The sequence below is a fragment of the Procambarus clarkii genome, chromosome 26, assembly GCF_040958095.1.
Source record: "Procambarus clarkii isolate CNS0578487 chromosome 26, FALCON_Pclarkii_2.0, whole genome shotgun sequence".
NCBI lineage: Eukaryota > Metazoa > Arthropoda > Malacostraca > Decapoda > Cambaridae > Procambarus > Procambarus clarkii.
Genome location: NC_091175.1, coordinates 32,406,264 through 32,550,442, shown reverse-complemented (window position 1 = coordinate 32,550,442; position 144,179 = coordinate 32,406,264). Strand labels below are relative to the sequence as shown.

At 40.9% G+C, this 144,179-nt stretch overlaps 2 protein-coding genes across 2 annotated transcripts; both read left to right on the top strand.

Annotated features, from left to right (window-relative positions):
* The first annotated feature begins 60,599 nt into the window (after window positions 1-60,599).
* LOC123748601 (uncharacterized) lies at window positions 60,600-61,787 on the top strand. Its single transcript, XM_045730767.2, has one exon. The coding sequence runs from the start codon at window positions 60,600-60,602 to the stop codon at window positions 61,785-61,787; it is 1,188 nt and encodes a 395-aa protein (XP_045586723.2).
* Window positions 61,788-63,260: 1,473 nt separating this feature from the next.
* Window positions 63,261-117,906, top strand: LOC138368909 (cellulose-binding protein A-like). The gene is made up of 13 exons (XM_069331628.1): window positions 63,261-63,315; window positions 71,929-72,067; window positions 72,412-72,621; window positions 72,791-73,023; window positions 74,402-75,010; window positions 75,230-75,706; window positions 75,832-76,149; window positions 76,287-76,406; window positions 76,553-76,795; window positions 77,106-77,230; window positions 77,661-77,781; window positions 101,503-101,787; window positions 117,689-117,906. Exons 1-13 carry the CDS (start codon window positions 63,261-63,263, stop codon window positions 117,904-117,906), a joined length of 3,153 nt encoding a protein of 1,050 aa, XP_069187729.1.
* The last annotated feature ends 26,273 nt before the right edge of the window (window positions 117,907-144,179 follow it).

Genomic DNA, 144,179 nt, shown 5'->3' with positions numbered 1-144,179 from the left:
AAGCCTCGACTAGGGAACACTATGTCCCACAAGTACGAAGGCCCCTACATTGTAACAGAAAAGACTGGGGACCTCATGTACAAAGTGAGGCACTCTGACAAGCATAACCAGGCATAACATGACAAGCTCATACACTTGAATCGGCTGAAGAAGTTCCAGGGCCCCCAGGCCCATTGCACTAACCAATGTTTCCATTTCTAGTGAGGGAGGGGATGATTGTTCTGGGACCCAACTAATCTCATTCTCAATAATTCTAGTTCTGTGAATGCTGTGGAGGAGGGACTGTCCCATTTGCAGATGGCCCAACGTGAAGAGGTGCAGTCGTTGCTTGACGAATTCTCCAGCCTGTTCGGGGAGGTCCCGACCATTTGCCATTTACCATGATGTCAAGTTGACGGACTACACCCCCATTCACCTTCAACCCTATCGGATGAGTCCGGAAAAGAAGGCCATCGTATGGAAAGAGGTCAACTTCCTGCTCCAGCACGGCCTCATCCGGCAGAGCCAGGGCTCTTGGTGCTCGCCCTGCCTTTTGGTCCCCCAAACCAGATGGCTCCTGGCAATTATGCACCGACTATCGGCAGCTCAACAAGGTGATCATTGTGGATGCCGATCTGCTGCCCCTCCTTGAAGACTGCATCGACGAGATTGGAAATGCCAAGTATGTCTCGAAATTCGACCTCTCAAGGGGTTACTATCAGATCCCTTCTCACCGAGCGTGCTAAACAACTAACTGCGTTCGTAACACCCGATGGTGTCTTTGAGTATCAAGTGTTACCGTTCGGCTTGCGTAATGCCCCTGCCACGTTCCAGAGGCTAATGAACTCTCTGCTCGCTAATGTGCCAAATTGTCGGGAGTATTTAGATGACATTGTGTTCTTTGATAGTAATTGGGCTGACCACATAGCTAGGTTATGCCAGTTGTTCACAGTTTTGAAAAATGCAAATCTAACCTTAAATGCAAAAAAGTGTCATTTTTGTCAAGGCACAGTGACGTACCTCGGTTATGAATTGGGCCAAGGAAAAGCGTTACCTCGGCAAGATAAAATCAGTGCCATTCTGGAGTACCCAGTGCTCCAGTCTAAAAAGGAAATTCATAGGTTTATCGGTATGTGTGCGTACTATTGACACTTTTGTCAGAACTTTTCCAGTGTTGCCACTCCTCTCACAGACTTGTTGCGGAAGGTCGTTAAATTTAAGTGGTCATCAGACTGTGCAGAGGCGTTTAAAAATTTGAAATTGATCTTAGCTTCTGCCCCAGTGCTCGCTAGCCCAAGGTTCGACCGACCATTTAAAATTCATGTTGACGCATCAGACTCGGGTGCTGGTGCAGTGGTGTTGCAAACTGGGGATGATCAAGTGGAACACCCGGTATACTATTACTCTGTGAAATTTGACAAGGCGCAATGCAATTATTCAGTGGTAGAAAAAGAGGCGTTGGCGCTAGTGTTAACATGTAAAAAGTTCGAAGTCTACCTCACAGGTAATATAGTGGGAGTGTACACGAACCATAACCCACTAGTATTCTGGAATCAAATGAAGGAAAAAAATAAACACATCCTCAGGTGGGCATTGTACCTACAGGACCTCGATCTTTCCATTATCCACCTACCAGGCCGGCTCAACGTGATAGCCGACTCTCTGTCCCGGTTACCTGAGTAACATTCATCTGAGCCACAGGAAGCCATATACCAACTGTCATGCTTTAGTTATTTTTTTTTTAGGTTCTCCTGTGACATTAAATATTCCGTGTCAAATTTATTTACTTCCCTTTTTTGTGTGTGTGTGTTTTTTCTTTCAGAGAATTCCTTTGTACTTTTCTTGCAGAGAAATTGTTGTTTTTGATTGATTTTCTTTTATGGCATAGATTTTCCTTTTTACTCTCTCTATACTCTTACAAAAAAAATATGACTACTATTCTAGTAGCCACATTTTTTTTTTCTCTGAAAGGGGGAGGAATGTTACGACCCTGGGTTCTTCAGTGGAAATCAGAGGTCATATTAAGCTCTAAATAAGTTACCTTAAGTTCTTTTGGGTGCTTGTCGATGCTCATTCCTATCTTCCTTGCCAGACATAAGACAAATCTTGTTTCTCACAGAGCATTTAAAGCCAGAGCTTGTGGTTGATTATTAATTAATAAAATAGGCATCAACTGTGTTTACAAATGATTAGAAAGTATTAGTAAAGTAGATCTGAGTAAACTTGGATATCGGGCTGCTGTACGATTAGCTGAGTAGTCGGACGGCAGTGAGTTAGCTGGAGTAAGCTGAGACTCGAGGCTGGCTTCCTTCTCTGGCTGGCGTCGTGGTGTAAACATCTCTACCGTGTTGCTCTGCATCTCTCTCCCCTTCCTCCTACTTCTCTCCCATACCGTATCCTGTGTCTAGTTTACCAAGCTAAGTAATGTGTATTATTCTCGCTTTCTGGCATAAGTGGGTATTAATGTGTATAGTATTAAAGTGTATTAATTAATTAGGGTATCACTAGTGTTTATATTGCTAAGTTACTCTAAGGGGGTCCTAGTGGAACTACGTGGGCTCCAGTAGTACCAGTAAGCTACCTAGAGTCCTTGCTAGTGTCCCTTGCCTAGTAGACTTTACCCTAGCTTGTGCTAATTGTAAAACCTTGTATCTTGCCTATGTGGACCAAGGCTTTTAACGTAAGATAGTGTGGTAAAGGAATTATTGTTATTGTTGTGAATGTATATGGGGGGTTGTTAAGGGGTTAATAAATAAGTAAGTTTGTTTTTGAGGTGTATCCATTACTCCTGTTGTAGTGACGTAGTTGACTGTATCCCAGACGACAGATCTGTTCTAAAACCTTAAGTATAAACAGGAACCTATGTTCCTTGGGGGCCGGGCCTAATTGTGTCACTACCCTGTTACATCTTAATTCTAACTGCTGACCCTACTCCGTAATAATACTAAATCCCCCATAGCAGCCAACTTTTATAACAGGAGGAGAGAGCCAGGGTCGCAGAAGCAAGGAGGAAGCGCAGGGAGAGAGGAGTAAATCAGGAAATCGCAGCCCCCAACACAACAGTCCCAGAGACAAGAGGGGAACCCAAAACCAGCATCCCAGCAACACCAGAGGGAGAGTGCAACACCACCACCCCCTCTGCATAGAAACCCTCCCTTCCCCTCACCCTACCTGCCCCCACCCAAAATCCCATTCTGACCATGTCACCCCTTCCCCATTCCCATCATGTCCCCCCTCCCACCTTTCCCCCCCCTGTCTCCCCATCCCCTTCATCCCATACCCTCCCTATCCCTCCTCCCCCCTCACCCCATATTCTCCATGTCCCCCCTATCTCCTTAACCCACACTCTACCTGTCCCCCCTCCCCTTAAACCCCCACCCCCCACCCCAAAATCCTCTGAGACCCTGCAAACCACCTCACAGATCTTCTCGCCCACGGAACAGCTTTCCACACCCGCAGAATGCTCGCCAAGAAGGGGACAAGAAAAGGAACAGAAGAAAGTGAGCTTCAAGGCAATGTACACTAACATAGATGGGATTACAAATAAAATAAGTGAACTCGGAGAATGGGCACTAGAAGAAAACCCAGACATAATAGCACTCACAGAAACAAAGCTAACGAAAACCATAACAAATGCAGTGTTTCCACAGGACTACTATGTAGTGAGGAAAGAGAGAGAATGGAGAGGAGGAGGTGGTGTGGCTTTGCTAATAAGTGAAGGTTGGAGTTTTGAAGAGATGGTAATTCAGAACTGTGGAAGTTTCAGTGACTACATATCAGGCACCATAACAACTGGAGGACAGAAAATTATAGTAGTAGTCATATATAACCCCCCACCGAACGACAGAAGACTCAGACAGGAATATGATAGAAACAACTTGGCCACCATCAATATAATAGAGAGAGCAGCTTCTGTGGCTAGCAGGAACGGATCCAGACTACTAATCATGGGAGACTTCAACCATGGGAAGGTAGATTGGGGGAACAGAGACCCACATGGAGGACCAGACACATGGAGAGCTAAGCTGCTGGATGTGGCAACAAGAAACTTTCTAAGTCAGCACGTCAAGGGACCGAGAAGAATGAGAGGAGGGGATGAACCAGACTTGCATGATCTGATATTTACCCTAAATGAGTCGGATATAAGGGAAGTTAAGTTGGAAGCCCCCCTGGGAATGAGTGATCAGAGTGTATTGAGCTTTGAGTACCTGGTTGAGCTAGGAATTATCACCCCCAAAAAAGAACTGGGAAACAAAGAGCTGGCGTACCAAAAGGGAAACTATGAGGAGATGGATAAATTCCTAAGGGATATACATTGGGACACAGAACTGGTGACCTTAGAAAGGTTCGAAATTACAAGAGATGAGGTCAAGAAGCGCTTATTGGAGCTGGACGTGAGACAAGCTGTTGAGCCGGATGGACTCTCACCATGGGTATTGAAAGAGTGTGCAGGAGCACTTTGCTTGCCACTCTCCATAGTGTATAGTAGGTCACTGTAAACGGGAGACCTACCAGAAATATGGAAGACTGCTAATGTAGTACCAATATGCAAAAAGGGTGACAGACAAGAGGCACTGAACTACACGCCAGTGTCCTTGACTTGTATACCATGCAAAGTGATGGAGAAGATTGTGAGAAAAACCTAGTAACACATCTGGAGAGAAGAGACTTCGTGACAACTCATCAACATGGGTTCAGGGAGGGTAAATCATGCCTTACAGGCTTGAGAGAATTCTACAATCAGGTGACAAAGATTAAGCAAGAAAAAGAAGGATGGGTGGACTGCATTTTTTTGGACTGTTGGAAAGCCTTTGACACAGTACCCCATAAAAAGGTTGGTTCATAAGCTGGAGAAACAGGCAGGAGTAACTGGTATGGCGCTCCAGTGGATAAGGGAATACCTAAGCAATAGGAAGCAGAGAGTTACATTGAGGGGTGAGACCTCAGAATGGCGTGAAGTCACCAGTGGAGTCCCACAGTGCTCTGTACTCGGACCTATCCTGTTTCTGATATACGTAAATGATCTCCCAGAGGGTATAGAGTCATTGCTCTCAATGTCTGCTGACGACACCAAAATTATGAGACGGATTAAGACAGAGGAGGACAGCTTGAGGCTTCAAGAAGACCTGGACAAGCTGCAGGAATGGTCGAACAAATGGTTGTTAAAGTTTAACCCCAGCAAATGTTATGTAATGAAGATAGGAGTAGGAATCAGGAGACCAGATACAAGGTATCATTTCGGAGATGAAATACTTCAAGAGTCAGAGAGAGAAAGACCTGGGGGTTGATATCACGCCAGACCTGTCCCCTGAAGCTCTTATCACGAGGATAACATCAGCAGTATATACCAGGTTGGCTAACATAAGAACGCCTTTAGAAACTTGTGAAAGGAATCTTTCAGAACAGTATATGCCACATATGTCAGACGAATCCTGGAGTATGCGGCTCCAGCATGGAGTCCATATCTAGTTAAACTTAAGCCTTAACTGGAAAAGGTTCAAAGGTTTGCCACCAGACTAGTACCTGAGCTGAGAGGTATGAGCTACGAGAGACTACGGGAATTAAACCTCACTTCGTTGGAAGACTGAATAGTTAGGGGGGACATGATCTCCACATTCAAGATTTTCAAGGGAATCGACAGGGTTCATAGAGACAGGCTATTTAACACAAGGGACACACGCACTAGGGGACACAGGTGGAAACAGAGTTCCCAAATGAGCCACAGAGATATTAGAAAGAACTTTTTTAGTGTCAGAGTGGTTGACAAATGGAATGCATTAGGAAGTGATGTGGTGGAAGCTGACTCCATACACAGTTTCAAGTGTAGATATGATAGAGACCAATAGGCTCAGGAACCTGTACACCTGTTGATTGATGGTTGAGAGGCGGGACCAAAGAGCCATATCTCAACCCCCGCAAGCACAACTAGGTGAGTACACACACACACACACACACACACACACACACACACACACACACACACACACACACACACACACACACACACACACACACACACACACACACACACAGGGGACGCAACAGGGGAACTGCCAGATACTTGGAAAGCAGCTAACGTAGTCCCGATATACAAGAAAGGGGATAGACAGGAGGCACTGAACTACAGGCCAGTGTCCCTAACCTGCATACCATGCAAGCTGATGGAGAAGATTGTGCGAAAAAAACTAGTGGAGCATCTGGAGCGAAGGAACTTTGTAACACAGCATCAACATGGGTTCAGGGATGGCAGGTCCTGCCTCACAGGGTTACTTGAATTCTACGACCAGGCAACAAAAATAAGGCAAGAAAGAGAAGGGTGGGCAGACTGCATATTTTTGGATTGTCAGAAAGCCTTTGATACAGTGCCACACAAGAGGCTAGTGCGAAAGTTGGAGATGCAGGCTGGAGTGAGAGGGAAGGTACTCCGGTGGATAGAGGAATACCTAAGCAACAGGAGACAACGAGTCTGTGTGAGGGGTGAGGTCTCAGATTGGCGAGACGTCACAAGTGGAGTCCCGCAGGGGTCAGTCCTTGGACCTATACTGTTTCTGGTATATGTAAATGATCTCCCAGAGGGTATAGATTCGTTCCTCTCAATGTTTGCCGACGATGCAAAAATGATGAGGAGGATTGAAACAGAGGATGATAGTAGGAGGCTACAAGATGACCTGGATAGACTGAGTGAATGGTCCAACAAATGGCTGTTGAAGTTCAACCCGAGTAAATGCAAAGTAATGAAACTAGGCAGTGGAAACAGGAGGCCAGGCACAGGATACAGAATAGGAGATGAAGTACTTAATGAAACAGACAGAGAGAAAGATCTAGGAGTTGATATCACACCAAACCTGTCTCCTGAAGCCCACATAAAGAGAATAACGTCTGCGGCATATGCGAGGCTGGCTAACATCAGAACGGCGTTCAGGAACCTGTGTAAGGAATCATTCAGAATCTTGTACACCACATATGTAAGACCAATCCTGGAGTATGCGGCCCCAGCATGGAGCCCGTACCTTGTCAAGCACAAGACGAAGCTGGAAAAAGTCCAAAGGTATGCTACTAGACTAGTCCCAGAACTAAGAGGCATGAGTTATGAGGAAAGGCTGCGGGAAATGCACCTCACGACACTGGAAGACAGAAGAGTAAGGGGGGACATGATCACAACCTACAAAATCCTCAGGGGAATCGACCGGGTAAACAAGGACGAACTTTTCAACACTGGTGGGACGCGAACAAGGGGACACAGGTGGAAGCTGAGTACCCAAATGAGCCACAGAGACGTTAGAAAGAACTTTTTCAGTGTCAGAGTAGTTAGCAAATGGAATGCATTAGGAAGTGATGTGGTGGAGGCTGACTCCATTCACAGTTTCAAATGTAGATATGATAGAGCCCAATAGGCTCAGGAATCTGTACACCAGTTGATTGACGGTTGAGAGGCGGGACCAAAGAGCCAGAGCTCAACCCCCGCAAGCACAATTAGGTGAGTACAATTAGGTGAGTACACACACACACACACACACACACACACACACACACACACACACACACACATAACACACACACACACAGACACACACACACACACACACACACACACACACACACACACACACACACACACACACACACACACACACACACACACACACACACACACACACACACACATAACACACACACACACAGACACACACACACACACACACACACACACACACACACACACACACACACACACACACACACACACACACACACACACACACACACACACACACACACACACACACACACACACAGTTTTCAGGAAGTTTTCACAGGAAGTTTTCTTTTAGCGTGAGAGTAGTGGGGAAATGGAATGCACTTCAGGAACAGGTCGTGGAAGCAAATACTATTCATAATTTTAAAACCAGGTATGATAGGGAAATGGGACAGGAGTCATTGCTGTAAACAACCGATGCTCGAAAGGCGGGATCCAAGAGTCAATGCTCGATCCTGCAGACACAACTAGGTGAGTACAACTAGGTGAGTACACACACACACACACACACACACACACACACACACACACACACACACACACACACACACACACACACACACACACACACACACACACACACACACACACACGCACACACACACACACACACACACACACACACACACACACACACACACACACACACACACACACACACACACACACACACACACACACACACACACACACACACACACACACACACACACACACACACTGTACTCGGTCCTATCTTGTTTCTGATATCTGTAAATGATCTCCCGGAGGGTATAGATTCATTTCTCTCAATGTTTGAGGACGATGCCAAAATTATGAGAAGGATTAAGACAGAAGAGGACTGTTTGAGGCTTCAAGAAGACCTAGACAAACTGAAGGAATGGTCGAACAAGTGGTTGTTAGAGTTTAACCCAACCAAATGTAATATAATGAAGATAGGTGTAGGGAGCCGGAGGCCAAATACAAGGTATCATCTGGGAGAGGAAATTCTTCAGGAGTCAGAGAAAGAAAAAGACTTGGGGGTTGATATCACGCCAGACCTGTCTCCTGCAGCACATATCAAGAGGATAACATCAGCGGCATATGCCAGGCTGGCCAACATACGAACGGCATTCAGAAATTTGTGTAAAGAATCATTCAGAACTTTGTATACCACATATGTCAGGCCAATCCTGGAGTATGCAGCCCCAGCATGGAGTCCATATCTAGTCAAGGATAAGACTAAACTGGAAAAGGTTCAAAGGTTTGCCACCAGACTAGTACCCGAGCTGAGAGGTATGAGCTACGAGGAGAGACTACGGGAATTAAACCTGACTTCACTGGAAGACAGAAGAGTTAGGGGGGGACATGATCACCACATTCAAGATTCTGAAGCTAATTGATAGGGTAGATAAAGACAGGCTAATTAACACAAGGGGCACACGCACAAGGGGACACAGGTGGAAACTGAGCGCCCAAATGAGCCACAGAGATACTAGAAAGAACTTTTTTAGTGTCAGAGTGGTTGACAAATGGAATGCATTAGGAAGTGATGTGGTGGAGGCTGACTCCATACACAGTTTCAAGTGTAGATATGATAGAGCCCAATAGGCTCAGGAATCTGTACACCTGTTGATTGACAGTTGAAAGGCGGGACCAAAGAGCCAGAGCTCAACCCTCGCAAACACAACTAGGTGAGTACACATACACACACACACACACACACACACACACACACACACACACACACACACACACACACACACACACACACACACACACAATAATGAAACTGGAAAAGGTTCAGAGGTTTGCAACGAGACTCGTCCCAGAGCTACGAGGGATGGGGTATGAAGAGCGCCTGAGGGAACTGTGCCTTACGACACTAGAAAGAAGAAGGGAGAGGGGGGACATGATAGGAACGTATAAGATACTCAGAGGAATTGACAGAGTGGACATAGACGAAATGTTCACACGGAATAGTAACAGAACGAGAGGACATGGATGGAAGCTTGAAACTCAGATGAGTCACAGAGATGTTAGGAAGTTTTCTTTTAGCGTGAGAGTAGTGGGGAAATGGAATGCACTTCAGGAACAGGTTGTGGAAGCAAATACTATTCATAATTTTAAAACCAGGTATGATAGGGAAATGGGACAGGAGTCATTGCTGTAAACAACCGATGCTCGAAAGGCGGGATCCAAGAGTCAATGCTCGATCCTGCAAGCACATATAGGTGAGTACACACACACACACACACCTAGGCGGGATCCAAGAGTCAATGCTCGATCCTGCAAGCACATATAGGTGAGTACACACACACACACACACACACACACACACACACACACACACATGGATACATGGAGAGCTAAACTATTGGAGGTGGTGACAAGAAAATTCTTAAGCCAGCATGTCAGGGAACCCACAAGAATGAGAGGAAAGGATGAACCAGCGAGACTCGACCTAGTCTTCACTCTGAACGACTCCGATATAAGGGATATCGGTTTCGAGGCCCCGGTAGGAATGAGCGACCACAGTGTATTGACGTTTGAGTATCTGGTTGAAAAAGGGTTTAAGAACTCGAGGGAGGGTATTGAAAATAAAAGGCTGGCATTCCGAAAGGGAAACTATGAGGAAATAAGGAAATTCCTAACAGATATAACATGGGAAACCAAGCTCAGAGGAAAGACGGCCCAAGACATGATGAACTACATCTCGCAGAAGTGTAAGGATACAGAAGACAAGTTTGTCCCAGTCCAAAAGGAAAAAACGAAATGCATATCAGAAACCCATGGTTTAATCAGTGATGTAGGACAGCTAAGCAGCAAAGTAAAAGGGCATGGAGAAACTATAGAAATAACAAAACAGAGAAAGACACCAGAGTGCCAGGAATATATATGTCAGGTTGAGAAGAGAGGCTGAAAGGCAATACGAAAATGACATCACAAACAAGGCAAAGATCCAACCTAAATTGATGCACAGCCACATCAGGAGAAAAACAACTGAAAAAGAACTGGTAATGAAATTGAGGATAACTGCAGACAGATTCACAACAAACGACAAGGAAGTGTGCGAGGAAATTAATAAGAAATTCCAGGAGGTCTTCACATTAGAGCAAAGGGGAAGTTCCAGAGCTAAGAGAGTGAATATTAACCCAGGAACCACTAGAAGAGTTTGAGATTACTAGAGAGGAGGTGAAGCAGATTCTGCTAGATTTGGATGTGACAAAGGCTATACGCCCGGATGGAATCTCACCATGGATTCTAAAGGAAGGAGCAGAAGCTCTGTGTTTGCCACTTTCCATGGTGTGCAACAAATCTCTGGTAACAGGTGACCTGCCAAATACTTGGAAGACGGCCAATGTTGTCCTAATATACAAGAAGGGTGATAGGCAGGAGACACTGAACTACAGGCCAATGTCCCTAACTTGCATTCCATGCAAGGTGATGGGGGGGATTGTGCGAAAAAAGCTAGTAGAGCCTCTGGAACGAAAGAACTTTGTAACACAACATCAGCATGGGTTCAGAGATGGCAAATCATGCCTAACAGGTTTTAACTGAGTTCTATGGCCAGGCAACAAAAATTAGGCGAGAGAGAGAGAGGGCTGGGCAGATTGCATATTACTGGACTGCCAGAAATCCTTTGACACAGTACCACATAAGAGACAAGTGCACAAATAGGAGATGAAGGCAGGAGTGAAAGGGAAGGTACTCCACTGAATAAGGGAGTACCTATACAACAGGACACAGCGAGTCAAAGTGAGGGGTGAGGTCTCGGAGTAGCGGGGAGTCACCAGTGGAATCCCACAGGGTTCAGTCCTTGGACCTATACTGTTTCTGATTCACGTAAATGATCTACCAGAAGGATTTGACTCATTCCTCTCAATGTTTGCTGATATATTTGCAAAAAATATGAGGAGGATCAAGACAGAGGAAGATAGTATGAGGCTACAAAATGACCTAGACAAACTGAAAAAATGGTCCGACAAATGGCTACTAAAGTTTAACCCAAGTAAATGTAAGGTAATGAAACTAGGAGGCCAGACACTGGATACCAAATGACAGATGAAGTCCTTCACAAAACGGACAGACAGAAAGATCTAGGAGTTGATATCACGCCAAACCTGTATCCCGAACCCACATCAAAAGAATAACATCAGCAGCCTATGCGAGGCTGGCTAACATCAGAACTGCTTTCAGAAACCTGCGTAAGGAGTCCTACAGAACCTTGAATACCACATATGTAAGGCCAATCCTGGAGTATGCAGCCCCAGCATGGAGCCTGTACCTTGTCAAGTACAAGACGAAGCTGGAAAAAAATCAGAGGTATGCCACTAGGCTAGTCCCAGAACTAAGAGGAATGAGTTATGAGGACAGGCTGCATGAACTGAACCTCACGTCGCTGGAAGACAGAAGAGCTCGAGGAGATATGATCACCACATTCAAAATCCTCAGGGGAATTGACAGGGAAGAGAAGGATGTATTATTTAACACGGGTGGTACACGCACAAGGGGACACAGGTGGAAGCTGAGTACCCAAATGAGCCACAGAGACATTAGAAAAACTTTTTCAGTGCTTGAGTAGTTAGTAAATGGAATGCACTAGCAAGTGATGTGGTGGAGGCAGACTCCATACACAGTTTCAAATGTAGATATGATAGAGCCCAGTAGGCTCAGGAATCTGTACATCAGTTGATTAACGGTTGAGAGGTGGGACCAAAGAGCCAAAGCTCAACCCCCGAAACACACACACAGGGTTCAGGGAGGGTAAATCTTACCTGACTGGCTTAATAGAATTCTACGACCAGGTGACAAAGATTAAGCAAGAAAGAGAGGGCTGGGCGGACTGCATTTTCTTGGATTGTCGAAAAGCCTTTGACACAGTACCGCATAAGAGGCTGGTACATAAGCTGGAGAGACAGGCAGGTGTAGCTGGTAAGGTGCTCCAGTGGATAAGGGAGTACCTAAGTAATAGGAAGCAGAGAGTTACGGTGAGGGGTGAGACCTCCGATTGGCGTGAAGTCACCAGTGGAGTCCCACAGGGCTCTGTACTCGGTCCTATCTTGTTTCTGATATATGTAAATGATCTCCCAGAGGGTATCGATTCATTTCTCTCAATGTTTGCGGACGATGCCAAAATTATGAGAGGGATTAAAACAGAGGAGGACTGTTTGAGGCTTCAAGAAGACCTAGACAAGCTGAAGGAATGGTCGAACAAATGGTTGTTAGAGTTTAACCCAACCAAATGTAATGTAATGAAAATAGGTGTAGGGAGCAGGAGGCCACATACAAGGTATCATCTGGGAGAGGAAATTCTTCAGGAGTCAGAGAAAGAAAAAGACTTGGGGGTTGATATCACGCCAGACCTGTCTCCTGCAGCACATATCAAGAGGATAACATCAGCGGCATATGCCAGGCTGGCCAATATACGAACGGCATTCAGAAACTTGTGTAAAAAATCATTCAGAACTTTGTATGCCACATATGTCAGGCCAATCCTGGAGTATGCAGCCCCAGCATGAAGTTCATATCTAGTCAAGGATAAGACTAAACTGGAAAAGGTTCAAAGGTTTGCCACCAGACTAGTACCCGAGCTGAGAGGTATGAACTACGAGGAGAGACTATGGGAATTAAACCTCACTTCGCTGGAAGACAGAAGAGTTAGGGGGGACATGATCACCACATTCAAAATTCTGAAGGGAATTGATAGGGTAGATAAAGACAGGCTATTTAACACAAGGGGCACACACACAAGGGGACACAGGTGGAAACTGAGTGCCCAAATGAGCCACAGAGATATTAGAAAGAACTTTTTTAGTGTCAGAGTGGTTGACAAATGGAATGCATTAGGAAGTTATGTGGTGGAGGCTGACTCCATACACAGTTTCAAGTGTAGATATGATAGAGCCCAAGAGGCTCAGGAATCTGTACACCTGTTGATTGACGGGTGAGAGGCGGGACCAAAGAGCCAGAGCTCAACCCCCGCAAACACAACTAGGTGAGTACACACACACACACACACACACACACACACACACACACACACACACACACACACACACACACACACACACACACACACACACACACACACACACACACATACAAACACACATACATGTTTATTGCAATGACTAGATCAGGAAGGGCGTCTATGGCAAGCAGTACCATAAATGAAGAAGAGGATCAGTTTGTGGAGAAGATGATAGAGAAATATGTAGATATTAGGAATGTCTGGATAGAGGATCTAATCCAGGGGATTAAGAGTGAGATCTTTAAATTAATACAGGTCGAGGGTGAGAGAAAAAAACAAGAGCTTATGGACTATATTCAAGGAGAAATTAGGAAGAGTAGGGAAGCATGGGAAAGTGATTGTACTCAGCTTGCAAATGAATTAGACAGGAATAACAGCATGACTAGGGAGAGGGGAGTGTGGGAGGGATGGGGGGTATCCAGGGGTAGGGGCGACCAGCATGAGAGTGCATCACTGAGAAGGCAGTCAGTTATCCTCTATGGATTACGTAAATCCAGTGGATCATCGAGGCATGAAAGGATGGAGATGGAAGAATTTAAGTTACATGAGATTTTGAGATGTAATAGAGCCAAGATGGCAGGAAATGAGGTGGAAATCAGCCGCCGAATTGGACCTTACAGCTGTAACAAGAATCGATCTTTCCTGGGACAGTTTTCTAATGAAGAGGCAGTGGATTACATACTGTAACACAAACGTTTACTCAGGTAGCAGAAGCTATTACAACGTGTTAATTGATAGATATATGACAAAAGATGAACTGATAGCTCATAGGGTGAGCCGACTTGCACGCCATAGGAATTCTACCCATTTGAGTGTAGTTACGCACCCCACCCTTGCTACCCACCCCACAACTGCTTCCCAAATCACACCCTCCCCAAATCAGCCCTCCTATCCCTCGCCCCTGCTTCTCTCTCCAACAATTCCTCCTGTCCCTTCTGACCCCATTGCATTCAATTCCACTGGCTTCATCCCACCTTCCAATGACCCCCCTCATCCCCTCAACCCCCCAAACCCACCCAACCCTAACCCCTCCACTGCCCCCTTTCTCTCATATGACCACCTCCCCTTGCGACCCTCCTCCACCTCTTCCTCCATCTCCTTCTTCCTCCCCCTTCTGCCCCAATGCCCACACCTACCCCTGAGTCCCCCCTGACTAATACAACCTCTCTCCCACTCTCACTACCCCTACCCCATTCTTCCCTCTTACCCATGCCCCCATTATCCTTCTTCCCCATCCTCTCAACCTCTATCTGACTCTCAGCCTCACGCTACCTCTCAACCTCCCTATGGCTCTCAGACCCTCCCTAATATTCAGACCCAATATACACTTCCTACCCCAGACCTACCTACCCAGACCTTCCTCCCCCAGACCTTCCTACCTACCTTCCTAGATACCCAGACCCCATTTGCCCCCCAGGCACCCCCGACCCCATTCTCCCCCCAGACACCCCCAAGAACCCCTAAACCCCCAGAGAAAGGAAGAACTCTGTTACCAGATTTTCCAAGAAGAGTCTCAAGGTTTGGTACACCAATGATGATGGGGTATCTAATAAAGCTGAAGAGATTAAAGAAAGAGTTAGTGAGGCAGATCCTGACATAATTGCAATAGAGGAAACTAAAACAAATGGCATGATCTTTGATGCAATATTTCCAAAGGGGTACCAGGTGATAAGAAAAGAATGGACACAGGGACAGGGAGGGAGAAGTGGCACTCCAAATAAAGTGGAAATGGAAGTTTGAAAACCTGGAAAATCGGGGCACCAATGAGAGCACAAGCTCCATACATGGAACTCAGACAGTAGATGGGAGGAAGATTGTGATCTTGGTAATCTACAATCCCCCACCAAACAGTAGAAGACCCAGGCAGGAGTATGATGACAACAACAAGGCATGTATAGATGAACTGCAGAAGGCAGCAACATTAGCTCACAGAATGAGAGCGAAACTGCTGGTCATGGGGGACCTAATAATGCAGAGGTAAATTGGGAATCAAGGAATCCTCAAGGCGGGGAAGAAACGTGGGGAGCAAAGTTAGTAGATGTGATAGACAGGAATTTCCTAACACAACATGTGAAGGAAGACACAAGAGAAAGAGGAGGAGGATACACCAGCCTATTATACCTGATTTTCACCCAGAACGTAGAAGACATCGAGAATTTGGAACATGAAATACCTCTAGGGGCCAGTGACCATTGTGTCCTAGTCTTTGATGGAACATGATGGCACATGATGGAACTCAAACTTGTGACCAAGGGACAACAGGTCTGGGAAAGGAGAGTTGACTACAGGAAAGGGGACTACAGGAGGATAAGGGACTACCTGGGAGAAGTGCAGTGGGAGGAAGAAATTTGAGAAAAAACAGTCCAAGACATGATGGACCTAGTCATACGGAAATGCCAGGAGGCCGAAGAGAATAAAGGACCATACCAACAGTAAAGGGAAAAAATAAGAGGGAATATAATAACCCATGGTTTAATAGACAGTGTCAGGAAGAAAAAATGGCCAGCAGGCGGGAGTGGAGGAAGTACAGAAGACAAAGGACAGAGGACAACAGGATCAGATGCAAATGAGCTAGGAACGATTATACTAACATAAGAAGAGTATCGAAAAAAAATTATGAGAACGATATTGCGATCAAAGCGAAAAAGCAACCTAAATTGCTACACATCCATATAAGAAGTAAAATATCGGTGAACAACCAAGTGATAAGTCTAAGGAAAACAGAGGGGGGCATATGCAGAATTTCACAAGGAAATCCGTGAGGCACTGAATGCCAGTTTTCATGGAGTGTTCGCAACCGAGCCTGAGCGGCTCCAATTGTTAGAAGAGATTAACCAAGATGAAAGACTATTAGATATAGAGGTGACAGCATAGTAGGTAATGCAACAGTTGACAACACTGGATGCAACCAAATCGGTTGGACCAGACAAAGTATCATAATGGATACTAAAAGAGGAAGCACAGGCCCTCAGCGTGCCTCTGGCAAGGATCTTTATTGAATCACTTATTTCTGGAGAATTGCCCAATTGTTAGAAGAGGGCGAATGTTGTACTGATTTTCAAGAAAGATAATAGGGAGGAGGCACTTAACTATAGACCTGTATCAGTGACAACCATCCCCCCTGTAAAATATTTGAAAGAATAATTAGGCTAAGACTGGTTGCACACCTAGAAAACATTAGGTTTGTAAACAAACATCAATATAGGTTCTGGAAAGGGAAATCTTGCCTAAAAATCTTTTTGGAATTCTATGATAAAATAACGGGAATAAGGCAGGACAGAGAAGGTTGGGCAGACTGCATATTTCTGGACTGCCAAAAAGCCTTTCATACCGCACATGAGACTGCTATCCAAACTTGAGAGGCGAGCGGGAGTAAGTGGGAAGGCCCTAGCATGGGTAAGGAACTACCTAACAGGAAGGAGCCAGAGAATTATGGTAAGGGGCGAGAACCCGGACTGGCAAACAGTAATGAGTGGAGTACCTCAAAGACTGGTGCTGGGACCAATTCTATTTCAAATATACGTTAACGACATGTTTATAGGAGTTGAATCCTACATGTCGATGTTCGTGGATAATGCAATGTTGATGAGAAGAGTTGTGACAGATAAGGATTGTAGGATCCTCCAAGAGGACTTCAACAGGTTTGCAGAGATGGTCAGAGAAAGGGCTACTAGAGTTCAGCATGAGCAAATGTAAAGTTATGGAAATAAGACTAGGTGAGAGGAGACCAAAGTGATAGTACACAATGAAGGGAAACTGCCTACCTGTGACGACTCGAGAAAGAGACCTGGGTGTGGACGTAACAACTAATCAAACTCCTGAGGCACATATAAATAGGTAATAGGCATAAATAAATTGGTTATAGACAGTAGGTACTCTACACTGGCAAAAGTTAGAACAGCATTCAGAAACCTAAGTAAGGAGGCATTTAAGGTGCTTTATGTTACGTACCCTTATAAGATACGTAAGTGAATATATTAATATGTACATTTATAATTGTATGTAAATTACAAGCATGTATATTGTTATACTTATATGTTCTATGCAAATGCACATTCATGTTACAGTGTTGGCGTTAGGCCCAGCGTATCGTGGGAATGATTGTTTATTTCTTTGTGTGATCAGTTTCCCACGGGAACTAATGATTTATATGTGATCATCAGTGGGTAACAGAGTGAAATAATAATTGAGTGAACTGTATCTGGCAAATTGTCGTGGGATCGTCCGTTGCTGGGGTGTGCATGCCATTATGCTATTCTGTATGCATATTTTAATTACTATGTAAAGAAACAATTGCTTTGTTTGTCTATATCAATATGTACTAATTATTCATTAAGTTAGTTTAAGATTACTCTTGTCACAATGTAGTGCTCCATTGTTGAAATAATAAATATTGTAACTTTGGCAATTTATTCGCGGGGCGAGGCAATCTCTTTTGATTCTCGCGTGATTTTGTTTAGTAGCTGAGCAGAAACCAGGGAGATATCATCTTGGAGTTAAGTCATTCTTTTGTTCTAGCCATATAATTATTCTTAGTATTTATTTAATGTCTGGAAGTTACAGTGATATTTTTAATGTGATATATTGTGACCATATAATCATCTGTTTGCCTTTGAGATTTATTTAATATAATAGTATATATCTATACTTAGTATCTTTATTCTTCAGTCCTATGAAGATTCTATTTTATGCTCATTACCCATTAAGGGGTTATACTGGTGATTCGCTATTGAGAACAGCAGTTGTGTCGTATCCCTAGACTTATTAAAGTTTGGCTGCTGTAGGATCACGAGCCGTAACGTACGATAGGTAACAAAGAGTTATGGGGGCCTGTCCGGGATATATTGTCCCATTTTTAACTTAACTATGCTAATCTAACCTTGCCTTCCTAGGTACCAGTGTCAAGTGTCTCTGTGTGTTTCTTAAGAACTATTCCATGTGCCAAGCAAGCCTTCCTGTGTGTCAAGTAACAACGTTTCACGATTTTGAGGTAAGTCATCCTATATATTTTGTTTGTGCAGTGAGGCCAAGCGAATTTTCAGTGTGGTGACAATTTTACAGTGAAGTGTAGTGCAGTGCCATTATTTTAATTATTGTTGTGAATCAAGTGCCAAGTGTTAGTAACGATGGAGGAGAAAGTTGCAGCGTTGGTGGCTCACCCAGACTTTGAAGGGATTCAGAACCTTAAAAAGACTGAGTTAATACAAATGGCAAATCATTTGGATTTGACCGCCAGCAATAGAATGGTTAAAGCCCAAATATTGAAAGTCATTGTGACGCATTTTGTTGAGAATGGGGATTTAGATGAAGAAATTCTAGAGGAGTTAAGAGAGGAGTCGAGTGATCAGATGACGTTAAAGCGTCTTGAGTTAGAAGCTCACCAATTAGAGCTTGAAGCTCAAAAAGAACAGAAAATATTAGAGGCTGAAGCTCAGCAAAGGGAGCTGGAGACTAGGCGTTTAGAAATTGCGGCACAAAACCAGAGAGGTTTAATTGAGTTGCAACTTGAAGCCACAAAGAAGCAACAGTTAGAGATTCAACAACAAATGGCTGACACTAACTTCAGGCTTGAATCACAGCGTATGGCAGCTGGGCATGGAAATACTAGTAATGTTTCAACAAATAGTGATAATAATCCCATCAGGATGAATAAGTATATAGAGTTGCCCAAGTTCAATGAGGAAGATCCTGAGGTTTTCTTTGCACATTTTAATAAAATTGCCATCAGTATGAACTGGCCAAGGGATCAGTGGGTAGCCATTATGCAGTCTCAATTCAAGGGGCGTAGTCAGGAGGTTTTCACATCCCTCCCTGACGCTCATAGTTTTGATTATGACTTTGTAAAGAAAAGCATCCTCAATGCATACCAACTAAATCCAGAGGCACACAGGCAAAAGTTCAGGAACCTAAGGAGAATCAAGGATCAGACAATAGCCGATTTTACTCGTCAGAAGACGAATTTTTGCAACAGATGGTTAAAGTCACTTGCAGTCACTGATTTTGATGCTCTAAAGAATCTTCTCATAATGGAAGAAGTATTGTCCTGTCTTCCAGACCAGTTGTCTACTTTTATGGCAGAACAAAAGAATGTAACCGATATTGATGAGCTGTCAAAGCTCGCGGATGAGCATGAGTTGCTGACTAAGGCCCCGTTTATGGCCACTTCACCTAAGTCTAGTCGTAGAGTAAATTTCAATGCTCACCGTACTCCTTATCAGTATAAGTCTCCTCCTGGTGCGACAGTTACTCCCGTGAACTCTTCTCTTACTAACCCTAAGATGGTTACTCCATTGCCAGGATCATCTAAGCCTAGTAATGCTAATTCTAAACCGGCAGTTGGTTATACCAGTGTGTCCACTGTCAAACATTGTACCCATTGTAAGAGAAGGGGGCATGTGATTTCTTCATGTTTTAGTTTGCATCCTGAACTCCGACCAACTGGTCTTATTATGAGTAAAGGAGTGCAACCTATTAATTCTTCATGTATTACAGTCAGTCCCAATTGGATGGCTGAATTCAAACCCTATATGTCCACAGGTACCTTATTATGTACTAATGGTAGACATAAGACTGTTCAATTACTCCGTGATACTGGAGCTTCACAGTCTCTTATTACCCAGAAGGTACTTGATGATGTTGACACCCGAGATCTGGGTGAAGTTGTGCTTCTCCAGGGTATTGCCGGAAGTGTGCAACCAGTGTTCTTATTGCAAGTTAACCTTGATTCTAAATATACTTCAGGATGGTGTAATGTTGGTGTAAGTAAACAACTGCCCATTCCTGGGGTAGACATTATTCTAGGTAATGATTTTGGCAACCAAATGGTTGTAGGGCCAAAGTGTCCCATCATGTTAACTAAACCCCATAATGTATTAGCTCAACCGGAAGCAGATGATGATATTGTTTACCCTGCTTGTGTTGTTACTAGATCAATGGGAAAAACAGGTGAGAGTAATCCTGTCTTCACTGAGGTTGCTGATCCCAAGACCAGGACCCCTTCAGTAAAGGAGTGGGAGGTGGATCTTGAGGATTCTTTTATGACTCGACTGGATGATGAGAGTGAGGCCGTAGTAGAAGCCCCGCCGAACCTAAATCACAAGGAAAGTGAAGGTGAGGAGGCTGAACTATCTGTACCTTGCCCGCTTGTCTCCAGTGCGCCAGTTGTCGAGAGTGAGGCCGAAGTAGCTATGACTCCATTTTATTCCGATCAATCGGGAAAAGAGATCAAGCTACTAGGTTCTTGCCCGCTCGCTGCTGAGTCTGAGTCATTGCCCTTAAGTGTTGTACAGACTACTGATCCTAGTTTAAGTAAGTGTATTTCTGAGGCTCCTGATAATATTGATGCATTGGAGGAAGGGACGGGTTTCTTCTTCAAGGATCGACTTCTGATGAGAAGGTGGAGACCCAAGGGAACTCCCTCTTCAGAGGATTGTGAGATTAGAACCCAACTCGTTGTCCCCAATGATTATCGTAGGCAGGTCCTGCAGGCTGCACATGATGATCCCATGGGAGGTCATCAAGGTATCACGAATATGTACCATAAGATAAGTAAATATTTTTTCTGGCCAAAGTTAAAGAAAGACGTGGTCAGATATTGTCATAACTGTATACCCTGTCAAATTGTTGGTAAACCAAATCAATCTGTACCTAGAGCACCATTGCAACCTATTGTAGTTCCTGATGAACCATTTACTCATGTTGTAATTGATTGTGTGGGTCCTTTACCTAAGACTAAATCGGGTAACATGTTTTTGTTCACTCTCATGTGTATGACTACTAGATTTCCTGAAGCTTATGCTCTACGGAATACCAAGGCTCATAATCTCATAAAGTGTCTTGAAAGATTCTTTTCGTTGTTTGGAATGCCTAGAGTTATTCAGAGTGATAATGGGGGAAATTTTGTTTCTAAAGTTTTCAGAACTTTTTGCGAATCCCGAGGGATTCGGCACAAATTATCCAGTCCATATTATCCCCAAAGCCAAGGTGGACTTGAACGTTTCCACCAGACTTTGAAACCAATGCTGAAGACAACCGGAGAAACTCATCCACGTAATTGGGATGAGAATCTCCCCTTTGTGTTGTTTGCTGCTAGAGAAGGGCTACAAGAGTCATTGGGCTGTTCACCCTTTGAACTAGTGTTTGGTCACCAAGTAAGAGGTCCTCTTAAAATGCTACAAGAAAAGTTGTTGGGAGATGTCTCTGTTCATCAGAGCGGATTGTACTTGAGCGAGGTCAAGGCTAAGTTGTGTCGGGCTCGTGAGTTGGCGAAAGAACATCTGGGAAGGACTCAACAAGCCATGAAAGTACGATATGACAAGAAGTTCAAGGCTAAGCTAAGGTCGTTTGATGTCGGAGATTTGGTGTTGGTGTTGAAACCTCGTATGGGGACTTCCATGTCCCATAAGTTCGCAGGACCCTACCAAGTGGTAGACAAGGTGGGAGACCTAACTTATAAACTAATTAACCCTAATCTTTCAGAACCCCAAATGACTGTGCACATTAACAGATTAAAAGCTTATGTTGGACCTGGTGTAGTAGCTTGTTTTAGTCGGGAAGAGTTACCACCTGAGGATAATTGTAGTGAGGGACATGTTGTTAATATCCCACTTCTCAGTTCCAGTTCCAATGGCAGGGAGATGCTATGTCATTTACAGGAGGAACAACGTGATGAGTTCCAGGTTCTGCTGGACAACCATACATCTCTGTTTGGGGAGGTTCCTACCCAGACCCACCTCATCACACACGACATTCAGCTCCTGGACAGCACCCCCATTCGACAACATCCGTACCGAGTGAATCCCGAAAAGAGGAAAATTATGCAAGCAGAAGTGGAATATCTGCTCCAGCATGATTTCATTCGGCCAAGTCAAAGTACTTGGAGCTCTCCGTGTTTGTTAGTGCCAAAACCAGATGGAACCTGGAGATTGTGCGTGGATTACAGGAAACTGAACAAGAACACTACAGTGGACGTTTTTCCTTTACCCTTGTTGGAAGAATGTATAGAGTCCATAGGTCATGCCGAATATGTAAGTAAGCTTGATTTGTCAAAAGGGTATTATCAAATTCCATTAACAGAGTATGCTAGAGAGGTTACTGCTTTTGTTACACCTGATGGTGCGTATGAATTTAATGTCATGCCATTCGGTTTGAGAAATGCACCTGCTACTTTTCAAAGACTTATGAATTTCTTACTCAAGGATGTGCCAGATTGTAGGGCCTACCTTGATGACATTGTTTTGTACAGTAAGAATTGGGCAGATCATCTCTTAGGCCTTAAGAACTTGTTTACAGTGTTGGAAAACGCAAAGTTAACCATAAATATGAATAAGTGTAGTTGGGCAAAAGGTACGATAACTTATCTTGGCCACGAGGTGGGACAAGGTAAGATTATCCCCTTACAAGATAAGATTCAAGCCATTGTGGACTACCCAGTGTTGACCAATAAGAAAGGAGTCCAACGGTTTATTGGTATGTGTGCATACTATAGGCGTTATTGTAGAAATTTTTCAACAGTAGCTGCTCCTTTGACAAACTTGTTACGCAAGCAAGTAAAGTTTCAGTGGACACAAGATTGTCAGAATGCTTTTCAGAACCTAAAGGGCATATTGTCCACCTCACCTATTCTTGCTAGTCCCCAATTTGATAAACCATTTATATTACACATTGATGCGTCAGATGTTGGGATAGGTGCTGTGCTTATTCAAGTTGGTTTAGACCAGATTGAGCATCCTGTGTATTACTATTCCAGAAAATTTAATGCAGCTCAGAGAAATTATTCCGTGGTAGAAAAGGAGGCGTTGGGTCTTATATTGTCAATCAAGAAGTTTGAGATTTACTTATCAGGAAATAAAGTGTTAGTATTTACAGACCACAACCCCCTTATCTTTATAAATATGATGAAAGTCAAGAACCAACGAATTCTGCGATGGTCATTGTTTTTGCAGGAATTTAATGTAGAAATCAAACATATTCCAGGCAGACAAAATGTTATTGCTGATGCTTTGTCAAGAAGTTTTGATGTACCATAAATGAAATGTTTCTTTTTTACCTAACATTTTTACTTCTGAAAAAATGCCATTGATCTTCAATCCATTGCATTTTTTTTTCTTGGAGGTGGAAGTGTTACGTACCCTTATAAGATACGTAAGTGAATATATTAATATGTACATTTATAATTGTATGTAAATTACAAGCATGTATATTGTTATACTTATATGTTCTATGCAAATGCACATTCATGTTACAGTGTTGGCGTTAGGCCCAGCGTATCGTGGGAATGATTGTTTATTTCTTTGTGTGATCAGTTTCCCACGGGAACTAATGATTTATATGTGATCATCAGTGGGTAACAGAGTGAAATAATAATTGAGTGAACTGTATCTGGCAAATTGTCGTGGGATCGTCCGTTGCTGGGGTGTGCATGCCATTATGCTATTCTGTATGCATATTTTAATTACTATGTAAAGAAACAATTGCTTTGTTTGTCTATATCAATATGTACTAATTATTCATTAAGTTAGTTTAAGATTACTCTTGTCACAATGTAGTGCTCCATTGTTGAAATAATAAATATTGTAACTTTGGCAATTTATTCGCGGGGCGAGGCAATCTCTTTTGATTCTCGCGTGATTTTGTTTAGTAGCTGAGCAGAAACCAGGGAGATATCATCTTGGAGTTAAGTCATTCTTTTGTTCTAGCCATATAATTATTCTTAGTATTTATTTAATGTCTGGAAGTTACAGTGATATTTTTAATGTGATATATTGTGACCATATAATCATCTGTTTGCCTTTGAGATTTATTTAATATAATAGTATATATCTATACTTAGTATCTTTATTCTTCAGTCCTATGAAGATTCTATTTTATGCTCATTACCCATTAAGGGGTTATACTGGTGATTCGCTATTGAGAACAGCAGTTGTGTCGTATCCCTAGACTTATTAAAGTTTGGCTGCTGTAGGATCACGAGCCGTAACGTACGATAGGTAACACTTTACACCACCTACGTGAGGCCAGTCTTAGAATATACCGCCCCATCATGGAGTTCCCCACCTAAAGAAACACATAGGGAAACTTGAAAAGGTTCAGAAGTTTGCAATAAGATTCGTCCCAGCATTACGAGGGATGGGGTATAAAGAGCGCCTGAAGGAACTGAGCCTTACGACACTAGAAAAAAGAAGGGATTGGGGGGATAGGGGGATATAATTGGAACATATAAAATACTCAGGAGAATTGACATAGTGGAAATAGACGAAATGTTCAAGCGGAATAGTAACAGAACGAGGGGACATGGGTGGAAGCTGGGAATTCAGATGAGTCACAGAGATGGTAGGAAGTTTTCTGTTAACGTGAGAGTAGTGAAAAAAATGGAATACACTTAAGGAGCAGGTTGTGGAAGCAAATTATATTCATAATTTTAAAACTAGGTATGATAGGGGAAATAGGACTGGAGACACTGCTGTAAACAACCTATGGCTCGAAAGACAGGATCCAGGAGTCAATACTCGATCCTGCCGACACAAATAGGTGAGAACAAATAGGTCAGGTGAGTACACACACACACACACACACACTATTTTCCCTATCGATTCCTTTGAGAATCTTGTATGTGGTGATCATATCCCCTCTAACTCTTCTGTCTTTCAACAACGTGAGGTTTAATTCACGTAGTCTCTCCTCGTAGCTCATGCCTCTCAATTCGGATACTAGTCTGTTGGCAAACCATCAAATTTTTCCCAGTTTAGTCTTATGTTTGACTAGATATGGACTCCATGCTGGAATCCTGGTTCCTGGTAGTTAGACAGTTACTCTGGGCTCCTTCCTGTGTGTGTGTGTGTGTGTGTGTGTGTGTGTGTGTGTGTGTGTGTGTGTGTGTGTGTGTGTGTGTGTGTGTGGGTGTGTGTGTGGGTGTGTGGGTGGGGGGGAGGGGGGACTCGGCGGGAGGAGGGGAGAGGTAGAAGGGTGGGGATTGAATGTGGGGGGGAGGGATATTTGGCTGAACATTTGAGTGGAGGAAGTATGGGTTTGGGGTAGGGGGGTTTTCTATGCAGAGGAGGGTGGCAGGGTTGTCCTCCCCTCTGGTGTTACTGGGTACCTGGTTGTGGGTTCCCCCCTCGCCTCTGGGGGGTGTTGTGTTGGGAGCTGTGATTTCCTGGTTTTCCCCTCTCGCCCTGCGCCTCTTTCTTGCTTCTGACGCCACGGCTCTCTCCTCCCTTATCATGTCTCTCTGGAGGAATACATTTTTGAATTCTTCCACATTTTTCAGGGAACTCTTCCTTGATAGAATCTTCTCCTTTGTGCTCTTGTTTGCAAACACTATCTTTATCACTCAGTCTCAGTCTTTGTTGTACCAACCTAGCCTGAAAACCTTCTCAATGCTATGCTCAGCCCCTTCCATGTCTAGTGCCTTCAGTACTTCATTCACTGCCGCTTTGTCCATGTCATTCCACTCTGTCCTATTGGAGCATTCCTGCTCTTTAATACCCACAGCAACCACTGATCTGTTCCTTTTCAGCAGTTGGCTAGTGGAGCGTGCCGCCTCCTGTAAGTTGGCTGCTTTCATGGCCACCTCCATCACTGCAGACATTACTTCAGAGTTATTTTTTATAGCATTTCTGCAAATGTTGCTTTTATTGTGGCATCCAAAAAACTATTACTACCTTCTCCCTGGATGATTTTCTGAGTCTCAGCCTCGATACAATTCTCTTTGAGGGCCCTAATCTCCTCCTTTGCTGGTGTCAGCTCTCTTTTCAGGTTGCTTATTTTGTTCTTCATTTCCTGCATCATTTCTTGCATCTCATTCTTGATGTCCTCCACAAACTGGGCAAACATTCCTTTATTTCGTCACCTTGACTTTTCCCAGTTCCCCTGGTACCTCTGGCTGTCATGCTTGCCCCTGTTCCTATAGTTGTGCCGTGATAGGATTTGTCAGGAGAGCAGAGTGGGATGGGGGAGGGAGAGAGAGTGAGGGAGAGAGAGAGAGGGAGAGAGAGAGAGGGAGAGAGAGAGAGGGAGAGAGAGAGAGAGAGAGAGAGAGAGAGAGAGAGAGAGAGAGAGAGAGAGAGAGAGAGAGAGAGAGAGAGAGAGAGAGAGAGAGAGAGAGAGAGAGAGAGAGAGAGAGAGAGAGAGAGAGAGAGAGAGAGAGAGAGAGAGAGAGAGAGAGGTAAAGTGAGAGATAAAGGGAGAGATAAATGGGTGGGGGAGGGGCAATCCGACCCTTCCACTGAACTGAGAAGAAAGAAGAGGGGGAGGAAGGGGAGATAGAGAGAGGAGGGAGGGAGAGGGAGAGGGAGGAGAGAGGGAGAGAGGAGAGGGAGAGAGATGGAGAAGGAAAGAGGGGGTGAGGGAGAGACGGGGTGAGGGAGACACGGGGTGAGGGAGAGAGGGGGAGAAAGAGAGAGGGGGAGGTGTGTGTGTGTGTGTGTGTGTGTGTGTGTGTGTGTGTGTGTGTGTGTGTGTGTGTGTGTGTGTGTGTGTGTGTGTGTGTGAGCGTGTGGGCAGGGAGGGGGGGGAAGGAAAGAGAGGGAGAGAGAGAGGGAGAGAGAGAGAGAGAGAGAGAGAGAGAGAGAGAGAGAGAGAGAGAGAGAGAGAGAGAGAGAGAGAGAGAGAGAGAGAGAGAGAGAGAGAGAGAGAGAGAGAGAGAGAGAGAGAGAGAGAGAGAGAGAGAGAGAGAGAGAGAGAGAGAGAGAGAGAGAAAGAGAGAGAGAGAGAGAGAGAGAGAGAGAGAGAGAGAGAGAGAGAGAGAGAAAGAGAGAGAGAGAGAGAGAGAGAGAGAGAGAGAGAGAGAGAGAGAGAGAGAGAGAGAGAGAGAGAGAGAGAGAGAGAGAGAGAGAGAGAGAGAGAGAGTGAAAGAGATAAAGAGAGTGGGAGAGAGAGAGAGAAAGTAGGAGAGGGAGAGAGTGGGAAGGGGGAGAGTGGGTGTATGGGGGATGCGGGGGACTGGGGGTGGGGGGAGGGTGGAGATGGCGACCAGGTCAGATCAGGTCAGATGGGGGGGTACGAGGGGGGTAGTAAGGTCCTATCCCCTGTTCCCAGAAGGCGTTAATCCTTTTTTCCCTGACTGAACGTTTGTGTGTGTATGCGTGCGTGTGTGTGTGTGTTTGTGTGTGCGCGCTTGTGTGCGTGCATACGTACGTGGGCGTGCGTGCATGTGTCACGAGTTCCCGTAAGCACAACCTCTACCCAAAATCAGCCACTTTGAGATTTTTAAATATATATGATATCCTGAACAAGAATTTGATAATATTTTACCTCAATCAGTACACCTGATTAATTGACCAGAGAGAGGGGTACATACCAGTCTGCCTCCCGCTCGCACAACCAGATGAGTAATGACGATGTATGGATGACGACGGTTATCCGTCGTTGTCTCCCACTAGGTGATTCACTAAGTGCTAGTAGATTGATGATGGTGGTTCTTCTCTGTCTACACAAAGTTCTGGAGTCAGTCACTGTATCGTTATGTGACAGTTCCCTAATTTACTGTATCACTGATCACAGTGACCACCCAACAAACACAATCAGGCAGTTCCACGGCACTTCGTCCCACCTGGCCGTCAGGTCAGGTCACTTCACGCGGTCCTCCACACTTATATGCACAGGTGATGCCACTAGCTCCACTTTGGTTTCTTCGCACTATCGCCAGCGATATGCCTATGCTATGTAGCACCCTGCGAGAGGCCAAATACTATGATCTAGCCTCTATACTCCTTCAATGTCCCGAGAAATTGACGAATTTACCCGCAGACCTCACTAATCGTGTGTGTCCCCTACCGGCTACGGCCTACTACTGTGTGTGTGTGTGTGTGTGCGTGTGTGTGTGTGTGTGTGTGTGTGTGTGTGTGTGTACGTATCTAGTTGTGCTTGCAGGGGTTGAGCTCTGGCTCTTTGGTCCCGCCTCTCAACTGTCAATCAACTGGTGTACAGATTCCTGAGCATACTGAACTCTGTCATATCTACATTTGAAGCTGTGTATGGATTCAGCCTCCACCACATCACTGCCAGTGTGTGTGTGTGTACTCACCTAGTTGTGCTTGCGGGGGTTGAGCTTTAACTCTTTGGTCCCGCCTCTCAACCGTCAATCAACATGTGTACAGGTTGCTGAGCCAATTGGGCTCTATCATATCTACACTTGAAACTGTGTATGGAGTCAGCCTCCACCACATCACTCTTCAATGCATTCCATTTGTCAACCACTCTGACACTAAAAAAGTTCTTTCTAATATCTCTGTGGCTTTATTGGGCACTCAGTTTCCACCTGTGTCCCCTAGTGCGTGTGCCCCTTGTGTTAAATAGACTGTCTTTATCTACCCTATCAATTCCCTTCAGAATCTTGAATGTGGTGATCATGTCCCCCCTAACTCTTCTGTCTTCCAGCAAAGTGAGGTTTAATTCCCGTAGTCTCTCCTCGTAGCTCATACCTCTCAGCTCGGTTACTAGTCTGGTGGCAAACCTTTGAACCTTTTCCAGTTTAGTCTTATCCTTGACTAGATATGGACTCCATGCTGGGGCTGCATACTCCAGGATTGGCCTGACATATGTGGTATACAAAGTTCTGAATGATTCTTTACACAAGTTTCTGAATACCGTTCGTATGTTGGCCAGCCTGGCATATGACACTGATGTTATCCTCTTGATATGTGCTGCAGGAGACAGGTCTGGCGTGATATCAACCCCCAAGTCTTTTTCTTTCTCTGACTTCTGAAGAATTTCCACTCCCAGATGATACCTTGTATCTGGCCTCCTGCTCCCTACACCTATCTTCATTACATTACATTTGGTTGGGTTAAATTCTAACAACCATTTGTTCGACCATTCCTTCAGCTTATCTAGGTCTTCTTGAAGCCTCAAACAGTCCTCTTCTGTTTTAATCCTTCTCATAATTTTTATATCGTCTGCAAACATTGAGAGAAATAAATCGATACCCTCCGGGAGATCATTTACATATATCAGAAACAAGATAGGACCGCGTACAGAGTCCTGTGGGACTCCACTGGTGACTTCACGCCAGTCGGAGGTCTCACCCCTCACCGTAACTCCACTTCCTATTGCTTAGGTACTGCCTTATCCACTGGAGCACCTTACCAGCTACACCTGCCTGTCTCTCCAGCTTATGTACCAGCCTCTTATGCGGTACTGTGTCAAAGGCTTTCCGACAATCCAAGAAAATGTAGTCCACCCAGCCCTCTCTTTCTTGCTTAATCTTTGTCACCTGATCGTAGAATTCTATCAAGCCTGTAAGGCAAGATTTACCCTCCCTGAACCCATGTTGGCGATTTGTCACGAAGTCCCTTCTCTCCAGATGTGTTACCAGGTTTTTCTCACGATCTTCTCCATCACCTTGCATGGTATACAAGTCAAGGACACTGGCCTGTAGTTCAGTGCCTCTTGCCTGTCGCCCTTTTTGAATATTGGGATCACATTCGCCGTCTTCCATATTTCTGGCAGGTCTCCCATCTCCAGTGACTTACTATACACTATGGAGAGTGGCAAGCAAAGTGCCTCTGCACACTCTTTCAGAATCCATGGTGAGATCCCGTCTGGACCAACAGCCTTTCTAACATCCAGATCCAGCAGGTGTCTCTTGACCTCCTCTCTCGTAATTTCGAACTCTTCCAAGGCCGCCTGGTTTACCTCCCTTTCTCCTAGCACAGTGTCCTCACATTGTTCTATTGCGAAGACCTACTGGAACCTCTTGTTGAGTTCTTCACACACCTCTCTGTCATTCTCTGTAAACCTGTCCTCGCCTGTTCAAAGTTTCAATACCTGTTCTTTCACTGTTGTTTTCCTTCTGATGTGACTGTGGAGTAGCTTTGGTTCGGTCTTGGCTTTGTTTGCTATATCATTTTCAAAACATTTCTCTGTTTCTTTTCTCACCCTGACGTACTCATTCCTGGTTCTCTGGTATCTCTGTGCTATGCGTGCTATGTTTAGTTTAACGTGCTATGCCACATAGCCATAGAGGAAACAACGGTAAAGGAACAGGTTTTGATATTAAGAATAGGGGAAGAAGGATTCACTACAAGCAACAAGGAAGTGTGTGAGGAACTGAATAAGAAATTCCAGGAGGTCTTCACCTTAGAGCAAGGAGAAATCCCAGAGATAAGAGAGGGAATAGCTAACCAGGGTCCTCTGGAAGAGTTTGAGATTACCAGCGAGTAAGTAAGGAAGTGTTTTCTAGAATTGGATGTGACAAAGGCTATAGGCCGAGATGGAATCTCCCCTTGGATACTAAATGAAGGAGCAGAAGAACTGTGCCTGCCACTCTCCATTGTGTACAACAAATCACTGGTAACAGGGGAACTGCCAGATATTTGGAAAGCAGCTAGCATAGTCCCGATGTACAAGAAAAGGGATAGACAGGAGGCACTGAAATACTGGCCAGTGTCCCTAACCTGCATACCATGCAAGCTGATGGAGAAGATTGTCTGAAGAAAGCTAGTGGAACATTTGGAGCGAAAGAACTTTGTAACACAGCATCAACATGGGTTCAGGGATGGCAGGTCCTGCTTCACAGGGTTACTTGAATTCTACGACCAGGCATCAAAAATCAGGCAAGAAAGAGATGGGGGGGACGACTGCATATTTTTAGATTGTCAGAAAGCCTTTGATACAGTATTATACAAGAGGCTAGTGAAAAAGCTGGAGATGCAGGCTGGTGTGAAAGGGAAGGTACTCCATTGGATAAAGGAGTACCTAAGCAACAGAAGACAACGAGTCAGTGTGAGGGGTGAGGTCTCATATTGGCGAGACGTTACAAGTGGAGTCCCGCAGGGGTCAGTCCTTGGACCTATACTGTTTCTGATATATGTAAATGATCTCCCAGAGGGTATAGAATCGTTTCTCTCAATGTTTGCTGATGATGCAAAAATTATGAGGAGGATTGAAACAGAGGATGATAGTAGGAGGCTACAAGATGACCTAGACAGACTGAGTGAATGGTCCAACAAATGGCTGTTGAAGTTCAACCCGAGTAAATGCAAAGTAATGAAACTAGGCAGTGGAAACAGGAGGCCAGACACAGGATACAGAATAGGAGATGAAGTAATTAATGAAACGGACCGAGAGAAAGATCTAGGAGTTGATATCACATCAGACCTGTCTCCTGAATCCCACATAAAAAGAATAACGTCTGCGGCATATGCGAGGCTGGCTAACATCAGAACAACGTTCAGGAACCTGTGTAAGGAATCATTCAGAATATTGTACACCACATATGTAAGACCAATCCTGGAGTATGCGGCCCCAGCATGGAGCCCATACCTTGTCAAGCACAATACGAAGCTGGAAAAAGTCCAAAGGTATGCCACTAGACTAGTCCCAGAACTAAGAGGCATGAGTTACGAGGAAAGGCTGCGAGGAATGCACCTTACGACACTGGAAGACAGAAGAGTAAGGGGAGACATGATCACAACCTAAAAAATCCTCAGAGGAATCGACTGGGTAAACAAGGATAAACTATTCAACACTGGTGGGACGCGAACAATGGGACACAGGTGGAAACTGAGTACCCACATGAGCCACAGAGACGTTTTAAGGAACTTTTTCAGTGTCAGAGTAGTTAACGGATGGAATGCATTAGGCAGTGATGTGGTGGAGGCTGACTCCATACACAGTTTCAAATGTAGATATGATAGAGCCCAGTAGGCCCAGGAATCTGTACACCAGTTGATTGACAGTTGAGAGGCGGAACCAAAAAGCCAAAGCTCAACCCTCGCAAGCACAAATAGGTGAGTACACACACACACACACACACACACACACACACACACACACACACACACACACACACACACACACACACACACACACACACACACACACACACACACACACACACGCGCGCGCGCGCAAGGAAGCTATTGAAAACGATAACAAACGCAGTGTTCCCACAAGACTATTATGTTATGAGGAAAGAGAGGGAAGGAAGAGGTGGGGGTGGTGTAGCTCTGTTGGTAAGAAATGGCTGGGATTTTGAGGAGATGGTTATTCAGGGCTGTGAAGGTTTCAGTGACTACATGGCAGGTACCATAACAAACGGAGGGAAAAATATTATAGTCGTAGTCATATATAATCCACCACCAAATGACAGAAGACCTAGACAGGAATATGATAGAAACAACATGGCCACCATTAACATAATAGAAAGAGCAGCTTCTGTTGCTAACAGGAATGGATCTGGACTTCTAATTATGGGAGACTTCAACCATGGGAAGATAGATTGGGAGAACAGAGACCCGCGTGGAGGACCAGAAACATGGAGAGCTAAGCTGCTGGACGTGGCAACAAGAAACTTTCTAAGCTAGCACATCAAAGAACCAACAAGAATGAGAGGAGAAGATGAACCAGCAATGCTTGATTTGATATTTACCCTAAATGAGTGGGATATAAGGGAAGTTAAGATGGAAGCGCCCTTGGGAATGAGTGACCACAGTGTATTGAACTTTGAGTACCTGGTAGAGCTAGGAATTTTCTCCTCCAAAAAAGAACTAGGTATCAAAAGGCTGGCATACCGAAAGGGGAATTATGAACAGATGAAAAGTTTCCTAAGTAATTCCTTGGGACACAGACCTCAGAGATAAGTCTGTACAGGGTATGATGGACTATGTTACCCAAAAGTGTTAAGAGGCAGTAAACAGGTTTATCCCGGCCCAAAGGGAAAAATCCGAGAAGCAACAGAAGAATCCATGGTATAATAGAGCATGTATGGAAGCGAAGAAACTGAACAAAAGGGCGTGGAGGAACATCCGGAATAACAGAACACCAGAAAGCAGAGAGAGATACCAGAGAACCTGGGATGAGTACATCAGGGTGAGAAGAGAAGCAGAGAAAAGTTTTGAAAATGATATAGCAAACAAAGCCAAGACCGAACCAAAGCTACTCCACAGTCACATCAGAAGGAAAACAACAGTGAAAGAACAGGTATTGAAACTTCGAACAGGCGAGGACATGTTTACAGAGAATGACAGAGAGGTGTGTGAAGAACTCAACAAGAGGTTCCAGGAGGTCTTTGCAATAGAACAATGTGAGGACACTGTGCTAGGAGAAAGGGAGGTAAACCAGGCGGCCTTGGAAGAGTTCGAAATTACGAGAGAGGAGGTCAAGAGACACCTGCTGGATCTGGATGTTAGAAAGGCTGTTGGTCCAGACGGGATCTCAACATGGATACTGAAAGAGTGTGCAGAGGCACTTTGCTTGCCACTCTCCATAGTGTATAGTAAGTCACTGGAGACGGGAGACCTACCAGAAATATGGAAGATGGCGAATGTGATCCCAATATACAAAAAGGGCGACAGGCAAGAGGCACTGAACTACAGGCTAGTGTCCTTGACTTGTATACCATGCAAGGTGATGGAGAAGATCGTGAGAAAAAACCTGGTAACACATTTGGAGAGAAGGGACTTCGTGACAAATCGCCAACATGGGTTCAGGGAGGGTAAATCTTGCCTTACAGGCTTGATAGAATTCTACGATCAGGTGACAAAGATTAAGCAAGAAAGAGAGGGCTGGGTGGATCGCATTTTCTTGGATTGTCGGAAAGCCTTTGACACAGTACCGCATAAGAGGCTGGTACATAAGCTGGAGAGACAGGCAGGTGTAGCTGGTAAGGTGCTCCAGTGGATAAGGGAGTACCTAAGCAATAGGAAGTGGAGTTACGGTGAGGGGTGAGACCTCCGATTGGCGTGAAGTCACCAGTGGAGTCCCACAGGACTCTGTACGCGGTCCTATCTTGTTTCTGATATATGTAAATGATCTCCCTGAGGGTGTCGATTCATTTCTCTCAATGTTTGCAGACGATATAAAAATTATGAGAAGGATTAAAACAGAAGAGGACTGTTTGAGGCTTCAAGAAGACCTAGATAAGCTGAAGGAATGGTCGAACAAATGGTTGTTAGAATTTAACCCAACCAAATGTAATGTAATGAAGATAGGTGTAGGGAGCAGGAGGCCACATACAAGGTATCATCTGGGAGTGGAAATTCTTCAGAAGTCAGAGAAAGAAAAAGACTTGGAGGTTGATATCACGCCAGACCTGTCTCCTGCAGCACATATCAAGAGGATAACATCAGCGTCATATGCCAGGCTGGCCAACATACGAACGGCATTCAGAAACTTGTGTAAAGAATCATTCAGAACTTTGTATACCACATATGTCAGGCCAATCCTGGAGTATGCAGCCCCAGCATGGAGTCCATATCTAGTCAAGGATAAGACTAAACTGGAAAAGGTTCAAAGGTTTGCCACCAGACTAGTAACCGAGCTGAGAGGTATGAGCTACGAGGAGAGACTACGGGAATTAAACCTCACTTTGCTGGAAGACAGAAGAGTTAGGGGGGACATGATCACCACATTCAAGATTCTGAAGGGAATTGATAGGGTAGATAAAGACAGTCTATTTAACACAAGGGGCACACGCACTAGGGGACACAGGTGGAAACTGAGTGCCCAATTGAGCCACAGAGATATTAGAAAGAACTTTTTTAGTGTCAGAGTGGTTGAGAAATGGAATGCATTGAAGAGTGATGTGGTGGAGGCTGACTCCATACACAGTTTCAAGTGTAGATATGATAGAGCCCAATAGGCTCAGGAACCTGTACACATGTTCACTGATGGTTGAGAGGCGGGACCAAAGAGTTAAAGCTCAACCCCCGCAAGCACAACTAGGTGAGTACAACTAGGTGAGTACACACACACACACTGGCAGTGATGTGGTGGAGGCTGAATCCATACACAGCTTCAAATGTAGATATGACAGAGTTCAGTGTGCTCAGGAATCTGTACACCAGTTGATTGACAGTTGAGAGGCGGGACCAAAGAGCCAGAGCTCAACCCCTGCAAGCACAACTAGATGCGTACACACACACACACACACACACACACACACACACACACGCACACACACACACACACACACACACACAGTAGTAGGCCGTAGCCGGTAGGGGACACACACGATTAGTGAGGTCTGCGGGTAAATTCGTCAATTTCTCGGGACATTGAAGGAGTATAGAGGCTAGATCATAGTATTTGGCCTCTCGCAGGGTGCTACATAGCATAGGCATATCGCTGGCGATAGTGCGAAGAAACCAAAGTTGAGCTAGTGGCATCACCTGTGCATATAAGTGTGGAGGACCGCGTGAAGTGACCTGACCTGACGGCCAGGTGGGACGACGTGCCGTGGAACTGCCTGATTGTGTTTGTTGGGTGGTCACTGTGATCAGTGATACAGTAAATTAGGGAACTGTCACATAACGATACAGCGACTGACTCCAGAACTTTGTGTAGACAGAGAAGAACCACCATCATCAATCTACTAGCACTTAGTGAATCACCTAGTGGGAGACAACGACGGATAACCGTCGTCATCGTCATTACTCATCTGGTTGTGCGAGCGGGAGGCAGACTGGTATGTACCCCTCTCTCTGGTCAATTAATCAGGTGTACTGATTGAGGTAAAATATTATCAAATTCTTGTTCAGGATATCATATATATTTAAAATTCTCAAAGTCCTTGCACTTCTGCGTGATGTAATCCATCATATCTTGGGCCGTCTTTCCCCTGAGCTCTGTTTCCCATGCTATATCTGTTAGGAATTTTCTTATACCCTCATAGTTTCCCTTTTGGTATGCTAACCTTTTGGTTTTGGTATCTCTCCTCGAGTTCAATAACCCTTCTTCAATCAAGTACTCAAACACCATTACACTGTGGTCGCTCATTCCTACTGGGTCCTCAAAACCGATTTCTCTTATGTCGGAGTCGTTCAGAGTGAAGACTAGGTCGAGTCTCGCTGGTTCGTCATTGCCTCTCATCCATGTGGGTTCTTTGACATGCTGGGTTAAAAAGCTTCTTGTCACCACCCCCAATAGTTTGGCTCTCCACGTATCCTCGCCTCCAAGCGGTTTCTTGTTCTCCCAGTCAATCCTTCCGTGATTGAAGTCGTCCATGATGAGCAGGTGGGATCTATTTCTACAGGCAGCAGAGGCTGCCCTCTCAATTATAGTGTTAACTGCCATGTTATTATTTTCATACTCTTGACTGGGTCTTCTGTCATTTGGTGGAGGGTTGTATATTACTGCTACTACTATTCTTGGTCCTCCCATTGTCATGGTGCCTGCTATGCAGTCTCTGAACTCCTCACAGCCCGAGATGGCCATCTCCTTAAAACTCCATTCCTTTCTCATGAGTAGGGCCACTCCGCCTCCTCCCCTACCTTCCCTCTCTTTCCTTATTAATTTGTACTCCTGAGGAAACACGGCATTCGTTATGATTCCAGAGAGTTTTGTTTCAGTGAGTCCGATTACATCTGGGTTCACTTCTTGTGCTCTTTTCCCTAGTTCAGTTGTCTTGCTTGTGATCCCATCTATGTTCGCGTACATCACCCTGAAACTGACTCTCTTCTGCTTCTCCTCTGGGGGAGACCTTTGGGATCTGGCGTGAGTGGGAGCTGGGGGGACCTGGGGACCTCCCTCCTCACCAGTCTCCCTGGGCACGGGGAGACTGGTGGAGGAGGGAGGGCTTGGGGAGTTTGGGGAGAGGGGGGTGGTGGGGAAAAGGGGGAGGGTAAGGGGGGTGGGTAAGAGGGGGATCGTAGGGGGGAGAGTGACAGAGGGAAGGTTGGGGGGGAGAGAGTGAGAGGGGGAGGGTTGGGGGAGCATGGGGGGAGGGGAGGGTTTGGGGGATAGGGGAGATGGGGGGGCTTGGGGGGGGTGGAGAAAAGAGGGGACGGCTTGGGTGGCGTGGGGAAAAAAGGAGGGCTGAGGTGGGTGAGGAAGAGGGGAGGGTTTAGGGGAGTGGTGGAGAGGGGAATACTTAGGTGGGGTGGGGGAGAGTGGGGGGCTTAGGGGGGCGGGGGAGAAGGGAGGGCTTGGGGGTGGGAAAAGGGAGGGCTTGGGGGATGGGGGAGAAGGGAGGTCCTGGGGAGAGTGGTTATTGGGAGGAGAGGGGTGAGTGGGAGGAGAGGGGTGGGTGGGGAGAGGGTGCCCTAGGTGGGTACTTAGTGGGGGGCTGACAGGGGATGGGGCAGGTTGGGTGTCTGTTGAGTAGAATGTGGGGGTGGTGCCCCAATCCCTGTGGCTGTTGCACTGTTTGAGGATGGTTCTCTATTTCCCTCTGGGATTGTAGGGTTCCGGGTTGTGGTACTCTGAATCTTTTCTCTCTCCCTGCGCTCCTCCCTCGCGTCTGCTGCCTGTATTCTCTCTTCCCTTGTCATATCCCTCTGCAAGAATACTTTTTTGAACTTTGGAACATTTGCTAGACCACTCTTCCTTGCTAACAGTTCCTCTTTCGTGATTTTGCTCATGAATACCACCTTTATCATTCGGTCCCTGTCCTTGTTGTACTTTCCAAGCCTGAAAACCATTTCAACATTTTGGTCAGTTCCCTCCATCCTTACTTCTTTATGGATCTCGGTAACTGCGTTTCTGTCCTTGTCTCTCCGCTCCTTTGGGCTGGTCCCTGTTTGTTCTTTAATGCCTGCTACTACTACTGCTCTTTTTCTCTCTATCATTCGGCTAGTACATCTAGCTGCTTCCTGAGAGGAAGCCACTTCCATGGCAACTTCCTTAACTGCAGACCTAGCTTCAGGGCTCTTTTTTAGCATTTCAGCAAATGAGATCTGGGTTGTGGTGATCCCCTCCAAAGTAGCATTCCCATCTCCCTGAGGTATGGTTTGTGTCTGGTATTGTGGAAGAGTCTCCTTTAGGCATCTTATCTCCTCCTTCGCTGCCCTTAGATCATCTTGCAGGTTGGCTACTGTCTCCCCTCATTACCCTCAGTCCTTCGCTGAATTCATCTCGCATTTGCTGGAGTACTTCCTTCATCCAGTCTTCCTGTTCCCCCCCCCCCCATCCTCTGTGTTTGTTCCAGCTGCGATAGTCCTCCTGCGTTTGCCAGCCCGAGTTTGTATCCCTTCCATGATTTCCCTATGAGTGTGTGTGTGTGTGTGTGTGTGTGAGAGAGAGAGAGTGAGAGAGAGAGAGAGAGAGAGAGAGAGAGAGAGAGAGAGAGAGAGAGAGAGAGAGAGAGAGAGAGAGAGAGAGAGAGAGAGAGAGAGAGAGAGAGAGAGAGAGAGAGAGAGAGAGAGAGAGAGAGAGAGAGAGAGAGAGAGAGAGAGAGAGAGAGAGAGAGAGAGAGAGAGAGAGAGAGGGAGAGAGAGAGAGAGAGAGAGAGAAAGAGAGAGAGAGAGAAAGAGAGAGAGAGAGAGACAGACAGACAGACAGAGAGAGTGTGTGTGTGTGTGTGTGTGTGTGTGTGTGTGTGTGTGTGTGTGTGTGTGTGTGTGTGTGTGTGTGTGTGTGTGTGTGTGTGTGTGTGTGTGTGTGTGTGTGTGTGTGTGTGTGAGTGTGTGTGTGTGTGTGTGAGTGTGTACTCACCTAGTTGTACTCACCTAGTTGTGTTTGCGGGGGTTGAGCTCTGGCTCTTTGGTCCCGCCTCTCAACCGTCAATCAACAGGTGTACAGATTCCTGAGCCTATCGGGCTCTGTCATATCTACACTTGAAACTGTGTATGGAGTCAGCCTCCACCACATCACTTCCTAATGCATTCCATTTGTCAACCACTCTGACACTAAAAAAGTTCTTTCTAATATCTCTGTGGCTCATTTGGGCACTCAGTTTCCACCTGTGTCCCCTAGTACGTGTGCCCCTTGTGTTAAATAGACTGTCTTTATCTACCCTATCAATCCCCTTCAGAATCTTGAATGTGGTGATCATGTCCCCCCTAACTCTTCTGTCTTCCAGCGAAGTGAGGTTTAATTCCCGTAGTCTCTCCTCGTAGCTCATACCTCTCAGCTCGGGTACTAGTCTGGTGGCAAACCTTTGAACCTTTTCCAGTTTAGTCTTATCCTTGACTAGATATGGACTCCATGCTGGGGCTGCATACTCCAGGATTGGCCTGACATATGTGGTATACAAAGTTCTGAATGATTCTTTACACAAGTTTCTGAATGCCGTTCGTATGTTGGCCAGCCTGGCATATGCCGCTGATGTTATCCGCTTGATATGTGCTGCAGGAGACAGGTCTGGCGTGATATCAACCCCCAAGTCTTTTTCCTTCTCTGACTCCTGAAGAATTTCCTCTCCCAGATGATACCTTGTATCTGGCCTCCTGCTCCCTACACCTATCTTCATTACATTACATTTGGTTGGGTTAAACTCTAACAACCATTTGTTCGACCATTCCTTCAGCTTGTCTAGGTCTTCTTGAAGCCTCAAACAGTCCTCTTCTGTTTTAATCCTTCTCATAATTTTAGCATCGTCCGCAAACATTGAGAGAAATGAATCGATACCCTCCGGGAGATCATTTACATATATCAGAAACAAGATAGGACCGAGTACAGAGCCCTGTGGGACTCCACTGGTGACTTCACGCCAATCGGAGGTCTCACCCCTCACCGTAACTCTCTGCTTCCTATTGCTTAGATACTCCCTTATCCACTGGAGCACCTTACCAGCTACACCTGCCTGTCTCTCCAGCTTATGTACCAGCCTCTTATGCGGTACTGTGTCAAAGGCTTTCCGACAATCCAAGAAAATGCAGTCCGCCCAGCCCTCTCTTTCTTGCTTAATCTGTGTCACCTGATCGTAGAATTCTATCAAGCCTGTAAGGCAAGATTTACCCTCCCTGAATCCATGTTGGCGATTTGTCACGAAGTCCCTTCTCTCCAGATGTGTTACCAGGTTTTTTCTCACGATCTTCTCCATCACCTTGCATGGTATACAAGTCAAGGACACTGGCCTGTAGTTCAGTGCCTCTTGTCTGTCGCCCTTTTTGTATATTGGGACCACATTCGCCGTCTTCCATATTTCTGGTAGGTCTCCCGTCTCTAGTGACTTACTATACACTATGGAGAGTGGCAGGCAAAGTGCCTCTGCACACTCTTTCAGTACCCATGGTGAGATCCCATCTGGACCAACAGCCTTTCTAACATCCAGATCCAGCAGGTGTGTACTCACCTAATTGTACTCACCTAATTGTGCTTGCGGGGGTTGAGGTCTGGCTCTTTGGTCCCGCCTCTCAACCGTCAATCAACTGGTGTACAGATTCCTGAGCCTATTGGGCTCTATCATATCTACATTTGAAACTGTGTATGGAGTCAGCCTCCACCACATCACTTCCTAATGCATTCCATTTACTAACTACTCTGACACTGAAAAAGTTCTTTCTAACGTCTCTGTGGCTCATTTGGGTACTCAGCTTCCACCTGTGTCCCCTTGTTCGCGTCCCACCAGTGTTGAATAGTTGATCCTTGTTTACCCGGTCGATTCCCCTGAGGATTTTGTAGGTTGTGATCATGTCCCCTCTTACTCTTCTGTCTTCCAGTGTCGTGAGGTGCATTTCCCGCAGCCTTTCCTCATAACTCATGCCTCTTAGTTCTGGGACTAGTCTAGTAGCATACCTTTGAACTTTTTCCAGCTTCGTCTTGTGCTTGACAAGGTACGGGCTCCATGCTGGGGCCGCATACTCCAGGATTGGTCTTACATATGTGGTGTACAAGATTCTGAATGATTCCTTACACAGGTTCCTGAACGCCGTTCTGATGTTAGCCAGCCTCGCATATGCCGCAGACGTTATTCTCTTTATGTGGGCTTCAGGAGACAGGTTTGGTGTGATATCAACTCCTAGATCTTTATCTCTGTCTGTTTCATTAAGTACTTCATCTCCTATTCTGTATCCTGTGCCTGGCCTCCTGTTTCCACTGCCTAGTTTCATTACTTTGCATTTACTCGGGTTGAACTTCAACAGCCATTTGTTGGACCATTCACTCAGTCTATCCAGGTCATCTTGTAGCCTCCTACTATCATCCTCTGTTTCAATCCTCCTCATAATTTTTGCATCGTCGGCAAACATTGAGAGGAACGAATCTATACCCTCTGGGAGATCATTTACATATATCAGAAACAGTATAGGTCCAAGGACTGACCCCTGCGGGACTCCACTTGTGACGTCTCGCCAATCTGAGACCTCACCCCTCACACAGACTCGTTGTCTCCTGTTGCTTAGGTATTCCTCTATCCACCGGAGTACCTTCCCTCTCACTCCAGCCTGCATCTCCAACTTTCGCACTAGCCTCTTGTGTGGCACTGTATCAAAGGCTTTCTGACAATCCAAAAATATGCAGTCTGCCCACCCTTCTCTTTCTTGCCTTATTTTTGTTGCCTGGTCGTAGAATTCAAGTAACCCTGTGAGGCAGGACCTGCCATCCCTGAACCCATGTTGATGCTGTGTTACAAAGTTCCTTCGCTCCAGATGCTCCACTAGTTTTTTTCGCACAATCTTCTCTATCAGCTTGCATGGTATGCAGGTTAGGGACACTGGCCTGTAGTTCAGTGCCTCCTGTCTATCCCCTTTCTTGTATATCGGGACTACGTTAGCTGCTTTCCAAATATCTAGCAGTTCCCCTGTTGCCAGTGATTTGTTAAACACTATGGAGAGTGGTAGGCTCAGTTCTCTTGCTCCTTCCTTTAGAACCCAAGGGGAGATTCCATCTGGGCCTATAGCCTTTGTCACGTCCAACTCTAGTAAACACTTCCTTACTTCCCCACTGGTAATCTCAAACTCTTCCAGTGGTTCCTGGTTAGCTATTCCCTCACTTACCTCTGGAATTTCTCCTTGTTCTAAGGTGAAGACCTCCTGGAATTTCTTATTCAATTCCTCACACACTTCCTTGTCATTTGTAGTGAATCCTTCCGCCCCTATCCTTAATCTCATAACCTGTTCCTTTACTGTTGTTTTTCTCCTAATGTGGTTATGCAACAATTTAGGCTGAGTCTTTGCCTTGCTTGCGATATCATTTTCGTATTGTCTTTCTGCCTCTCTTCTCATCCTGACATATTCATTCCTGGCATTCTGGTATCTTTCTCTGCTCTCCAGTGTCCTGTTATTCCTATAGTTTCTCCATGCCCTTTTACTTTGCTGCTTAGCTAGTCTACATCTTTGATTAAACCATGGGTTTCTCATCTTCATTTCTCTGTTTTCCTTTTGGACTGGGACAAACTTGTTTGCTGCGTCCTTGCACTTCTGCGTGATGTAATCCATCATATCTTGGGCCGTCTTTCCCCTGAGCTCTGTTTCCCATGCTATATCTGTTAGGAATTTTCATATCCCCTCATAGTTTCCCTTTCGGTATGCTAACCTTTTGGTTTCGGTATCCCTCCTCGAGTTCAATAACCCTTCTTCAATCAAGTACTCAAACACCAGTACACTGTGGTCGCTCATTCCTACTGGGTCCTCAAAACCGATTTCTCTTATGTCGGAGTCGTTCAGAGTGAAGACTAGGTCGAGTCTCGCTGGTTCGTCATTGCCTCTCATCCTTGTGGGTTCTCCAACATTCTGGGTTAAAAAGTTGCTTGTCACCACCTCCAATAGTTTGGCTCTCCGCGTATCCTCGCCTCCATGCGGTTCCTTGTTCTCCCAGTCAATCTTTCCGTGATTGAAGTCGCCCATGAAGAGCAGGTGGGATCTATTTCTACAGGCAGCAGAGGCTGCCCTCTCAATTATAGTGTTAACTGCCTTGTTGTTGTTTTCATACTCTTGACTGGGTCTCCTGTCATTTGGTGGAGGGTTGTATATTACTGCTACTACTATTCTTGGTCCTCCCATTGTTATGGTGCCTGCTATGTAGTCTCTGAACTCCTCACAGCCCGGGATGGCCGTCTCCTTAAAACTCCATTCCCTTCTCATGAGTAGGGCCACTCCGCCTCCTCCTCTACCTTCCCTCTCTTTCCTTATTACTGTATACTCCTGGGGAAACATGGCATTCGTTATGATTCCAGAGAGTTTTGTTTCAGTGAGTCCGATTACATCTGGGTTAACTTCTTGTGCTCTTTCCCTTAGTTCACTTGTCTTGCTTGTGATCCCATCTATGTTCGAGTACATCACCCTGAAACACCCTGTGTGTGTGTGTGTGTGTGTGTGTGTGTGTGTGTGTGTGTGTGTGTGTGCGTGTGTGTGTGTGTGTGTGTGTGTGTGTGTGTGAGTGTGTACTCACCTAGTTGTATTCACCTAGTTGTGTCTGCAGGATCGAGCATTGACTCTTGGATCCCGCCTTTCGAACATCGGTTGTTTACAGCAATGACTCCTGTCCCATTTCCCTATCATACCTGGTTTTAAAATTATGAATAGTATTTGCTTCCACAACCTGTTCCTGAAGTGCATTCCATTTTCCCACTAATCTCACACTAAAAGAAAACTTCCTAACATTTCTGTGACCCATCTGAGTTTCCAGCTTCCATCCATGTCCCCTCGTTCTGTTACTATTCCATGTGAACATTTCGTCTATGTCCACTCTGTCAATCCCTCTGAGTATCTTATACGTTCCTATCATGCCCCCCCTCTCCCTTCTTCTTTCTAGTGTCGTAAGGCACAGTTCCCTCAGGCGCTCCTCATACCCCATCCCTCGTAGCTCTGGGACGAGTCTCGTTGCAAACCTCTGAACCTTTTCCAGTTTCATTATATGGTTCTTCAGATGGGGACTCCATGATAAGGCGGCATACTCTAAGACGGGTCTCTCGTAGGCAGTGTAAAGCGCCCTAAATGCCTCCTTACATAGGTTTCTGAATGATGTTCTAACTTTTGCCAGTGTAGAGTACGCTGCTGTCGTTATCCTATTTATATGTGCCTCAGGAGATAGATTAGGTGTTACGTCCACCCCCAGGTCTCTTTCGCGCGTTTTCACAGGTAGGCTGTTCCCCTTCATTGTGTACTGTCCCTTTGGTCTCCTATCTCCTAGTCCCATTTCCATAACTTTACATTTCCTCATGTTGAATTCCAGTAGCCATTTCTCTGACCATCTCTGCAACCTGTTCAGGTCCTCTTGGAGGATCCTGCAATCCTCATCTGTCACAACTCTTCTCATCAACTTTGCGTCATCCGCAAACATCGACATGTAGGACTCTACGCCTGTAAACATGTCGTTAACATATACAAGAAATAGAATTGGTCCCTGCACCGATCCTTGTGGTACTCCACTTGTTACTGTTCGCCAGTCCGACTTCTCGCCCCTTACCGTAACTCTTTGGCTCCTTCCTGTTAGGTAGTTCCTTATCCATGCTAGGACCTTTCCCCCCACCCCCGCCTGCCTCTCGAGCTTGAACAGCAGTCTCATGTGCGGTACTGTATCAAAGGCTTTTTGGCAGTCCAGAAATATGCAGTCTGCCCAACCATCTCTGTCCTGTCTTATCCTCGTTATCTTATCATAGAATTCCAGAAGGTTTGTTAGGCACAATATCCCTGTCCAGAACCCATGTTGATGTTTGTTCACAAACCTAATGTTCTCCAGGTGTGCAACCAGTCGTAGCCTAATTATTCTTTCCAGTATTTTACAGGGGATGCTTGTCAGTGATACAGGTCTATAGTTAAGTGCCTCCTCCCTATCACCTTTCTTGAAGATCGGCACGACATTTGCCTTCTTCCAGCAACTGGGCAATTCTCCCGACATAAGTGACTCATTAAAGATCATTGCCTGAGGCACGCTGAGGGCCTGCGCTGCTTCTTTTAGTATCCACGGTGATACTTTGTCTGGTCCAACTGCTTTAGTTGCATCTAGAGTTGTCAACTGTTTCATTACCTCCTCTGCTGTCACCTCTATATCTGATAGTCTTTATAATAATAATAATAATAATAATTTTTATTTAGGTAAGGTACATACATAAAGAGATTTTACAAAGTTTGTTGGCTTTATAGATAGAGTTAGTACATACAATGCCTAAAGCCACTATTACGCACAGCGTTTCGGGCAGGAAAAACATTAATGAATAAAGCTTAAAACTAATGGGTAAAGAGAATAAAATGTGTTGAGAACAAATAAAAATAGAGGTAAAAGAGGGGGGAACATTGTTGAAAAAGCAACACAAATACAATTACAAATTATAACAGAAAATTACATTCAAACAGCGTTGATTTGAAAAAAAACAAACAAAAAACATACATGGGTTGACAACAGAGGGGTAAGGTAGGTTACAGGGAATTTATTAGGTATAGCTTCGTTTTTAACTTAAACTGGTTGAGAGAGGTACAGTCTTTAACATGGTTGGGAAGGTCATTCCACATTCTGGGCCCCTTGATTTGTAGAGCATTTCTGGTTTGATTAAGTCTTACTCTAGGAATATCAAAACTGTATTTATTTCTGGTGTGGTGCTCATGGGTTCTGTTACAACCTTCTATGAAGCTTTTGAGATCAGGATTGGCATTATAGTTTAGCGTTTTATATATGTATAATACAAATGAGAGAATGTGCAATGACTTAATGTCTAACATATTCAGAGATTTGAGTAGGGGTACCGAGTGATGTCTGGGGCCAGAATTGGATATTGTCCTAATAGCAGCTTTGTGTTGAGTAATTAGAGGACGTAAGTGATTTTGGGAAGTAGAGCCCCAAGCACAAATACCATAGTTGAGATATGGATAGATAAGGGAGTAATAGAGAGTCACCAGGGCAGGGCGTGGTACATAATATATGATCTTAGAAAGAATGCCCACAGTTTTTGAAACTTTTTTTGATATGTTTAGAATGTGTCCCTGGAAATTCAGCTTGTGGTCAATGAGAATGCCAAGGAATTTGCCATCTAATTTGTAACAAATTTGGGTATTGTTTATTTTGAGATTTATTTGATTAGAGGATTTATTGCCAAACAGAATATAGAAAGTTTTGTCAATGTTAAGGGTGAGTTTGTTGGCAGTTAGCCACAGATGGACTTTATTTAGCTCAGTATTTACTGTGGCATTTAGAGCAAGGGGATGAGGACTGGAGTAAATGAAGGTTGTGTCGTCAGCAAATAGAATTGGTTTGAGGTGTTGGGAGGCATTTGGAAGGTCATTAATGTATATGAGAAAGAGGAGAGGGCCAAGTATGCTGCCCTGGGGAACACCAATGTTGATGGGTAGGGTGGGAGAAATTGTATTATTCACAGAAACACATTGGAGCCTGTCAGTAAGGTAGGATTTGAGGTATTGTAGGGAGTGACCTCTGACTCCATAATGATGTAATTTAAAAAGAAGGTTTTGGTGGTTGACAGTATCGAAAGCTTTATGCAGGTCCACAAATAACCCAACAGGGAACTCATTTTTATCAAGAGCAGTATGAATCGAGTTAAGCATACTAATAAGTGCATCGTTAGTGCTTTTTTTGGGTCTGAAGCCATATTGGCAAGGGCTAAGTATATTGAGTTTGGCTAGATATGAGTAAAGCTGCTTATAGATTAGTTTTTAAATTTTTTTTGACAAGTTTGGCAGGATTGATATAGGTCTGTAGTTGTTAACATCTGTGAGATCACCACATTTGTGGACAGGCGTTACTCTCGCTTTTTTTAGAATATCTGGAAAGGTTTGGAGTTCAAGTGACTTGTTGAAGAGCAAAACAATAGCAGGGGCTAAAGATCTGGAGGCTTTTTTGTAGATTAAAGTTGGTATCTCCTCAAGGGCAACAGACTTGGTTTTAAGGGAAAGGATTATCTCATTGACGTCAGTGGAATTAATAGGCTTTAGGTACAGAGACTGTGGATAGTTACCTGTAAGATAGTCCTTAATGTCAGTACTGGAAGATGGAATATCATTAGCAAGGGATGAACCAATAGAAGAGAAGAACCTATTGAACTCAATAGCAGAATCAGAGGCTGAAAGCTGACCATCGTTATTAGACAGGAGAGTTGGTTTGTTATTTAAAGACTTCTTTGATCCCAATATTTGTGAAATTGTTCTCCAAGTTTGTTTAATGTTGCTCTTTATTTGGGTAAATTTATCTTCGTAGTATTTAGTTTTGGCTCGTCTAATTATCTTAGATAGCAATAATGAGTAATTCTTTGAGAATTCTTTGGAGACAATTCCTAACCTATACTTCTTCTCAAGATCATGTTTTTTATTAATAGATTTAAGTATTCCCTTTGTAAGCCAGGGATTGTTAAGCCTTTTGGTTGTGACTTGTTTTGTAAGCATAGGACAGTGGGTATTATAAAGGCTAAGAGTTTTTTGAAGAAAAGATTGCACTGCTAGGTTGATGTCCTCTATGTTGCCTAACTCGGACTCCCAGTTGACATTATCAGCAGCAGTTATAAAATCGTCTATAGCAGTTTCATTGTGTAGTCTAAAACGTATCTCTCTTGACTCAAGAGGTGGTTTGCTAATGTTAGTTAAGAGAAATGTGGGGTAATGGTCTGTAGTGCTATCAGTGATTATACCTGAAGTAAGCGGAGAGGTTATGTTTGTCCAGATGTGATCTAGAGTCATGGCAGTGCTATCAGTGATTCTAGTAGGTCTAGTGAATAAGGGTATGAGGAAGCAGGAATTCATACAGGTGAGGAAGCTAACAGCAGTAGGGTGTTCTGGCTCGCAGAGGTCAATATTAAAGTCCCCCTGCGATAATTAGGTGTTTTTTGTTCAGTCTGTTATCAAGTATTAGATTTCTAAGGTTTGAGTTGAATTCGGACACATCAGTGTTAGGAATTCTATAAACTGCACCCACAGACAGGACAGACTCGGCACCCTTGACTCTGAAGCTGGAGAAGATATACTCCCCATAGCAGTCTCTAGTTCTAATTTCTTTTAAGCATGTTAGTTCTTGGTGGTAGTAAAGAACAGTGCCACCACCTCTCTGAAGTTGACGACAGTTGTGAATTGCTGAGTAGTTAAACATGTTAAAGAGTTGAGTAGTATCCTCTTTCAACCATGTTTCAGTAAGTATAATAAAAGAGAATTTGTTGTCAATAGCTTCAATCAAGGCACTAACATCATCGAAGTGTTTACCTAGGGATCTAACGTTCAAATTGATTACAGAGATATTGTGATTATGAGTTAATACATTGTTTACATCATGTGCTGCAAAATATCTGCAATTTAGATCATTAAAGTGATTATTGTCATATATAGTGGATAAGAGGTTAAGTTCTGGGTCTATACTTGTCTGCATAAAAAGAGCTGATTGCAGGAAAAACAAGGAAAGAAAGGCAAATTACAAGGTAGAAATAAGCTAAAAAATAGGGAAAAAAATATACACAATACTGTACAAAACAAACACAAAAGGGGCTTATAGGGGTACAATGGAGTAAGGGAGTATGGCTAGGCTAGGCAACCTAGGTAATAAATGAGATTAAAGAAAAAACATATAAACATGGACTATACAAAACACAAGATATAGACATACGACATATATAGACATACCCTAGACTTTCATCTAGGGTAACCTCTTCCAACAATGGGAGCTGCTCAGGCTCGGTAGTGAACACTCCATGGAAACTGGCATTCAGTGCCTCGCAGATTTTCTTGTCACTTTCAGTATATGCCCCCTCTGTCTTCCGTCTTCCTTAGTCTTGTCACTTGGTCGTTCACCGACATTTTTCTTCTTATATGACTGTGTAGTAACTTAGGTTGTTTTTCGCTCTGATTGCGGTATCGTTCTCATAGTCCCTTTCCGATGTTCGTCTTATGTTAATGTAATCGTTCCTAGCTCTGTTGTATCTGATCCTGTTGTCCTCTGTCCTTTGTCTTTTGTACTTCCTCCACTCCCGCCTGCTGGCCGTTTTTGCTTCCTGACACTGTCTATTAAACCATGGGTTATTATATTCCTTCTTATTTTGTCCCTTTACTGCTGGTATAAATCTCTCTTTGGCCTCCTGGCATTTCTGTATGACTAGGTCCATCATATCTTGGACTGTTTTTCCTCTAATTTCTTCCTCCCACTGCACTTCACCCAGATAGTCCCTTATCCTCTTATAGTCCCCTTTCCTGTAGTCAACTCTCCTTTCCCAGATATCTTGTCCCATGGTCATAAGTTTGAATTCCATCATGTAGTCAAATACTAGGACACAATGGTCACTGGCCCCTAGAGGTATTTCATGCTCAAAATTCTCGATATCTTCTACGTTCTGGGTGAAAATCAGGTCTAATAGGCTCAGTGCATCTCCTCCTCTTTCCCATGTGTCTTCCTTCACATGTTGTGTTAGGAAATTCCTGTCTATAACATTTACTAATTTTCCTCCCCACGTTTCGTCCCCTCCATGGGGATTCCTTGATTCCCAATTTATCTCTCCATGATTTAGGTCCCCCATGATCAGCAGCTTCGCTCTCATTCTGTGGGCTAGTGTTGCTGCCTTCTGCAGTTCATCTATACATGCCTTGTTGTTGTCATCATACTCCTGCCTGGGTCTTCTACTGTTTGGTGGGGGATTGTAGATTACCAAGATCACAATCTTCCTCCCATCTACTTTCAGAGTTCCATGTATGAAGCTTGTGCACTCATTGGTAACTCGATTTCCCAGGTCTTCAAACTTCCATTTCCGCTTTATCAGGAGTGCCACTCCCCCTCCCTGTCTCTGTGTCCTCTCTTTTCGTATCACCTTGTACCCTTCAGGAAAGATTGCATCTGAGATCATGTCATTAATTTTAGTTTCCACAATTGCAACTATGTCAGGATCTGCTTCACTCACTCTTTCTTTTATCTCTTCTGCTTTATTAGATACCCCATCAGCATTGGTGTACCAAACCTTGAGATTCTTCATGGAAACTCTTGTACCAGAGTTCTCTCTTTCTCTGGGGGTCTGGGGGGATCTGGGGGATCTGGGGGGTGTCTGGGGGATGACTAGGGGCAGGGAAGATCCGGGGGATGTCCGGGGGGATTCGGGGGGTGTCTGGGGAGGTCCGGGGTGTGTATGGGGGGTGAAAGAGGTCAGGAGGGGTGCTTGGGGGGCTAATTGGGGCTGGGCTTCTAGGAAGGTAGGTAGGAGGGTCTGGGGTAGGGCCTGGGTAGTTAGGTCTGGAGTAGGAAGGGCATACTGGGTCTGAAGATTAGGGAGGGCATAGAGGGGTTGGGAGATAGCGTAAGGTTGGGAGTCAGATAGAGGTTGAGAGGTTAGGAGGGGGAAGGATAGAGGGGGTGGGGGTCACATGGAAGGAGAGGGGATGAGGAGGGGTGAGGGCTGGGTAGGTTTTGGGTGTTGAAGGGATGAGGGCTTGGTGGGTTCTTGGGGTTGAGGGGATGAGGGCAGGGTGGGTTTTGGGGGTTGAGGGGATGAGGGCTAGGCGGGTTTTGGGGGTTGAGGTGATGAGGGGATCCTTGGAATGTGGGATGAATTTGAATTTGAATTTGAATTTGCAGTGGGGTCAGAGGGGTCAAGGGAGGTGTTGGGGAGATAAGCATTTGATTATTTGAAGAGAGGCTGATTTGGGGAAGGAGTGACCTGAGAAGCAGGTGTGAGCTGGTTAGCATGGGGTGGATTAGCATTGGGGTGTGTAGCTATGCTCAAATGGGACGAGTTGTATTGTTGTTTGCTTGCTCTGTGGGCTATCTGCTTCTCCTTCGTCATGAATTTGTCAATATATACGTTGTAGTAATTTTCGCTACTTCTGAGTAAGTGTTTGTGATGCAGTATGTAATCCACTGCCTCTTCGTTAGTGAACTGTACCAGGACAGGTCGTTTCCTGTTACAGTTGTATGGCCCAATGCGTCGTTGGACTTGCACCTCATTCCCTGCCATCTGGGCTCTCATGTCTCTCAAGATCCCCTGTAGCTCCAAATCCTCAATCTCCATCCTTTCCTGCCTCGATGGTGCCCTGGCTTCAAGCAATCCATGGATTATGATTGTCCTCTTTCTCAGTTCAGGGTCATGCTGGTGGCCCCCTTCCTGGCTGACCCCCACCCCTCCCACACCCGCTACTCCACCTACTACTACTCCCCCTTCCCCTGCCAAGCTTCCCTTATTCCTGCCAAATTCATTAGTAAGCCTAGATATTTCTCCTTGCCATTCTACCCTGCTCTTCCTGATTTCCTCTTGAATATAATCCATAAACTCTTGTTTGAGTCTTTGAACCTCGTCCTGTATCTTATTAAAGACCTCACTTCTAATCCCCTGGATTAGATCATCTATCCAAACATCCCTCTTCTCTACAAATTACCCAATCATCTTCTCCACAAACCTATCTTCTTCCTCAATCATAATACTGTTGGACCTAGACGCCCTTCCTGACCTAGTCATTGCTATAATGCAACCTTACCCAGAGGGGTTCCAAGTATCTTACCGTCCTGCTAACACAATAGGTGAGTGAATCTCCAAGCGTCGTCCCACGTGGTGGTAGGAGGGTTGCTGCCGGGGGGTGAGGTCACGCGGTAAGAGGTCGGTGAGGTCCGCTCCACACTGCACACTGCCACACTGTGTGTGTGTGTGTGTTTACTAGTTGTGTTTTTGCGGGGGTTGAGCTTTGCTCTTTCGGCCCGCCTCTCAACTGTCAATCAACTGTTTACTAACTACTTTTTTTTTTTTCCCCACACCACACACACACACACCCCAGGAAGCAGCCCGTGACAGCTGACTAACTCCCAGGTACCTATTTACTGCTAGGTAACAGGGGCACTTAGGGTGAAAGAAACGTTTCCCATTTGTTTCTGCCTCGTGCGGGAATCGAACCCGCGCCACAGAATTACGAGTCCTGCGCGCTATCCACCAGGCTACGAGGCCCCCTGTGTGTGTGTGTGTGTGTGTGTGTGTGTGTGTGTGTGTGTGTGTGTGTGTGTGTGTGTGTGTGTGTGTGTGTGTGTGTGTGTGTGTGTGTGTATGTGTGTGTGTGTGTGTGTATACTCACCTAATTGTACTCACCTAATTGTGCTTGCGGGGATTGAGCTTTGGCTCTTTGGTCCCGCCTCTCAACCATCAATCAACTGGTGTACAGATTCCTGAGCCTACTGGGCTCTATCATATCTACATTTGAAATTGGGATCAAAGAAGATATTGGGATCAAAGAAGATTATAAATAACAAACCAACACTCCTTTCCAATAATGTTGGTCAGCTTTCAGCCTCTGATTCTGCTATTGAGTTCAATAGGTTCTTCTCTTCCATTGGGTCATCCCTTGCAAATGATATTCCATCTTCCTGTACTGATGTTAAGGACTATCTTACAGGTAACTATCCACAGTCTCTGTACCTAAAGCCTACTAGTTCCACTGATGTCAATGAGATAATCCTTTCCCTTAAAACCAAGTCTAGCGCCCTCGAGGAGATACCAACTTTAATTTACAAAAAAAACTCCAGATCTTTAGCCCCTGCTATTGCATTGCTCTTCAACAAGTCACTTGAACTCCAAACCTTTCCAGACATTCTAAAAAAAGCAAGAGTAACCCCTGTCCACAAATGTGGTAATCTCACAGATGTTAACAACTACAGACCTATATCAATCCTGCCTAACTTGTCAAAAATATTCGAAAAACTAATCTACAAGCAGCTTTACTCTTTTCTAGCCAAACACAATATACTTAGCTCTTGTCAATATGGCTTCAGACCCAAAAAAGCACTAACGATGCACTTATTAGTATGATTAACTTATTTCACGCAGCTCTTGAAAAAAAGGAGTTTCCTGTTGGGTTATTTGTGGACCTGCATAAGGCTTTTGACACTGTCAACCACCAAAACCTTCTTCTTAAATTACATCATTATGGAGTCAGAGGACACTCCCTGCAATACCTCAAATCTTATCTTACTGACAGGCTCCAGTATGTTTCTGTGAATAATACAATTTCTCCCACCCTACCCATCAACATTGGTGTTCCTCAGGGCAGCATACTTGGCCCTCTCCTCTTTCTCATCTACATTAATGACCTTCTAAATGCCTCCCAACACCTCAAACCAATTCTATTTGCTGACGACACAACCTTCATTTACTCCAGTCCTGACCCCTTTGCTCTAAATGCCACAGTAAATACTGAGCTAGAGAAAGTCCATCTTTGGCTAACTGCCAACAAACTCACCCTTAACATTGACAAAACGTTTTATATTCTGTTTGGCAATAAATCCTCTAATCAGATAAATATCAAAATAAACAATACCCAAATTTGTAACAAATTAGATGGCAAATTCCTTGGCGTTCTCATCGATCACAAGCTGAATTTCCAGGGACACATTCTAAATATATCAAAAAAAGTTTCAAAAACTGTTGGCATTCTTTCTAAGATCAGATATTATGTACCCCGCCCTGCCCTGGTTACTCTCTATTACTCCCTCATCTATCCATACCTCAACTATGGTATTTGTGCTTGGGGTTCTACTACCCAAAATCATTTACGTCCTCTAATTACCCAACACAAAGCTGCTATTAGGACAATATCCAACTCTGGCCCCAGACATCACTCGGTACCCTTACTCAAATCTCTGAATATGTTAGATATTAAGTCACTGCACATTCTCTCTTGTGTATTATACATATATAAAACGCTGAACTGTAATGCCAATCCTGACCTCAAAAGCTTCATTGAAGGTTGTAACAGAACCCATGAGCACCACACCAGAAATAAATACAGTTTTGATATTCCTAGAGTACAACTTAATCAAATTAGAAATGCTCTACAAATCAAGGGACCCAGAATGTGGAATGACCTTCCCAACCATGTTAAAGACTGTACCTCTCTCAACCAGTTTAAGATAAAAACTAAACACTACCTAATAAATTCCCTGTAACCTACCTTACTCCTCTATTGTCAACCCATGTCTGTTATTTTTTTTAATCAACACTCTTTGTCAACCTATTGTATTTGTGCTGCTTTTTCAGTCATGTTCCCCCTTTTTTTATCTTTATTTGTATTTGTTCTCAACACTTTTTATTCTTTATGCTCAATTAGTTTTAAGTTCTAGATATTAATGTTTTTCTTGCCCGAAACGCATTGCGTAATAGTGGCTTTAGGCATTGTATGTACTAGCTCTACCTATATATCAATCCATTAATGTAACATCACTTGTATGTATGTACCTTACCTGAATAAACATATTTATTTTATTACTGTGTATGGAGTCAGCCTCCGCCACATCACTTCCTAGTGCATTCCATTTACTAACTACTCTGACACTGAAAAAGTTCTTTCTAATGTCTCTGTGGCTAATTTGGGTACTGAGCTTCCACCTGTGTCCCCTTGTTCGCGTCCCTCCAGTGTTGAATAGTTCATCCTTGTTTACCCGGTCGATTCCCCTGAGGATTTTGTAGGTTGTGATTATGTCCCCCCTTACTCTTCTGTCTTCCAGTGTCGTAAGGTGCATTTATGTCCAGGGAGTTTGGGTTGATGCATAAACAACACCTTCTTCCCATAAATACAATAAATTCGAAGTTAGATAAAGGGAGGTTAGGCCCAGGACGGCAGGGTTGATGCACAAACAACACGGTCCTCCCATATTTATGATAAATTTGTAGTTTGATAAATGGAGGTTAGGTCAAGGACGGTTGGGATGTTGCACAAACAACACGGTCCTTCCATATTTACGATAAATTTGAAGTTAGATGAAGGGAGGTTAGGTCCAGGACGGTTGGGTTGATGTGTAAAAACAAAACACATACCCAACAATAAATCTACAATATTGAACATAATTCCAAGTTTTAAAGGAGAGGGGCTGTTAGGTCCATATCCAAAACATCACTTTTCTATGAATATGGTTACAATGTTCAACAAAAAACCTAGTAGGTTAGGCACAGTGCGGATAGGTTCATATCCAAAACTTCAGTTTTCGAAGAAAATAGATAAAATATTCAACAAAGCTCCAAGACTCTTGCAGGTTAGGCACGGGCATTTAGGTTCATATCCAAAAAAAAATCACTTCTCTGAGTATATGTCGTATCAGAGGTTAGGTCTAGGTTTAGATGGAATGGGTGAAAATGTGGGTAAAATGGGTTTTGGCTGTGCTATGATACACAACATTTAGGCATATTTGGTGGAAATTGTCTCCAATATGGTAGCGATAGCTAAAATTTCCTCAACTTTAATCAAATCTGCTAGGTCAGGGATAGTTAAGGCTATGTAGGGTAGGTTGGAATATGCGAAAACTTGGCTAAAATGGTCTTTGGCTGAGCTATGTAACAAAACATTTTGGGTATATTGGGTAGAAATTGTCTTAAATTAGGTTGAATTTAGGTGAGTGAGCATAAATTTCACGAACTTTATTCAAATCTAGCTGTGTAAGGTAAGATGGAATAGGTGAAAACTTGGGTGAAATGAACTTTGGCCATGCTAAGATACAAAACATTTGGGTATATTCGGTGGAAATTGGCTTAAATTAGGTTAAATTTAGGTGGGAAAGGCATAAATTTTGCCAACTATAATCAAATCTGACTTTGGATATGCCAGGAGAGGCTAGGTAGGGTTGTCTAGGGCAGGTTGGAATAGGTGAAAACTCAGCTAAAATGAGCTTTGGCCGTGCTATGTTCCAAAACATTTTTGGGTATATTTGGTGGATATTGTCTTAAATTAGGTCAAATTTTTATGGGATAACTTAAATTTCGCCGACTTTAACCAAATCTAGGTTTGGATATGCTAGGATAGGTTAGGTAAGGTTGCGTAGGGTAGGATGGAATAGGAGAACATGTAGGTAAAAAAATGGGCTTTGGCAATGCTATGATACAGAACATTTGGATATATTTGGTGGAAATTGCCTTAAATTAGGTCGAATTTATGTGGGATAGCTTAAATTTCGACGACTTTAACCAAATCTAGGGTTTGGATATGCTAGGTTATGTTAGGTAAGGTTGAATAGGGTAGGATGCAATAGGAGAAAATTTAGGTAAAAATGGGCTTTGGCAGTGTTGTGATACACAACATTTGGGGATATTTGGTGGGAATTGCCTTAAATTAGGTCGAATTTATTTGGGATAGCTTAAATTTCGCCGACTTTTACCAAATCTAGGTTTGGATATGCTAGGAGAGGTTAGGTAAGGTTGCGTAGGGTAGGATGGAATAGGAGAAAATGTGGGTAACAATGGGCTTTGGCAGTGTTGTGATACACAACATTGGGGTATATTTGGTGGAAATTGCCTTAAATTAGATTGAATTTAGGTGGCAGTGCTTAAATTTTACCAACTTGAACTAAATCTAGGTTTGAATATGATAGGTCAGGTTAGATGAGGTCGTGTAGGGAAGGACATATATATAATATCTTAGGGGTCATGAGCTAGCATGTTTATGAAATAGTGTAAATTTTCCTATTTGGGGTTCGAGCTATATGGCCAACTCATGTAATGTATGGACAGAGGTGACATAGGCTTGTATGTGAGGATATGGGATGCTCATATTTAGTTAGTTTAGCTTTTGCTAGGTTAAATTTAGTCAAATTTGTTTAGTATAAGTATATTTTTTTATAGATTTAGATGAATTTAGGTTTTAATAGGATGCATTTTTGATAAGATATAGCAAATTTGCTTAAAATTATCATAGAAAATATTGACTTCACCTAACCCTACCTGCCCTAACATAACTAAGGCTAGAACAAATAAGTCTGTTAGATGGTTTGCATAAATATATATGGGTGGCCTGATTGGAGAGGATGTGACAAGAAAGGTATTAATAAGACATTAAAAACAATGGACATATGTTAGATGAATAGTTTAGCACTAATAATGTTGAAATATTAATGGAAAATGAATGTGTTTTATATTGAGCTCATCGAAAGTCATATGTACCTTTTTTATATGTGAAATTCTGACTTTTGGGGAGTTGGTTAAACTCAGCATATTGTAATTAATGTCCTAAATATACTTAGAAAAATATCATGCAAATTGTGTATTGTTTGACCCAGTTGGTTGTGTTTGTATTTGTACATATATTGCACAATTAATATACTTGTGTATTAATTGTGCAGATTATGTATTTTGCATAAGTTGTATGATTATTGCAATTATGTATTGATTATATCTCTATAAATTGTGTATTGTTTTGTGCAAGTCGTATGTATTAGTTGTATATGTATTTGTGGAAATTTTCTAGTTGTGTATTTAATGAATATGTGTTAGTTATGTATTGTTCATATTTTGGTAAGTTGTGTATTGATTATATTTTTGAGCAAGTTGTATAAATGTCGCAATTGTATTTGTGTAAATCGTGTATTTATGCTAGTTGTGTATTTTCATATTTGGGGTAGTTATGTATTGTACGTATTTGTGCTAGATATGCATTTGTGCAAGTTGTGTAATAATTATGAGAGATGTGTAATATTTGTGAAAGTTGTGTATTAATTGCGCATGTTGTGTAATTGCATATGGACGAATTGTTTATTTATACCTTTGTGTATTGATTGTCATTGTGCAAGTTGAGTAATTATATAGCAAGTTTTCTTGTATTAATTGTGCAAAGATGTATAATAATTACACAAACTGTAAAATAATTGTCATGTTTTATAATAATTTTTGTGCTAATAGTGCATTTATGCAAGCTGTGTTTTTAATTTGTTGAAGTGGAACTGGTGCAGCTGCATTTTGGTGTGCAAATTGTGTATTTTGTGTAAGCTCTGTAATCTGAAAAAATAGATCTTAATGGTGTAAGTGTATTTTGGTTTATGAGACAATGTGTGGGTATTTTGTGAAAATTATGTATGTGGAATTGTGGAATTTTAGTGAAAGCGCATTTTTGATTGTCTAAATGCATAAGCATTTTGATATATTTGTGCAAATACCATACTTTGTGTAAATGTCATACTCTGAGCGTACATTTAATATTGCGTAAATGGTATATTTTTGTGTGCAACTGACATATTTTGTATGTAAATGTCATATTTTTTTGTGTGATGGTATATTTTGATTGTAAATAATATATTTTGTGCATAAATGACATATTTGGTGTGTAAATGCTGTATTTTCTGTGTATGGCATAAATTACATCTGATTAATGGGGGAAATGGTGGCAAAAAAACTAGGCCATTCTCTATGAATGCAAAGGCTGTGGAGTATGTGTAGGTAACTATGATTGTATTTGCGAGCGTTGGTTTAGAAACAAGTTAGCTGATTTGCGTAGCAAGACTAGGATTTTTTTTTTGAGGTGTAGAAATGATTAGCCTATGAATATAGTAGCTAGCATCCAGCTGAGTTGCTAGATGGATGAATTGAGGGGCGACATTTGGATAGCTATTTGATGGATGTGAGGACAGTTGACTAGCCTATCAACACAGCTACTAATCCGCTGCGCTGCCAGATGTGTAGTAGCTACTTGTGGATTATAGTACGATATCTAGCTATAGGGTTTCATAATTGCTGTTGTGTATAAAACTAGAATGACAGCTATTTATTAAAACTATTATTGTAAACTAATACTTTAAGTGGGATCCCTTGGTTGTTATAAGCATCGGGTGGACATAAATATGAATGAGATTGGGTGGAGATATATAGGAGCTGCCTCGTATGGGCCAATAGGACTTCTGCAGTTACCTTTATTCATATGTTCAGCTCACCTACAATGCTGCCAGATGTACGATTCTACAAAAATTGCGGTATGCCATTTGGGTTGCTGTTATACTTTTGCACTTATCACCGAATAATGATTACAGTTGTGGATAATAAAAATGTATATTCTTAAACCTCTGATTAGGTTAGGTGGGGATGGATAGTCTAGTCATTTTTTAATAATAATATCAAATTCACATGCTAGTAGGACGCTAAAGGTTGCATTGGTTATCTGGTGACGTCACACATAGTTGACCAGTCAGGTGCTGTGATACCTTGACACTTATATACTAATGGCCATCAATACCTTATCCCTATACCTGATGTCGCTTTTCGCGACGTCGATAAACATCAACAACAACTGGTATGTAGAATATATTTGTTTGTTATATATAATAAGTTAGGTTAGGTTCCAAAGGATACCTGATCAACCAGGCTGTGACTCATACGTCAGGCTGCGAGCAGCCGCGTTCAACAGCCTGGTTGATCAGTCCGGCAACCAGGAGGCCTCGTCGACGGCCGGGCCGCGGGGACGCTAAGCCCCGGAAGCACCTCAAGGTAACCTCAAGGTAAGGCAAGGTAGGTTGGTTTGATAGGGTTTATGAATAACGGAAAATATGAGCGAAAATACGAGCCAATGTAGCTGAATATCGACTCTGATGAAGCACAGAGTATAGGTGAGGTATTAAGCCTGATTAAGAGTTCGCACTTATGTGTGAACCTCCTGGGATCCGCATTTAGCGCGTTGGCTGGAAGCTCATTGGGGGCTTACAGAGCATTAGGGATGATGACGTCAGAAAAGAAGACAACTGCAGAAGGCTTTATTTAAAAAACATGAGAGGTTTGCTTTTACTGAATGAATATTTTGATTTGTTATATGCTACAGTAAGGTGTGGGAGGTACGTTTTGAGCGAATGTGAGACGTGTATACGGTTAGGGACAATATTGGATTACTACTGAACTTGCATTGAAATTGCCAATGCCCAGGGCCCGGTTTTCATATAAATGACTGACAGCGATTTTTATTTTGCCCTATGAGAAATAAACGATCCTTCAAGAAAGATTGTCAAAGATTAAATTACATTCTCTAGAAAGACGAAGAAGAAGAAATAGGGGTGATATGATAGAGGTGTGACTGAATGGTAAGGGGATATTAATATCCTATTAAACGTATCAACATGAAACAGAACAGGAATGAATTGGATAAGTTTTACATTTAGGAAAAAAGACCTGGGCAAATACTGATTCAGTTGCAGGGATGAATGCTGAGATACATGGTAGTTCATGCTCTGTGTTGCACCCCCTTTGATACATGTAATGGGCGATGGTTGGAAGTAAATATGAAATTTAAAATAGACTAGGGATGATGGTATTTTCCATTAGGTTTAAGGGTCACTGTTGTAACGCAAAACACACGACTCACAGGCCGGCTTTTTAATCCCCTTGATCGTGCGATCGTGCCTGTGCAGGAACGCTGAGCGGCTAACTGGTGACGTCATTGACCATTGGTGATGCCTGTGCAAGGGTCGCTGAGGTAACATAAAACACACGAGACAGGGACCGGCAATGTAATCCCCTTGAGCTAAATGGCAGGGGCCATAGACCGGCATGGTGAAAAAATTCGAGAAAACCCAGGGGCCATAGACCGGCATGGTGAAAAAATTCGAGAAAACCAAGGGGCCATAGACCGGCATGGTGAAAAAAAAATCGAGAAAATCCAGGGGCCATAGACCGGCATTTTAATCCTCTTGAACGTACCTGTGCATGGTCACTGAGCGGACAGCTGGTGACGCCATTGACCATTAGTGATGCCTGTGCATGGGTCACTGGGGTAACGAAATTTGGGTATGCCAGGGCCCTGCATTTTAATCCTACCCCCAGGCAAATTGAAGACTGGCTACTCGATGACGTCACTGGCCATTGGCTATGCCTGTGCATGGGTCACTGGAGTAACGAAAAACAGGTACGCCAAGTCGTGTCCCTCGAAAAAAGCAAAACTGACACGACTTGGCGTACTTTATACTACTCCTCTCAGCTACACCCCCCCAGACCCTCTCAGCTACTCCACCCCAGACCCTCTCAGCTACACCACCCCAGACCCTCTCAGCTACTCCACCCCAGACCCTCTCAGCTACACCACCCCAGACCCTCTCAGCTACTCCACCCCAGACCCTCTCAGCTACACCACCCCAGACCCTCTCAGCTACACCACCCCAGACCCTCTCAGCTACTCCACCCCAGACCCTCTCAGCTACACCACCCCAGACCCTCTCAGCTACACCACCCCAGACCATCTCAGCTACTCCACCCCAGACCCTCTCAGCTACACCACCCCAGACCCTCTCAGCCACTCCATCCCAGACCCTCTCAGCTACACCACCCCAGACCCTCTCAGCTACTCCACCCCAGACCCTCTCAGCTACACCACCCCAGACCCTCTCAGCTACTCCACCCCAGACCCTCTCAGCTACACCACCCCAGACCCTCTCAGCTACACCACCCCAGACCCTCTCAGCTACTCCACCCCAGACCCTCTCAGCTACACCACCCCAGACCCTCTCAGCTACTCCACCCCAGACCCTCTCAGCTACACCACCCCAGACCCTCTCAGCTACACCACCCCAGACCCTCTCAGCTACTCCACCCCAGACCCTCTCAGCTACACCACCCCAGACCCTCTCAGCTACACCACCCCAGAGCGTCTCAGCTACTCCACCCCAGACCCTCTCAGCTACACCACCCCAGACCCTCTCAGCCACTCCACCCCAGACCCTCTTAGCTACACCACCCCAGACCCCTCTCAGCTACACCACCCCAGACCCTTTCAGCTACACCACCCCAGACCCTCTCAGCTACACCACCCCAGACCCTCTCAGCTACTCCACCCCAGACCCTCTCAGCTACACCACCCCAGACCCTCTCAGCTACACCACCCCAGACCCTCTCAGCTACTCCACCCCAGACCCTCTCAGCTACACCACCCCAGACCCTCTCAGCTACACCACCCCAGACCTTCTCAGCTACTCCACCCCAGACCCTCTCAGCTACACCACCCCAGACCCTCTCAGCCACTCCACCCCAGACCCTCTTAGCTACACCACCCCAGACCCCTCTCAGCTACACCACCCCAGACCCTTTCAGCTACACCACCCCAGACCCTCTCAGCTACACCACCCCAGACCCTCTCAGCTACACCACCCCAGACCCTCTCAGCTACACCACCCCAGACCCTCTCAGCTACACCACCCCAGACCCTCTCAGCCACTCCATCCCAGACCCTCTCAGCTACACCACCCCAGAGCCTCTCAGCTACTCCACCCCAGACCCTCTCAGCTACTCCACCCCAGACCCTCTCAGCTACTCCACCCCAGACCCTCTCAGCTACACCACCCCAGACCCTTTCAGTTACACCACCCCAGACCCTCTCAGCTACACCACCCCAGACCCTCTCATCTACACCACCCCAGACTCTCTCAGCTACACCATCCCAGACCCTCTCAGCTACACCATCCCAGACCCTCTCAGCTACATCACCCCAGACCCTCTCAGCTACACCACCCCAGACTCTCTCAGCTACACCACCCCAGACCCTCTCAGCTACATCACCCCAGACCCTCTCAGCTACACCACCCAGACTCTCTCAGCTACACCACCCCAGACCCTCTCAGCTACATCACCCCAGACTCTCTCAGCTACACCACCCCAGACCCTCTCAGCTACACCATCCCAGACCCTCTCAGCTACATCACCCCAGACCCTCTCAGCTACACCACCCCAGACTCTCTCAGCTACACCACCCCAGACCCTCTCAGCTACATCACCCCAGACCCTCTCAGCTACACCACCCAGACTCTCTCAGCTACACCATCCCAGACCCCTCTCAGCTACACCATCCCAGACCCCTCTCAGCTACACCATCCCAGACCCTCTCAGCTACACCACCCCAGACCCTCTCAGCTACACCACCCCAGACCCTCTTAGGTTCCCCATACCAGATCCTCCCAGCCCCCACTCACCCCAGATCCCCAAGGTCCTCCTTCCTAGGCCCCCTCCCACCCCACACACACACCTGTCGTTCCCCTACTCCATTGGAATCAACAGAAACTGTGGATAAAAAGAAGAGTCAGTTTTAAGATAATGTACTCGAATATTGATAGGATTGTAAGCAAGGCAAGTGAACTTATGGAAATAGCACAAGAAGGGAACCCGGATGTAATTGGACTCATGGAAAGAAAACTCTCAGAAATCGTAACGGATGCGCTGTTTCCCTAGGACTACACTGTAAGACTAAGAGGGAAGGTACGGGAGGAGGCAGAGTGGCCCTACTGATAAGAAAGGAATGGAGTTTCAAGGAAACGGTTATCCCAGGCTGTGAGGGCTTCAGAGAATAAATTGCAGGCACCATGACAAAAGGAGGACCAAGAGAAGTTACAGCAGTGATATATAACCATCCACCAAACGACAGAAGACCCATGCAAGAGTATGACAGAAACAACATCGCAGTTAACACTATAGTTGAGAGAGCAGCCGCTGCTGCCTGTAGAAATAGATCCTATCTGCTCATCATGGGTGACTGCAATCACGGAAGGATAGACTGGGAGAACAAAGAGCCACACGGAGGTGAGGAAACCTGGAGAGCTAAACTGTTGGAAGTGGCGACATGGAAACGTTTTAAGTCAGCATGTCAGGGGACCCACAAGAATGAGAGGCAATGATGAACTAGCGAGACTTGACTTAGTCTTTACAGTGAATGACCCCAAAATAAGGAAAATTGATTTCGGTACCCCCGCGGGAATAAGCGATCACAGTGTATTGATGTTTGAGTATCTGGTCGAAGAAGAATTAATGTTCCCAGGGGATTGCCCTGAAAACAAAATGATGGCATTCTAAAAGAAAAACTATGAGGAGATAAGAAAATTCCTAACAGATATAACTTTGGAAACAGAGCTCAGAGGAACGATGACCCAAGGCATGATGGACTACATCACAGAAGTGTAAATAGGCAACGGACAATCTAGTCCCAGTATAAATGGAAAAAAATGAAATGCAGACGAGAAACCCATGGTTTAATCAGAGATGTAAACTAGCAAAGTAACTAAGTATAAGGGCGTGGAGAAACTATAGAAATAATAGGACACACGTGAGCAGAGAAAGATACCAGAGTGCCAGAAATGAATACTTGAGGATGAGAAGAGAGGCAGAAAGACAATATGAAAATGATATAGCAAGCAAGGCGAAGACTAAACCTAAATTGCTGCATAGCCACATCAGGAGAAAAATTCCAGTGAAGGAACAGGTAATGAAACTGAGGATAGGGGCAGACAAATTCACTACAAACAACAAGGAAGTGTGAGAGGAACTCAATAAGAAATTCCAGGTCTTCGCAGTAGAGCAAAGAGATGTCCCATAGATAGGAGAGGGAGTATCTAACCAAACACTACTAGATGAGTTTGGTTATGAAAGAAGAAAGCAGAGAAGAAAAAGAAGGCTGGGCAGACTGTATATTTTTGGATTGCCAGAAAGCCTTTGACACAGTACCACATAAGAGGCTAGTGCACAAACTGGATATGCAGACTAGAGTGAAAGGGAAGGTACTCCACTGGATAGGGGAGTACCTAATGAGCAGAAGACAGAGAGTCACTGTTAGGGGATGAGGTCTCGGAGTGGCGAGGCGTCACCAGTGGAGTTCCTCAGGGATCAGTTCTTGGACCTATACTGTTCCTGATACATGTAAATGATCTCTCAGAGAGAATAGACTCGTTCCTCTCAGTGTTTGCTCATGATGCAAAAAGTAGAGGAGGATTAAGACAGAAAGATAGCATGGGGATACAAGATGATCTAAGCAAACTGAAGGAATGGTCAAACAATTGGCTACTAAAGCTCAACCCAAGTAAATGTAAGGCAATGCAACTAGGTGGAGGAAATAGGAGGCCAGACACTGCATACCGAATGGGAGATGAAGTCTTTCACGAAACGGAGAGAGAGAAAGATCTAGGAGTTGATATCACGCCAAACCTGTCTCCTGAAGAATAACATCGGCGGCGTATGGCCTATGCGAGGCTGGTTAACATCAGAACTACCTTCGGAAACCTGTGTAAGGAATTTTCAGAACCATGTATACCAAGTATGTAAGGGTCAATCCTGGAGTATGCGGCCCCAGCATGAAGCCCATACCTTGTCAAGTACAAGACGAAGCTGGAAAACGTTGAGAGGTATGCCACTAGGCTAGTCCCTGGACTAAGAGGCATGAGTTACGAGGAAAAGCTGAGAGCACCTAACGTCGTTGGAAGACAGAAGTGCCCGGGTAGACATGATCACCACATACAAAATTCTTAGGGGGAAAATTCTCAGGGTAGACAAGGATGGATTATTTAATACGGATGGAACACGCACAAAGGGATACTGGTGGAAGCTGTGTACCCAAATGAGCCACAGAGACATTAGAAATAACTTTTTCAGTGTTAGAGTAGTTAGTAAATGGAATGCACTAGCAAGTGATGTGATGTAGGATGACTCCATACACAGTTTCAAATGTAGATATGATGGAGCTTGAAAAGCTCAGGAATGTGTACACCAGTAAATAAACAAATCCACAAGGGCCGTGACGAGGGTTCGAACCTACGTCCGAGATGTTGTTTAAGATTCGCAACCTAGAACACAATGTTCCAAGCAGCACGGGCTACGGCGAGCCCGTAGTGCGTCCGAGAGCATCCAAGACGCTGCCTTAATCGACTGCGCAACATGGTAAAAGAATTGCTACCAGAAGTTCTACTGTACATTAGTAGATTGACGGTTGAGAAATGGGACCAAAGAGCCAAAGCTCAACCCCTGCAAGCACAACTAGTTGATTGCAACTTGGTGAGTACATCTAAGTGAGTGCATAGAAGCCTGTGATACAGTACCACACAGGATGTTACTATACAAACACGAGAGGCAGGCGGGAGTGAGTAAGCGGAAACACATTAACATGGGTAAGGAATTACCTAATAGACAGGAGCCAGAGAGTTACAGTGAGGGGCGAGAAGAGAGACTAGCATAGAGAGACAAGCCTTAAGGATTGTAAGAGTGTAAAGTCGAGAAAAACTTGACTTATTACGTGACTATATTATTACTGTTATTTATTAACTATAATAATAACAATAAGTTATTATTGACTTGGTTTACGTCAAGCTACGGTGCTCTGGAGGTGTGGGAGAGTTACGCGGAGCTCTTGTTAGAGAGCACCGTCTTCTCTTGTTAGGCGGTGAGAATCAACGGTCGTAAATAGCTTCTTGAATCGCGACGTAATCGCTAAGACGGCGATAACAATGAAAAGTTTCTTCATTACTTGCATAACTGCTTCGTGAATCCGGCACCAGAGTCTCAACACACATTGGGAACAACAGCTCACACGAGTGGTGTTCCTTGTGCCAGGTGTCACTTCCATGACACCTGGCACAATACACTGTCAAGTGCTGGCCGCTCCGCCTCAGCTAGAACTTTTGTCGTGTGGTGAGTGTGAGATGTCCTCCCAGAGGAACTTATAATTAGTCTTGGCCTGCTGGTGAAGGTCCCGGGAAAGACCCCACAGGAGCACACGAACACCCAGGTAGAGTCCCACTAACAATACACATATATTTACAAATTAATAAAAACATAACACAGTTAATTATTCAGTACATCAAGCAAGATTATTGCCAGAGACACATAGAAAAATAATTGGAAACATAGATTCTCTCTATATCCCTTCTCCATAGTTTATCACAACAACCCTATGATCTGCACGTTAAATGAAAATAAACTGCGGTTCATCTAGCTGTCTGGCTGAGAGTAAACACCTAAAACCGGACATTCTGGCCAACACGTCAACCCCCCTTCACCATTTTCTGGTCTAGTCACTAAGGACGCCCTCTCACTTCCGCACCTTAATACCTGATCCCCTGGTATTAATCATCCCTGATTAATCTCTAAATATTACCAGTTAACATTACTCTACCGGTAGGTCAAATAAAAAGAGTACTTTTTAAATTACAAAACATATACACACATTCTACTGGTACTCCATAATCAACACATGACTGCGGGAACTACTTTCATGGGCGGAGGGATACCATCGATTTACGGTTTGCAAGAAGTCAGCTGAATTCTGTTGCTTTCGTTGAATTATATATTACGTTAGTGTAGTTCCTGTGTAACTGATGTTGAGGCGCAGGGTGTTGACCTGCTTTACAACCACCCGGGTGCCTGCAGGTCATATGAACAACTTGGAATGGTTTCAGCAGAAGCATCCAGAATTCCTGTCGATTCAGTCGAGTCCCAGATGGTATAAATTTTTCTAGGTGAGAGTGGTACAGTGGTAGAGGTTGTGGCTCGCAGTCTCTTGGTCGCAGGTTCGAGTCACCTAAGAACTCCAGTGGATTTTCTCACTGATATATATCACATTCGTGTGATTTCTTTGTGTGTAAATGTTGAGTATTTTCTATACCTATACATTCAGGCGTGACCGGCCAGACCAAAACAAAGGGAGGTCAACCGCGAGTTTGTAACTGTAGTACTGCATAGTTACCTCTACTACTGCCTCGTTACCTCTCTACTACTGCACCGTTACCTCTATTACTGCTTCGTTACCTCTCTACTATTGCCTCGTTACCTCTATTACTGCCCGTTACCTCTACTACTACTTGTTACCTCTCTACTACTGCCTCGTTACCTCTCTACTACTGACTCGTTACCTCTACTACTGTCTCGTTACCTCTACTACGGTCTCGTTACCTCTCAACTACTGCCTCGTTACCTCTACTATTGCCTCGTTACCTCTACTACTGCCTCGTTACCTCTCTACTATCACCTCGTTACCTATCTACTACTGCCTCGTTACCTCTCTCCTACGGCCTCGGTACCTCTCTACTACTGCCTCGTTACCTCTCTGTTGCTGTCTCGTTGCCTCTCTACTACCACCTCGTTACCTCTCTACTACTGCCTCGTTACATCTCTGCTTCTGCCTCGTTGCCTCTCTACTACCACCTCGTTACCTCTCTACTACTGCCTCGTTGCCTCTCAACAACTGCCTCGTTACCTCTCTACTACTGCCTCGTTACCTCTCTACTACTGCCTCGTTACCTCTGAACTACTGCCTCGTTACCTCTCTACTACTGCCTCGTTACCTCTCAACTACTGCCTCGTTACCTCTCTACTACTGCCTCGTTACCTCTCAACTTCTGCCTCATTACCTCTCAACTACTGCCTCGTTGTCTCTTTATTACTGCCTCGTTACCTCTCTACTACTGCCTCTTTACCTCTCTACTACTGCCTCGTTGCCTCTCTACTACTGCCTCGTTGCCTCTCTACTACTGCCTCTTTACCTCTCTACTACTGCCTCGTCACCTCTCTACTACTGCCTCGTTGCCTCTCTACTACTGCCTCGTTACCTCTCTGTTACTGCCTCGTGGCCTCTCTACTACTGTTCGTTACTTCTACTACTGCCTCTTTACCTCTCTACTACTGCCTCGTTGCCTCTCTACTACTGCCTCTTTACCTCTCTACTACTGCCTCGTTACCTCTCTACTACCACCTCGTTACCTCTCAACTACTGTCTCGTTACCTCTCTACTACTGCGTCGTTACCTCTCTACTACTGCCTCGTTACCTCTCTACTACTGCCTCGTTGCCTCTCTACTACTGCCTCGTTACCTCTCTACTACTGCCTCTTTACCTCTCTACTACTGCCTCGTTACCTCTCAACTACTGCCTCGTTACCTCTCAACTACTGCCTCGTTACCTCTCTACTACTGCCTCGTTACCTCTGAACTACTGCCTCGTTACCTCTCTACTACTGCCTCGTTACCTCTCAACTTCTGCCTCGTTACCTCTCAACTACTGCCTCGTTGCCTCTTTATTACTGCCTCGTTACCTCTCAACTACTGCCTCGTTACCTCTCTACTACTGCCTCGTTACCTCTCAACTACTACCTCGTTACCTCTCTACTACTGCCTCGTTACCTCTTTACTACTGCCTCGTCACCTCTCAACTACTGCCTCGTTACCTCTTTACTGCTGCCTCGTTACCTCTCTACTACTGCTTCGTTACCTCTCTACTACTGCCTTGTTACCTCTCAACTACTGCCTCGTTACCTCTTTACTGCTGCCTCGTTACCTCTCAACTACTGCCTCGTTACCTCTTTACTACTGCCTCGTTACCTCTCTACTACTGCCTCGTTACCTCTTTACTACTGCCTCGTCACCTCTCAACTACTGCCTCGTTACCTCTCAACTACTGCCTCGTTACCTCTTTACTACTGCCTCGTTACCTCTCTACTACTGCCTCGTTACCTCTCAACTACTGCCTCGTTACCTCTTTACTACTGCCTCGTCACCTCTCAACTACTGCCTCGTTACCTCTTTACTGCTGCCTCGTTACCTCTCAACTACTGCCTCGTTGCCTCTTTACTACTGCCTCGTTACCTCTCTACTGCCTCGTTTCCTCTCAACTACTGCCTCGTTACCTCTTTACTACTGCCTCGTGACCTCTCAACTACTGCCTCGTTACCTCTCTACTACTGCGTCGTTACCTCTCTAGTACTGCCTCGTTACCTCTCTACTGCTGCCTCGTTACCTCTCTTCTACACTGACTCGTTACCTCTCTACTACTGCCTCGTTACCTCTCTACTACTGCCTCGTTACCTCTCTTCTACACTGACTCGTTACCTCTTTACTGCTGCCTCGTTACCTCTCAACTACTGCCTCGTTGCCTCTTTACTACTGCCTCGTTACCTCTCTACTGCCTCGTTTCCTCTCAACTACTGCCTCGTTACCTCTTTACTACTGCCTCGTGACCTCTCAACTACTGCCTCGTTACCTCTCTACTACTGCGTCGTTACCTCTCTAGTACTGCCTCGTTACCTCTCTACTGCTGCCTCGTTACCTCTCTTCTACACTGACACGTTACCTCTATACTACTGCCTCGTTACCTCTCTACTACTGCCTCGTTACCTCTACTACGGCCTCGTTACCTCTCTAACTACTGCGTCGTTACGTCTGTACTACTGCCTCGTTATCTCTCTACTACCCCTCGTTACCTCTCTACTACCACATCGTTACCTCTCTACTACCACATCGTTACCTCTCAACTTCTGCCTCGTTACCTCTCTACTACTGCCACGTAACCTCTCTACTACTGCCTCGTTACTCTCTACTACTGCCACGTTACTCTCTACTACTGCCTCGTTACCTGTCTACTACTGCCTCGTTACCTGTCTACTACTGCCTGGTTTCCACTCTACTACTGCCTCGTTATCTCTCTAATACTGCCTCGTTACCTCTCTACTACTGCCTCGTTACCTCTCTAATACTGCCTCGTTACCTCTCTACTACTGCCTCGTTACCTCTCTAATACTGCCTCGTTACCTCTCTAATACTGCCTCGTTACCTCTCTACTACTACCTCGTTACCTCTCAACTTCTGCCTCGTTACCTCTCAACTACTGCCTCGTTAACTACTACTGCTGTCGTTACCTCTCTACCGCTGCCTTGTTACCTCTCAACTACTGCCTCGTTACCTCTACTACTGCGTCGTTACCTCTCTACTACTGCCTCGTTACCTCTGAACTACTGCCTCGTTACCTCTCTACTACTGCCTCGTTACCTGTCAACTACTGCTTCGTTACCTCTTAACTACTGCCTCGTTACCTCTCTACTACTGCGTCGTTACCTCTCTACTACTGCCTCGTTACCTCTCTACTACTGTCTCGTCACCTCTCTACTACTGCCTCGTTATCTCTCTACTACTGCCTCGTTACCTCTCTACTACTGCCTCGTTACCTGTCTACTGCTGCCTGGTTTCCTCTCTACTATTGCCTCGTTACCTCTCTACTACTGCCTCGTTACCTCTCTACTACTGCCTCGTTACCTCTCTACTAGTGGCTCGTTACCTCTCTACTACTGCCTAGTTACCTCTCTACTACTGCCTCGTTACCTCTCTACTACTGCCTCGTTACCTCTCTACTACTACTGCCTCGTTACCTCTCTACTACTGCCTCGTTACCTCTCTACTACTGCCTCGTTACCCCTCTACTACTGCCTCGTTACCTCTCTACTACTGCCTCGTTACCTCTCTACTACTGCCTCGTTACCTCTCTACTACTGCCTCGTTACCAATAGGCGAGTGCACATTAGACCTTCTTTATAGGCTTAACACATTATATATGATGACTTGTTATACAGGTGTTCTACTCCCGCTCGTTATATCTTATATACAAACAATTAAATGTGTTTCACATTTTTCACATCTTCATTAAGATTAAGTTTGAGATGAAAGTTATCAATTTGTCCACGTTTTGTGGAGAGACGACTTTTCATGTCATTCATAATTATGTGTTATTATTTATGGAAATAAAAAATAACTACTTGGGCTGCACGATAGAGCGACGGTCTCGCTTCATGCAGATCGGCGTTCAATCCCCGACCGTCCAAGTGTTTGGGCACTATTCCCACCCTCCCTCCCCACCTAATCCTTATCTTGACCTCTTCCAAGTGCTATATAGTCGCTATAGGCTTGGCGCTTTTCTCTCTTGATAGTTCCCTTCCCTTGCCTGTTACGTTTAACATACATTTTATACTGGTTGATTTCTTACGTTATCCCATTAACGCGGAGTTGAAGTCTGTTGGGTTCATGGAGTTCCCACTAGGCCTACCACTGACCTCCTGCACCATACAACACACAACAGTTTTACTGCTGGGTAAATAGAGGCATGAGGTGTAAGGAAACTGGCCCAAACGTTTCCTCCTGCAGCGAGACATGCTCTTTAACAATCAGTTGTGAGCCGATTGTTCCAGCCGTTACGATTCAGGCCATTTTGTTTTATATTAAAAAAATGTAACTTTTCGATATTATGAGCTTGTAAAATTAGGATAAATTTAACATTTTAATACAAATATTTTAAACTAGTTAAGTTGTTGATTAAAAAATTAACGCACCGTCTCTAAATTTCACCCGGTGTTGTTTACTAAATCAAAATACTTTTTTTTGTGAAGATCGGCTCCCCCGGGCCCTGTGAGCCTCCATTAATTATATAAGCCTGGCGGTGCCGCGGAGCAAACATTGTTAAGCGTTACACCGGAGAGAAACCCTTTATGCGTCGCGTTTGTCTTAAGCCAAATATTATTGCCGTTGTTGATTTGTTAATATATATTTTTAGCAATGTGTTGTTTTACTTTTAATTCATTCATGTTAATATTTGCAATATTCACTTCTTTTTGTAGGTGTTAGTGCTATTGGTATTACTGTTGCTGTTAATATTAATATTGTTGCTGTTAATGTTATTGTTGTTATTACTGTTAATGTTGCTATTGTTATTGATTCTGTTGTTAATGATTCATCATTAACAACATCATTAATAATGTTAAAATATCATCTGCAATTTTTACTGATGTTTATGTTGTTGTTGTTGCTGTTGTTATTACTATTGCTGTTTTAATGTTTCTGTTGTTATTGTTGCTGTTGTCATTGTTGCTGTTGTTAATGTTGCTGCTGTTAATATTGCTGCTGTTTATGTTGCTATTGTTATTGTTGCTGATGTTATTGTTGCTGTTGGTATTGTTACCGTTGTTTTTGTTAATCTTGCAGTTGTTATTGTTGCGGTTAATTATATTGTTGTTGTTATTGTTACTGTTGTTAACCTTGCAGTTGTAATCTTAGTGTTGTTATTGTTGTTAATGTTGCTGTTGTTATTGTTGTTATGGTAGTATAGGCGATGTTAGTGTTGTAATAGTTGCTGTTGTTAATGTGGTTGTTGTTATTGTTGATGCTGTTATTGTTGATGTTGTTAATGTGGCTGTTGTTATTGTTGTTATTGTTGCTGTTGTTATTGTTGATGTTAATATTCCTGTTCTTCTTGATCTCTCTGTTAATGTTATCGTTGTTAATCTTGTAGTTGTTATGTTAGGGTTGTTGCTGTTAGTGTTGTAATTGTTGATGTTGTTAATGTTGATGTTGTTAATGATGTTGTTGTTAATGTTGCTGTTGTTGATGTTGTTAATGTTGCTGTTGTTGTTGTTGCTGTTGTTAATGTTGCTGTTGTTAGTTTTGCTGTTGTTATTGTTGTTGTTGTTGTTAATCTAACAGTCGTTATGTTAGTGTTTTTGCTGTTGGTGTTGTAATTGTTGCTGCTGCTGTTAATGTTGTATTAGATGTTACGTTTGTTGATGTAAATATTTATATTGTTGCTATTCATATTTTTACTGCAGTTAATGTTACTGTTGTTGCTATTGTTAATGCAATGTTGTTATTAATGTTGTTGGTTGTTTATACAAATGTTGTTAGTGTTACTATTAGTGTTGGTGTTATAAACATTATTGGTATTTATGTTAATGTAGTTAGATTTATTGTTATCATTATTTCTGATAACTTATTAATGTTATCATTATTTTTGATAACTTATTAATGTTATCATTATTTCTGTTGTCATGAATACAGTTCTTACTGTTACTGTTATTAATGTTACAGTTGATAATGTTCATGTTGTTAATGTCTATAATATTACCTGGATGGGGTTCTGGGAGTTCTTCTACTCCCCAAGACTGGCCCAGGATGAGACTTGACTTATGAGAGCTTGGTCCACCAGGCTGTTGCTTGGAGCGACCTGCAGGCCTACATATCCACCACAGCCCGGCTGGTCTCGCACTCCTTGAAGAAACCTCTAGTTTCTTATACTCTATTTCTTATGGTATATTTCTTATACTCGATGGGAGTATGTTGAAGACCCATGGACCTCTGATGTTCATACAGTGTTCTCTGACTGTGCTCATGGAACCTCTGTTCTTCCCCGGTTCTGTTCTGCATTTCCTTCTAAATCGTTCACACCTGTATGTTGTTTTTGGTGCTCTTAATGTTATTGTTGTCGCTGCTGTTCAAGTGACTGATGTTAATCTTGCAGATGTTAGTGTTGCTCATGTCAGTGTTATTGTTGTTAATGTTGTTGTTGTTAATATTACTGTCGTTGCTGGTGTTAATGTTGCTGTTCTTATTATAGTTGTTAATGTTACTGTTGTTATTGGTTGCTAATGTTATTGTTGATTATACTCTTCTTGCTAATACTATTGCTTCTGTTGGTAATGCTTGTTGTGATTGTTATTTTTGTTTACGTTGTAGTTGTTAATGTTACTGTCGTGGCTGTTGTCAATATTAATGTTAATATTGTTGTTGTTTGAAATTGTAAAGCAAAAATGTTATTTTTGCAGTTGTTAATGCTGGTCTTGTTAACGTTACAGTTGTTAATAAGAAAATCGCTTGGAGCAGTGAAGTGACTCGAACCAGCGACCAAGGAATTCCTACCAGACAGAAACTCTCCCATGAGCCTTGACTTGCTTCAAGTCATTAAATCTTTGACTTCCTTAGGCTTCACAGTTAGACTGGAGGCTTCAGTAGAAGCTACCAGGCTAAGTGTAACAATTAACCCTCGAGCACTATGTTAATGTTAATGGTCCAGGTGGTATAACTTTATGCAAGTGGTGGCGCAGGGGTAAGGTGTGTGCTGGGACTGCCTTGGTTGCTGGGTCGAGTCACCTTATTCCTACAGTTGGGTTTCTCTTTCATATTTATCACGTTAGCCTAGATTTTTTGTGTACAGTTTTTAATGTTATTGTTGTATATGTTGTTAATGTTAATTTTGTATCTGTTGTTAACTTGTTAACGTTACTGTTGTAACTGTTGTTAATGTTAATGTTGCTGTTGGAGCTGGTGTTAGTGTTACTGTGGAAGCTGTTATTAATGTTGCTGTTGTTAATGCTAAGGTTACTGTTATAAATGTTGGTAATGGTACTGTTGTACCTGTTGTTAATGTTAATGATACTGTTGCAGCTGTTGTTAATAGTAATGTTTCTGTAGTAGTTGTCGTTAAAGTTGCTGTTGTTAATGTTAATTTTGAAAATTTTGTTAGTGTTAATGTTACTCTTTTAGTTGTGGTTAAAGTTACTGTGGTAGCTGTTATTAATGTTGCTGTTGTTAATGTTAATACTATTGTTATAAATGTTAGTAATGTCACTGTGGTAGCTGTTGTTAAAATTAATGTTTCTGATGTAGCTGTTATTAATGTAACTTTTGTAGCTATTGTTAATATTAATGTTACTGAAGAAGCTGTCGTTAATGTTGCTGATGTTAATGTTACTGTTGAAGCTGTTGTTAATGTCAGTCTTATTGTTGTAGCTGTTGATAATGTTAATGTTATTGTTGTATCTGTATTTAATGTTAATGTTATTGTTGTTGCTGTTGTTTATGTTAATGATATTGTTGTATCTGTCTTTAACGTTAATGGTATTGTTGTAGCTGTTGTTGATGTTGTTGCTGGTGATGTTAATGTTACTGTTGTATATGATGTTAATTTTTAATATTACTGTTGAAGCTGTTGTCAATGTTAATATTACTGTTGTAGCTGTTGTTAATGTTAATATTACTGTTGTAGCTGTTATTAATATTAATGTTACTATTGTAACTGTTGTTAATGATGCTATTGGTAATGTTAATGTTCCTGTTGTAACTGTTGTTAATGTTATGATACTATTGTAGCTGTCGTCAACAATAATGTTAATGTTGTAGCTGTTGTTAATGCTAATAATAATGTTAATGTTGTACTTGTCTTTAATGGTAATGTTACTGTTGTAGCTGTTGTTAATGTTAATGTTATTGCTGTAGCGGTTATTAATATTAATGTTACAGTTGTAACTGTTATTAACGTTGATGTCACTGTTGTAGCTGTTGTTAATGTCAGTGTTACTGTTGTAGCTGTTGTTAGTGTTAATGTCACTGTTGTAGCTGTTGTTAATGTCAGTGTTACTTTTGTAGCTGTTGTTAGTGTTAATGTCACTGTTGTAGCTGTTGTTAATATCAGTGTTACTGTTGTAGCTGCTGTCAACGTCAATGGTATTGTTATAGCTGATGTTATTGTTACTGTTGTAGCTGTTGTTATTTTTAATGTTTTAGCTGTTGTTTATGTTAATGTTTCTGTTGTAGCGGTTATTAAGGTTAATGTTGCTCTTGTAGCTGGTGCTAATTTTATTGTTGTAGCTCTGGTGTTAATGTACTAGCTTTTATTAATGCTACTGTTGAAGCTGTTTTTTGTTTTATTGGTACTGTTGTAGCTATTGTTAATATTATTGTTACTGCCGTAGCTGTTGTTAATGTTACTGTAGTAGCTGTTGTTAATGTTACTGTTGTAATTATTGTTATTGTTAATGTTGCTGTTGAGGCTGTTGTTAACGCTAATGTTACTGTTGTAGCTGTTGTTAATGTTGATGTTGGTAATGTTAATGTTACTTCTGCAGCTGTTGTTAACGCTAATGTTACTGTTGTAGCTGTTGTTAATGTTGATGTTGGTAATGTTAATGTTACTTCTGCAGCTGTTGTTAAGGTTAATGGTACTGTTGAAGCTGTTGTTAATGTTACTGTTGTAACTGATGATAATGTTAATATATCTGTTGAGGCTGTTGGTAACGTTAATGTTACTGTTGTAGCTGTTCTTAATGTTACTGTTGGAGCTGTTGTTAATGTTAATGTTGTTGTTGTAGCTGTGTTAATGTTAAGGTTACTGTAATAGATGTTGTTAATGTTAATGGTACTGTTGTAGCTATTGTTAATGTTAATGTTGTAGCTGTTGTTAATGTTGGTGTTGTTAATGATAATGTTAGTGTTGTATCTGTTACTAATGTTGTTGTTGTTAATGATAATGTTAATGTTGTAACTGATGGTAATGTTAATTTCTCTGTTGTAGCTGTTATTAAGGTTAATGTAGCTGGGGTTAATTTTAATATTGTAACTGCTGTTAATGTTAATTTTGTAGATTTTATTAAGGTTGTTTTGAAGCTTTTTTTTATATTTTTGTTACTGTTGTAGCTGCTGTTAATGTTACTATTGTAGCTCTTGTTTATGTTACTGTTGTAGATGTTGTTAATTTTAATGTCACTCTTGTTGCTGTTTGTAATGTGAATTTTTTAGCTTCTGGTAATGTTAATATTACCGCTGTGGCTGTTGTTAATGTTGCTGTTCTATCTGTTGTTAATGTTATTGTTGTAGCTGCTTTTAAAGTTAATGTTACTGTTGTTTCTATTGTTAATGTTAATGTTAACAATAACTGTTGTTATTGTTAATGTTACTCCTGAGGTTGTTGTTATGTTAATGTCACTGTTGTAGCTGCTGTTAATATTAATGTTACTGTAGTAGCTGTCGTTATTGTTGATGTTTTTAATGTTAATATTACTGTTATAGCTGTTATTAATCTTTATGTTGTTAAAGTTATTGTAGCTGTTGTAAATGTAGTTAAAATTACTGTTGTGGCTGTTGTTAATCTTGATATTACTGGTGTAGATGTTGTTATAGCCGTTTTTTAATGTTACTGTTGTTGCTGATGTTAATGTTAATGTTCCTGTTCTTTATTTTAATGTTGCAGTTGTTAATGCTAATGTTACTGTTGTAGCTGATGTTAATGATCGTGTTGGTAATGTTAATGTTACTGTAGTAGCTGCAGCTAATATTAATCTTACTTTTGTAGCTGTTGTTAATACTGTTAATGTTGTACTGTTGAAACTGGTGTTGATGTTAATGTTACTGTTGTAGCTGTTGTTAATGTTAAATTTGCTGTTGTAGCTGTTGTTAATGTTAATATTATTGTTGTAGCTCTTGGTAGTGTAATGTTGTTGCTCTAGCTGTTGTTAATGTTACTGAAGTAGCTGTTGTTATTGTTTATTTTACTGTTGTAACTGTGGTCAATGTATATGTTATTGTTGTAGCGGTTGTTAATGTTGTTGGTGTTAATGTTAATGTTACTGTTGTATCCTAAATTTACTGTTGTATCTGTTTATAATGATAATTTTGTAGCTTTTATTAATGTTAATGTTGCTGTTGTCAATGTTAATGTTAGCTGTTGTTAATGTTACTGTAGTAGCTGTTGTTAATGTTAATTTTACTGTTGTAACTATGGTTAATGTACATGTTATTGTTGTAGCGGTTGTTAATGTTGTTGTTAATGTTAACGTTACTGTTGTATCTTAAATTTATTGCTGTATCTGTTTATAATGGCAATTTTGTAGCTTTTATTAATGTTAATGTTGCTGTTATTGCTGTTGGTAATGTTAATGTTATTGTTGAGCTGTGATTAATGATAATGTTACTGTTGTTCCTATTGTTAATGTTGTAGCTGTTGTTAATGTTGCTCCTGTTAATGTTAATATTACTGTTGTAGCTGTTATTAATGTTGATGTTGTTTATGATAATGTTATTGTTGCAAATGTTGTTAATGTTGTATCTGTTGTTATTGTTAATGTTTCTGTTGTAGCTGTTAATAGGTTTATGTTGTTGTTGTAGGTGGTGCTAAATTTAATGTTGTAGCTGCTGAAAAACATAAATTAATAAATGAGTCTCAACATGGTTTTACAAATGGTCGTTCATGTTTAACAAATTTGCTAACTTTTTATTCCAGCATAGTTGAGGCAGTTGATAGTGGTAAGGATTGTAATGTTGTGTACCTTGACTTTAGCAAAGCTTTTGATACAGTGCCACATGAAAGACTAATTAAAAAAATAGAAGCTCATGGTATTGGGGGTGCTATATTAGGTTGGATTAGGGCATGGCTATTCCAAAGGAAACAGAAAGTTAGTATAAATGGGGTTAAGTCAGAGTGGGATAATGTTGTTAGTGGAGTACCTCAGGGCTCTGTCCTGGGACCTCTGTTGTTTATAATATATATAAATGATTTAGATTTAGGTTTGAGTAGCAACATTTGCAAATTTGCCGATGATACGAAAATCGGTAGGGAAATTAATTCGGAGGAGGACTCACTATCACTTCAAGTTAATCTAGATAGGGTTTTGAAATGGTCAATTGATTGGCAAATGCAGTTTAATGCTTATAAATGTAAAGTTCTGAGGCTAGGTAATGATGATAGAGTTACAAGATACGAGCTAGATGGTGTTGAGATTGCGAAGTCGGATTGCGAAAGGGATCTGGGAGTTATGATTAGTAAGAATTTAAAACAAAAGGATCAATGCATGAATGTTCGTGATAAGGCGAATAGGACACTGGGATTTATTAATCGAAGCGTTAGTAACAAGACACCTGGTGTGGTTCTTAAGCTATATCTTGCTCTGGTTAGGCCCCATTTAATATATGCAGTTCAGTTTTGGTCGCCGTATTATAGAATGGATATAAATTCACTTGAACGTGTCCAACGTAGGATGACTAAGTTAATTCCCCAAATTAGAAATCTTTCCGTTTCTGTTTCTGGTAGCAGATCATTTTGAATGAAATATTGACACGTCGCTGGAACATTGGTTATAGAATTGTCTCTAAATTCACGTATCTTTTCGCACTCCATCACATAGTGACGGAGGGTGTGCGAATAATTTTGTTGACACAGTTTACATTTGGTCAGGTCTACATCAGCAGATAATGAGAATTCCCAGAGATACTTGTAACCGAGTCTAAGCCGAGCAGTAGTAACATCTAGAAGTCTGCTGATTTTATTGGATGATCCATAGATGTGTGGCTCCTCTTGCATGATAGTATGATGATAGATGGAATTACTGGTGTCAATTTCACTGCCTCAGATCTACAAGATCTTGTTGAAGTTCTCGGTGTACTGCTGATCTCAGATTGCTCATTGACAATCCAAGGTTACACTCAACGGCTCCTTTAAAGGCAGATTCTTTGGCTAACTTATCAGCTCTATCATGCATTCGAAGGCCAACATGAGATGGAGACCACATGAAATGGACTCTGTTACCATCCTTAATAATTTTGTTGTATTTGTGTCTAGCTTCGGACACGAGCATGTTACAGTACACTACTGTACTGTCGTAGAACTACTGTCGTAGCTGTTGTTAATGTTAGTGTTGCTGTTGAGGCTGTTGTTAACGTTAATTCTATTTTTGTAGCTGGTTTTTAATTTAAATACTTGTGTAGTTGCTGTTGTTAATGTTAATGTTGCTGTTGTTAATGTTAATGTTGCTGTTGAAGTGGTTAGATGTGTTTGTTTGGGTTTAAACTGTTAGTAGATAGTGGTATGGGAATTGATTTGGAGGAAGGAGGTAATAAAAGTATGTGTTCGTGGGAGAAAAGAATTGGCAAAATGATCAGGGATAGAAAAGGGCCTCAAAATAACAATTCACTTAGGATATATTACACTAACAGTAGAAGTCTAAGAAATAAAATTAATGAATTATATGCTCTTGTCTGCACAGAAAAAATAGATATTATTGCACTTACCGAAACGTGGATGAATGTAGAAAATAGAGAACTATTAGCTGAATATCAGATAAATGGATTTAAACTATTTCACACAGATAGATATATTAGACGAGGAGGGGGAATAGCCATATATGTTAGGGACAATTTGAAATGTAGTCTCAAAGAGGGAATCAAAACTGAGCCACACACAGAAACTATTTGGATAGAATTAAACGAAAAAGCAAATAATATTATAATAGGAGTTATATATAGGCCACCAAATTTAGACAGAATGGAAGCAAAGCATCTATGGGATGAAATATCTAGAGCATCTAGATCTAACAGTATTTATGTCATGGGTGACTTTAATTTTAGTAGAATAAACTGGGTGAACAAAACAGGGAATAGTGAAGCAGAAGATTTTCTAGAATTAATTGACGATTGCTTTCTTACGCAACACATTAAGGAACCAACGCGGGAAAATAATATTTTAGATTTAGTGTTAACTAACAGGGAAACACAAATTAATGACATCTAAATAGGGAATGAGCTAGGGAACAGTGATCACAAAGTAATCAGATTTAGCATAGAATAGAATAGACCTGTAGGAGAAAATTCTGTTAAAGTGCCAGATTTTCGAAAAGCTGATTTTAATAGCCTAAGAAATGTTTTGGGTCAAATAGATTGGAAAGTCTTGGGTATAGGGTGTGGGCCGGTCTTAGAGCGAGACATGAACCCAGCGATAGGTGCCGTAAAAGGGGATTTCGATGTGGATTTAATATATAACTTATTTAAGAATATTCTAAACAAAGCACAGGAACGTAGTATACCATACAAATTGAATAGATCGAATACTAATGACCCAAAGTGGATAACAAATAATTTAAAGAACCTTATAGGTAAAAAGAGAGCTTGGTACAAAAGGATTAAGAATGGGGAAGTCAGTTTAGAACAGGAATTCATACAACTGGTTAGAAATGTTAAAAAAGAGATTAGGATAGCAAAAAGAAACTATGAAGTTCGCATAGCAGAGCAAGCAAAGTCAAATCCTAAAGGTTTTTTTCAGTTATATCGATATAAGACTAGGGAAAGGATTGGTCCATTAAAATCTGAGACAGGTCAAATAACGGATAATGACAAGGAGATGAGTAGTATTTTTAACAAATATTTTATATCTGTATTTACTAAAGAAGAACATAACAATATGCCTTCAGCCGAACAAGTCTATGCGGGTGGGGATGAGGACAGGTTGACTAGTTTAGCAGTTACCAGGGAGGATGTAATTAAACAATTAGAAAAACTAAAACCAAACAAATCCCTAGGACCGGATGAAGTGTTTGCCAGGGTGCTTAAAGAATGCAAAGAGGAGCTTTCCGAGCCACTGTCTACCATATTTCATAAATCAATAGAGTCAGGCAGAGTGCCAGAGTCATGGAAGGTAGCTAATGTGGTACCAATTTTTAAGAAAGGAGAAAGAGGAGGAGCTTTCCGAGCCACTGTCTACCATATTTAATAAATCAATAGTCAGGCAGAGTGCCAGAGTCATGGAAGGTAGCTAATGTGGTACCAATTTTTAAGAAAGGAGATAGATAGTTTCACTTGCGTCAAACTATCGGCCAGTTAGCCTAACGTCTATTGTGGGAAAGTTACTTGAATCAATAATTGCAAATACAATTCGTCTCCATCTTGAAAAACATAAATTAATAAATGAGTCGCAACATGGTTTTACAAATGGCCGTTCATGTTTAACAAATTTGCTAACTTTTTATTCCAGCATAGTTGAGGCAGTTGATAGTGGTAAGGATTGTGATGTTGTGTACCTTGACTTTAGCAAAGCTTTTGATACAGTGCCACATGAAAGACTAATTAAAAAAATAGAAGCTCATGGTATTGGGGGTGCTATATTAACTTGGATTAGGGCATGGCTATTCCAAAGGGAACAGAGTTAGTATAAATGGGGTTAAGTCAGAGTGGGATAATGTTGTTAGTGGAATACCTCAGGGTTCTGTCCTGGGACCTCTGTTGTTTATAATATATATAAATGATTTAGATTCAGGTTTGAGTAGCAAAATCTGCAAATTTGCCGATGATACGAAAATCGGTAGGGAAATTAATTCGGAGGAGGACTCACTATCACTTCAAGTTGATCTAGATAGGGTTTTGAAATGGTCAAAGGATTGGCAAGTGCAGTTTAATGCTGATAAATGTAAAGTTCTGAGGCTAGGTAATGATGATAGAGTTACAAGATACGAGCTAGATGGTGTTGAGATTGCGAAGTCGGGACCTCATTAAGAAGGACTGACGGGACCAGTATTAAGAAGACCTCGTCTTGGCAAGTTGTGATAGACAGGGGTCTTAAGAAGACCTTGGCAAAACCGAAAACTAATAGCCTACACCTAAGGACTTTTAATGCATTTGACGTATTAGAGGACGAGTGCTGTGGTGAACCTGTTGTTCAAAGAGGAGGCAAAGCAACGAGGAGCATTGAAGCGCAGGTCCCTCAAAGTGCTCGAAAGGAAAAGGGAGAATCGAAGCGAATTTTGGTTGTGGGAGATTCCCAGGTGAGGTATTTAGACAGAACGTTTTGTGCCAGAGATAGGGGGAACAGATTAAGGGTTTGCTATCCAGGAGCTGGAATTGGTGATATTGTTGGAAACATGAATGATATTATGACGGGAAATGGAAACAAACCCATTATTTGTATTAGTGCAGGGGGTAATGATGTTGGGCGAGTTAGGAGTGAGGAACTAATACAGAGATTCAGGACAGCCATTGAATTAGTTAAGAGCAAGGGAGGAATCCCGATCATATGTGGCATTCTTCCAAGAAAGGGAGTGGGAAATGAATGGATGTCGAGGGCACTTGATGTCAATTGCCGGCTGGAAAGATATTGCAAATAAAATGCAATATCTTTCATAGACAACTGGGAACACTTCTATGGAAGAAATGAAATGTATGCTCGTGATGGGGTGCAGCTATCGAGGGCTGGGATTGTTGCTGTTGCGAACTCGTTGGAAGAGGTGGTTACAGGTGTTTGTTTGGGTTTAAACTGTTAGTAGATAGAGGTATGGGAATTGATTTGGAGGAAGGAGGTAATAAAAGTAGGTGTTTGTGGGAGAAAGGAATTGGCAAAATGATCAGGGAAAGAGAAGGGCCTCAGAATAACAATTCACTTAGGGTATATTACACTAACAGTAGAAGTCTAAGAAATAAAATTAACGAATTAAATGCTCTTGACTGCACAGAAAAAATAGATATTATTGCACTTACCGAAACGTGGATGAACGTAGAAAATAGAGAACTATTAGTTGAATATCAAATAAATTGATTTAAACTATTTCACACAGATAGATATATTAGACGAGGAGGTGGAGTAGCCATATATGTTAGGGACAATTTGAAATGAAGTCTCAAAGAGGGAATCAAACTGAGCCACACACAGAAACTATTTGGATAGAATTAAACGAAAAAGCTAATAATATTATAATAGGAGTTATATATAGGCCACCAAATTTAGACAGAATGGAAGCAAAGCATCTATGGGATGAAATATCTAGAGCATCTAGATCTAACAGTATTTATGTCATGGGTGACATTAATTTTAGTGGAATAAACTGGTTGAACAAAACAGGGACAATACAATAAACTGGTTGAACAAAACTTCACAATAGTGAAGCAGAATATTTTCTAGAATTAATTGACGATTGCTTTCTTACGCAACACATTAAGGAACCAACGCGGGAAAATAATATTTTAGATTTAGTGTTAACTAACAGGGAAACACAAATTAATGACATCTAAATAGGGAATGAGCTAGGGAACATTGATCACAAAGTAATCAGATTTAGCATAGAATAGAATAGACCTGTAGGAGAAAATTCTGTTAAAGTGCCAGATTTTCGAAAAGCTGATTTTAATAGCCTAAGAAATGTTTTGGGTCAAATAGATTGGAAAGTCTTGGGTATAGGGTGTGGGCCGGTCTTAGAGCGAGACATGAACCCAGCGATAGGTGCCGTAAAAGGGGATTTCGATGTGGATTTAATATATAACTTATTTAAGAATATTCTAAACAAAGCACAGGAACGTAGTATACCATACAAATTGAATAGATCGAATACTAATGACCCAAAGTGGATAACAAATAATTTAAAGAACCTTATAGGTAAAAAGAGAGCTTGGTACAAAAGGATTAAGAATGGGGAAGTCAGTTTAGAACAGGAATTCATACAACTGGTTAGAAATGTTAAAAAAGAGATTAGGATAGCAAAAAGAAACTATGAAGTTCGCATAGCAGAGCAAGCAAAGTCAAATCCTAAAGGTTTTTTTCAGTTATATCGATATAAGACTAGGGAAAGGATTGGTCCATTAAAATCTGAGACAGGTCAAATAACGGATAATGACAAGGAGATGAGTAGTATTTTTAACAAATATTTTATATCTGTATTTACTAAAGAAGAACATAACAATATGCCTTCAGCCGAACAAGTCTATGCGGGTGGGGATGAGGACAGGTTGACTAGTTTAGCAGTTACCAGGGAGGATGTAATTAAACAATTAGAAAAACTAAAACCAAACAAATCCCTAGGACCGGATGAAGTGTTTGCCAGGGTGCTTAAAGAATGCAAAGAGGAGCTTTCCGAGCCACTGTCTACCATATTTCATAAATCAATAGAGTCAGGCAGAGTGCCAGAGTCATGGAAGGTAGCTAATGTGGTACCAATTTTTAAGAAAGGAGAAAGAGGAGGAGCTTTCCGAGCCACTGTCTACCATATTTAATAAATCAATAGTCAGGCAGAGTGCCAGAGTCATGGAAGGTAGCTAATGTGGTACCAATTTTTAAGAAAGGAGATAGATAGTTTCACTTGCGTCAAACTATCGGCCAGTTAGCCTAACGTCTATTGTGGGAAAGTTACTTGAATCAATAATTGCAAATACAATTCGTCTCCATCTTGAAAAACATAAATTAATAAATGAGTCGCAACATGGTTTTACAAATGGCCGTTCATGTTTAACAAATTTGCTAACTTTTTATTCCAGCATAGTTGAGGCAGTTGATAGTGGTAAGGATTGTGATGTTGTGTACCTTGACTTTAGCAAAGCTTTTGATACAGTGCCACATGAAAGACTAATTAAAAAAATAGAAGCTCATGGTATTGGGGGTGCTATATTAACTTGGATTAGGGCATGGCTATTCCAAAGGGAACAGAGAGTTAGTATAAATGGGGTTAAGTCAGAGTGGGATAATGTTGTTAGTGGAATACCTCAGGGCTCTGTCCTGGGACCTCTGTTGTTTATAATATATATAAATGATTTAGATTCAGGTTTGAGTAGCAAAATCTGCAAATTTGCCGATGATACGAAAATCGGTAGGGAAATTAATTCGGAGGAGGAATCACTATCACTTCAAGTTGATCTAGATAGGGTTTTGAAATGGTCAAAGGTTTGGCAAGTGCAGTTTAATGCTGATAAATGTAAAGTTCTGAGGCTAGGTAATGATGATAGAGTTACAAGATACGAGCTAGATGGTGTTGAGATTGCGAAGTCGGGACCTCATTAAGAAGGACTGACGGGACCAGTATTAAGAAGACCTCGTCTTGGCAAGTTGTGATAGACAGGGGTCTTAAGAAGACCTTGGCAAAACCGAAAACTAATAGCCTACACCTAAGGACTTTTAATGCATTTGACGTATTAGAGGACGAGTGCTGTGGTGAACCTGTTGTTCAAAGAGGAGGCAAAGCAACGAGGAGCACTGAAGCGCAGGTCCCTCAAAGTGCTCGAAAGGAAAAGGGAGAATCGAAGCGAATTTTGGTTGTGGGAGATTCCCAGGTGAGGTATTTAGACAGAACGTTTTGTGCCAGAGATAGGGGGAACAGATTAAGGGTTTGCTATCCAGGAGCTGGAATTGGTGATATTGTTGGAAACATGAATGATATTATGACGGGAAATGGAAACAAACCCATTATTTGTATTAGTGCAGGGGGTAATGATGTTGGGCGAGTTAGGAGTGAGGAACTAATACAGAGATTCAGGACAGCCATTGAATTAGTTAAGAGCAAGGGAGGAATCCCGATCATATGTGGCATTCTTCCAAGAAAGGGAGTGGGAAATGAATGGATGTCGAGGGCACTTGATGTCAATTGCCGGCTGGAAAGATATTGCAAATAAAATGCAATATCTTTCATAGACAACTGGGAACACTTCTATGGAAGAAATGAAATGTATGCTCGTGATGGGGTGCAGCTATCGAGGGCTGGGGTTGTTGCTGTTGCGAACTCGTTAGAAGAAGTGGTTACAGGTGTTTGTTTGGGTTTAAACTGTTAGTAGATAGAGGTATGGGAATTGATTTGGAGGAAGGAGGTAATAAAAGTAGGTGTTTGTGGGAGAAAGGAATTGGCAAAATGATCAGGGAAAGAGAAGGGCCTCAGAATAACAATTCACTTAGGGTATATTACACTAACAGTAGAAGTCTAAGAAATAAAATTAACGAATTAAATGCTCTTGACTGCACAGAAAAAATAGATATTATTGCACTTACCGAAACGTGGATGAACGTAGAAAATAGAGAACTATTAGTTGAATATCAAATAAATGGATTTAAACTATTTCACACAGATAGATATATTAGACGAGGAGGTGGAGTAGCCATATATGTTAGGGACAATTTGAAATGAAGTCTCAAAGAGGGAATCAAACTGAGCCACACACAGAAACTATTTGGATAGAATTAAACGAAAAAGCTAATAATATTATAATAGGAGTTATATATAGGCTACCAAATTTAGACAGAATAGAAGCAAAGCATCTATGGGATGAAATATCTAGAGCATCTAGATCTAACAGTATTTATGTCATGGGTGACATTAATTTTAGTGGAATAAACTGGTTGAACAAAACAGGGACAATACAATAAACTGGTTGAACAAAACTTCACAATAGTGAAGCAGAAGATTTTCTAGAATTAATTGACGATTGCTTTCTTACGCAACACATTAAGGAACCAACACGGGAAAATAATATTTTAGATTTAGTGTTAACTAAATCTAAAAATCGCCATATTATAGAATGGATATAAATTCACTTGAACGTGTCCAGCGTAGGATGACTAAGTTAATTCCCCAAATTAGAAATCTTTCATATGAAGAAAGATTAACAAAGCTTAAGTTGCATTCACTGGAAAGGCGAAGAGTTAGGGGCGACATGATAGAAGTTTACAAGTGGGTGAATGGACATAACAAGGGGGATATTAATAGGGTATTAAAAGTATCAACACAGGACAGAACACGAAACAATGGGTATAAATTGGAGAAGTTTAGATTTAGGAAAGACTTGGGTAAATACTGGTTCAGTAACAGGGTTGTAGATTTGTGGAACCAATTGCCGCGTAACGTGGTGGAGGTGGGGTCCCTCGATTGTTTCAAGCGCGGGTTGGACAAGTATATGAGTGGGATTGGGTGGTTATAGAATAGGAGCTGCCTCGTATGGGCCAATAGGCCTTCTGCAGTTACCTTTGTTCTTATGTAACTAACAGGGAAACACAAATTAATGACATCGAAATAGGGAGTGAGCTAGGGAACAGTGATCACAAAGAAATCAGATTTAGCATAGAATGGAATAGACCTGTAGGAGAAAATTCTGTTAAAGTGCCAGATTTTCGAAAAGCTGATTTTAATAGCCTAAGAAATTTTTTGGGTCAAATTGATTGGAAAGTCTTGGGTATGGGGTGTGGGCCGGTCTTGGAGCGAGACATGAACCCAGCGATAGGTGACTTAAATGGGGATTTCGATGTGGATTCAATATATAACTTATTTAAGAATATTCTAAACAAAGAACAAGAACGTAGTATACCATACAAATTGAATAGATCGAATACTAATGACCCAAAGTGGATAACAAAGAATTTGAAGAACCTTATAGGTAAAAAGAGAGCTTGGTACAAAAGGATTAAAAATGGGGAACATAAGAACAAATGCAACTGCAGAAAGCCTATTGGCCCATACGAGGCAGCTCCTATTTATAACCACCCAATCCCACTCGCCTGGCGTTCCGCGAGCGCTATGTCATGGGTTCGTATCCTGGCCGGGGAGGATTTACTGGGCGTAATTCCTTAACTGTAGCCTCTGTTTAACGCAACAGTAAAATGTGTACTTGGATGAAAAAACTATTCTTCGCGGCAGGGGATCGTATTCCAGGGACCCTTAGGATTAAGGACTTGCCCGAAACGCTACGCGTACTAGTGGCTGTACAAGAATGTAGCAACTCTTGTATATATCTCAAAAAAAAAAAAATATATATACATGTCCAACCCATGCTTGAAACAATCGAGGGACCCCACCTCCACAATGTTACGTGGCAATTGGTTCCACAAATCAACAACCCTGTTACTGAACCAGTATTTACCCAAGACTTTCCTAAATCTAAACTTATTCAATTTATACCCATTGTTTCGTGTTCTGTCTTATGTTGATACTTTTAATACCCTATTAATATCCCCTTTGTTATGTCCATTCACCCACTTGTAAACCTCTATCATGCCACCCCTAACTCTTCGCCTTTCCAGTGAATGCAACTTAAGCTTTGTTAATCTTTCTTCATATGAAAGATTTCTAATTTGGGGAATTAACTTAGTCATCCTACGCTGGACACGTTCAAGTGAATTAATATCCATTCTATAATATGGCGACCAAAACTGAACTGCAAAATCTAAATGGGGCCTAACTAGAGCAAGATATAGCTTGAGAACCACACCAGGTGTCTTGTTACTAACGCTGCGATTAATAAATCCAAGTGTCCGGTTTGCCTTATTACAAACATTTATGCATTGATCCTTTTGTTTTAAATTCTTACTAATCATAACTCCCAGATCCCTTTCGCAATCCGACTTCGCAATCTCAACACCATCTAGCTCATATCTTGTAACTCTATCATCATTACCTATCCTCAGAACTTTACATTTATCAGCATTAAACTGCATCTGCCAATCCTTTGACCATTTCAAAACCCTATCTAGATCAACTTGAAGTGATAGTGAGTCCTCCTCCGAATTAATTTCCCTACTGATTTTCGTATCATCGGCAAATTTGCAAATGTTGCTACTCAAACCTGAATCTAAATCATTTATATATATTATAAACTACAGAGGGCCCAGGATAGAGCCTTGAGGCACTCCACTTACAACATTTTCCCACTCTGACTTGACTCATTTATACTAACTCTCTGTTTCCTTTGATATAGCCATGCCCTAATCCAGCTTAATATAGCACCCCCAATACCATGAGCCTCTATCTTTTTAATCAGTCTTTCAGGTGGCACTGTATCAAAGGCTTTGCTAAAGTCAAGGTACACAACATCACAATCCTTACCACTATCAACTGCCTTAACTATGCTAGAATAAAAAGATAACAAATTTGTTAAACATGAACGGCCATTTATAAAACCATGTTGCGACTCAATTATTAATTTATGTTTTTCAAGATGAAGACGAATTTTATTTGCTATTATAGATTCGAGTAACTTACCCACAATAGACGTTAGGCTAATTGGTCGATAGTTAGACGCAAGTGATCTATCTCCTTTCTTAAAAACTGGTATCACATTAGCAGCTTTCCAAAGCTCTGGCACTCTGCCTGACTCTATTGATTTATTAAATATGGTTGACAGCGGGTCACAAAGCTCCTCTTTGCATTCTTTAAGCACCCTGGCAAACACTTCATCCGGCCCTGGGGATTTGTTTAGTTTGAGTTTTACTATTTGTTTAAGAACATCCTCCCTGGTAACTGCTAAACTCGTCAACCTGTCCTCGTCCCCACCCACATAGACTTGTTCGGCTGAAGGCATATTGTTAAGTTCCTCTTTAGTAAATACAGATACAAAATATTTATTAAAAATACTACTCATCTCTTCATCACTATCTGTTATTTGACCTGTCTCAGTTTTTAATGGACCTATCCGTTCCCTAGTCTTAGTACGATATAACTGAAAAAACCCTTTAGGATTTGTCTTTGCTTGCCCTGCTATGCGAACTTCAAAGTTTCTTTTTGCTTTCCTTATCTCTTTTTTAACATTTCTAACCAGTTGTACGAATTCCTTTTCTAAAGTGACCTCCCCATTTTTAATCCTTTTGTACCAAGCTCTCTTTTTACCTATAAGGTTCTTCAAATTCTTTGTTATCCACTTTGGGTCAATAGTATTCGATCTATTCAATTTGTATGGTATACTACGTTCCTGTGCTTTGTTTAGAATACTCTTAATTGAGTTATATATTGAATCCACATCGAAATACCCATTTACGTCAACTATCGCTGGGTTCATGTCTCGCTCCAAGACCGGCCCCCACCCCATACATAAGAACATAAGAACAAAGGTAACTGCAGAAGGCCTATTGGCCCATTCGAGGCAGCTCCTATTCTATAACCACCCAATCCCACTCATATACTTGTCCAACCCGCGCTTGAAACAATCGAGGGACCCCACCTCCACCACGTTACGCGGCAATTGGTTCCACAAATCAACAACCCTGTTACTGAACCAGTATTTACCCAAGTCTTTCCTAAATCTAAACTTATCCAATTTATACCCATTGTTTCGTGTTCTGTCCTGTGTTGATACTTTTAATACCCTATTAATATCTCCCTTGTTATGTCCATTCACCCACTTGTAAACCTCTATCATGTCGCCCCTAACTCTTCGCCTTTCCAGTGAATGCAACTTAAGCTTTGTTAATCTTTCTTCATATGAAAGATTTCTAATTTGGGGAATTAACTTAGTCATCCTACGCTGGACACGTTCAAGTGAATTTATATCCATTCTATAATATGGCGACCAAAACTGAACTGCATAATCTAAATGGGGCCTAACTAGAGCAAGATATAGCTTGAGAACCACACCAGGTGTCTTGTTACTAACGCTGCGATTAATAAATCCAAGTGTCCGATTTGCCTTATTACGAACATTTATGCATTGATCCTTTTGTTTTAAATTCTTACTAATAACAATTCACTTAGGGTATATTACACTAACAGTAGAAGTCTAAGAAATAAAATTAACGAATTAAATGCTCTTGTCTGCACAGAAAAAATAGATATTATTGCACTTACCGAAACGTGGATGAATGTAGAAAATAGAGAACTATTAGCTGAATATCAAATATATGGATTTAAACTATTTCACACAGATAGATATATTAGACGAGGAGGTGGAGTAGCCATATATGTTAGGGACAATTTGAAATGTAGTCTCAAAGAGGGAATCAAAACAGAGCCACACACAGAAACTATTTGGATTGAATTAAACGAAAAAGCTAATAATATTATAATAGGAGTAATATATAGGCCACCAAATTTAGACAGAATGGAAGCAAAGCATCTATGGGATGAAATATCTAGAGCATCTAGATCTAACAGTATTTATGTCATGGGTGACTTTAATTTTAGCGGAATAAACTGGTTGAACAAAACAGGGAATAGTGAAGCAGAAGATTTTCTAGAATTAATTGACGATTGCTTTCTTACGCAACACATTAAGGAACCAACACGGGAAAATAATATTTTAGATTTAGTGTTAACTAACAGGGAAACGCAAATTAATGACATCGAAATAGGGAGTGAGCTAGGGAGCAGTGATCACAAAGAAATCAGATTTAGCATAGAATGGAATAGACCAGTAGGAGAAAATTCTGTTAAAGTGCAAGATTTTCGAAAAGCTGATTTTAATAGCCTAAGAAATTTTTTGGGTCAAATTGATTGGAAAGTCTTGGGTATGGGGTGTGGGCCGGTCTTGGAGCGAGACATGAACCCAGCGATAGGTGACTTAAATGGGGATTTCAATGTGGATTCAATATATAACTTATTTAAGAATATTCTAAACAAAGCACAGGAACGTAGTATACCATACAAATTGAATAGATCGAATACTAATGACCCAAAGTGGATAACAAAGAATTTGAAGATCCTTATAGGTAAAAAGAGAGCTTGGTACAAAAGGATTAAAAATGGGGAGGTCACTTTAGAACAAGAATTCGTACAACTGGTTAGAAATGTTAAAAAAGAGATAAGGAAAGCAAAAAGAAACTATGAAGTTCGCATAGCAGGGCAAGCAAAGACAAATCCTAAAGGGTTTTTTCAGTTATATCGTACTAAGACTAGGGAAAGGATAGGTCCATTAAAAACTGAGACAGGTCAAATAACAGATAGTGATGAAGAGATGAGTAGTATTTTTAATAAATATTTTGTATCTGTATTTACTAAAGAGGAACTTAACAATATGCCTTCAGCCGAACAAGTCTATGTGGGTGGGGACGAGGACAGGTTGACGAGTTTAGCAGTTACCAGGGAAGATGTTCTTAAACAAATAGTAAAACTCAAACCAAACAAATCCACAGGGCCGGATGAAGTGTTTGCCAGGGTGCTTAAAGAATGCAAAGAGGAGCTTTGTGACCCACTGTCAACCATATTTAATAAATCAATAGAGTCAGGCAGAGTGCCAGAGTTTTGGAAAGTTGCTAATGTGATACCAGTTTTTAAGAAAGGAGATAGATCACTTGCGTCTAACTATCGACCAATTAGCCTAACGTCTATTGTGGGAAAGTTACTCGAATCTATAATAGCAAATAAAATTCGTCTTCATCTTGAAAAACATAAATTAATAATTGAGTCGCAACATGGTTTTATAAATGGCCGTTCATGTTTAACAAATTTGTTATCTTTTTATTCTAGCATTGTTGAGGCAGTTGATAGTGGTAAGGATTGCGATGTTGTATACCTTGACTTTAGCAAAGCTTTTGATACAGTGCCACATGAAAGACTGATTAAAAAGATAGAGTCTCATGGTATTGGGGGTGCTATATTAAGCTGGATTAGGGCATGGCTATACCAAAGGAAACAGAGAGTTAGTATAAATGGAATCAAGTCAGAGTGGGAAAATGTTGTAAGTGGAGTGCCTCAAGGCTCTGTCCTGGGACCTCTGTTGTTTATAATATATATAAATGATTTAGATTCAGGTTTGAGTAGCAACATTTGCAAATTTGCCGATGATACGAAAATCGGTAGGGAAATTAATTCGGAGGAGGACTCACTATCACTTCAAGTTGATCTAGATAGGGTTTTGAAATGGTCAAAGGATTGGCAGATGCAGTTTAATGCTGATAAATGTAAAGTTCTGAGGTTAGGTAATGATGATAGAGTTACAAGATACGAGCTAGATGGTGTTGTGATTGCGAAGTCGGATTGCGAAAGGGATCTGGGAGTTATGATTAGTAAGAATTTAAAACAAAAGGATCAATACATAAATGTTCGTAATAAGGCAAATCGGACACTTGGATTTATTAATCGCAGCGTTAGTAACAAGACACCTGGTGTGGTTCTCAAGCTATATCTTGCTCTAGTTAGGCCCCATTTAGATTATGCAGTTCAGTTTTGGTCGCCATATTATAGAATGGATATAAATTCACTTGAACGTGTCCAGCGTAGGATGACTAAGTTAATTCCCCAAATTAGAAATCTTTCATATGAAGAAAGATTAACAAAGCTTAAGTTACATTCACTGGAAAGGCGAAGAGTTAGGGGCGACTTGATAGAGGTTTACAAGTGGGTGAATGGACATAACAAGGGGGATATTAATAGGGTATTAAAAGTATCAACACAGGACAGAACACGAAATAATGGGTATAAATTGGATAAGTTTAGATTTAGGAAAGACTTGGGTAAATACTGGTTCAGTAACAGGGTTGTTGATTTGTGGAACCAATTGCCGCGTAACGTGGTGGAGGTGGGGTCCCTCGATTGTTTCAAGCGCGGGTTGGACAAGTATATGAGTGGGATTGGGTGGTTATAGAATAGGAGCTGCCTCGAATGGGCCAATAGGCCTTCTGCAGTTACCTTTGTTCGTATGTTCTTATGTTCTTAAGTTGCATTCACTGGAAAGGCGAAGAGTTAGGGGTGACATGATAGAGGTTTACAAGTGGGTGAATGGACATAACAAGGGGGATATTAATAGGGTATTAAAAGTATCAACACATGACAGAACACGAAACAATGGGTATAAATTGGATAAGTTTAGATTTAGGAAAGACTTGGGTAAATACTGGTTCAGTAACAGGGTTGTTGATTTGTGGAACCAATTGCCGCGTAACATTGTGGAGGTGGGGTCCCTCGATTGTTTCAAGCACGGGTTGGACAAGTATATGAGTGGGATTGGGTGGTTATAGAATAGGAGCTGCCTCGTATGGGCCAATAGGCCTTCTGCAGTTACCTTTGTTCTTATGTTCTTATGTTCTTATGTAATCATAACTCCCAGATCCCTTTCGCAATCCGACTTCGCAATCACAACACCATCTAGCTCGTATCTTGTAACTCTATCATCATTACCTAACCTCAGAAATTTACATTTATCAGCATTAAACTGCATCTGCCAATCCTTTGACCATTTCAAAACCCTATCTAGATCAACTTGAAGTGATAGTGAGTCCTCCTCCGAATTAATTTCCCTACCGATTTTCGTATCATCGGCAAATTTGCAAATGTTGCTACTCAAACCTGAATCTAAATCATTTTTATATATTATAAACAACAGAGGTCCCAGGACAGAGCCTTGAGGCACTCCACTTACAACACTTTTCCACTCTGACTTGATTCCATTTATACTAACTCTCTGTTTCCTTTGGTATAGCCATGCCCTAATCCAGCTTAATATAGCACCCCCAATACCATGAGACTCTATCTTTTTAATCAGTCTTTCATGTGGCACTGTATCAAAAGCTTTGCTAAAGTCAAGGTATACAACATCGCAATCCTTACCACTATCAACTGCCTCAACAATGCTGGAATAAAAAGATAACAAATTTGTTAAACATGAACGGCCATTTATAAAACCATGTTGAGACTCAATTATTAATTTATGTTTTTCAAGATGAAGACGAATTTTATTTGCTATTATAGATTCGAGTAACTTTCCCACAATAGACGTTAGGCTAATTGGTCGATAGTTAGACGCAAGTGATCTATCTCCTTTCTTAAAAACTGGTATCACATTAGCAACTTTCCAAAACTCTGGCACTCTGCCTGACTATTGATTTATTAAATATGGTTGACAGTGGGTCACAAAGCTCCTCTTTGCATTCTTTAAGCACCCTGGCAAACACTTCATCCGGCCCTGGGGATTTGTTTGGTTTGAGTTTTACTATTTGTTTAAGAACATCCTCCCTGGTAACTGCTAAACTCGTCAACCTGTCCTCGTCCCCACCCACATAGACTTGTTCAGCTGAAGGCATATTGTTAAGTTCCTCATTAGTAAATACAGATACAAAATATTTATTAAAAATACTACTCATCTCTTCATCACTATCTGTTATTTGACCTGTCTCAGTTTTTAATGGACCTATCCTTTCCCTAGTCTTAGTACGATATAACTGAAAAAACCCTTTAGGATTTGTCTTTGCTTGCCCTGCTATGCGAACTTCATAGTTTCTTTTTGCTTTCCTTATCTCTTTTTTAACATTTCTAACCAGTTGTACGAATTCCTGTTCTAAAGTGACCTCCCCATTTTTAATCCTTTTGTACCAAGCTCTCTTTTTACCTATAAGGTTCTTCAAATTCTTTGTTATCCACTTTGGGTCATTAGTATTCGATCTATTCAATTTGTATGGTATACTACGTTCCTGTGCTTTGTTTAGAATATTCTTAAATAAGTTATATATTGAATCCACATCGAAATCCCCATTTAAGTCACATATCGCTGGGTTCATGTCTCGCTCCAAGACCGGCCCACACCCCATACCCAAGCCTTTCCAATCAATTTGACCCAAAAAATTTCTTAGGCTATTAAAATCAGCTTTTCGAAAATCTGGCACTTTAACAGAATTTTCTCCTACTGGTCTATTCCATTCTATGCTAAATCTGATTTCTTTGTGATCACTGCTCCCTAGCTCACTCCCTATTTCGATGTCATTAATTTGCGTTTCCCTGTTAGTTAACACTAAATCTAAAATATTATTTTCCCGTGTTGGTTCCTTAATGTGTTGCGTAAGAAAGCAATCGTCAATTAATTCTAGAAAATCTTCTGCTTCACTATTCCCTGTTTTGTTCAACCAGTTTATTCCGCTAAAATTAAAGTCACCCATGACATAAATACTGTTAGATCTAGATGCTCTAGATATTTCATCCCATAGGTGCTTTGCTTCCATTCTGTCTAAATTTGGTGGCCTATATATTACTCCTATTATAATATTATTAGCTTTTTCGTTTAATTGTATCCAAATAGTTTCTGTGTGTGGCTCTGTTTTGATTCCCTCTTTGAGACTACATTTCAAATTGTCCCTAACATATATGGCTACTCCACCTCCTCGTCTAATATATCTATCTGTGTGAAATAGTTTAAATCCATTTATTTGATATTCAACTAATAGTTCTCTATTTTCTACATTCATCCACGTTTCGGTAAGTGCAATAATATCTATTTTTTCTGTGCAGACAAGAGCATTTAATTCGTTAATTTTATTTCTTAGACTTCTACTGTTAGTGTAATATACCCTAAGTGAATTGTTATTTTGCGGACCTTCTCTTTCCCTGATCGTTTTGCCAATTCCTTTCTCCCACAAACACATACTTTTATTACCTCCTTCCTCCAAATCAATTCCCATACCTCTATCTACTAACAGTTTAAACCCAAACAAACACCTCTAACCACTTCTTCCAACGAGTTCGCAACAGCAACAACCCCAGCTCTCGATAGATGCACCCCATCACGAGCATACATTTCATTTCTTCCATAGAAGTGTTCCCAGTTGTCTATGAAAGATATTGCATTTGATTTGCAATATCTTTCCAGCCGGCAATTGACACCAAGTGCCCTTGATATCCATTCATTTCCCACTCCCTTTCTTGGAAGAATGCCACATATGATCGGGATTCCTCCCTTGCTCCTAACTAATTCTATGGCTGTTTTATACCTCTGAATCAGTTCCTCACTCCTAACTCGACCAACATCATTTCCTCCCACGCTAATGCAAATAATGGGATTGTTCCCATTACCAGCCATAATATCATTCATGTTGTTTATAATATCACCAATGCCAGCTCCGGGATAGCAAACCCTTAACCTGTTCCCCCTATCTCTAGCACAAAACGCTCTATCCAAATACCTTATCTGGGAATCTCCCACAACTAATGTTTGCTTAGGTACTTCCTTTACTATCTGAGGGGCCTGCGCTTCCTTTCTCTTCGTTGCTTTCCCTTTTGCGCGATCCGCAGTCTCACCACAGCACTCCTCCTCCAAAACGTCAAATGAATTAGAAGTTGCTATGGCGTTTGAAGGCGGCTTTATCAAAGTCTTCTTAAGGCCCCTGTCTTTCACAACTCTCCAAGACGAGGTCCCTTTACTACTGGTCTCCTCCTTCGTTACTTCTCGTTGTTCTTTCAGCTGACGCACCTCCTCCCGCAGAGAGTCCAACTCTGTCCTCAGGGCTCCCACTAGAGTCACCAGGTCCTTAACTACAACTTCCATATTGCTATGATAATATAACAACACTCAGGAGCTCCGGTTAACACAACCTCTCACTGTGACTTCACCTGACTGACTGATATACCCAAGACTTTCCAATCAATTTGACCCAAATAATTTCTTAGGCTATTAAAATCAGCTTTTCGAAAATCTGGCACTTTAACATAATTTTCTCCTACAGGTCTATTCCATTTTATGCTAAATCTGATTTCTTTGTGATCACTGTTCCCTAGCTCACTCCCTATTTCAATGTCATTAATTTGTGTTTCCCTGTTAGTTAACACTAAATCAAAAAAAATTATTTTCCCGTGTTGGTTCCTTAATGTGTTGCGTAAGAAAGCAATCGTCAATTAATTCTAGAAAATCTTCTGATTCACTATTCCCTGTTTTGTTCAACCAATTTATTCCACTAAAATTAAAGTCACTCATGACATAAATACTGTTAGATCTAGATGCCCTAGATATTTCATCCCATAGATGCTTTGCTTCCATTCTGTCTAAATTTGGTGGCCTATATATAACTCCTATTATAATATTATTTGCTTTTTCGTATAATTCTATCCAAATAGTTTCTGAGTGTGGCTCAGTTTTGATTCCCTCTTTGAGACTACATTTCAAATTATCCCTGACATACATGGCTACTCCCCTTCCTCGTCTAATATATCTATCTGTGTGAAATAGTTTAAATCCATTTATTTGATATTCAGCTAATAGTTCTCTATTTTCTACATTCATCCACGTTTCGGTAAGTGCAATAATATCTATTTTTTCTGTGCAGACAAGAGCATTTAATTCGTTAATTTTATTTCTTAGACTTCTACTGTTAGTGTAATATACCCTAAGTGAACTGTTATTTTGAGGCCCTTCTCTTTCCCTGATCATTTTGCCAATTCATTTCTCCCACAAATACATACTTTTATTATCTCCTTCCTCCAAATCAATTCCCATACCTCTATCTACTAACAGTTTAAATCCAAACAAACACCTGTAACCACTTCTTCCAACGAGTTCGCAACAGCAACAACCTCAGCTCTCGATAGATGCACCCCATCACGAGCATACATTTCATTTCTTCCATAGAAGTGTTCCCAGTTGTCTATGAAAGATATTGCATTTGATTTGCAATATCTTTCCAGCCGGCAATTGACACCAAGTGCCCTCGACATCCATTCATTTCCCACTCCCTTTCTTGGAAGAATGCCACATTCGATCGGGATTCCTCCCTTGCTCCTAACTAATTCAATGGCTGTCCTGAATCTCTGTATTAGTTCCTCACTCCTAACTCGTCCAACATCATTACCCCCTGCACTAATACAAATAATGGGTTTGTTCCCATTTCCTGTCATAATATCATTCATGTTTCCAACAATATCACCAATTCCAGCTCCCGGGTAGCAAACCCTTAATCTGTTCCCCCTATCTCTGGCACAAAACGTTCTGTCTAAATACCTCACCTGGGAATCTCCCACAACCAAAATTCGCTTCGATTCTCCCTTTTCCTTTCGAGCAGTTTGAGGGACCTGCGCTTTAATGCTCCTCGTTACTTTGTCTTTGCCACCTCGTTGAACAACAGGTTCAACACAGCACTCGTCCTCTAATACGTCAAATGCATTAAAAGTCCTTAGGTGTAGGCTATTAGTTGTCGGTTTTGCCAAGGTCTTCTTAAGACCCCTGTCTTTCACAACTTGCCAAGACGAGGACTTCTTAATACTGGTCCCGTCAGTCCTTCTTAATGAGGTCCCGTCAACACTGGCCTCCTCCTTCGTTTCCTCCCGAAGTCCCAGCTGTCGCACCTCCTCCCGCAGGGAATCCATCTCTGCTCTCAGAGCTCCAACCATACTCATCAAATCCCTCACTAATCCCTCCATTATTGCAATAATAATGTTATTAGAATCGGAGCTCCAGCTAACACAACCTCTCACTGTGACTGCACCTGACTGACTCAGGTGCAGTCACAGTGTTCCTGTTCTAAAGTGACCTGGGGAGGTCACTTTAGAACAGGAATTCGTACAACTGGTTAGTAATGTTAAAAATGAGATAAGGAAAGCAAAAAGAAACTATGAAGTTCGCATAGCAGGGCAAGCAAAGACAAATCCTAGAGGGTTTTTTCAGTTATATCGTACTAAGACTAGGGAAAAGATAGGTCCATTAAAAACTGAGACAGGTCAAATAACAGATTGTGATGAAGAGATGAGTAGTATTTTTAATAAATATTTTGTATCTGTATTTACTAAAGAGGAACTTAACAATATGCCTTCAGCCGAACAATTCTATGTGAGTGGGGACGAGGACAGGTTGACGAGTTTAGCAGTTACCAGGGAGGATGTTCTTAAACAAATAGTAAAACTCAAACCAAACAAATCCCCATGGCCGGATGAAGTGTTTGCCAGGGTGCTTAAAGAATGCAAAGAGGAGCTTTGTGACCCACTGTCAACCATATTTAATAAATCTATAGAGTCAGTCAGAGTGCCAGAGTTTTGGAAAGTTGCTAATGTGATACCAGTTTTTAAGAAAAGAGATAGATCACTTGCGTCTAACTATCGACCAATTAGCCTAACGTCTATTGTGGGAAAGTTACTCGAATCTATAATAGCAAATAAAATTCGTCTTCATCTTGAAAAACATAAATTAATAATTGAGTTGCAACATGGTTTTATAAATGGCCGTTCATGTTTAACAAATTTGTTATCTTTTTATTCTAGCATAGTTGAGGCAGTTGATAGTGGTAAGGATTGTGATGTTGTGTACCTTGACTTTAGCAAAGCTTTTGATACAGTGCCACATGAAAGACTGATTAAAAAGATAGAGTCTCATGGTTTTGGGGGTGCTATATTAAACTGGATTAGGGCATGGCTATACCAAAGGAAACAGAGAGTTAGTATAAATGGAATCAAGTCAGAGAAAATGTTGTAAGTTGAGTGCCTCAAGGCTCTGTCCTGGGACTTCTGTTGTTTATAATATATATAAATGATTTAGATTCAGGTTTGATTTTGATTTTATAATATATATAAATGATTTTGATTCAGGTTAGCAACATTTGCAAATTTGCCGATGATACGAAAATCGGTAGGGAAATTAATTCGGAGGAGGACTCACTATCACTTCAAGTTGATCTTGATAGGGTTTTGAAATGGTCAAAGGATTGGCAAATGCAGTTTAATGCTGATAAATGTAAAGTTCTGAGGCTAGGTAATGATGATAGAGTTACAAGATACGAGCTAGATGGTGTTGAGATTGCGAAAGGGATCTGGGAGTTATGATTAGTAAGAATTTAAAATAAAAGGATCAATGCATAAATGTTTGTAATAAGGCAAATCGGACACTTGGATTTATTAATCGCAGAGTTAGTAACAAGACACCTGGTGTGGTTCTCAAGCTATATCTTGCTCTAGTTAGGCCATTTAGATTACGCAGTTCAGTTTTGGTCGCCATATTATAGAATGGTTATAAATTCACTTGAACGTGTCCAGCGTAGGATGACTAAGTTAATTCCCCATATTAGAAATCTTTCATATGAAGAAAGATTAACAAAGCTTAAGTTGCATTCACTGGAAAGGCGAAGAGTTAGGGGTGACATGATAGAGGTTTACAAATGGATGAATGGACATAACAGGGGGATATTAATAGGGTATTAAAAATATCAACACAAGACAGAATACGAAACAATGGGTATAAATTGGATAAGTTTCGATTTAGGAAAGACTTGGGTAAATACTGGTTCAGTAACAGGGTTGTTGATTTGTGGAACCAATTGCCGCGTAACGTGGTGGAGGTGGTGTCCCTCGATTGTTTCAAGCGCTGGTTGGACAAGTATATGAGTGGGATTGGGTGGTTATAGAATAGAAGCTGCCTCGTATGGGCCAATAGGCCTTCTGCAGTTACCTTTGTTCTTATGTTCTTAAGTATATGAGTGGGATTGGGTGGTTATAGATAGGAGCTGCCTCGAATGGGCCAATGGGCCTTCTGCAGTTACCTTTGTTCTTATGTTCTTAAGCTGTTGTTAACCTTAATAGCTATTGTTTATTTTAATGTTGTAGCTTTTGTTAATTTTAATGTTGTAGCTGTTGTTAATATAAATGTTGTATTTGTTCCTTATTTTAATGTTGTAGCTGTTGTTAATTTTAATGTTGTAGCTGTTGTTAATGTTAGTGTCACTGCTGTAGCTGTTGTTAATGTTTCTGTTGTAGCTGTTGTTAATGTTACTGTTGTAGCTGTTGTTATTGTTACTGTTGTAGCTGTTGTTAATGTTACTGCTGTAGCTGTTGTTAATGTTACTGTTGTAGTTGTTGTTAATTTTACTGTTATAGTTGTTGTTAAAATTGTTTTAACTGCTGTAGCTGCTGTTAACTTAACTATTATTAATGTTAACAACTACGAATTCAATATTCGTATTGTTGCTGCTTTTAATGTAACTTTTGGTAATGTTGCAAATTTTTATGATTCTGTTAATGTTGCTGTTGTAAACAATACAGTTACTAATATTACTGATGTTAATAATAATGTTGTTCATGTGGTTATTGGTGCTATTATTAATATTTATTTTGTTAATATTACTGTTGTTGCTGCTGTTAATGTTTCTGTTGTTAATATTGTGAATTTTTCTGATGAAAATATTGCTAATGTTGCGGTTTTTATTTTTATGCTGTTACTTTGATATTGGTACTGTTGTTGTTATTAATGTTACTGTTGTTAGTATTGTTATTAATTTTACTCCTGTGAATATTGTTTTTATTAATTTTACTGTTGTTATTAATGTTACTGTTGTTAATGCTGATGTTATTATTGTTACTGTTGTTTATGTTGTTGATATTACTGTTACTTATGTTAATGTTGTTGTTATTATTGTTACTGCTGTTAATATTGTTACTGCTGTTAATATTGTTACTGTTATTAATGTTAATGATATTAATGTTATTGTTATTAATGTTACTTTTTTAACGATAATGTTTTTAATGTTGCTGTTATTAATATTACTGTTGTTTATATTTGCTATTGTTAATATTAATGGTGTTAACATTACAGTTTTTAACGTTGCTGTTGACATCTAACATGGTAAAATTATTTTACCATGTCGTGGTACAGATAACTAGAGCGCGTCTGGGAACATCCAGCGCATAGGTTTGAACCCTCATCAACATCCTTGTGGATTTGTTCAATGGTTTTAAGCTGGAACTCCGTAAAACTGTAAATCCGCTGTGTTTACTGCGAAAGTGACTGTATTTTGCTTCCATGTTGTATTTGTGGGAAAGTTACTAGAATCAATAATTGCAAATACAATTCGTCTCCATCTTGAAAAACATAAATTAATAAATGAGTTGCAACATGGTTTTACAAATGGCCGTTCATGTTTAACAAATTTGCTAACTTTTTATTCCAGCATAGTTGAGGCAGTTGATAGTGGTAAGGATTGTGATGTTGTGTACCTTGACTTTAGCAAAGCTTTTGATACAGTGCCACATGAAAGACTAATTAAAAAAATAGAAGCTCATGGTATTGGAGGTGCTATATTAACTTGGATTATGGCATGGCTATTCCAAAGGGAACAGAGAGTTAGTATAAATGGGGTTAAGTCAGAGTGGGATAATGTTGTTAGTGGAATACCTTAGGGCTCTGTCCTGGGACCTCTGTTGTTTATAATATATATAAATGATTTAGATTCAGGTTTGAGTAGCAAAATCTGCAAATTTGCCGATGATACGAAAATCGGTAGGGAAATTAATTCGGAGGAGGACTCACTATCACTTCAAGTTGATCTAGATAGGGTTTTGAAATGGTCAAAGGATTGGCAAGTGCAGTTTAATGCTGATAAATGTAAAGTTCTGAGGCTAGGTAATGATGACAGTTACAAGATACGAGCTAGATGGTGTTGAGATTGCGAAGTCGGGACCTCATTAAGAAGGACTGACGGGACCAGTATTAAGAAGACCTCGTCTTGGCAAGTTGTGAAAGACAGGGGTCTTAAGAAGACCTTGGCAAAACCGAAAACTAATAGCCTACACCTAAGGACTTTTAATGCATTTGACGTATTAGAGGACGAGTGCTGTGGTGAACCTGTTGTTCAAAGAGGAGGCAAAGCAACGAGGAGCATTGAAGCGCAGGTCCCTCAAACTGCTCGAAAGGAAAAGGGAGAATCGAAGCGAATTTTGGTTGTGGGAGATTCCCAGGTGAGGTATTTAGACAGAACGTTTTGTGCCAGAGATAGGGGGAAACAGATTAAGGGTTTGCTATCCGGGAGCTGGAATTGGTGATATTGTTGGAAACATGAATGATATTATGACGGGAAATGGAAACAAACCCATTATTTGTATTAGTGCAGGGGGTAATGATGTTGGGCGAGTTAGGAGTGAGGAATTAATACAGAGATTCAGGACAGCCATTGAATTACCATAAGAACATAAGAACAAAGGTAACTGCAGAAGGCCTATTGGCCCATACGAGGCAGCTCCTAATCTATAACCACCCAATCCCACTCATATACTTGTCCAACCCGTGCTTGAAACAATCGAGGGACCCCACCTCCACAATGTTACGCGGCAATTGGTTCCACAAATCAACAACCCTGTTACTGAACCAGTATTTACCCAAGTCTTTCCTAAATCTAAACTTATCCAATTTATATCCATTGTTTCGTGTTCTGTCCTGTGTTGATACTTTTAATACCCTATTAATATCCCCCCGGTTATGTCCATTCATCCACTTGTAAACCTCTATCATGTCACCCCTAACTCTTCGCCTTTCCAGTGAATGCAACTTAAGCTTTGTTAATCTTTCTTCATATGAAAGATTTCTAATTTGAGGAATTAACTTAGTCATCCTACGCTGGACACGTTCAAGTGAATTTATATCCATTCTATAATATGGCGACCAAAACTGAACTGCATAATCTAAATGGGGCCTAACTAGAGCAAGATATAGCTTGAGAACCACACCAGGTGTCTTGTTACTAACGCTGCGATTAATAAATCCAAGTGTCCGATTTGCCTTATTACGAACATTTATGCATTGATCCTTTTGTTTTAAATTCTTACTAATCATAACTCCCAGATCCCTTTCGCAATCCGACTTCGCAATCACAACACCATCTAGCTCGTATCTTGTAACTCTATCATCATTACCTAACCTCAGAACTTTACATTTATCAGCATTAAACTGCATCTGCCAATCCTTTGACCATTTCAAAACCCTATCTAGATCAACTTGAAGTGATAGTGAGTCCTCCTCCGAATTAATTTCCCTACCGATTTTCGTATCATCGGCAAATTTGCAAATGTTGCTACTCAAACCTGAATCTAAATCATTTATGTATATTATAAACAACAGAGGTCCCAGGACAGAGCCTTGAGGCACTCCACTTACAACATTTTCCCACTCTGACTTGATTCCATTTATACTAACTCTCTGTTTCCTTTGGTATAGCCATGCCCTAATCCAGCTTAATATAGCACCCCCAATACCATGAGACTCTATTTTTTTAATCAGTCTTTCATGTGGCACTGTATCAAAAGCTTTGCTAAAGTCAAGGTATACAACATCGCAATCCTTACCACTATCAACTGCCTCAACAATGCTAGAATAAAAAGATAACAAATTTGTTAAATTTGAACGGCCATTTATAAAACCATGTTGCGACTCAATTATTAATTTATGTTTTTCAAGATGAAGACGAATTTTATTTGCTATTATAGATTCGAGTAACTTTCCCACAATAGACGTTAGGCTAATTGGTCGATAGTTAGACGCAAGTGATCTATCTCCTTTCTTAAAAACTGGTATCACATTAGCAACTTTCCAAAACTCTGGCACTCTGCCTGACTCTATTGATTTATTAAATATGGTTGACAGTGGGTCACAAAGCTCCTCTTTGCATTCTTTAAGCACCCTAGCAAACACTTCATCCGGCCCTGGGGATTTGTTTGGTTTGAGTTTTACTATTTGTTTAAGAACATCCTCCCTGGTAACTGCTAAACTCGTCAACCTGTCCTCGTCCCCACCCACATAGACTTGTTCGGCTGAAGGCATATTGTTAAGTTCCTCTTTAGTAAATACAGATACAAAATATTTATTAAAAATACTACTCATCTCTTCATCACTATCTGTTATTTGACCTGTCTCAGTTTTTAATGGACCTATCCTTTCCCTAGTCTTAGTACGATATAACTGAAAAAACCCTTTAGGATTTGTCTTTGCTTGCCCTGCTATGCGAACTTCATAGTTTCTTTTTGCTTTCCTTATCTCTTTTTTAACATTTCTAACCAGTTGTACGAATTCCTGTTCTAAAGTGACCTCCCCATTTTTAATCCTTTTGTACCAAGCTCTCTTTTTACCTATAAGGTTCTTCAAATTCTTTGTTATCCACTTTGGGTCATTAGTATACGATCTATTCAATTTGTATGGTATACTACGTTCCTGTGCTTTGTTTAGAATATTCTTAAATAAGTTATATATTGAATCCACATCGAAATCCCCATTTAAGTCACCTATCGCTGGGTTCATGTCTCGCTCCAAGACCGGCCCACACCCCATACCCAAGCCTTTCCAATCAATTTGACCCAAAAAATTTCTTAGGCTATTAAAATCAGCTTTTCGAAATTAGTTAAGAGCAAGGGAGGAATCCCGATCATATGTGGCATTCTTCCAAGAAAGGGAGTGGGAAATGAATGGATGTCGAGGGCACTTGGTGTCAATTGCCGGCTGGAAAGATATTGCAAATAAAATGCAATATCTTTCATAGACAACTGGGAACACTTCTATGGAAAAAATGAAATGTATGCTCGTGATGGGGTGCAGCTATCGAGGGCTGGGGTTGTTGCTGTTGCGAACTCGTTGGAAGAAGTGGTTAGAGGTGTTTGTTTGGGTTTAAACTGTTAGTAGATAGAGGTATGGGAATTGATTTGGAGGAAGGAGGTAATAAAAGTAGGTGTTTGTGGGAGAAAGGAATTGGCAAAATGATCAGGGAAAGAGAAGGGCCTCAGAATAACAATTCACTTAGGATATATTACACTAACAGTATAAGTCTAAGAAATAAAATTAACGAATTAAATGCTCTTGACTGCATAGAAAAAATAGATATTATTGCACTTACCGAAACGTGGATGAATGTAGAAAATAGAGAACTATTAGTTGAATATCAAATAAATGGATTTAAACTATTTCACACAGATAGATATATTAGACGAGGAGGTGGAGTAGCCATATATGTTAGGGACAATTTGAAATGAAGTCTCAAAGAGGGAATCAAACTGAGCCACACACAGAAACTATTTGGATAGAATTAAACGAAAAAGTTAATAATATTATAATAGGAGTTATATATAGGCCACCAAATTTAGACAGAATGGAAGCAAAGCATCTATGGGATGAAATATCTAGAGCATATTATATATGCTCTAGATATATTATATAATATCTCAGAGAGAACTCTATCAACATCAGAGGCCCGAGACTGTTCAACACGCTTCCACTACACATAAGGGGCATAACTGGCAAACCCCTCACAGTGTTCAAGAGAGAACTGGATAAGCACCTCCAAAGGATACCTGATCAACCAGGCTGTGACTCATACGTCAGGCTGCGAGCAGCCGCGTCTAACAGCCTGGTTGATCAGTCCAGCAACCAGGAGGCCTGGTCGACGACCGGGCCGCGGGGACACTAAGCCCCGGAAGCACCTCAAGGTAGCCTCAAGGTAGGTAGCATCTAGATCTAACAGTATTTATGTCATGGGTGACTTTAATTTTAGTGGAATAAACTGGTTGAACAAAACAGGGAATAGTGAAGCAGAAGATTTTCTAGAATTAATTGACGATTGCTTTCTTACGCAACACATTAAGGAACCAACACGGGAAAATAATATTTTAGATTTAGTGTTAACTAACAGGGAAACACAAATTAATGACATCGAAATAGGGAGTGAGCTAGGGAACAGTGATCACAAAGAAATCAGATTTAGCATAGAATGGAATAGACCTGTAGGAGAAAATTCTGTTAAAGTGCCAGATTTTCGAAAAGCTGATTTTAATAGCCTAAGAAATTTTTTGGGTCAAATTGATTGGAAAGTCTTGGGTATGGGGTGTGGGCCGGTCTTGAAGCGAGACATGATCCCAGCGATAGGTGACTTAAATGGGGATTTCGATGTGGATTCAATATATAACTTATTTAAGAATATTCTAAACAAAGAACAAGAACGTAGTATACCATACAAATTGAATAGATCGAATACTAATGACCCAAAGTGGATAACAAAGAATTTGAAGAACCTTATAGGTAAAAAGAGAGCTTGGTACAAAAGGATTAAAAATTGGGAACATAAGAACAAAGGCAACTGCAGAAGGCCTATTGGCCCATACGAGGCAGCTCCTATTTATAACCACCCAATCCCACTCATATACATGTCCAACCCGCGCTTGAAACAATCGAGAGACCCAACCTACACAATGTTACGCGGCAATTGGTTCCACAAATCAACAACCCTGTTACTGAACCAGTATTTACCCAAGTCTTTCCTAAATCTAAACTTATCCAATTTATACCCATTGTTTCGTGTTCTGTCTTGTGTTGATACTTTTATTACCCTATTAATTTCCCCTTTGTTATGTCCATTCACCCACTTGTAAACCTCTATCATGTCACCCCCAATTCTTCGCCTTTCCAGTGAATGCAACTTAAACTTTGTTAATCTTTCTTCATATGAAAGATTTCTAATTTGGGGAATTAACTTAGTCATCCTACGCTGGACACGTTCAAGTGAATTAATATCCATTCTATAATATGGCGACCAAAACTGAACTGCAAAATCTAAATGGGGCCTAACTAGAGCAAGATATAGCTTGAGAACCACACCAGGTGTCTTGTTACTAACGCTGCGATTAATAAATCCAAGTGTCCGATTTGCCTTATTACGAACATTTATGCATTGATCCTTTTGTTTTAAATTCTTACTAATCATAACTCCCAGATCCCTTTCGCAATCCGACTTCGCAATCTCAACACCATCTAGCTCATATCTTGTAACTCTATCATCATTACGTAACCTCAGAACTTTACATTTATCAGCATTAAACTGCATCTGCCAATCCTTTGACCATTTCAAAACCCTATCTAGATCAACTTGAAGTGATAGTGAGTCCTCCTCCGAATTAATTTCCCTACCGATTTTCGTATCATCGGCAAATTTGCAAATGTTGCTACTCAAACCTGAATCTAAATCATTTAAATATATTATAAACAACAGAGGTCCCAGGACAGAGCCTTGAGGCACTCCACTTACAACATTTTCCCAATCTGACTTGACTCCATTTATACTAACCCTCTGTTTCTTTTGGTATAGCCATGCCCTAATCCAGCTTAATATAGCACCCCCAATACCATGAGCCTCTATCTTTTTAATCAGTCTTTCAGGTGGCACTGTATCAAAGGCTTTGCTAAAGTCAAGGTACACAACATCACAATCCTTACCACTATCAACTGCCTTAACTATGCTAGAATAAAAAGATAACAAATTTGTTAAACATGAACGGCCATTTATAAAACCATGTTGCGACTCGATTATTAATTTATGTTTTTCAAGATGAAGACGAATTTTATTTGCTATTATAGATTCGAGTAACTTACCCACAATAGACGTTAGGCTAATTGGTCGATAGTTAGACGCAAGTGATCTATCTCTTTTCTTAAAAACTCCTTTCCAAAACTCTGGCTCTCTGCCTGACTCTATTGATTTATTAAATATGGTTGACAGCGGGTCACAAAGCTCCTCTTTGCATTCTTTAAGCACCCTGGCAAACACTTCATCCGGCCCTGGGGATTTGTTTGGTTTGAGTTTTACTATTTGTTTAAGAACATCCTCCCTGGTAACTGCTAAACTCGTCAACCTGTCCTCGTCCCCACCCACATAGACTTGTTCGGCTGAAGGCATATTGTTAAGTTCCTCTTTAGTAAATACAGATACAAAATATTTTTTAAAAATACTACTCATCTCTTCATCACTATCTGTTATTTGACCTGTCTCAGTTTTTAATGGACCCATCCGTTCCCTAGTCTTAGTACGATATAAATGAAAAAACCCTTTAGGATTTGTCTTTGCTTGCCCTGCTATGCGAACTTCATAGTTTCTTTTTGCTTTCCTTATCTCTTTTTTAACATTTCTAACCAGTTGTACGAATTCCTGTTCTAAAGTGACCTCCCCATTTTTAATCCTTTTGTACCAAGCTCTCTTTTTACCTATAAGGTTCTTCAAATTCTTTGTTATCCACTTTGGGTCATTAGTATTCGATCTATTCAATTTGTATGGTATACTACATTCATGTGCTTTGTTTAGAATATTCTTAAATAAGTTATATATTGAATTCACATCGAAATCCCCATTTACGTCACCTATCGCTGGGTTCATGTCTCGCTCCAAGACCGGCCCCGACCCCATACCCAAGACTTACCAATCAATTTGACCCAAAGAATTTCTTAGGCTATTAAAATCAGCTTTTCGAAAATCTGGCACTTTAACAGAATTTTCTCCTACAGGTCAATTCCATTCTATGCTAAATCTGATTTCTTTATGATCACTGTTCCCTAGCTCACTCCCTATTTCAATATCATTAATTTGTGTTTCCCTGTTAGTTAACACTAAATCTAAAATATTATTTTCCCGCGTTGGTTCCTTAATGTGTTGCGTAAGAAAGCAATCGTCAATTAATTCTAGAAAATCTTCTGCTTCACTATTCCCTGATTTGTTCAACCAATTTATTCCACTAAAATTAAAGTCACCCATGACGTAAATACTGTTAGATCTAGATGCCCTAGATATTTCATCCCATAGATGATTTGCTTCCATTCTGTCTAAATTTGGTGGCCTATATATATCTCCTATTATAATATTATTTGCTTTTTCGTATAATTCTATCCAAATAGTTTCTGAGTGTGGCTCAGTTTTGATTCCCTCTTTGAGACTACATTTCAAATTATCCCTGACATACATGGCTACTCCCCCTCCTCGTCTAATATATCTATCTGTGTGAAATAGTTTAAATCCATTTATTTGATATTCAGCTAATAGTTCTCTATTTTCTACATTCATCCACGTTTCGGTAAGTGCAATAATATCTATTTTTTCTGTGCAGATAAGAGCATTTAATTCGTTTATTTTATTTCTTAGACTTCTACTGTTAGTGTAATATACCTTAAGTAAATTGTTATTTTGAGGCCCTTCTCTTTCCCTGATCATTAAGAACATAAGAACATAAGAACATAAGAACATAAGAACAAAGGTAACTGCAGAAGGCCTATTGGCCCATACGAGGCAGCTCCTATTCTATAACCACCCAATCCCACTCATATACTTGTCCAACCCGTGCTTGAAACAATCGAGGGACCCCACCTCCACAATGTTACGCGGCAATTGGTTCCACAAATCAACAACCCTGTTACTGAACCAGTATTTACCCAAGTCTTTCCTAAATCTAAACTTATCCAATTTATATCCATTGTTTCGTGTTCTGTCCTGTGTTGATACTTTTAATACCCTATTAATATCCCCCGGTTATGTCCATTCATCCACTTGTAAACCTCTATCATGTCACCCCTAACTCTTCGCCTTTCCAGTGAATGCAACTTAAGCTTTGTTAATCTTTCTTCATATGAAAGATTTCTAATTTGGGGAATTAACTTAGTCATCCTACGCTGGACACGTTCAAGTGAATTTATATCCATTCTATAATATGGCGACCAAAACTGAACTGCATAATCTAAATGGGGCCTAACTAGAGCAAGATATAGCTTGAGAACCACACCAGGTGTCTTGTTACTAACGCTGCGATTAATAAATCCAAGTGTCCGATTTGCCTTATTACGAACATTTATGCATTGATCCTTTTGTTTTAAATTCTTACTAATCATAACTCCCAGATCCCTTTCGCAATCCGACTTCGCAATCACAACACCATCTAGCTCGTATCTTGTAACTCTATCATCATTACCTAACCTCAGAACTTTACATTTATCAGCATTAAACTGCATCTGCCAATCCTTTGACCATTTCAAAACCCTATCTAGATCAACTTGAAGTGATAGTGAGTCCTCCTCCGAATTAATTTCCCTACCGATTTTCGTATCATCGGCAAATTTGCAAATGTTGCTACTCAAACCTGAATCTAAATCATTTATATATATTATAAACAACAGAGGTCCCAGGACAGAGCCTTGAGGCACTCCACTTACAACATTTTCCCACTGTGACTTGATTCCATTTATACTAACTCTCTGTTTCCTTTGGTATAGCCATGCCCTAATCCAGCTTAATATAGCACCCCCAATACCATGAGACTCTATTTTTTTAATCAGTCTTTCATGTGGCACTGTATCAAAAGCTTTGCTAAAGTCAAGGTATACAACATCGCAATCCTTACCACTATCAACTGCCTCAACAATGCTAGAATAAAAAGATTACAAATTTGTTAAACATGAACGGCCATTTATAAAACCATGTTGCGACTCAATTATTAATTTATGTTTTTCAAGATGAAGACGAATTTTATTTGCTATTATAGATTCGAGTAACTTTCCCACAATAGACGTTAGGCTAATTGGTCGATAGTTAGACGCAAGTGATCTATCTCCTTTCTTAAAAACTGGTATCACATTAGCAACTTTCCAAAACTCTGGCACTCTGCCTGACTCTATTGATTTATTAAATATGGTTGACAGTGGGTCACAAAGCTCCTCTTTGCATTCTTTAAGCACCCTAGCAAACACTTCATCCGGCCCTGGGGATTTGTTTGGTTTGAGTTTTACTATTTGTTTAAGAACATCCTCCCTGGTAACTGCTAAACTCGTCAACCTGTCCTCGTCCCCACCCACATAGACTTGTTCGGCTGAAGGCATATTGTTAAGTTCCTCTTTAGTAAATACAGATACAAAATATTTATTAAAAATACTACTCATCTCTTCATCACTATCTGTTATTTGACCTGTCTCAGTTTTTAATGGACCTATCCTTTCCCTAGTCTTAGTACGATATAACTGAAAAAACCCTTTAGGATTTGTCTTTGCTTGCCCTGCTATGCGAACTTCATAGTTTCTTTTTGCTTTCCTTATCTCTTTTTTAACATTTCTAACCAGTTGTACGAATTCCTGTTCTAAAGTGACCTCCCCATTTTTAATCCTTTTGTACCAAGCTCTCTTTTTACCTATAAGGTTCTTCAAATTCTTTGTTATCCACTTTGGGTCATTAGTATACGATCTATTCAATTTGTATGGTATACTACGTTCCTGTGCTTTGTTTAGAATATTCTTAAATAAGTTATATATTGAATCCACATCGAAATCCCCATTTAAGTCACCTATCGCTGGGTTCATGTCTCGCTCCAAGACCGGCCCACACCCCATACCCAAGCCTTTCCAATCAATTTGACCCAAAAAAATTCTTAGGCTATTAAAATCAGCTTTTCGAAAATCTGGCACTTTAACAGAATTTTCTCCTACTGGTCTATTCCATTCTATGCTAAATCTGATTTCTTTGTGATCACTGCTCCCTAGCTCACTCCCTATTTCGATGTCATTAATTTGCGTTTCCCTGTTAGTTAACACTAAATCTAAAATATTATTTTCCCGTGTTGGTTCCTTAATGTGTTGCGTAAGAAAGCAATCGTCAATTAATTCTAGAAAATCTTCTGCTTCACTATTCCCTGTTTTGTTCAACCAGTTTATTCCGCTAAAATTAAAGTCACCCATGACATAAATACTGTTAGATCTAGATGCTCTAGATATTTCATCCCATAGATGCTTTGCTTCCATTCTGTCTAAATTTGGTGGCCTATATATTACTCCTATTATAATATTTTTAGCTTTTTCGTTTAATTCAATCCAAATAGTTTCTGTGTGTGGCTCTGTTTTGATTCCCTCTTTGAGACTACATTTCAAATTGTCCCTAACATATATGGCTACTCCACCTCCTCGTCTAATATATCTATCTGTGTGAAATAGTTTAAATCCATATATTTGATATTCAGCTAATAGTTCTCTATTTTCTACATTCATCCACGTTTCGGTAAGTGCAATAATATCTATTTTTTCTGTGCAGACAAGAGCATTTAATTCGTTAATTTTATTTCTTAGACTTCTACTGTTAGTGTAATATACCCTAAGTGAATTGTTATTTTGCGGACCTTCTCTTTCCCTGATCGTTTTGCCAATTCCTTTCTCCCACAAACACATACTTTTATTACCTCCTTCCTCCAAATCAATTCCCATACCTCTATCTACTAACAGTTTAAACCCAAACAAACACCTCTAACCACTTCTTCTAGCGAGTTCGCAACAGCAACAACCCCAGCTCTCGATAGATGCACCCCATCACGAGCATACATTTCATTTCTTCCATAGAAGTGTTCCCAGTTGTCTATGAAAGATATTGCATTTGATTTGCAATATCTTTCCAGCCGGCAATTGACACCAAGTGCCCTCGATATCCATTCATTTCCCACTCCCTTTCTTGGAAGAATGCCACATATGATCGGGATTCCTCCCTTGCTCCTAACTAACTCTATGGCTGTTTTATACCTCTGAATCAGTTCCTCACTCCTGACTCGACCAACATCATTTCCTCCCACGCTAATGCAAATAATGGGATTGTTCCCATTACCAGCCATAATATCATTCATGTTGTTTATAATATCACCAATGCCAGCTCCGGGATAGCAAACCCTTAACCTGTTCCCCCTATCTCTAGCACAAAACGTTCTATCCAAATACCTTATCTGGGAATCTCCCACAACTAATGTTTGCTTAGGTACTTCCTTTACTTTCTGAGGGGCCTGCGCTTCCTTTCTCTTCGTTGCTTTCCCTTTTGCGCGATCCACAGTCTCTCCACAGCACTCGTCCTCCAAAACGTCAAATGAATTTGAAGTTGCTATGGCGTTTGAAGGCGGCTTTATCAAAGTCTTCTTAAGGCCCCTGTCTTTCGCAACTCTCCAAGACGAGGTCCCTTTACTGCTGGTCTCCTCCTTCGTTACTTCTCGTTGTTTTTTAAGCTGACGCACCTCCTCCCGCAGAGAGTCCAACTCTGTCCTCAGGGCTCCCATTAGAGTCACCAGGTCCTTCACTACAACTTCCATATTGCTATGATAATTTTGCCAATTCATTTCTCCCACAAATACATACTTTTATTATCTCCTTCCTCCTAATCAATTCCCATACCTCTATCTACTAACAGTTTAAATCCAAACAAACACCTGTAACCACTTCTTCCAACGAGTTCGCAACAGCAACAACCCCAGCTCTCGATAGATGCACCCCATCACGAGCATACATTTCATTTCTTCCATAGAAGTGTTCCCAGTTGTCTATGAAAGATATTGCATTTGATTTGCAATATCTTTCCAGCCGGCAATTGACACCAAGTGCCCTCGACATCCATTCATTTCCCACACCCTTTCTTGGAAGAATGCCACATATGATCGGGATTCCTCCCTTGCTCCTAACTAATTCAATGGCTGTCCTGAATCTCTGTATTAGTTCCTCACTCCTAACTCGTCCAACATCATTACCTCCTGCACTAATACAAATAATGGGTTTGTTGCCATTTCCTGTCATAATATCATTCATGTTTCCAACAATATCACCAATTCCAGCTCCCGGGTAGCAAACCCTTAATCTGTTCCCCCTATCTCTGGCACAAAACGTTCTGTCTAAATACCTCACCTGGGAATCTCCCACAACCAAAATTCGCTTCGATTCTCCCTTTTCCTTTCGAGCAGTTTGAGGGACCTGCGCTTTAATGCTCCTCGTTACTTTGTCTTTGCCACCTCGTTGAACAACAGGTTCAACACAGCACTCGTCCTCTAATACGTCAAATGCATTAAAAGTCCTTAGGTGTAGGCTATTAGTTGTCGGTTTTGCCAAGGTCTTCTTAAGACCCCTGTCTTTCACAACTTGCCAAGACGAGGACTTCTTAATACTGGTCCCGTCAGTCCTTCTTAATGAGGTCCCGTCAACACTGGCCTCCTCCTTCGTTTCCTCCCGAAGTCCCAGCTGTCGCACCTCCTCCCGCAGGGAATCCATCTCTGCTCTCAGAGCTCCAACCATACTCATCAAATCCCTCACTAATCCCTCCATTATTGCAATAATAATGTTATTAGAATCGGAGCTCCAGCTAACACAACCTCTCACTGTGACTGCACCTGACTGACTCAGGTGCAGTCACAGTGTTCCTGTTCTAAAGTGACCTGGGGAGGTCACTTTAGAACAGGAATTCGTACAACTGGTTAGTAATGTTAAAAATGAGATAAGGAAAGCAAAAAGAAACTATGAAGTTCGCATAGCAGGGCAAGCAAAGACAAATCCTAGAGGGTTTTTTTCAGTTATATCGTACTAAGACTAGGGAAAGGATAGGTCCATTAAAAACTGAGAATATTTTGTATCTGTATTTACTAAAGAGGAACTTAACAATATGCCTTCAGCCGAACAATTCTATGTGAGTGGGGACGAGGACAGGTTGACGAGTTTAGCAGTTACCAGGGAGGATGTTCTTAAACAAATAGTAAAACTCAAACCAAACAAATCCCCAGGGCCGGATGAAGTGTTTGCCAGGGTGCTTAAAGAATGCAAAGAGGAGCTTTGTGACCCACTGTCAACCATATTTAATAAATCTATAGAGTCAGGCAGAGTGCCAGAGTTTTGGAAAGTTGCTAATGTGATACCAGTTTTTAAGAAAAGAGATAGATCACTTGCGTCTAACTATCGACCAATTAGCCTAACGTCTATTGTGGGAAAGTTACTCGAATCTATAATAGCAAATAAAATTCGTCTTCATCTTGAAAAACATAAATTAATAATTGAGTTGCAACATGGTTTTATAAATAGCCGTTCATGTTTAACAAATTTGTTATCTTTTTATTCTAGCATAGTTGAGGCAGTTGATAGTGGTAAGGATTGTGATGTTGTGTACCTTGACTTTAGCAAAGCTTTTGATACAGTGCCACATGAAAGACTGATTAAAAAGATAGAGTCTCATGGTTTTGGGGGTGCTATATTAAACTGGATTAGGGCATGGCTATACCAAAGGAAACAGAGAGTTAGTATAAATGGAATCAAGTCAGAGAAAATGTTGTAAGTTGAGTGCCTCAAGGCTCTGTCCTGGGACTTCTGTTGTTTATAATATATATAAATGATTTAGATTCAGGTTTGATTTTGATTTTAATATATATATATAAATGATTTAGATTCAGGATTTTAGATTCAGGTTAGCAACATTTGCAAATTTGCCGATGATACGAAAATCGGTAGGGAAATTAATTCGGAGGAGGACTCACTATCACTTCAAGTTGATCTTGATAGGGTTTTGAAATGGTCATATTATTGGCAAATGCAGTTTAATGCTGATAAATGTAAAGTTCTGAGGCTAGGTAATGATGATAGAGTTACAAGATACGAGCTAGATGGTGTTGAGATTGCGAAAGGGATCTGGGAGTTATGATTAGTAAGAATTTAAAACAAAAGGATCAATGCATAAATGTTTGTAATAAGGCAAATCGGACACTTGGATTTATTAATCGCAGAGTTAGTAACAAGACACCTGGTGTGGTTCTCAAGCTATATCTTGCTCTAGTTAGGAAATTTAGATTATGCAGTTCAGTTTTGGTCGCCATATTATAGAATGGTTATAAATTCACTTGAACGTGTCCAGCATAGGATGACTAAGTTAATTCCCCATATTAGAAATCTTTCATATGAAGAAAGATTAACAAAGCTTAAGTTGCATTCACTGGAAAGGCGAAGAGTTAGGGGTGACATGATAGAGGTTTACAAATGGATGAATGGACATAACAGGGGGATATTAATAGGGTATTAAAAATATCAACACAAGACAGAATACGAACCAATGGGTATAAATTGGATAAGTTTCGATTTAGGAAAGACTTGGGTTGATACTGGTTCAGTAACAGGGTTGTTGATTTGTGGAACCAATTGCCGCGTAACGTGGTGGAGGTGGTGTCCTTCGATTGTTTCAAGCGCGGGTTGGACAAATATATGAGTGGGATTGGGTGGTTATAGAATAGAAGCTGCCTCGTATGGGCCAATAGGCCTTCTGCAGTTACCTTTGTTCTTATGTTCTTAAGTATATGAGTGGGATTGGGTGGTTATAGATAGGAGCTGCCTCGTATGGGCCAATGGGCCTTCTGCAGTTACCTTTGTTCTTATGTTCTTAAGCTGTTGTTAATCTTAATGTTACTGTTGTAGCTATTGTTTATTGTAATGTTGTAGCTTTTGTTAATTTTAATGTTGTAGCTGTTGTTAATATAAATGTTGTATTTGTTCCTTATTTTAATGTTGTAGCTGTTGTTAATGTTAGTGTCACTGCTGTAGCTGTTGTTAATGTTTCTGTTGTAGCTGTTGTTAATGTTACTGTTGTAGCTATTGTTATTGTTACTGTAGTAGCTGTTGTTAATGTTACTGTTGTAGCTGTTGTTAATGTTACTGTTGTAGCTGTTGTTAATGTTACTGTTGTAGCTGTTGTTAATTTTACTGTTGTAGTTGTTGTTAAATTGTTTTAACTGCTGTAGCTGCTGTTAACTTAACTATTGTTAATGTTAACAACTACGAATTCAATATTCGTATTGTTGCTGCTTTTAATGTAACTTTTGGTAATGTTGCAAATTTTTATGATTCTGTTAATGTTGCTGTTGTAAACAATACAGTTACTAATATTACTGATGTTAATAATAATGTTGTTCATGTGGTTATTGGTGCTATTATTAATATTTATTTTGTTAATATTACTGTTGTTGCTGCTGTTAATGTTTCTGTTGTTAATATTGTGAATTTTTCTGATGAAAATATTGCTAATGTTGCGGTTTTTAATTTTATGCTGTTACTTTGATATTGGTACTGTTGTTGTTATTAATGTTACTGTTGTTAGTATTGTTATTAATTTTACTCCTGTGAATATTGTTTTTATTAATTTTACTGTTGTTATATTGTTGTTATTAATGTTACTGTTGTTAATGCTGATGTTATTATTGTTACTGTTGTTTATGTTGTTGATATTACTGTTACTTATGTTAATGTTGTTGTTATTATTGTTACTGCTGTTAATATTGTTACTGTTGTTAATATTGTTACTGTTATTAATGTTAATGATATTAATGTTATTGTTATTAATGTTACTTTTTTAACGATAATGTTCTTAATGTTGCTGTTATTAATATTACTGTTGTTTATATTTGCTATTGTTAATATTAATGGTGTTAACATTACAGTTTTTAACGTTGCTGTTGACATCTAACATGGTAAAATTATTTTACCATGTCGTGGTACAGATAACTAGAGCGCGTCTGGGAACATCCAGCGAATAGGTTTGAACCCTCATCAACATCCTTGTGGATTTGTTCAATGGTTTTAAGCTGGAACTCCGTAAAACTATAAATCCGCTGTGTTTACTGCGAAAGTGACTGTATTTCACTTGACTGAATAAGTGACTGAATAGTTTAAATCCGTATATTTGATATTCAGCTAATAGTTCTCTATTTTCTACATTCATCCACGTTTCGGTAAGTGCAATAATATCTATTTTTTCTGTGCAGACAAGAGCATTTAATTCGTTAATTTTATTTCTTAGACTTCTACTGTTAGTGTAATATACCCTAAGTGAATTGTTATTTTGCGGACCTTCTCTTTCCCTGATCGTTTTGCCAATTCCTTTCTCCCACAAACATACTTTTATTACCTCCTTCCTCCAAATCAATTCCCATACCTCTATCTACTAACAGTTTAAACCCAAACAAACACCTCTAACCACTTCTTCCAACGAGTTCGCAACAGCAACAACCCCAGCTCTCGATAGATGCACCCCATCACGAGCATACATTTCATTTCTTCCATAGAAGTGTTCCCAGTTGTCTATGAAAGATATTGCATTTGATTTGCAATATCTTTCCAGCCGGCAATTGACACCAAGTGCCCTCGATATCCATTCATTTCCCACTCCCTTTCTTGGAAGAATGCCACATATGATCGGGATTCCTCCCTTGCTCCTAACTAATTCTATGGCTGTTTTATACCTCTGAATCAGTTCCTCACTCCTAACTCGACAACATCATTTCCTCCCACGCTAATGCAAATAATGGGATTGTTCCCATTACCAGCCATAATATCATTCATGTTGTTTATAATATCACCAATGCCAGCTCCGGGATAGCAAACCCTTAAACTGTTCCCCCTATCTCTAGCACAAAACGCTCTATCCAAATACCTTATCTGGGAATCTCCCACAACTAATGTTTGCTTAGGTACCTTTACTTTCTGAGGGGCCTGCGCTTCCTTTTTCTTCGTTGCTTTCCCTTTTGCGCGATCCGCAGTCTCACCACAGCACTCGTCCTCCAAAACGTCAAATGAATTAGAAGTTGCTATGGCGTTTGAAGGCGGCTTTATCAAAGTCTTCTTAAGGCCCCTGTCTTTCGCAACTCTCCAAGACGAGGTCCCTTTACTACTGGTTATAGAATTAAACGAAAAAGCTAATAATATTATAATAGGAGTAATATATAGGCCACCAAATTTAGACAGAATGGAAGCAAAGCACCTATGGGATGAAATATCTAGAGCATCTAGATCTTACAGTATTTATGTCATGGGTGACTTTAATTTTAGCGGAATAAACTGGTTGAACAAAACAGGGAATAGTGAAGCAGAAGATTTTCTAGAATTAATTGACGATTGCTTTCTTACGCAACACATTAAGGAACCAACACGGGAAAATAATATTTTAGATTTAGTGTTAACTAACAGGGAAACGCAAATTAATGACATCGAAATAGGGAGTGAGCTAGGGAGCAGTGATCACAAAGAAATCAGATTTAGCATAGAATGGAATAGACCAGTAGGAGAAAATTCTGTTAAAGTGCCAGATTTTCGAAAAGCTGATTTTAATAGCCTAAGAAATTTTTTGGGTCAAATTGATTGGAAAGTCTTGGGTATGGGGTGTGGGCCGGTCTTGGAGCGAGACATGAACCCAGCGATAGGTGACTTAAATGGGGATTTCGATGTGGATTCAATATATAACTTATTTAAGAATATTCTAAACAAAGCACAGGAACGTAGTATACCATACAAATTGAATAGATCGAATACTAATGACCCAAAGTGGATAACAAAGAATTTGAAGAACCTTATAGGTAAAAAGAGAGCTTGGTACAAAAGGATTAAAAATGGGGAGGTCACTTTAGAACAGGAATTCGTACAACTGGTTAGAAATGTTAAAAAAGAGATAAGGAAAGCAAAAAGAAACTATGAAGTTCGCATAGCAGGGCAAGCAAAGACAAATCCTAAAGGGTTTTTTCAGTTATATCGTACTAAGACTAGGGAAAGGATAGGTCCATTAAAAACTGATACAGGTCAAATAACAGATAGTGATGAAGAGATGAGTAGTATTTTTAATAAATATTTTGTATCTGTATTTACTAAAGAGGAACTTAACAATATGCCTTCAGCTGAACAAGTCTATGTGGGTGGGGACGAGGACAGGTTGACGAGTTTAGCAGTTACCAGGGAGGATGTTCTTAAACAAATAGTAAAACTCAAACCAAACAAATCCCCAGGGCCGGATGAAGTGTTTGCCAGGGTGCTTAAAGAATGCAAAGAGGAGCTTTGTGACCCACTGTCAACCATATTTAATAAATCAATAGAGTCAGGCAGAGTGCCAGAGTTTTGGAAAGTTGCTAATGTGATACCAGTTATTAAGAAAGGAGATTGTGTTGATACTTTTATTACCCTATTAATTTCCCCTTTGTTATGTCCATTCACCCACTTGTAAACCTCTATCATGTCGCCCCTAATTCTTCGCCTTTCCAGTGAATGCAACTTAAGCTTTGTTAATCTTTCTTCATATGAAAGATTTCTAATTTGGGGAATTAACTTAGTCATCCTACGCTGGACACGTTCAAGTGAATTAATATCCATTCTATAATATGGCGACCAAAACTGAACTGCAAAATCTAAATGGGGCCTAACTAGAGCAAGATATAGCTTGAGAACCACACCAGGTGTCTTGTTACTAACGCTGCGATTAATAAATCCAAGTGTCCGATTTGCCTTATTACGAACATTTATGCATTGATCCTTTTGTTTTAAATTCTTACTAATCATAACTCCCAGATCCCTTTCGCAATCCGACTTCGCAATCTCAACACCATCTAGCTCATATCTTGTAACTCTATCATCATTACGTAACCTCAGAACTTTACATTTATCAGCATTAAACTGCATCTGCCAATCCTTTGACCATTTCAAAACCCTATCTAGATCAACTTGAAGTGATAGTGAGTCCTCCTCCGAATTAATTTCCCTACCGATTTTCGTATCATCGGCAAATTTGCAAATGTTGCTACTCAAACCTGAATCTAAATCATTTAAATATATTATAAACAACAGAGGTCCCAGGACAGAGCCTTGAGGCACTCCACTTACAACATTTTCCCACTCTGACTTGACTCCATTTATACTAACCCTCTGTTTCTTTTGGTATAGCCATGCCCTAATCCAGCTTAATATAGCACCCCCAATACCATGAGCCTCTATCTTTTTAATCAGTCTTTCAGGTGGCACTGTATCAAAGGCTTTGCTAAAGTCAAGGTACACAACATCACAATCCTTACCACTATCAACTGCCTTAACTATGCTAGAATAAAAAGATAACAAATTTGTTAAACATGAACGGCCATTTATAAAACCATGTTGCGACTCAATTATTAATTTATGTTTTTCAAGATGAAGACGAATTTTATTTGCTATTATAGATTCGAGTAACTTACCCACAATAGACGTTAGGCTAATTGGTCGATAGTTAGACGCAAGTGATCTATCTCCTTTCTTAAAAACTGGTATCACATTAGCAGCTTTCCAAAGCTCTGGCACTCTGCCTGACTCTATTGATTTATTAAATATGGTTGACAGCGGGTCACAAAGCTCCTCTTTGCATTCTTTAAGCACCCTGGCAAACACTTCATCCGGCCCTGGGGATTTGTTTGGTTTGAGTTTTACAATTTGTTTAAGAACTTCCTCCCTGGTAACTGCTAAACTCGTCAACCTGTCCTCGTCCCCACCCACATAGACTTGTTCGGCTGAAGGCATATTGTTAAGTTCCTCTTTAGTAAATACAGATACAAAATATTTATTAAAAATACTACTCATCTCTTCATCACTATCTGTTATTTGACCTGTCTCAGTTTTTAATGGACCCATCCGTTCCCTAGTCTTAGTACGATATAAATGAAAAAACCCTTTAGGATTTGTCTTTGCTTGCCCTGCTATGCGAACTTCATAGTTTCTTTTTGCTTTCCTTATCTCTTTTTTAACATTTCTAACCAGTTGTACGAATTCCTGTTCTAAAGTGACCTCCCCATTTTTAATCCTTTTGTACCAAGCTCTCTTTTTACCTATAAGGTTCTTCAAATTCTTTGTTATCCACTTTGGGTCATTAGTATTCGATCTATTCAATTTGTATGGTATACTACGTTCATGTGCTTTGTTTAGAATATTCTTAAATAAGTTATATATTGAATCCACATCGAAATCCCCATTTACGTCACCTATCGCTGGGTTCATGTCTCGCTCCAAGACCGGCCCCCACCCCATACCCAAGACTTTCCAATCAATTTGACCCAAAGAATTTCTTAGGCTATTAAAATCAGCTTTTCGAAAATCTGGCACTTTAACAGAATTTTCTCCTACAGGTCTATTCCATTCTATGCTAAATCTGATTTCTTTGTGATCACTGTTCCCTAGCTCACTCCCTATTTCAATATCATTAATTTGTGTTTCCCTGTTAGTTAACACTAAATCTAAAATATTATTTTCCCGTGTTGGTTCCTTAATGTGTTGCATAAGAAAGCAATCGTCAATTAATTCTAGAAAATCTTCTGCTTCACTATTCCCTGTTTTGTTCAACCAATTTATTCCACTAAAATTAAAGTCACCCATGACGTAAATACTGTTAGATCTAGATGCCCTAGATATTTCATCCCATAGATGCTTTGCTTCCATTCTGTCTAAATTTGGTGGCCTATATATAACTCCTATTATAATATTATTTGCTTTTTCGTATAATTCTATCCAAATAGTTTCTGAGTGTGGCTCAGTTTTGATTCCCTCTTTGAGACTACATTTCAAATTATCCCTGACATACATGGCTACTCCCCCTCCTCGTCTAATATATCTATCTGTGTGAAATAGTTTAAATCCATTTATTTGATATTCAGCTAATAGTTCTCTATTTTCTACATTCATCCACGTTTCGGTAAGTGCAATAATATCTATTTTTTCTGTGCAGATAAGAGCATTTAATTCGTTAATTTTATTTCTTAGACTTCTACTGTTAGTGTAATATACCCTAAGTGAATTGTTATTTTGAGGCCCTTCTCTTTCCCTGATCATTTTGCCAATTCATTTCTCCCACAAATACATACTTTTATTATCTCCTTCCTCCAAATCAATTCCCATACCTCTATCTACTAACAGTTTAAATCCAAACAAACACCTGTAACCACTTCTTCCAACGAGTTCGCAACAGCAACAACCCCAGCTCTCGATAGATGCACCCCATCACGAGCATACATTTCATTTCTTCCATAGAAGTTGTCCCAGTTGTCTATGAAAGATATTGCATTTGATTTGCAATATCTTTCCAGCCGGCAATTGACACCAAGTGCCCTCGACATCCATTCATTTCCCACTCCCTTTCTTGGAAGAATGCCACATATGATCGGGATTCCTCCCTTGCTCCTAACTAATTCAATGGCTGTCCTGAATCTCTGTATTAGTTCCTCACTCCTAACTCGTCCAACATCATTACCCCTTGCACTAATACAAATAATGGGTTTGTTCCCATTTCCTGTCATAATATCATTCATGTTTCCAACAATATCACCAATTCCAGCTCCCGGGTAGCAAACCCTTAATCTGTTCCCCCTATCTCTGGCACAAAACGTTCTGTCTAAATACCTCACCTGGGAATCTCCCACAACCAAAATTCGCTTCGATTCTCTCTTTTCCTTTCGAGCAGTTTGAGGGACCTGCGCTTTAATGCTCCTCGTTACTTTGTCTTTGCCACCTCGTTGAACAACAGGTTCAACACAGCACTCGTCCTCTAATACGTCAAATGCATTAAAAGTCCTTAGGTGTAGGCTATTAGTTGTCGGTTTTGCCAAGGTCTTCTTAAGACCCCTGTCTTTCACAACTTGCCAAGACGAGGACTTCTTAATACTGGTCCCGTCAGTCCTTCTTAATGAGGTCCCGTCAACACTGGCCTCCTCCTTCGTTTCCTCCCGAAGTCCCAGCTGTCGCACCTCCTCCCGCAGGGAATCCATCTCTGCTCTCAGAGCTCCAACCATACTCATCAAATCCCTCACTAATCCCTCCATTATTGCAATAATAATGTTATTAGAATCGGAGCTCCAGCTAACACAACCTCTCACTGTGACTGCACCTGACTGACTCAGGTGCAGTCACAGTGTTCCTGTTCTAAAGTGACCTGGGGAGGTCACTTTAGAACAGGAATTCGTACAACTGGTTAGTAATGTTAAAAATGAGATAAGGAAAGCAAAAAGAAACTATGAAGTTCGCATAGCAGGGCAAGCAAAGACAAATCCTAGAGGTTTTTTTTCAGTTATATCGTACTAAGACTAGGGAAAGGATAGGTCCATTAAAAACTGAGACAGGTCAAATAACAGATTGTGATGAAGAGATGAGTAGTATTTTTAATAAATATTTTGTATCTGTATTTACTAAAGAGGAACTTAACAATATGCCTTCAGCCGAACAATTCTATGTGAGTGGGGACGAGGACAGGTTGACGAGATTAACAGTTACCAGGGAGGATGTTCTTAAACAAATAGTAAAACTCAAACCAAACAAATCCCCAGGGCCGGATGAAGTGTTTGCCAGGGTGCTTAAAGAATGCAAAGAGGAGCTTTGTGACCCACTGTCAACCATATTTAATAAATCTATAGAGTCAGTCAGAGTGCCAGAGTTTTGGAAAGTTGCTAATGTGATACCAGTTTTTAAGAAAAGAGATAGATCACTTGCGTCTAACTATCGACCAATTAGCCTAACGTCTATTGTGGGAAAGTTACTCGAATCTATAATAGCAAATAAAATTCGTCTTCATCTTGAAAAACATAAATTAATAATTGAGTTGCAACATGGTTTTATAAATGGCCGTTCATGTTTAACAAATTTGTTATCTTTTTATTCTAGCATAGTTGAGGCAGTTGATAGTGGTAAGGATTGTGATGTTGTGTACCTTGACTTTAGCAAAGCTTTTGATACAGTGCCACATGAAAGACTGATTAAAAAGATAGAGTCTCATGGTTTTGGGGGTGCTATATTAAACTGGATTAGGGCATGGCTATACCAAAGGAAACAGAGAGTTAGTATAAATGGTCAGGTGAAGTCACACAGTCGGTCAGGTGAAGTCACAGTGAGAGGTTGTGTTAACCGGAGCTCCTGAGTGTTGTTATATTATCATAGCAATATGGAAGTTGTAGTTAAGGACCTGGTGACTCTAGTGGGAGCCCTGAGGACAGAGTTGGACTCTCTGCGGGAGGAGGTACGTCAGCTTAAAGAACAACGAGAAGTAACGAAGGAGGAGACCAGTAGTAAAGGGACCTCGTCTTGGAGAGTTGCGAAAGACAGGGGCCTTAAGAAGACTTTGATAAAGCCGCCTTCAAACGCCATAGCAACTTCTAATTCATTTGACGTTTTGGAGGACGAGTGCTGTGGAGAGACTGTGGATCGCGCAAAAGGGAAAGCAACGAAGAGAAAGGAAGCGCAGGCCCCTCAGAAAGTAAAGGAAGTACCTAAGCAAACATTAGTTGTGGGAGATTCCCAGATAAGGTATTTGGATAGAACGTTTTGTGCTAGAGATAGGGGGAACAGGTTAAGGGTTTGCTATCCCGGAGCTGGCATTGGTGATATTATAAACAACATGAATGATATTATGGCTGGTAATGGGAACAATCCCATTATTTGCATTAGCGTGGGAGGAAATGATGTTGGTCGAGTTAGGAGTGAGGAACTGATTCAGAGGTATAAAACAGCCATAGAGTTAGTTAGGAGCAAGGGAGGAATCCCGATCATGTGTGGCATTCTTCCAAGAAAGGGAGTGGGAAATGAATGGATATCGAGGGCACTTGGTGTCAATTGCCGGCTGGAAAGATATTGCAAATCAAATGCAATATCTTTCATAGACAACTGGGAACACTTCTATGGAAGAAATGAAATGTATGCTCGTGATGGGGTGCATCTATCGAGAGCTGGGGTTGTTGCTGTTGCGAACTCGTTAGAAGAAGTGGTTAGAGGTGTTTGTTTGGGTTTAAACTGTTAGTAGATAGAGGTATGGGAATTGATTTTGAGGAAGGAGGTAATAAAAGTATGTGTTTGTGGGAGAAAGGAATTGGCAAAACGATCAGGGAAAGAGAAGGTCCGCAAAATAACAATTCACTTAGGGTATATTACACTAACAGTAGAAGTCTAAGAAATAAAATTAACGAATTAAATGCTCTTGTCTGCACAGAAAAAATAGATATTATTGCACTTACCGAAACGTGGATGAATGTAGAAAATAGAGAACTATTAGCTGAATATCAAATATATGGATTTAAACTATTTCACACAGATAGATATATTAGACGAGGAGGTGGAGTAGCCATATATGTTAGGGACAATTTGAAATGTAGTCTCAAAGAGGGAATCAAAACAGAGCCACACACAGAAACTATTTGGATTGAATTAAACGAAAAAGCTAATAATATTATAATAGGAGTAATATATAGGCCACCAAATTTAGACAGAATGGAAGCAAAGCATCTATGGGATGAAATATCTAGAGCATCTAGATCTAACAGTATTTATGTCATGGGTGACTTTAATTTTAGCGGAATAAACTGGTTGAACAAAACAGGGAATAGTGAAGCAGAAGATTTTCTAGAATTAATTGACGATTGCTTTCTTACGCAACACATTAAGGAACCAACACGGGAAAATAATATTTTAGATTTAGTGTTAACTAACAGGGAAACGCAAATTAATGACATCGAAATAGGGAGTGAGCTAGGGAGCAGTGATCACAAAGAAATCAGATTTAGCATAGAATGGAATAGACCAGTAGGAGAAAATTCTGTTAAAGTGCCAGATTTTCGAAAAGCTGATTTTAATAGCCTAAGAAATTTTTTGGGTCAAATTGATTGGAAAGGCTTGGGTATGGGGTGTGGGCCGGTCTTGGAGCGAGACATGAACCCAGCGATAGGTGACTTAAATGGGGATTTCGATGTGGATTCAATATATAACTTATTTAAGAATATTCTAAACAAAGCACAGGAACGTAGTATACCATACAAATTGAATAGATCGTATACTAATGACCCAAAGTGGATAACAAAGAATTTGAAGAACCTTATAGGTAAAAAGAGAGCTTGGTACAAAAGGATTAAAAATGGGGAGGTCACTTTAGAACAGGAATTCGTACAACTGGTTAGAAATGTTAAAAAAGAGATAAGGAAAGCAAAAAGAAACTATGAAGTTCGCATAGCAGGGCAAGCAAAGACAAATCCTAAAGGGTTTTTTCAGTTATATCGTACTAAGACTAGGGAAAGGATAGGTCCATTAAAAACTGAAACAGGTCAAATAACAGATAGTGATGAAGAGATGAGTAGTATTTTTAATAAATATTTTGTATCTGTATTTACTAAAGAGGAACTTAACAATATGCCTTCAGCTGAACAAGTCTATGTGGGTGGGGACGAGGACAGGTTGACGAGTTTAGCAGTTACCAGGGAGGATGTTCTTAAACAAATAGTAAAACTCAAACCAAACAAATCCCCAGGGCCGGATGAAGTGTTTGCTAGGGTGCTTAAAGAATGCAAAGAGGAGCTTTGTGACCCACTGTCAACCATATTTAATAAATCAATAGAGTCAGGCAGAGTGCCAGAGTTTTGAAAAGTTGCTAATGTGATACCAGTTTTTAAGAAAGGAGATAGATCACTTGCGTCTAACTATCGACCAATTAGCCTAACGTCTATTGTGGGAAAGTTACTCGAATCTATAATAGCAAATAAAATTCGTCTTCATCTTGAAAAACATAAATTAATAATTGAGTCGCAACATGGTTTTATAAATGGCCGTTCATGTTTAACAAATTTGTTATCTTTTTATTCTAGCATTGTTGAGGCAGTTGATAGTGGTAAGGATTGCGATGTTGTATACCTTGACTTTAGCAAAGCTTTTGATACAGTGCCACATGAAAGACTGATTAAAAAAATAGAGTCTCATGGTATTGGGGGTGCTATATTAAGCTGGATTAGGGCATGGCTATACCAAAGGAAACAGAGAGTTAGTATAAATGGAATCAAGTCAGAGTGGGAAAATGTTGTAAGTGGAGTGCCTCATGGCTCTGTCCTGGGACCTCTGTTGTTTATAATATATATAAATGATTTAGATTCAGGTTTGAGTAGCAACATTTGCAAATTTGCCGATGATACGAAAATCGGTAGGGAAATTAATTCGAAGGAGGACTCACTATCACTTCAAGTTGATCTAGATAGGGTTTTGAAATGGTCAAAGGATTGGCAGATGCAGTTTAATGCTGATAAATGTAAAGTTCTGAGGTTAGGTAATGATGATAGAGTTACAAGATACGAGCTAGATGGTGTTGTGATTGCGAAGTCGGATTGCGAAAGGGATCTGGGAGTTATGATTAGTAAGAATTTAAAACAAAAGGATCAATGCATAAATGTTCGTAATAAGGCAAATCGGACACTTGGATTTATTAATCGAAGCGTTAGTAACAAGACACCTGGTGTGGTTCTCAAGCTATATCTTGCTCTAGTTAGGCCCCATTTAGATTATGCAGTTCAGTTTTGGTCGCCATATTATAGAATGGATATAAATTCACTTGAACGTGTCCAGCGTAGGATGACTAAGTTAATTCCCCAAATTATAAATCTTTCATATGAAGAGGGATTAACAAAGCTTGGGTTGCATTCACTGGAGGGGCGAAGGGTTGGGGGCGGCATGGTGGAGGTTTGCAGGTGGGTGAATGGACATAACAAGGGGGATATTGGTGGGGTATTAAAAGTATCAACACGGGACGGAGCACGAAGCAATGGGTGTAAGTTGGGTAAGTTTAGATTTAGGAAAGACTTGGGTGGGTGCTGGTTCGGTAGCAGGGTTGTAGATTTGTGGAACCAATTGCCGCGTGACGTGGTGGAGGTGGGGTCCCTCGATTGTTTCAAGCGCGGGTTGGACGAGTATATGAGTGGGATTGGGTGGTTATAGAATAGGAGCTGCCTCGTATGGGCCAATAGGCCTTCTGCAGTTACCTTTGTTCTTATGTTCTTATGTTCTTAGTGGTAAGGATTGCGATGTTGTATACCTTGACTTTAGCAAAGCTTTTGATACAGTGCCACATGAAAGACTGATTAAAAAGATAGAGTCTCATGGTATTGGGGGTGCTATATTAAGCTGGATTAGGGCATGGCTATACCAAAGGAAACAGAGAGTTAGTATAAATGGAATCAAGTCAGAGTGGGAAAATGTTGTAAGTGGAGTGCCTCAAGGCTCTGTCCTGGGACCTCTGTTGTTTATAATATATATAAATGATTTAGATTCAGGTTTGAGTAGCAACATTTGCAAATTTGCCGATGATACGAAAATCGGTAGGGAAATTAATTCGGAGGAGGACTCACTATCACTTCAAGTTGATCTAGATAGGGTTTTGAAATGGTCAAAGGATTGGCAGATGCAGTTTAATGCTGATAAATGTAAAGTTCTGAGGTTAGGTAATGATGATAGAGTTACAAGATACGAGCTAGATGGTGTTGTGATTGCGAAGTCGGATTAAGAAAGGGATCTGGGAGTTATGATTAGTAAGAATTTAAAACAAAAGGATCAATGCATAAATGTTCGTAATAAGGCAAATCAGACACTTGGATTTATTAATCGCAGCGTTAGTAACAAGACACCTGGTGTGGTTCTCAAGCTATATCTTGCTCTAGTTAGGCCCCATTTAGATTATGCAGTTCAGTTTTGGTCGCCATATTATAGAATGGATATAAATTCACTTGAACGTGTCCAGCGTAGGATGACTAAGTTAATTCCCCAAATTAGAAATCTTTCATATGAAGAAAGATTAACAAAGCTTAAGTTGCATTCACTGGAAAGGCGAAGAGTTAGGGGTGACATGATAGAGGTTTACAAGTGGATGAATGGACATAACCGGGGGGATATTAATAGGGTATTAAAAGTATCATAAGAACATAAGAACATAAGAACAAAGGTAACTGCAGAAGGCCTATTGGCCCATACGAGGCAGCTCCTATTCTATAACCACCCAATCCCACTCATATACTTGTCCAACCCGTGCTTGAAACAATCGAGGGACCCCACCTCCACAATGTTATGCGGCAATTGGTTCCACAAATCAACAACCCTGTTACTGAACCAGTATTTACCCAAGTCTTTCCTAAATCTAAACTTATCCAATTTATACCCATTGTTTCGTGTTCTGTCCTGTGTTGATACTTTTAATACCCTATTAATATCCCCCCGGTTATGTCCATTCATCCACTTGTAAACCTCTATCATGTCACCCCTAACTCTTCGCCTTTCCAGTGAATGCAACTTAAGCTTTGTTAATCTTTCTTCATATGAAAGATTTCTAATTTGGGGAATTAACTTAGTCATCCTACGCTGGACATGTTCAAGTGAATTTATATCCATTCTATAATATGGCGACCAAAACTGAACTGCATAATCTAAATGGGGCCTAACTAGAGCAAGATATAGCTTGAGAACCACACCAGGTGTCTTGTTACTAACGCTGCGATTAATAAATCCAAGTGTCCGATTTGCCTTATTACGAACATTTATGCATTGATCCTTTTGTTTTAAATTCTTACTAATCATAACTCCCAGATCCCTTTCGCAATCCGACTTCGCAATCACAACACCATCTAGCTCGTATCTTGTAACTCTATCATCATTACCTAACCTCAGAACTTTACATTTATCAGCATTAAACTGCATCTGCCAATCCTTTGACCATTTCAAAACCCTATCTAGATCAACTTGAAGTGATAGTGAGTCCTCCTCCGAATTAATTTCCCTACCGATTTTCGTATCATCGGCAAATTTGCAAATGTTGCTACTCAAACCTGAATCTAAATCATTTATATATATTATAAACAACAGAGGTCCCAGGACAGAGCCTTGAGGCACTCCACTTACAACATTTTCCCACTCTGACTTGATTCCATTTATACTAACTCTCTGTTTCCTTTGGTATAGCCATGCCCTAATCCAGCTTAATATAGCACCCCCAATACCATGAGACTCTATCTTTTTAATCAGTCTTTCATGTGGCACTGTATCAAAAGCTTTGCTAAAGTCAAGGTATACAACATCGCAATCCTTACCACTATCAACTGCCTCAACAATGCTAGAATAAAAAGATAACAAATTTGTTAAACATGAACGGCCATTTATAAAACCATGTTGCGACTCAATTATTAATTTATGTTTTTCAAGATGAAGACGAATTTTATTTGCTATTATAGATTCGAGTAACTTTCCCACAATAGACGTTAGGCTAATTGGTCGATAGTTAGACGCAAGTGATCTATCTCCTTTCTTAAAAACTGGTATCACATTAGCAACTTTCCAAAACTCTGGCACTCTGCCTGACTCTATTGATTTATTAAATATGGTTGACAGTGGGTCACAAAGCTCCTCTTTGCATTCTTTAAGCACCCTGGCAAACACTTCATCCGGCCCTGGGGATTTGTTTGGTTTGAGTTTTACTATTTGTTTAAGAACATCCTCCCTGGTAACTGTTAAACTCGTCAACCTGTTCTCGTCCCCACCCACATAGACTTGTTCGGCTGAAGGCATATTGTTAAGTTCCTCTTTAGTAAATACAGATACAAAATATTTATTAAAAATACTACTCATCTCTTCATCACTATCTGTTATTTGACCTGTCTCAGTTTTTAATGGACCTATCCTTTCCCTAGTCTTAGTACGATATAACTGAAAAAACCCTTTAGGACTTGTCTTTGCTTGCCCTGCTATGCGAACTTCATAGTTTCTTTTTGCTTTCCTTATCTCTTTTTTAACATTTCTAACCAGTTGTACGAATTCCTGTTCTAAAGTGACCTCCCCATTTTTAATCCTTTTGTACCAAGCTCTCTTTTTACCTATAAGGTTCTTCAAATTCTTTGTTATCCACTTTGGGTCATTAGTATTCGATCTATTCAATTTGTATGGTATACTACGTTCCTGTGCTTTGTTTAGAATATTCTTAAATAAGTTATATATTGAATCCACATCGAAATCCCCATTTAAGTCACCTATCGCTGGGTTCATGTCTCGCTCCAAGACCGGCCCACACCCCATACCCAAGACTTTCCAATCAATTTGACCCAAAAAATTTCTTAGGCTATTAAAATCAGCTTTTCGAAAATCTGGCACTTTAACAGAATTTTCTCCTACTGGTCTATTCCATTCTATGCTAAATCTGATTTCTTTGTGATCACTGCTCCCTAGCTCACTCCCTATTTCGATGTCATTAATTTGCGTTTCCCTGTTAGTTAACACTAAATCTAAAATATTATTTTCCCGTGTTGGTTCCTTAATGTGTTGCGTAAGAAAGCAATCGTCAATTAATTCTAGAAAATCTTCTGCTTCACTATTCCCTGTTTTGTTCAACCAGTTTATTCCGCTAAAATTAAAGTCACCCATGACATAAATACTGTTAGATCTAGATGCTCTAGATATTTCATCCCATAGATGCTTTGCTTCCATTCTGTCTAAATTTGGTGGCCTATATATTACTCCTATTATAATATTATTAGCTTTTTCGTTTAATTCAATCCAAATAGTTTCTGTGTGTGGCTCTGTTTTGATTCCCTCTTTGAGTCTACATTTCAAATTGTCCCTAACATATATGGCTACTCCACCTCCTCGTCTAATATATCTATCTGTGTGAAATAGTTTAAATCCATATATTTGATATTCAGCTAATAGTTCTCTATTTTCTACATTCATCCACGTTTCGGTAAGTGCAATAATATCTATTTTTTCTGTGCAGACAAGAGCATTTAATTCGTTAATTTTATTTCTTAGACTTCTACTGTTAGTGTAATATACCCTAAGTGAATTGTTATTTTGCGGACCTTCTCTTTCCCTGATCGTTTTGCCAATTCCTTTCTCCCACAAACACATACTTTTATTACCTCCTTCCTCCAAATCAATTCCCATACCTCTATCTACTAACAGTTTAAACCCAAACAAACACCTCTAACCACTTCTTCTAACGAGTTCGCAACAGCAACAACCCCAGCTCTCGATAGATGCACCCCATCACGAGCATACATTTCATTTCTTCCATAGAAGTGTTCCCAGTTGTCTATGAAAGATATTGCATTTGATTTGCAATATCTTTCCAGCCGGCAATTGACACCAAGTGCCCTCGATATCCATTCATTTCCCACTCCCTTTCTTGGAAGAATGCCACATATGATCGGGATTCCTCCCTTGCTCCTAACTAACTCTATGGCTGTTTTATACCTCTGAATCAGTTCCTCACTCCTAACTCGACCAACATCATTTCCTCCCACGCTAATGCAAATAATGGGATTGTTCCCATTACCAGCCATAATATCATTCATGTTGTTTATAATATCACCAATGCCAGCTCCGGGATAGCAAACCCTTAACCTGTTCCCCCTATCTCTAGCACAAAACGTTCTATCCAAATACCTTATCTGGGAATCTCCCACAACTAATGTTTGCTTAGGTACTTCCTTTACCCTCTGAGGGGCCTGCGCTTCCTTTCTCTTCGTTGCTTTCCCTTTTGCGCGATCCACAGTCTCTCCACAGCACTCGTCCTCCAAAACGTCAAATGAATTAGAGGTTGCTATGGCGTTTGAAGGCGGCTTTATCAAAGTCTTCTTAAGGCCCCTGTCTTTCACAACTCTCCAAGACGAGGTCCCTTTACTGCTGGTCTCCTCCTTCGTTACTTCTCGTTGTCATCAACACAGGACAGAACACGAAACAATGGGTATAAATTGGATAAGTTTAGATTTAGGAAAGACTTGGGTAAATACTGGTTCAGTAACAGGGTTGTTGATTTGTGGAACCAATTGCCGCGTAACATTGTGGAGGTGGGGTCCCTCGATTGTTTCAAGCACGGGTTGGACAAGTATATGAGTGGGATTGGGTGGTTATAGAATAGGAGCTGCCTCGTATGGGCCAATAGGCCTTCTGCAGTTACCTTTGTTCTTATGTTCTTATGTTCTAAATGGAATCAAGTCAGAGAAAATGTTGTAAGTTGAGTGCCTCAAGGCTCTGTCCTGGGACTTCTGTTGTTTATAATATATATAAATGATTTAGATTCAGGTTTGATTTTGATTTTATAATATATATAAATGATTTAGATTCAGGTTTGATTTTGATTTTATAATATATATAAATGATTTAGATTCAGGATTTTAGATTCAGGTTAGCAACATTTGCAAATTTGCCGATGATACGAAAATCGGTAAGAACATAAGAACATAAGAACAAAGGTAACTGCAGAAGGCCTATTGGCCCATACGAGGCAGCTCCTATTCTATAACCACCCAATCCCACTCATATACTTGTCCAACCCGTGCTTGAAACAATCGAGGGACCCCACCTCCACAATGTTACGCGGCAATTGGTTCCACAAATCAACAACCCTGTTACTGAACCAGTATTTACCCAAGTCTTTCCTAAATCTAAACTTATCCAATTTATACCCATTGTTTCGTGTTCTGTCCTGTGTTGATACTTTTAATACCCTATTAATATCCCCCCGGTTATGTCCATTCATCCACTTGTAAACCTCTATCATGTCACCCCTAACTCTTCGCCTTTCCAGTGAATGCAACTTAAGCTTTGTTAATCTTTCTTCATATGAAAGATTTCTAATTTGGAGAATTAACTTAGTCATCCTACGCTGGACACGTTCAAGTGAATTTATATCCATTCTATAATATGGCGACCAAAACTGAACTGCATAATCTAAATGGGGCCTAACTAGAGCAAGATATAGCTTGAGAACCACACCAGGTGTCTTGTTACTAACGCTGCGATTAATAAATCCAAGTGTCCGATTTGCCTTATTACGAACATTTATGCATTGATCCTTTTGTTTTAAATTCTTACTAATCATAACTCCCAGATCCCTTTCGCAATCCGACTTCGCAATCACAACACCATCTAGCTCGTATCTTGTAACTCTATCATCATTACCTAACCTCAGAACTTTACATTTATCAGCATTAAACTGCATCTGCCAATCCTTTGACCATTTCAAAACCCTATCTAGATCAACTTGAAGTGATAGTGCGTCCTCCTCCGAATTAATTTCCCTACCGATTTTCGTATCATCGGCAAATTTGCAAATGTTGCTACTCAAACCTGAATCTAAATCATTTATATATATTATAAACAACAGAGGTCCCAGGACAGAGCCTTGAGGCACTCCACTTACAACATTTTCCCACTCTGACTTGATTCCATTTATACTAACTCTCTGTTTCCTTTGGTATAGCCATGCCCTAATCCAGCTTAATATAGCACCCCCAATACCATGAGACTCTATCTTTTTAATCAGTCTTTCATGTGGCACTGTATCAAAAGCTTTGCTAAAGTCAAGGTATACAACATCGCAATCCTTACCACTATCAACTGCCTCAACAATGCTAGAATAAAAAGATAACAAATTTGTTAAACATGAACGGCCATTTATAAAACCATGTTGCGACTCAATTATTAATTTATGTTTTTCAAGATGAAGACGAATTTTATTTGCTATTATAGATTCGAGTAACTTTCCCACAATAGACGTTAGGCTAATTGGTCGATAGTTAGACGCAAGTGATCTATCTCCTTTCTTAAAAACTGGTATCACATTAGCAACTTTCCAAAACTCTGGCACTCTGCCTGACTCTATTGATTTATTAAATATGGTTGACAGTGGGTCACAAAGCTCCTCTTTGCATTCTTTAAGCACCCTGGCAAACACTTCATCCGGCCCTGGGGATTTGTTTGGTTTGAGTTTTACTATTTGTTTAAGAACATCCTCCCTGGTAACTGTTAAACTCGTCAACCTGTCCTCGTCCCCACCCACATAGACTTGTTCGGCTGAAGGCATATTGTTAAGTTCCTCTTTAGTAAATACAGATACAAAATATTTATTAAAAATACTACTCATCTCTTCATCACTATCTGTTATTTGACCTGTCTCAGTTTTTAATGGACCTATCCTTTCCCTAGTCTTAGTACGATATAACTGAAAAAACCCTTTAGGATTTGTCTTTGCTTGCCCTGCTATGCGAACTTCATAGTTTCTTTTTGCTTTCCTTATCTCTTTTTTAACATTTCTAACCAGTTGTACGAATTCCTGTTCTAAAGTGACCTCCCCATTTTTAATCCTTTTGTACCAAGCTCTCTTTTTACCTATAAGGTTCTTCAAATTCTTTGTTATCCACTTTGGGTCATTAGTATTCGATCTATTCAATTTGTATGGTATACTACGTTCCTGTGCTTTGTTAAGAATATTCTTAAATAAGTTATATATTGAATCCACATCGAAATCCCCATTTAAGTCACCTATCGCTGGGTTCATGTCTCGCTCCAAGACCGGCCCACACCCCATACCCAAGACTTTCCAATCTATTTGACCCAAAAAATTTCTTAGGCTATTAAAATCAGCTTTTCGAAAATCTGGCACTTTAACAGAATTTTCTCCTACTGGTCTATTCCATTCTATGCTAAATCTGATTTCTTTGTGATCACTGCTCCCTAGCTCACTCCCTATTTCGATGTCATTAATTTGCGTTTCCCTGTTAGTTAACACTAAATCTAAAATATTATTTTCCCGTGTTGGTTCCTTAATGTGTTGCGTAAGAAAGCAATCGTCAATTAATTCTAGAAAATCTTCTGCTTCACTATTCCCTGTTTTGTTCAACCAGTTTATTCCGCTAAAATTAAAGTCACCCATGACATAAATACTGTTAGATCTAGATGCTCTAGATATTTCATCCCATAGATGCTTTGCTTCCATTCTGTCTAAATTTGGTGGCCTATATATTACTCCTATTATAATATTATTAGCTTTTTCGTTTAATTCAATCCAAATAGTTTCTGTGTGTGGCTCTGTTTTGATTCCCTCTTTGAGACTACATTTCAAATTGTCCCTAACATATATGGCTACTCCACCTCCTCGTCTAATATATCTATCTGTGTGAAATAGTTTAAATCCATATATTTGATATTCAGCTAATAGTTCTCTATTTTCTACATTCATCCACGTTTCGGTAAGTGCAATAATATCTATTTTTTCTGTGCAGACAAGAGCATTTAATTCGTTAATTTTATTTCTTAGACTTCTACTGTTAGTGTAATATACCCTAAGTGAATTGTTATTTTGCGGACCTTCTCTTTCCCTGGTCGTTTTGCCAATTCCTTTCTCCCACAAACACATACTTTTATTACCTCCTTCTTCCACATCAATTCCCATACCTCTATCTACTAACAGTTTAAACCCAAACAAACACCTCTAACCACTTCTTCTAACGAGTTCGCAACAGCAACAACCCCAGCTCTCGATAGATGCACCCCATCACGAGCATACATTTCATTTCTTCCATAGAAGTGTTCCCAGTTGTCTATGAAAGATATTGCATTTGATTTGCAATATCTTTCCAGCCGGCAATTGACACCAAGTGCCCTCGATATCCATTCATTTCCCACTCCCTTTCTTGGAAGAATGCCACATATGATCGGGATTCCTCCCTTGCTCCTAACTAACTCTATGGCTGTTTTATACCTCTGAATCAGTTCCTCACTCCTAACTCGACCAACATCATTTCCTCCCACGCTAATGCAAATAATGGGATTGTTCCCATTACCAGCCATAATATCATTCATGTTGTTTATAATATCACCAATGCCAGCTCCGGGATAGCAAACCCTTAACCTGTTCCCCCTATCTCTAGCACAAAACGTTCTATCCAAATACCTTATCTGGGAATCTCCCACAACTAATGTTTGCTTAGGTACTTCCTTTACCCTCTGAGGGGCCTGCGCTTCCTTTCTCTTCGTTGCTTTCCCTTTTGCGCGATCCACAGTCTCTCCACAGCACTCGTCCTCCAAAACGTCAAATGAATTAGAGGTTGCTATGGCGTTTGAAGGCGGCTTTATCAAAGTCTTCTTAAGGCCCCTGTCTTTCACAACTCTCCAAGACGAGGTCCCTTTACTGCTGGTCTCCTCCTTCGTTACTTCTCGTTGTCATCAACACAGGACAGAACACGAAACAATGGGTATAAATTGGATAAGTTTAGATTTAGGAAAGACTTGGGTAAATACTGGTTCAGTAACAGGGTTGTTGATTTGTGGAACCAATTGCCGCGTAACATTGTGGAGGTGGGGTCCCTCGATTGTTTCAAGCACGGGTTGGACAAGTATATGAGTGGGATTGGGTGGTTATAGAATAGGAGCTGCCTCGTATGGGCCAATAGGCCTTCTGCAGTTACCTTTGTTCTTATGTTCTTATGTTCTAAATGGAATCAAGTCAGAGAAAATGTTGTAAGTTGAGTGCCTCAAGGCTCTGTCCTGGGACTTCTGTTGTTTATAATATATATAAATGATTTAGATTCAGGTTTGATTTTGATTTTATAATATATATAAATGATTTAGATTCAGGTTTGATTTTGATTTTATAATATATATAAATGATTTAGATTCAGGATTTTAGATTCAGGTTAGCAACATTTGCAAATTTGCCGATGATACGAAAATCGGTAAGAACATAAGAACATAAGAACAAAGGTAACTGCAGAAGGCCTATTGGCCCATACGAGGCAGCTCCTATTCTATAACCACCCAATCCCACTCATATACTTGTCCAACCCGTGCTTGAAACAATCGAGGGACCCCACCTCCACAATGTTACGCGGCAATTGGTTCCACAAATCAACAACCCTGTTACTGAACCAGTATTTACCCAAGTCTTTCCTAAATCTAAACTTATCCAATTTATACCCATTGTTTCGTGTTCTGTCCTGTGTTGATACTTTTAATACCCTATTAATATCCCCCCGGTTATGTCCATTCATCCACTTGTAAACCTCTATCATGTCACCCCTAACTCTTCGCCTTTCCAGTGAATGCAACTTAAGCTTTGTTAATCTTTCTTCATATGAAAGATTTCTAATTTGGAGAATTAACTTAGTCATCCTACGCTGGACACGTTCAAGTGAATTTATATCCATTCTATAATATGGCGACCAAAACTGAACTGCATAATCTAAATGGGGCCTAACTAGAGCAAGATATAGCTTGAGAACCACACCAGGTGTCTTGTTACTAACGCTGCGATTAATAAATCCAAGTGTCCGATTTGCCTTATTACGAACATTTATGCATTGATCCTTTTGTTTTAAATTCTTACTAATCATAACTCCCAGATCCCTTTCGCAATCCGACTTCGCAATCACAACACCATCTAGCTCGTATCTTGTAACTCTATCATCATTACCTAACCTCAGAACTTTACATTTATCAGCATTAAACTGCATCTGCCAATCCTTTGACCATTTCAAAACCCTATCTAGATCAACTTGAAGTGATAGTGCGTCCTCCTCCGAATTAATTTCCCTACCGATTTTCGTATCATCGGCAAATTTGCAAATGTTGCTACTCAAACCTGAATCTAAATCATTTATATATATTATAAACAACAGAGGTCCCAGGACAGAGCCTTGAGGCACTCCACTTACAACATTTTCCCACTCTGACTTGATTCCATTTATACTAACTCTCTGTTTCCTTTGGTATAGTCATGCCCTAATCCAGCTTAATATAGCACCCCCAATACCATGAGACTCTATCTTTTTAATCAGTCTTTCATGTGGCACTGTATCAAAAGCTTTGCTAAAGTCAAGGTATACAACATCGCAATCCTTACCACTATCAACTGCCTCAACAATGCTAGAATAAAAAGATAACAAATTTGTTAAACATGAACGGCCATTTATAAAACCATGTTGCGACTCAATTATTAATTTATGTTTTTCAAGATGAAGACGAATTTTATTTGCTATTATAGATTCGAGTAACTTTCCCACAATAGACGTTAGGCTAATTGGTCGATAGTTAGACGCAAGTGATCTATCTCCTTTCTTAAAAACTGGTATCACATTAGCAACTTTCCAAAACTCTGGCACTCTGCCTGACTCTATTGATTTATTAAATATGGTTGACAGTGGGTCACAAAGCTCCTCTTTGCATTCTTTAAGCACCCTGGCAAACACTTCATCCGGCCCTGGGGATTTGTTTGGTTTGAGTTTTACTATTTGTTTAAGAACATCCTCCCTGGTAACTGTTAAACTCGTCAACCTGTCCTCGTCCCCACCCACATAGACTTGTTCGGCTGAAGGCATATTGTTAAGTTCCTCTTTAGTAAATACAGATACAAAATATTTATTAAAAATACTACTCATCTCTTCATCACTATCTGTTATTTGACCTGTCTCAGTTTTTAATGGACCTATCCTTTCCCTAGTCTTAGTACGATATAACTGAAAAAACCCTTTAGGATTTGTCTTTGCTTGCCCTGCTATGCGAACTTCATAGTTTCTTTTTGCTTTCCTTATCTCTTTTTTAACATTTCTAACCAGTTGTACGAATTCCTGTTCTAAAGTGACCTCCCCATTTTTAATCCTTTTGTACCAAGCTCTCTTTTTACCTATAAGGTTCTTCAAATTCTTTGTTATCCACTTTGGGTCATTAGTATTCGATCTATTCAATTTGTATGGTATACTACGTTCCTGTGCTTTGTTAAGAATATTCTTAAATAAGTTATATATTGAATCCACATCGAAATCCCCATTTAAGTCACCTATCGCTGGGTTCATGTCTCGCTCCAAGACCGGCCCACACCCCATACCCAAGACTTTCCAATCTATTTGACCCAAAAAATTTCTTAGGCTATTAAAATCAGCTTTTCGAAAATCTGGCACTTTAACAGAATTTTCTCCTACTGGTCTATTCCATTCTATGCTAAATCTGATTTCTTTGTGATCACTGCTCCCTAGCTCACTCCCTATTTCGATGTCATTAATTTGCGTTTCCCTGTTAGTTAACACTAAATCTAAAATATTATTTTCCCGTGTTGGTTCCTTAATGTGTTGCGTAAGAAAGCAATCGTCAATTAATTCTAGAAAATCTTCTGCTTCACTATTCCCTGTTTTGTTCAACCAGTTTATTCCGCTAAAATTAAAGTCACCCATGACATAAATACTGTTAGATCTAGATGCTCTAGATATTTCATCCCATAGATGCTTTGCTTCCATTCTGTCTAAATTTGGTGGCCTATATATTACTCCTATTATAATATTATTAGCTTTTTCGTTTAATTCAATCCAAATAGTTTCTGTGTGTGGCTCTGTTTTGATTCCCTCTTTGAGACTACATTTCAAATTGTCCCTAACATATATGGCTACTCCACCTCCTCGTCTAATATATCTATCTGTGTGAAATAGTTTAAATCCATATATTTGATATTCAGCTAATAGTTCTCTATTTTCTACATTCATCCACGTTTCGGTAAGTGCAATAATATCTATTTTTTCTGTGCAGACAAGAGCATTTAATTCGTTAATTTTATTTCTTAGACTTCTACTGTTAGTGTAATATACCCTAAGTGAATTGTTATTTTGCGGACCTTCTCTTTCCCTGGTCGTTTTGCCAATTCCTTTCTCCCACAAACACATACTTTTATTACCTCCTTCTTCCACATCAATTCCCATACCTCTATCTACTAACAGTTTAAACCCAAACAAACACCTCTAACCACTTCTTCTAACGAGTTCGCAACAGCAACAACCCCAGCTCTCGATAGATGCACCCCATCACGAGCATACATTTCATTTCTTCCATAGAAGTGTTCCCAGTTGTCTATGAAAGATATTGCATTTGATTTGCAATATCTTTCCAGCCGGCAATTGACACCAAGTGCCCCTCGATATCCATTCATTTCCCACTCCCTTTCTTGGAAGAATGCCACATATGATCGGGATTCCTCCCTTGCTCCTAACTAACTCTATGGCTGTTTTATACCTCTGAATCAGTTCCTCACTCCTAACTCGACCAACATCATTTCCTCCCACGCTAATGCAAATAATGGGATTGTTCCCATTACCAGCCATAATATCATTCATGTTGTTTATAATATCACCAATGCCAGCTCCGGGATAGCAAACCCTTAACCTGTTCTCCCTATCTCTAGCACAAAACGTTCTATCCAAATACCTTATCTGGGAATCTCCCACAACTAATGTTTGCTTAGGTACTTCCTTTACCCTCTGAGGGGCCTGCGCTTCCTTTCTCTTCGTTGCTTTCCCTTTTGCGCGATCCACAGTCTCTCCACAGCACTCGTCCTCCAAAACGTCAAATGAATTAGAGGTTGCTATGGCGTTTGAAGGCGGCTTTATCAAAGTCTTCTTAAGGCCCCTGTCTTTCACAACTCTCCAAGACGAGGTCCCTTTACTGCTTGTCTCCTCCTTCGTTACTTCTCGTTGTTCTTTAAGCTGACAATTTCCGGTAGGGAAATTAATTCGGAGGAGGACTCACTATCACTTCAAGTTGATCTTGATAGGGTTTTGAAATGGTCAAATTATTGGCAAATGCAGTTTAATGCTGATAAATGTAAAGTTCTGAGGCTAGGTAATGATGATAGAGTTACAAGATACGAGCTAGATGGTGTTGAGATTGCGAAAGGGATCTGGGAGTTATGATTAGTAAGAATTTAAAACAAAAGGATCAATGCATAAATGTTTGTAATAAGGCAAATCGGACACTTGGATTTATTAATCGCAGAGTTAGTAACAAGACACCTGGTGTGGTTCTCAAGCTATATCTTGCTCTAGTTAGGCCATTTAGATTATGCAGTTCAGTTTTGGTCGCCATATTATAGAATGGTTATAAATTCACTTGAACGTGTCCAGCGTAGGATGACTAAGTTAATTCCCCATATTAGAAATCTTTCATATGAAGAAAGATTAACAAAGCTTAAGTTGCATTCACTGGAAAGGCGAAGAGTTAGGGGTGACATGATAGAGGTTTACAAGTGGATGAATGGACATAACAAAGGGGATATTAATAGGATATTAAAAATATCAACACAAGACAGAACACGAAACAATGGGTATAAATTGGATAAGTTTAGATGTAGGAAAGACTTGGGCAAATACTGGTTCAGTAACAGGGTTGTTGATTTGTGGAACCAATTGCCGCGTAACGTGGTGGAGGTGGTGTCCCTCGATTGTTTCAAGCGCGGGTTGGACAAGTATATGAGTGGGATTGAGTGGTTATAGAATAGGAGCTGCCTCGTATGGGCCAATAGGCCTTCTGCAGTTACCTTTGTTCTTATGTTCCTATGTTCTATAGTGCTTTGGTGAATTTTCTGATTTGGAATTTATAGAGCTGAGAAGTTGTGTTCTGTGAGAGTGGGTGTGTGTTGTGGCTGTGTACGAGTGTTCCAGACGTTGGTGTTGGTGTTTGGAGTGCTGGTGTGTGTGTTTACCCTGTCCTGAGCTGTCTGCACCTTTTCTATCCTTGCAGAGCAGGGTGTGCTCCAGCCATGATGTTTGCCTCCACAATTTGGACATTTGTCTGTTGTGGTCTGGTTTGCCTTGTGCTTGGCTATACAGTCTTTGGTTGACTGCTTCAGGCTGCACTCTCCGCATCT

Excerpts from the sequence above, each read along its gene's own strand:
- LOC123748601 (XM_045730767.2), top strand. The coding sequence starts at position 60,600 with ATGACGTCACTGGCCATTGGCTATGCCTGTGCATGGGTCACTGGAGTA.
- LOC138368909 (XM_069331628.1), top strand. The coding sequence starts at position 63,261 with ATGGGTGACTGCAATCACGGAAGGATAGACTGGGAGAACAAAGAGCCA. Across the intron at positions 77,231-77,660 it reads TTGTTAATACTGTTAATGTT|CGGTTGTTAATGTTGTTGTT; the intron begins GTACTGTTGAAA and ends TTATTGTTGTAG. Across the intron at positions 77,782-101,502 it reads TGTTGCTGTTATTGCTGTTG|CTGTTGTTAATGTTAGTGTC; the intron begins GTAATGTTAATG and ends TTAATGTTGTAG.